This window comes from Oncorhynchus mykiss, chromosome Y, assembly GCF_013265735.2.
Source record: "Oncorhynchus mykiss isolate Arlee chromosome Y, USDA_OmykA_1.1, whole genome shotgun sequence".
In the NCBI taxonomy this organism is placed as follows: Eukaryota; Metazoa; Chordata; class Actinopteri; order Salmoniformes; family Salmonidae; genus Oncorhynchus; species Oncorhynchus mykiss.
The window spans coordinates 27,404,726-27,524,734 of record NC_048593.1 but is presented as its reverse complement, the minus strand read 5'-3'; the positions used below and the strand labels follow the sequence as shown (position 1 = coordinate 27,524,734).

The 120,009-nt window shown below is 43.1% G+C and overlaps 3 protein-coding genes and 1 long non-coding RNA gene across 8 annotated transcripts; 3 read left to right on the top strand and 1 right to left on the bottom strand.

Moving 5' to 3' along the window:
* The first annotated feature begins 22,395 nt into the window (after positions 1-22,395).
* Positions 22,396-26,288, top strand: LOC118945271. The gene is made up of 2 exons (XR_005040367.1): positions 22,396-22,708; positions 23,589-26,288. It is a non-coding gene; the product is annotated as an uncharacterized LOC118945271 (long non-coding RNA).
* LOC100136172 (prion-like protein) lies at positions 25,336-29,481 on the bottom strand. Of its 2 annotated transcripts, none has more exons than XM_021590207.2 (2): positions 29,343-29,481; positions 25,336-28,672 (listed from the first exon to the last, which is right to left on the bottom strand). In XM_021590207.2, the coding sequence occupies exons 1-2, from the start codon at positions 29,464-29,466 to the stop codon at positions 26,940-26,942; spliced, it is 1,857 nt and encodes a 618-aa protein (XP_021445882.2). In that variant the 5' UTR covers positions 29,467-29,481; the 3' UTR covers positions 25,336-26,939.
* Positions 29,482-34,244: 4,763 nt separating this feature from the next.
* LOC110509913 (protein phosphatase PTC7 homolog) lies at positions 34,245-57,689 on the top strand. 2 transcript variants are annotated; one of them, XM_036968146.1, is made up of 6 exons: positions 34,245-34,359; positions 50,598-50,777; positions 53,265-53,463; positions 54,368-54,491; positions 54,608-54,737; positions 54,890-57,689. In XM_036968146.1, the coding sequence occupies exons 1-6, from the start codon at positions 34,260-34,262 to the stop codon at positions 54,946-54,948; spliced, it is 792 nt and encodes a 263-aa protein (XP_036824041.1). In that variant the 5' UTR covers positions 34,245-34,259; the 3' UTR covers positions 54,949-57,689. The 2 variants fall into 2 exon arrangements, with proteins under 2 accessions (XP_036824041.1, XP_021446804.1); XM_021591129.2 differs by lacking the exon at positions 34,245-34,359 and adding an exon at positions 34,373-35,202.
* Positions 57,690-68,252: 10,563 nt separating this feature from the next.
* On the top strand, positions 68,253-95,707 carry LOC110509912 (TBC1 domain family member 10A). Of its 3 annotated transcripts, none has more exons than XM_036968145.1 (10): positions 68,253-69,003; positions 85,250-85,349; positions 85,796-85,903; positions 86,010-86,116; positions 86,228-86,342; positions 86,437-86,502; positions 87,050-87,239; positions 88,477-88,631; positions 88,889-88,967; positions 93,982-95,707. In XM_036968145.1, the coding sequence occupies exons 1-10, from the start codon at positions 68,804-68,806 to the stop codon at positions 94,032-94,034; spliced, it is 1,173 nt and encodes a 390-aa protein (XP_036824040.1). In that variant the 5' UTR covers positions 68,253-68,803; the 3' UTR covers positions 94,035-95,707. The 3 variants fall into 3 exon arrangements, with proteins under 3 accessions (XP_036824040.1, XP_021446802.2, XP_021446803.2); XM_021591128.2 differs by lacking the exon at positions 93,982-95,707 and adding an exon at positions 72,365-72,425 and having other exon boundaries at positions 68,871-69,003; positions 88,889-91,610; XM_021591127.2 differs by lacking the exon at positions 93,982-95,707 and having other exon boundaries at positions 68,255-69,003; positions 88,889-91,610.
* Positions 95,708-120,009: the final 24,302 nt, after the last annotated feature.

Below are 120,009 nucleotides of genomic sequence, written 5' to 3'. Positions count from 1 at the left end.
ATGGGGAGGCACACAGTACTACATAGAGCCATGACTACATTGGACTCTTCTGCATCAAGTAACTGACGCAAGCAGTAAAAAACAGATTCAAAAACACCTCATGGAACAGCAGGGACTGTGAAGCAACACAAACATTGACACAGACATATACCAACACACACATACATACACACACACGATAGCATGCGCACTATACGTACATACACATGGATTTAGTACTGTAGATATGTGGTAGTGGTGGAGTAGGGGCCTGAGGGCACACAGTGTGTTGTGAAATCTGTGAATGTATTGTAATGTTTTTAAAATTGTATAAACCGCCTTAATTTTGCTGTACCCCAGGAAGAGTAATGGAGATCCATAATAAACACAAATACAAATATGAATAGCAACATAAGAAGTGAAATGTTAGTACACTGTGCAGTAGCATGTCTACTGCTCATGCCTGAACCGATTATGATCCTTTGCATGTTTGCCTGAGAGTAGTGTAAGTTGATGTTAACACAGTTGAATGTAAGTATGAATTTTGTTATTGAGTAGCCTGAAACAAATATTATTGTATTTGTTTGTGTGTGTGTTGTGGGAGCTCATAGTAATGGGTGGAATGGAATAGATGGAAATGAATCGAGCACATCAAACACGTGTTTTGCTACCATTCCATTCCAGTCATCATTATGAGCCATCCTCCCGTCAGCAGTCTCCTGTGCACACAACAGCTTAGAAATGTACAAGTTTTTTACATTTCTGTACCCTCATGTATAGTGTACCTATAGCTCATCAGCATTATGATAGGAAGGTAGGATTTATTGATGTTGCCATATCATATAGCTACTCGCACCATTACATACAGTACATGCAATCATCTATCATACCGCCATACTCCAAACCACCCCTCTACAGCCTATGTCATAAACTAACTGAATACCTGGAGAGAGAATGTATTTCAAAATGTTGTTGAATATCACTCTAAATAAAAAAGGAACCTGCACATCGCATGATATTTGATATGTAATTGTATATCACTTTCCTAAAAAATAGTTTTCCTGTGGCCTAAAATGTTTATGAATTACCATGTAATTTGTACAGTTGAACATGACCTGTGCTTTGGCTCATATATAAAGTCAAGGCTGTTTTCTACTAACAAGTTGAGTCAGTGTTTTTGTTCTCAAATGCCGCAACAAAAAAAGTAATGCTCTGCTGCATTATATGGTGCATTGGTGCATATGTGGTGTATTGGTGCATTATATGTGCATTGGAATATTGTTTTGTTGCATTTTAGAACAGTAAAGCAGACCTAACTAGCAAGTAGCAAAGACACAGAAAAGCATACTTTTTTGAAATGTGAAAATTCAATTTTAATAAAAAATACTTTGGTGGTTTTCAATGTTGCTTCAAGTCTTTGTCACAAATAAACGTTTGGATTCTTGTTGCTCTTTACTAGTTCATTATTACTTTTTGAATTATAAGCATTTTGCATTTGCATAAATGCTCCATAGGCAATAATGGTACATTTTACGTTCACCACTGCTCTTGAACCACTTAAATGCCCAATACAGTCAAAAGCATGACTTGTATATATTTTCACACTATGAGTTTGGAATAATACTGTAAAATTGTGAAAATTATGGTAATGCCCTTTTAATGTAAGAGCTGTTTGAAAAGACTGCCTGAAATTGCTGCCTGTTTTGGAGTTTTGGCCTGCCTGGTGACCAGGCAGTAAATTAGTTTATAGACCAATAAAAAAGAAAGTTCCAACCCTCTCTGCCAATAACAGGTAGTTTTCAGGAACTTTTCAGCCGATAACAGTTTGTTTTCAGTTTTACCCTCCCCACTCAGACCACTCTTGAGTATAAATATTATTTTTGCTGTCTCTTGGTGTCTTTCCTATATATAACTCTTATTCAATTTTTTATTATAATTTAATGTAATATCTTTTGTTGTTCTTGTCTATTACTGTTCTGTACTTTGTCATGTATTTGTACGTTTTATGTGGACTCCAGAAAGAGTAGCTGCTGCATGTGCAGTAGCGAATGGGGATCCTAAAAACTAAACTCCCAGAGAGTCCGAGCTAAATTATTGTGCGAGAAATTGCTCTTTGCTAAGAACAAAGAACAAAAAATGTTTTACAAATTTAATCGAAAACAATCACACTAAGGTACTTAATTGTTACCCAGAAATGATTTGATATTCGGATAGAAAAGGCTCCAGTGGACCTTTAAGTTACAAACACCATGACCAACATTGACATATGCAGAATGACTTAGCCAGACTGGCCTGACAGCATTCCTGTCAGATACAAACAGAGGGACAACCCACTTAGCAATCTCACTAGGATAAAGACCTCCTCCATTCCTGTCATTATTGAAAGAGATTGTGATACCTCACATCTCAAAATAGGGCTACTTAATGTTAGATCCCTTACTTCAAAGGCAATTATAGTCAGTGAACTAATCACTGATCATAATCTTGATGTGATTGGCCTGACTGAAACAAGGCTTAAGACTGATGAATTTACTGTGTTAAATGAGGCATCACCTCCTGGTTACACTAGTGACCATATCCCCCGTGCATCCCGCAAAGGCGGAGGTGTTTTTTTTTTTTTTAAATGACGTTTTCGTCTTTTGAGATTCTAGTCATGAAATCTATGCAGCCTACTCAATCACTTTTTATAGCTACTGTTTTACAGGCCTTCTGGGCCATATACAGCGTTCCACATTGAGTTCCCTGAATCAGACCTTGTAGTCATAGCAGATAATATTCAAATTTTTGTTGACTTTAATATTCACATGGAAAAGTCCACAGACCCAATCCAAAAGGCATTCGGAGCCATCATCGGCTCAGTGGGTTTTGTCCAACATGTCTCTGGACCTACTCACTGTCACAGTCATACTCTGGACCTAGTTTTGTCCCATGGAATAAATGTTGTGGATCTTAATGTTTTTCCTCATAATCCTGGACTATCGGACCACCGTGCAGTTGCACCCCTAAAAACTAAAAACATTTTTCATAAGAAACTAGCTCCTTGGTATACAGAAAATACCCGAGCTCTGAAGCAAGCTTCCAGAAAATTGGAACGGAAATGGCACCACACCAAACTGGAAGTCTTCTGACTAGCTTGGAAAGACAGTACCCTGCAGTATCGAAGAGCCCTTACTGCTGCTCGATCATCCTATTTTTCCAACATAATTGAGGAAAATAAGAACAATCCGACATTTATTTTTGATAATGTTGCAAAGCTAACTAAAAAACAGCATTCCCCAAGGCTTTCACTTCAGCAGTAATAAATTCATGAACTTCTTAGTGGAAAAGATCATGATTATTAGAAAGCAAATTACGGACTCCTCTTTAAATCTGCGTCTGCACAACTCTGCCAGGACCTAGGATCAAGAGAGACACTCAAGTGTTATAGTACTATATCTCTTGACACAATTATTAAAATAATCATGGCCTCTAAACCTTCAAGCTGCATACTGGATCCTATTCCAACTAAACTACTGAAAGATCTGCTTCCTGTGCTTGGCCCTCCTATGTTGAACATAATAAACGGCTCTCTATCCACCGGATGTGTACCAAACTCACTAAAAGTGGCAGTAATAAAGCCTCTCTTCAAAAAGCCAAACCTTGACCCAGAAAATATTAAAAACTATCGGCCTATATCGAATCGTCCATTCCTCTCATAAATGTTAGAAAAGGCTGTTGCGCAGCAACTCACTGCCTTCCTGAAGACAAACAATGTATACGAAATGCTTCAGTCTGGTTTTAGACCCCATCATAGCACTGCGACTGCACTTGTGAAGGTGGTAAATGACCTTTTAATGGCATCAGACCGAGGCTCTGCATCTGTCCTCGTGCTCCTAGCCCTTAGTGCTGCTTTTGATACCATCGATCACCACATTCTTTTGGAGAGATTGGAAACCCAAATTGGTCTACACGGACAAGTTCTGGCCTGGTTTAGATCTTATCTGTCAAAAAGATATCAGTTTGTCTCTGTGAATGGGTTGTCCTCTGACAAATCAACAGTAAATTTCGGTGTTCCTCAAGGTTCCGTTTTAGGACCACTATTGTTTTCACTATATATTTTAACACTTGGGGATGTCATTCGAAAACATAATGTTAACTTTCACTGCTATGCGGATGACACACAGCTGTACATTTCAATGAAACATGGTGAAGCCCCAAAATTGCCCTCGCTAGAAGCCTGTGTTTCAACCATAAGGAAGTGGATGGCTGCAAACTTTCTACTTTTAAACTCGGACAAGAGAGAGATGTTGGTTCTAGGTCCCAAGAAACAAAGAGATCTTCTGTTGAATCTGACAATTACTCTTAATGGTTGTACAGTCGTCTCAAATAAAACTGTGAAGGACCTTGGCATTACTCAGGACCCTGATCTCTCTTTTGACGAACATATCAAGACTGTTTCAAGGACAGCTTTTTTCCATCTACGTAACATTGCAAAAATCAGAAACTTTCTGTCCAAAAATGATGCCGGAAAGTAGCATTGCAGTAGTCCAACCTAGAAGTAACTAAAGCATGGATGAATTTTTCTGCATCATTTTTGGACAGAAAGTTTCTGATTTTTGCAATGTTACGTAGATGGAAAAAAGCTGTCCTTGAAACAGTCTTGATATGTTCGTCATATCAAGACTGTTTAATAAATAAAATAAACTTCAGTTCGTGTTAAACACGGCTGCTAGAATCCTGACTAGAACCAAAAAATGTGATCATATTACTCCAGTGCTAGCCTCCCTACACTGGCATTACATGGGCTTGCTCCTACCTATCTCTCTGATTTGATCCTGCCGTACATACAGTGCCTTGCGAAAGTATTCGGCCCCCTTGAACTTTGCGACCTTTTGCCACATTTCAGGCTTCAAACATAAAGATATAAAACTGTAATTTTTTGTGAAGAATCAACAACAAGTGGGACACAATCATGAAGTGGAACGACATTTATTGGATATTTCAAACTTTTTTAACAAATCAAAAACTGAAAAATTGGGCGTGCAAAATTATTCAGCCCCTTTACTTTCAGTGCAGCAAACTCTCTCCAGAAGTACAGTATATACGTATGCATATGAGATGAATAATGTAGGGTATGTAAACATTATATTAGGTAGCATTGTTTAAAGTGGCTAGTGATATATTTTACATCATTTCCCATCAATTCCATTATTAAAGTGGCTGGAGTTGAGTCAGTGTCAGTGTGTTGGCAGCAGCCACTCAATGTTAGTGGTGGCTGTTTAACAGTCTGATGGCCTTGAGATAGAAGCTGTTTTTCAGTCTCTCGGTCCCAGCTTTGATGCACCTGTACTGACCTCGCCTTCTGGATGATAGCGGGGTGAACAGGCAGTGGCTCGGGTGGTTGATGTCCTTGATGATCTTTATGGCCTTCCTGTGACATCGGGTGGTGTAGGTGTCCTGGAGGGCAGGCAGTTTGCCCCCGGTGATGCGTTGTGCAGACCTCACTACCCTCTGGAGAGCCTTACGGTTGTGGGCGGAGCAGTTGCCGTACCAGGCGGTGATACAGCCCGCCAGGATGCTCTCGATTGTGCATCTGTAGAAGTTTGTGAGTGCTTTTGGTGACAAGCCGAATTTCTTCAGCCTCCTGAGGTTGAAGAGGCGCTGCTGCGCCTTCTTCACGATGCTGTCTGTGTGAGTGGACCAATTCAGTTTGTCTGTGATGTGTATGCCGAGGAACTTAAAACTTGCTACCCTCTCCACTACTGTTCCATCGATGTGGATAAGGGGGTGTTCCCTCTGCTGTTTCCTGAAGTCCACAATCATCTCCTTAGTTTTTTTGACGTTGAGTGTGAGGTTATTTTCCTGACACCACACTCCGAGGGCCCTCATCTCCTCCCTGTAGGCCGTCTCGTCGTTGTTGGTAATCAAGCCTACCACTGTTGTGTCGTCCGCAAACCTGATGATTGAGTTGGAGGCGTGCGTGGCCACGCAGTCGTGGGTGAACAGGGAGTACAGGAGAGGGCTCAGAACGCACCCTTGTGGGGCCCCAGTGTTGAGGATCAGCGGGGTGGAGATGTTGTTGCCTACCCTCACCACCTGGGGGCGGCCCGTCAGGAAGTCCAGTACCCAGTTGCACAGGGCGGGGTCGAGACCCAGGGTCTCGAGCTTGATGACGAGCTTGGAGAGTACTATGGTGTTGAATGCCGAGCTGTAGTCGATGAACAGCATTCTCACATAGGTATTCCTCTTGTCCAGATGGGTTAGGGCAGTGTGCAGTGTGGTTGAGATTGCATCGTCTGTGGACCTATTTGGGCGGTAAGCAAATTGGAGTGGGTCTAGGGTGTCGGGTAGGGTTGAGGTGATATGGTCCTTGACTAGTCTCTCAAAGCACTTCATGATGACGGAAGTGAGTGCTACGGGGCGGTAGTCGTTTAGCTCAGTTACCTTAGCTTTCTTGGGAACAGGAACAATGGTGGCCCTCTCGAAGCATGTGGGAACAGCAGACTGGTATAGGGATTGATTGAATATGTCCGTAAACACGCTGGTCTGCGCATGCTCTGAGGGCGCGGCTGGGGATGCCGTCTGGGCCTGCAGCCTTGCGAGGGTTAACACGTTTAAATGTCTTACTCACCTCGGCTGCAGTGAAGGAGAGTCCGCATGTTTTCGTTGCAGGCCGTGTCAGTGGCACTGTATTGTCCTCAAAGCGGGCAAAAAAGTTATTTAGTCTGCCTGGGAGCAGGACATCCTGGTCCGTGACTGGGCTGGATTTCTTCTTGTAGTCCGTGATTGACTGTAGACACTGCCACATGCCTCTTGTGTCTGAGCTGTTGAATTGAGATTCTACTTTGTCTCTGTACTGACGCTTAGCTTGTTTGATAGCCTTGCGGAGGGAATAGCTGCACTGTTTGTATTCGGTCATGTTACCAGTCACCTTGCCCTGATTAAAAGCAGTGGTTCGCGCTTTCAGTTTCACGCGAATGCTGCCATCAATCCACGGTTTCTGGTTAGGGAATGTTTTAATCGTTGCTATGGGAACAACATCTTCAACGCACGTTCTAATGAACTCGCACACCGAATCAGCGTATTCGTCAATATTGCTATCTGACGCAATACGAAACATGTCCCAGTCCACGTGATGGAAGCAGTCTTGGAGTGTGGAGTCAGCTTGGTCGGACCAGCGTTGGACAGACCTCAGCGTGGGAGCCTCTTGTTTTAGTTTCTGTCTATAGGCAGGGATCAACAAAATGGAGTCGTGGTCAGCTTTTCCGAAAGGAGGGCGGGGCAGGGCCTTATATGCGTCGCGGAAGTTAGAGTAACAATGATCCAAGGTTTTTCCACCCCTGGTTGCGCAATCGACATGCTGATAAAATGTAAAACTTGTTTTCAGATTAGCCTTGTTAAAATCCCCAGCTACAATGAATGCAGCCTCCGGATAAATGGATTCCAGTTTGCAAAGACTCAAATAAAGTTCGTTCAGAGCCATCGATGTGTCTGCTTGGGGGGGGATATATACGGCTGTGATTATAATCGAAGAGAATTCTCTTGGTAGATAATGCGGTCTACATTTGATTGTGAGGAATTCTAAATCAGGTGAACAGAAGGATTTGAGTTCCTGTATGTTTCTTTCATCACACCATGTCTCGTTAGCCATAAGGCATACGCCCCCGCCCCTCTTCTTACCAGAAAGATGTTTGTTTCTGTCGGCGCAATGCGTGGAGAAACCCGCTGGCTGCACCGCCTCCGATAGCGTTCCTCCAGTGAGCCATGTTTCCGTGAAGCAAAGAACGTTACAGTCTCTGATGTCCCTCTGGAATGCTACCCTTGCTCGGATTTCAACAACCTTGTTGTCAAGAGACTGGACATTGGCGAGAAGAATGCTAGGGAGTGGTGCACGATGTGCCCGTCTCCGGAGTCTGACCAGAAGACCGCCTCGTTTCCCTCTTTTTCGGAGTCGTTTTTTTGGGTCGCTGCATGGGATCCATTCCGTTGTCCTGGGTGAAAGGCAGAACACAGGATCCGCGTCGCGAAAAACATATTATTGGTCGTACTGATGGTGAGTTGACGCTGATCTTATATTCATTAGTTCTTCTCGACTGTATGTAATGAAACCTAAGATGACCTGGGGTACTAATGTAAGAAATAACACGTAAAAAAACAAAACACTGCATAGTTTCCTAGGAACGCGAAGCGAGGCGGCCATCTCTGTCGGCGCCGGAAGTAGTTTATGTGTCGGGGGGCTAGGGTCAGTTTGTTATATCTGGAGTACTTCTCCTGTCTTATCTGGTGTCCTGTGTGAATATAAGTATGCTCTCTCTAATTCTCTCTTTCTCTCTCTCGGAGGACCTGAGCCCTAGGACCATGCCTCAGGACTACCTGGCATGATGACTCCTTGCTGTCCCCAGTCCACCTGGCCGTGCTGCTGCTCCAGTTTCAACTGTTCTGCCTGCGGCTATGGAATCCTGACCTGTTCACCGGACGTGCTACCTGTCCCAGACCTATTATTTGTCCCTGCTGGTAATTTATGAACATTTGAACATCTTGGCCATGTTCTGTTATAATCTCCACCCGGCACAGCCAGAAGAGGACTGGCCACCCCTCATAGCCTGGTTCCTCTCTAAGTTTCTTCCTAGGTTTTGGCCTTTCTAGGGAGTTTTTCCTAGCCAACATGCTTCAACACCTGCATTGCTTGCTGTTTGGAGTTTTAGACTGGGTTTCTGTACAGGACTTTGAGATATCAGCTGATGTACGAAGGGCTGTATAAATACATTTGATTTGACGATCTAGTATCATGGGAAACACAGGAGAGTCAATGAGAAAGAGACTGATTCTCTCATCGCGGCCCCCCTGCGTCTCCATGGCCAGGGAGATGGTGGCCTCCCTGATTAGCCCGGACCCTAATGGTTGACTATCCAGAGCGTGAACCGGAAAAGGTCTATTCACAGGAATAATGGGGATCCCTAAACTAAGTGCTAATGCTCTGTCAATAAAATTCCCAACTGCGCCTGAATCGACGAGCGCCTGATCCTGGGAATGCGGGGAGAACTCAGGGAAACTAACAGGTACAAACAGGTGGACAACAGAGGACTCTGGATGAGAGTGGTGCATACTCACCTGGGGTGACGTCAGAGTGCCCTACCTGCTGCCTCGACTCCCAGAGGGACCAATCAGGCACACACTGGCAGTGTTCCCTCTGCGGCCACAGATGGTGCACGTGCCAGCCCCTCCCAACTCCATGGGCACCGGAGCGGGAGTGCTGGGAGATGGAACCGACAGAGCCCGCTCAGGGCGTCCACGGATGACCAGCAGGTTACCCAACCGGATGGACATATCCACCAGTTGGTCAAAGGTGGTGGTGGCATCCCTGCAGGCCAACTCCCGTTGGACGTCCTCACGTATGCTGCATCAATAGTGGTCGATGAGGGCCCTGTCGTTCCATCCTGCTCCGGCGGCCAAGGTCCGGAACTCCAGCGCAAAATCCTGCCCCATCCCCTGCCTCAAATGGATGAGTCGTTCACCCGCCGCTCTACCTTCGGACAGATGGTCAAAGGCGGCCCAGAAACGGCGGGTAAACTCCTCGAAGTGGTCCAACGCCGTGTCTTCCTCTCCCCACACGCCGTTTGCCCACTCCAGAGCTCTCCCCAAGAGGCATGAGACGAGGGCAGATAATCTCTCCCTTCCTGAGGGAGCTGGGTGAACAGTGGCCAGGTATAGGTCTAGTTGTAAAAGGAACCCCTGGCACTGTGCGGCCGTCCCATCATACTCCCTGGGAAGGGAGAGACGCATTCCACTGGAGCTGGATCCGGACAGGACGGGTAGAGATAACCCTGGTTGAGCTGTTTGAGGCGCTGGGGAGACTTCCTGTCTCTCCCAGCGGCCCATGGTCTGGACAACGAGTTCCATCATGGCACCGAGATGATGTAGCATAGCCGTGTGTTCCTGGACGCGTTCCTCAACTCCTCTGACCGGGGTACCTGCTTCTTCTGACTCCATGGTTGGTGTAGGATTCTGTTAGGAGTGTGTATTGGAGGCGCAGTCAGATGCAGGAGAGCAGAGTGTAGTGAACAGGAGCACTTTTTATTCCAGTCAAAATGACGGCACAAAATAACGTAAAATGTGCCCAAAACACTGAACATAGGCAAAAAGTAATGCGCATAACAATATCCACAATATCAAAATACACGTAACACAAACAATCTTACACAAAGACATGATGGGGAACAGAGGAATAAATACGAAATAAGAATTGATTTGGGAATGAAAACCAGGTGTGCAGGGAACAAGACAAAACAAATGGATACATGAAAAATGGAGCGGCGGTGGCTAGAAAGCCGGTGATGTCGACTGCCGAACGCCCCCCGAACACGGAGAGGATCCAATTTCGGTGGAAGTTGTGACAATTTCATAAGTGTCAAAGGCTTTTATTGACAATTACATGAAGCTGATGCAAAGAGTCAATATTTGCAGTGTTGACCCTTCTTTTTCAAGACCTCTGAAATCGACCCTGGCATGCTGTCAATGAACTTCTGGGCCACATCCTGACTGATGGCAGCCCATTCTTTTGCCAGAATTTGTGGGGTTTTGTTTGTCCACCTGCCTCTTAAGGATTGACCACAAGTTCTCAATGGGATTAAGGTCTGAGGAGTTTCCTGGCCATGGACCCAAAATATCAATGTTTTGTTCCCCGAGACACTTAGTTATCTTATGGCAAGGTGCTCCATCATGCTGGAAAAGGTGTTGTTCGTCACCAAACTGTTCCTGGATGGTTGGGAGAAGTTGTTCTCGGAGGACGTGTTGGTACCATTCTTTATTCATGGCAGTGTTCTTTGGCAAAATAGTGAGTGAGCCCACTCTCTTGGCTGAGAAGCAACCCCACAAATTAATGGTCTCAGGATGCTTTACTGTTGGCATGACACAGGACTGATGGTAGCGCTCACCTCGTCTTCTCCGGACAAGCTTTTTTTCCGGACGCCCCAAACAATCGGAAAAGGGATTCATCAGAGAAAATGACTTTACCCAAGTCCTCAGCAGTCCAATCCCTGTACCTTTTGTACAATATCAGTCTGTCCCTGTTGTTTTTCCTGGAGAGAAGTGGCTTCTTCGCTGCCTTTCTTGACACCAGGCCATCCTCCAAAAGTCTTTGCCTCACTGTGCGTGCAGATGCACTCACACATGCCTGCTGCCATTCCTGAGCAAGCTCTGTACTGGTGGTGCCCCGATCCCGCAGCTGAATCAACTTTAGGAGACGGTCTTGGCTCTTTCTGGACTTTCTTGGGCGCCCTGAAGCCTTCTTCACAACAATTGTACTGTTCTCCTTGAAGTTTTTGATAATCCAATAAATGGTTGATTTAGGTGCAATCTTACTGGCAGCAATATCCTTGCCTGTGAAGCCTTTTTGTGCAAAGCAATGATGACGGCACGTGTTTCCTTGCAGATAACCATGGTTGACAGAGGAAGAATAATGATTCCAAGCACCACCTTCCTTCTGAAGCTTCCAGTCTGTTATTCGAACTCAATCAGCATGACAGAGTGATCTCTAGCCTTGTCCTCATCAACACTCACACCTGTTTTAACGAGATAATCACTGACATGAAGTTACTGGTCCTTTTGTGGCAGGGCTGAAATGCAGTGAAATGTTTATTGGGGATTCAGTTCATTTGCATGGCAGAGAGGGATTTTGCAATTAATTGCAATTCATCTGATCACTCTTCATAACATTCTGGAGTATATGCAAATTGCCATCATACAAACTGAGGCAGCAGACTTTGTGAAAATTAATATTTGTGTCATTCTCAAAACTTTTGGCCACGACTGTACACAAGAAAATAACCAATAGAAGCTCTCTTCACAACCTAACAGTTAATCAACCTATCAAATGTATTAATAAAACCCTTTTTGAAAGGTGGGTTAACTTCTTGCCATGGTGCATAAAACAAGAGTAGCTTACGTATTTCTATAATTGTCCCCAGGCTATTAAGTTGTGTGCCTCACCTCGTCCCTAGGTCAACATGACAGTATACTGTGTTTCCATAATTGGATTAGATCTATGAAATAGTGGGTGCTCATATCCTTCAGATACCAAAAATCCATGCAAATATGTTGTACAGTATCAACTGAATGAAACTGGCAAACAAATTAAAATCAGTTATGTTTTAAATCAAGAGACCACAAGTAACAGAAAACCAGCAAATCTGTATAAACATTATGCAGTATACTACACATTTAGATCTGTTCATATACAGGAGTGGGACTTGCTACTGTGGGGCTGCCCTTCATCATACATAGCTTCAACAATACTGTCCTCATCTGGGCATACATTTAGCTCTTCCACAGCTTCAGAGCCACCCTGCCCACTCTTCTGGGAAGGCTTTCCACTAGATATAAGAAAGACATTTGCGGTTGATATATTATCGATTATATATTTTTAAAAACAACCTGAGGATTGATTATAAAAAATGTTTGACATGTTTCTGTGGACATAATGGAAACTATTTGGAATTTTCGTCTGCGTTGTCGTGACCGCTCTTTCCTGAACATAACGCGACAAACAAACAGGTATTTTGGATATAAAAATCATCTTTATGGAACAAACGGAACATTTGTTGTGTAACTGGGAGTCTCGTGAGTGAAAATATCCGAAGATCATCAAAGGTAAATGATTCTTTTGATTTATTTTCTGATTTTCGTAACCGAGTTACCTGATGCTAAGTGTACTTAATGTTTATCGTGCAATCGATAAACTTACACAAACACTTGGATTGCTTTCGCTGTAAAGCATAATTTCAAAATCTGACACGACAGGTGGATTAACAAAAGGCTAAACTGTGTTTTCCTATATTGCACTTGTGATTTCATGAATATAAATATTTATAGTAATATTTATTGTATGTAGCGCTATGCTATTCAGCGATTGTTGATGACACTTATCCCGATAGGGGGATTGCAGCCATAACAGGTTATTTTATATTTAACCTTTTTAACTAGGCAATTCAGTTAAAGAACAAATTCTTATTTACAATGACGGCCTACACTGGCCAAACCCGGACGACACTGGGCCAATTGTGAGCAACCCTTCGGGACTCCCAATCACAACCAGTTGAGATACAGCCTGGAATCGAACCAGGGTGTCTGTAGTAATGCCTCAAGCACTGAGATGCAGTGCCTTAGACAGCTACGCCACTTGGGACCACATTAGAGTTACCAGCCTCAGAAATCTGCAATTAACTGCATCTCAGATTGTAGTCCAAATAAATGTTTCACAGAGTGCAAGTAACAGACACATCTCAACATCAACTGTTCAGAGGAGACTGCTTGAGACAGGCCTTCGTGGTTGAATTGCTGCAAAGAAACCACTACTAACGGACACCAGTAAGACGAAGAGACTTGCTTGGGCCAAGAAGCAGGAGCAATGGACATTAGACCGATGGAAATCTGTCCTTTCGTCTGATGAGTCCAAATTGGAGATTTTTGGTTCCAACCGCCATGAGACGCAGAGTAGGTGAACGGATGATCTCCGCACATGTGGTTCCCACCGTGAAGCATGGAGTAGGAGATGTGATGGTGTGGGAGTTATTTGCTGGTGACACTGTGGGTCATTTATTTAGAATTCAAGGCACACTTAACCAGCATGGCAACCACAGAATTCTACAGCGACATGCCATCGCATCTGGTTTGCGCTTAGTGGGACTATCATTTGTTTTTCAACAGTACAATGACCCAAAACACACCTACAGGCTGTGTGAGGGCTATTTGACCAAGAAGGAGAGTGATGGAGTGCTGCATTAGATCACCCGACCTCAACCCAATTGAGATGGTTTGGATGAGTTGAACCTCAGAGTGAAGGAAAAGCAGCCAACATGTGCTCAGTATATGTGGGAACGCCTTCAAGACTGTTGAAAAAGCATTCCAGTTGACTACCTCATGAAGCTGGTTGAGAGAATGCCAATAGTGTGCAAATGTGTCAAAAGGGTGGTTACTTTGAGAAACCAGTCAGTATCTAGTGTGACTATTATTTGCCTCATACAACGCGACACATCTCCTTCACATAGAGTTGATCAGGCTGTTGATTTTGGGCTGTGGAATGTTGTCCCAATGCTCAATGGGTGACATGCTCAATGGGTGACATGTCTGGTGAGTATGCAGGCTATGGAAGAACTGGGACATTTTCAGCTTCCAGGAAATGTGCACAGAGCCTTGCAACGTGGGGCTGTGGTCAGCATTCAACACTATAGTGCCCTACAAGCTCATCATCAAGCTTGAGGCCCTGGGTCTCAACCCTGCCTTGTGCAATTGGGTCCTTGACTTTCTGACAGGCCACCCCCAGGTGGTGAAAGTAGGAAACAACATCTCCACTTTGCTGATCCTCTACACTGGGGCCCCACAAGTGTGCGTGCTCAGTCCCCTCCTGTATTCCCTGTTCACCCATGACTGCATGACCATGCACTCAATCATCAAGTTTGCAGACAACACAACAGTAATGGGCTTGATTACCAACAAAGACAAGACAGCCTACAGGGAGGAGGTGAGGGCACTCGGAGTGTGGTGTCAGAAAAACAACCTCTCACTCAACGTCAACAAAACAAAGGAGATGATTGTGGACTTCAGAAAACAGCAGAAGGAGCACCTCCATATCCACATTGACGGGACCGCAGTGGAAAAGGTGGCAAGTTTTAAGTTCCTCGGCATACACATGACCGACAAACTGAAATGGTCCAACCACACAGACAGTGTCTTTGAAGAAGGCTCAACAGGAGGCTGAAGAAGTTTGGTTTGTCACCTAAAATCCTCACAAACTTTTACAGATGCACAATTGAGAGCATCCTGTCGGACTGTATCACTGCCTGGTACGGAAACTGCAACCTCCCACAACCACAAGGCTCTCCAGAGGGTAGTGCGATTTGCATAATGAATCACCAGGGATAAACTACCTGCCCTCCAGCGCCCAATGTCACAGGTAGGCCAAAAAGATCATCAAGGACAACAACCACCCGAGCCACTGCCTGTTCACCCCACTGCCATCCAGAAGGCGAGATCAGTACAGGTGCATCAAAGCTGGGCCCGAGAGACTGAAAAACAGCTTCTATCAGCAGCCATCACTAACACAGAGAGGATTTTGCTTACATACAGACGCGAAATCATTGGCCACTTCAATGAATGGATCACTAGTCACTTTAATAATGTTTGCATATCTTACATTACTCATCTCATATGTATACTGTATTTTATACCATTTATTGCATCTTGCCTATGCTGATCGGTCATCGCTCATCCATGTATTTATATGTACACCACCGTTCAAAAGTTTGGGGCCACTCTAAATGTATTATTTTTTCTTTATTTAACTAGGCAAGTCAATTAAGAACAAATTCTTATTTTCAATGACGGCCTAGGAACAGTGGGTTAACTGCCTGTTCAGGGGCAGAACAACAGATTTGTACCTTGTCAGCTCGGGGGTATGAACTTGCAACCTGCAACTTGCAACTAGTCCAATGCTCTAACCACTAGGCTACCCTGCCGCCACAGGGTGACTTTTGTAGCTGGAAACAGCTGATTTTTTTATGGAATATCTACATAGGAGTACAGAGGCACATTATCAGCAACCATCACTACTGTGTTCCAATGGCACGTTGTGTTAGTTAGTCCAAGTTTATCATTTTCAAAGGCTAATTGATCATTAGAAATTCCATTTGCAATTATGTTGGCACAGCTGAAAAATGTTGTGCTGGTTAAAGAAGCAATAAAACTGGACTTCTTTAGACTTGCTGAGTATCTGGAGCATCAGCATTTGTGGGTTTGATTACAGGTTCAAAATGGCCTGAAACAAAGGACTTTCTTCTGAAACTCGTCAGTCTATTCTTGTTCTGAGAAATGAAGGCTATTCCATGTGGGAAATTGCCAAGAAACAGAAGATCTCGTACAACGCTGTGTACTACTCCCTTCACAGAACAGCGCAAACTGGCCCTAACCAGAATAGAAAGAGGCGTGGGACGCCCTGGTGCACAACTGAGCAAGAGGACAAGTACATTAGAGTGTCTAGTTTGAGAAACAGATGCCTCACAAGTCCTCAACTGGCAGCATCACTAAATAGCACCCGCAAAACACCCGTCTCAACGTCAACCGTGAAGAGGCAACTCAGGGATGCTGGCCTTCTAGGCAGAGTTGCCAAGAAAAAGCCGTATCTCAGACTGGCTAATAAAAAGAAAAGATTAAGATGGGCAAAATAACTCAGACACTGGACAGAGGAACTCTGCCTAGAAGGCCACTCTGCCTAGAAGGACAGTTGCCTCTTCACTCTTGACTGGTGTTTTGCGGGTTTAATGAAGCTGCCAGTTGAGGACTTGTGAGGCACCTGTGTTGATTTCTATTACTATGAAAGATAATATAATAGGAAAGATTTTTCCCAAAAAAATGTTGATATACGTTCAAATTCCAAATACAGAATGTGTGTACAAAAGGTCCCTTACAGTACATATGGATAAATTATTGGGGAGGACAATATCCCCCACAATAGTATACACATTGGTTGAAGTTGTTACATTTTTAATTCAAATCTCCCTACCATCATATCTAAGCCAACATGACACCAACATCGATGAAAATGTGCAAATCAACTTGATTGGGGGTACACAACACTGTCACATGTGCTCCCTCTCCGGCCTCTAAGTCACCAGGCTGCTCGTTAAGGCGCACACCTGTCACCATCGTTACGTGCATTAGCGCAATAGGACACTCACCCTTTATATGTCACTCCCCTTGGTGTAATTGTTTCTGTTTCAGTTTCATGTCTGTGCATTGTTCGTGTTTCTTGTTTTGGATTATGTTGCATTTTTATTTAATTTACATGAAATCACAAGTGCAATATACCAAAACACAGTTTAGCTTGTTGTTAATCCACCTGGTGTGTCAGATTTCAAAAAAGCTTTACGGTGAAAGCAAACCATGCGATTATGTGAGGACAGCTCTCAGCAGACAAAACATTACAAACAGCTAGCAGCAAAGTAGATTGGTCACGAAAGTCAGAAAAGCAATAAAATGAATCGCTTACCTTTGATGATCTTCTTATATTTGCACTCACGAGACTCCCAGTTACACAATAAATGTTTGTTTTGTTCCATAAAGATTCTCTTTATATCCAAAAACCTCCATTTGGTAGGCTCGTTTTGTTTAGTAATCCACAGGCTTGTGCAGGTCGCGATGGGCAGACGAAAATTCCAAATAGTATCCGTAAAGTTCGTAGAAACATGTCAAACATTTTTTAGAATTAATTCTCAGGTTGTTTTTACAATAAATAATCGATAATGTTTCAACCGGACAGTAAACTTTTCAATACAAGAGAGAAAGAAAAGGTCTCGCTCCAGTGGCGCGCATATGAACAAATCTAAGGACATCTGGCTATCCACTGACGCGATGTGATCATTCTTGCAAATTTTTTCAGAATAAAAGCCTGAAACTATGTCTAAAGACTGCTCACACCATGTGGAAGCCATGGGGAAAGGAATCTGGTTGATATCCCTTTAAATGGAAGATTGCAATAGAACAGAGTAGTTTCAGAAAAACAGCACTTCCTGGTTGGATTTTCCTCAGGTTTTCGCCTACAATATCAGTTCTGTTATACCCACAGACAATATTTTGACAGTTTTGGAAACTTTAGAGTGTTTTCTATCCTAATCTGCCAATTATATGCATATTCTAGCTTCTGGGCCTGAGAAATAGGCAGTTTACTTTGGGAACGCTTTATATCGAAACATCAAAATACTTCCCCCTTGCTTCAAGAGGTTTAACAAACTCACTCCCTGAACTTTCTTCCAGACTCTCATCGCACATTGTTACAGAATGACGCCTCACCAAAGGGAAGTATCAAGGATTTGTTTTGTTTTTGTGTTGGAGGTGATGTCGGGTCCGGGTGTCAGGACCAAGGCAACCAAGGAGGTCTCAGTCGGCTCATCAGGCTCTCACTCCTCAGCCGGTTCGTCAGATTTCTGCGCCTCAGCCGAGGCGACCGGTACGCTTCTGATCACCGGGAGCTACTGTCACGTATGCTCTCGCTCCGGCGCTCTAGGTTGCCATGCTCCTGCGCCTCAGCTGGATCGACAGGTTCCTGCGCCTTTTTTATTTTTTTTTATTTCACCTTTATTTTACCAGGTAGGCAAGTTGAGAACAAGTTCTCATTTACAATTGCGACCTGGCCAAGATAAAGCAAAGCAGTTCGACACATACAACGACACAGAGTTACACATGGAGTAAAACAAACATACAGTCAATAATACAGTATAAACAAGTCTATATACGATGTGAGCAAATGAGGTGAGATAAGGGAGGTAAAGGCAAAAAGGCCATGGTGGCAAAGTAGATACAATATAGCAAGTAAAACACTGGAATGGTAGATTTGCAATGGGAGAATGTGCAAAGTAGAAATAAAAATAATGGGGGTGCAAAGGAGCAAAATAAATAAATAAATGAAATACAGTAGGGAAAGAGGTAGTTGTTTGGGCTAAATTATAGGTGGGCTATGTACAGGTGCAGTAATCTGTGAGCTGCTCTGACAGTTGGTGCTTAAAGCTAGTGAGGGAGATAAGTGTTTCCAGTTTCAGAGATTTTTGTAGTTCGTTCCAGTCATTGGCAGCAGAGAACTGGAAGGAGAGGCGGCCAAAGAAAGAATTGGTTTTGGGGGTGACTAGAGAGATATACCTGCTGGAGCGTGTGCTACAGGTGGGAGATGCAATGGTGACCAGCGAGCTGAGATAAGGGGGGACTTTACCTAGCAGGGTCTTGTAGATGACATGGAGCCAGTGGGTTTGGCGACGAGTATGAAGCGAGGGCCAGCCAACGAGAGCGTACAGGTCGCAATGGTGGGTAGTATATGGGGCTTTGGTGACAAAACGGATTGCACTGTGATAGACTGCATCCAATTTGTTGAGTAGGGTATTGGAGGCTATTTTGTAAATGACATCGCCAAAGTCGAGGATTGGTAGGATGGTCAGTTTTACAAGGGTATGTTTGGCAGCATGAGTGAAGGATGCTTTGTTGCGAAATAGGAAGCCAATTCTAGATTTAACTTTGGATTGGAGATGTTTGATATGGGTCTGGAAGGAGAGTTTACAGTCTAACCAGACACCTAAGTATTTGTAGTTGTCCACGTATTCTAAGTCGGAGCCGTCCAGAGTAGTAATGTTGGACAGGCGGGTAGGTACAGGTAGCGATCGGTTGAAGAGCATGCATTTAGTTTTACTTGTATTTAAGAGCAATTGGAGGCCACGGAAGGAGAGTTGTATGGCATTGAAGCTTGCCTGGAGGGTTGTTAACACAGTGTCCAAAGAAGGGCCAGAAGTATACAGAATGGTGTCGTCTGCGTAGAGGTGGATCAGAGACTCACCAGCAGCAAGAGCGACCTCATTGATGTATACAGAGAAGAGAGTCGGTCCGAGAATTTAACCCTGTGGCACCCCCATAGAGACTGCCAGAGGTCCGGACAGCAGACCCTCCGATTTGACACACTGAACTCTATCAGAGAAGTAGTTGGTGAACCAGGCGAGGCAATCATTTGAGAAACCAAGGCTGTCGAGTCTGCCAATGAGGATGTGGTGATTGACAGAGTCGAAAGCCTTGGCCAGATCAATGAATACGGCTGCACAGTAATGTTTCTTATCGATGGCTGTTAAGATATCATTTAGGACCTTGAGCGTGGCTGAGGTGCACCCATGACCAGCTCTGAAACCAGATTGCATAGCAGAGAAGGTATGGTGAGATTCGAAATGGTCGATAATCTGTTTGTTGACTTGGCTTTCGAAGACCTTAGAAAGGCATGGTAGGATAGATATAGGTCTGTAGCAGTTTGGGTCAAGAGTGTCACCCCCTTTGAAGAGGGGGATGACCGCAGCTGCTTTCCAATCTTTGGGAATCTCAGACGACACGAAAGAGAGGTTGAACAGGCTAGTAATAGGGGTGGCAACAATTTTGGCAGATAATTTTAGAAAGAAAGGGTCCAGATTGTCTAGCCCGGCTGATTTGTAGGGGTCCAGATTTTGCAGCTCATTCAGAACATCAGCTGAGCAGATTTGGGAGAAGGAGAAATGGGGAAGGCTTGGGCGAGTTGTTGTGGGGGGTGCAGTGCTGTTGACCGGGGTAGGAGTAGCCAGGTGGAAAGCATGGCCAGCCGTAGAAAAATGCTTATTGAAATTCTCAATTATGGTGGATTTATCAGTGGTGACAGTGTTTCCTATCTTCAGTGCAGTGGGCAGCTGGGAGGAGGGGTTCTTATTCTCCATGGACTTTACAGTGTCCCAGAACTTTTTTGAGTTAGTGTTGCAGTGGTGTCCGCTCCTGATCCTCGGGATTGTCATCTTGGTCGTCAATCAACGACGATCCCGAGGATCAGGATGGAGCCGCACGTCAGGGAGGGTGTACTGTCACGTGTGCTCCCTCTCCGGCCTCTAGGTCACCAGGCTGCTCGTTAAGGTGCACACCTGTCACCATCGTTACAGGCATTAGCGCAATATGACACTCACCTGGACTCCATCACCTCCTCCACCTCCTTTACCTGCCCTGTATATGTCACTCCCCTTGGTTCCTTCACCAGGCATCATTGTTTCTGTTTTAGTTTCATGTCTGTGCATTGTTCATGTTTCTTGTTTTGGATTATGTTGCCTTTTTTCATTAACTACCTCACTCCCTGAACTTGCTTTCCGACTCTCAGCGCACATCGTTACAAACCTCCCCGTCTCTTGTCATGAGCCGTCAGGTTGTTACCGAGAACCACATACCGGATTTTTAACAGGGTCGTTAGCATTAGAAAAAAATACAATTTCTTGCCCAGACGTAGCTCAATATCTAGGCATCGGATAAGAACGAGACTACAGCATCCATAAAGTGACCATTAGACTTGCCACCTTTCGGACTGAATACTTCTGTAGGGGCAACAGTTTTGATTAAATAAAAAACGAATTGCTCTCACATGCTAATTTCTGTCCATTAAGAACCAACAATGTGCTACCTTTTTGTATAATTTCTGACAATGCTAACATCTTTTCAGCCGACTCTAAGAGTTCTAAACAGGACCAAAGCATTTGGGTTGTGCAGCAATAGCACTGGTAGCTAGCTAACACCAGTCGGATGAGAGGCAAGCTACAAGCTAACTATATTTTGCTATGGAAGGTTTTTCACATGGCTGAAGTCATCTGTGTAAACTGTTGGCCTTGACTCTTAAGTGTAATCAGAGCACAAGCAAGTAAGATAGTGAATGTCATTGGCTGCTATAGCCAGCTAGCTACAAACCAACAAGGCTGAAACATTAGCTGTACGGACAGATCGCGATGCACAACTCAATGTTGACAATATCTCCAACATTCTTCCACAAAGCACAGCTAACTAAGTTCACATTTTGGGAAATGTGTGCTGAATGATTAACACAGTGTCAAGTTACTGCTGTGTACCGGAGTCCTCCTAGCTAGCTATCTAGCACACAGTGTCCATCAACCCTGCCTGCTGAACACCTTCCCTTGCCATTGTCATAAGAACTGTGGGAAAGTTGGTTGGTGCAAAGGACAATGTCTACCAGTGGCTATCGTTAGCTAGCTACCTATACCGCTTGCTGTGCACCAGAGTCCTAGCCAGCAACCAGTGTCCTTTCCCCACACCTGCCCTCATTAACAGAACTGAGGGAAGCCTGACATGAGGGTCATAGGAAACCATTGACCGTTGTCCCTAGCTACCGGTGTTGTTGCCCCTGCCTCTTCTGTGGAGTTTATCAGTAGCAACTGCATACATTTTCATACTTTTTTGTACTGGTCCTTCGTGGGAATCAAACCCACAACCCTGGTGTTGCAAGCACCATGCTCTACCAACTGAGCCACACGGGATGTTGGCACCCAACAATATAGCGCATTACCGCCACCTACTGCACTGGAACACTCATGAATTTTCTGTTGCCATTTGTCATTATTGTGTATTTTTACTTTACTTGTATTACTGTGTTATACTGTATTATAATGTTGCAGAATAATTTTGCATAATCACCTTCCGGTGTAAAACTACATTTTAAGTGAGAAGTAGGCACTGGTCTGAAGCTGGAAAAGAGAGGAATTTGGACACCAATTATTTTATCTCAAAGACATGTATTGCTAAATAAAAAAGGTTTAAGTAAATACATACAGGCATCACATTACTACAAGACAAAACAGATCACTCAATCAAGCATGGTGGCTTGTTTTCATATAACAAAAAAAACCTGAAAGGGTAGTGGAATGGGATTAGTGTTGTCACAACTCCGACCGAAGGTGGCTCCCCTTCCCGTTCGGGTGGCGCTCGGCTGTCGTCGTCGCCGGCCTACTAGCTGCCACTGATTATTTCCTCCCCCTCCTTATGTGTTTATTGAGTGCACCTGTTTTGAGTTGGGTATAATTAGTGAGGCTTTATTAGTCAGCCGGCCCGGCCCGCCTGGTTCCTTGTGCGGGATTAATTATTGTGACCTTCTGTTTTGTGTAAACTTGTGTGCACGTCTGTGGGTTACGTGTTTCCCCATTTCGTGGGTTTTGCTGGACAGTTTAAGTCCCCCTGTTTGGGGCGTTTGTTTTGTTATACGCCCTGTGTTTTCGTGGGGTTGGCTTATGTTCGCCGTTTTTTGTGCATTAAAGTAGCACTCCCCTGAACTCTCTGCTTCCTGCGCCTGACTTCTCACCCACTACACTCAGAACGTTACAAGTGTCGTGTATGAAGAATCCAATACTTTAACTTGTCTGGGGTACAAATGTTTGAGAAGGTTTGAATCCTAAGCAACCTGCATACACATTGTTTGAATTAATAGACCAACATAGCTACTGTAGTAGGTCAAAGCTGTGTGCTGAAAACCCTTTGTAGAGCACAAAATTGTGTTTTTAATACACACATTGTGATGGAAACTCAAAACAGACTTAATATATTTTAAACGTTAGCATGGCTAGGATTAGTGTGTGCACTTACAAATTAAAAAAGGTCAGCACGCACATGAATATGATTTGCAATTGAAGCTTCTATTTAATATGATTGGCAATCGAAGCTTCAATTGCAAATCATGTTCAAATGAGTTCTGGCCTTTTGCCATTTTTTATATGATTGATACATTTGTTCCAAGCACCCACATTACTTGTTTATTCAAGAGGATTTAGAGTTGAGCATCTTCTCTGTCTTTACTTAGGGTGTACTTACCTCTACATTTTTCATTAGTCAAAATACTCTTTCTTAACCTGTTGATTGGAACTGGGCAAAGAGGTCACTTGTATAGTAGTGTTGGTGTTGGCAGAACATAGGGCATGTTCTAGACCTCACATTGGATGAGGTGCCATTTATTGTCTTGCTTGTTTGGGGTGTGTAATCCTCGGCTTTAATGCCTGTCTGAATAACATAGATTACAATGGACTTGATGGATGGTCTCTGTGGTGCTGAGTTTGTTTTGGTTCCCAACAGCTATAGTACATTGAATTGAGCTGTGCATTACTACTGTTCCTGTGCCTTCATCTCATTCAGAAGATACAATTGACAAAACTCCAAAGGAAATACAGTATATTCGAATGTTTACCTGGGATGATTTTCTAACACTTGAACAATACACTGTGCTCATATTTGCTTACATAACATTTTACCAGTGTATTTTGTCTTTGCAGGAATCTCAAGTCATGATTGGCCAGCAGCAGCTTCTCCTCCTGTGGGCATGGACGTTGCTGGTGGCAGCGCTGTACCCAGGTGCCCTATGCAAACGTGAGGTGGATTCAGGAGCTGGGGTAAGAATGTACAGGGATTTTTTTTAACCTTTATTTAACTCGGCAGGTCAGTTAAGAACAAATTCTTATTTTCAATGACGGCCTATCAAAAGGCAGAAGGCCATCTGCGGGGACGTGGACTGGGATTAAAAATACATTTCATTAAAATATAGGACAAAACACAGATCACGACAAGAGAGACAACACAACTCTACATAAAGAGAGACCTAAGACAACAACATCAGCAGCACAACATGGTAGCAAAACATGAGGCAAATCGCCCACCTCCAAGAGCGGTGGCTCCTCCAGACAGGGGCTGAAGATGGCAGGGGCAGCAGCCGCCGGGGCACTGGGTGGGGCTGCCATTGAATACGGGCTGGGGTCACTCGGTAGGCCAAGACATGGCTACGGGGGGCGTGGGTATGGCTACGACGCATTCTCGTCTGAGGAGGACCAGAGATTCTACAATCCTGGCGCCGCTACAGAAACGCTGCTGGCCCCGGACATGGCCCCATGAGTAACATCCTCCTCACACTGGGATCAATGGTACCATTCTTTTTTGGGGACTGGATAAGGGGAATCTGGTCATAGAATCTACTTCCTGGGAAATTATTTATCTGAATTACTGGTCCGAAAGACCAGTGAGTGGACTTCAAAACTATTTTAAATAAGTCCTGATCTTGTTGTCCTTTGGCATAGGCCCACCACCACCTTTACAAAGCTATACTCATTGGAACGTCATTACGGATGGGGGCTCCTATCTTATTGTGTTGTAAAATCATGTGTCACTTGTTACTGTCAAAATGGACTGTGCTAGATCCTTTTTCAGCTTCATCCACTGTAATAACTGGATGAACTAAGGTAGGAGGCTGCAAACAATACATGTTCCTATTAACATCTACTTTGCTGTGATTTTGCTAATGTTATTACTCATATTTGGCCATGGCAATAAATGTGTGATTATTCACTAGCTTTTATATCTGCTAATAGCAAACATTTGTTTTTGTAACCCATATTAAAGTAATATCAACCAATTTAATATTATTTTCTATGGATTTGGTAATATGGGATTCTTCATAATACTTGCATTACCTACTCTGGTCCACTAATAAAATATATATTTGTGTGTGTGTGTCACGCCCTGACCTTAGAGAGCCGTTTTATTTCTCTATTTGGTTAGGTCAGAGTGTGATTTAGGGTGGGCATTCTATGTTTGTTTCTATGTTTTGGCCGGGTATGGTTCTCAATCAGGGACAAATGTCTATCGTTGTCTCTGATTGGTAATCATACTTAGGCAGCCTTTTTTCCTTTTGGTGGTTGTGGGTAGTTGTCTTCGTTTGTGCATGTAAAGCCTTACGGAACTTCACGGTCGTTTTTTGTTGTATTATTGTTTTGTTGGCGACATTTGCAAAATAAAGAAAAATGTACACTCACCACGCTGCACCTTGGTCCATTCCATACGACGATCGTGACAGTGTGTGTTGCTTTATTACGTTCATTATGATGCATGTGACAGTTAAGTTCAGGACCATATAGAGACAACATCGATAAGTAAAGGGGAGCAGTAAATATGAAATAAAAAGTGTTTCCCCTCTACATTTGGATTCAAATAAATAATAAAAGAATGTAAGGAAAACTCACAACATAGTACTTTCAAATATAAGCCTTGTGTACAAGGCTTCTGCGAAGAGAAAACATTATTTTATTTTTAAAGTATCCCAGAAACACAAAAACTGGTTTTGATTTAATAATAGGGCCTTAGTTCACAAAAAAATACATGTTTTTGTGTATGAGATGAGTTGAGATCTTTGTGTTCTGATGTAAAGATAGCTTAAGGATCATTTAATAGACAGTAACGGGAATTGTAATGCTGCCAACTTGCAGGCAGAAACCCTGTCTGTTCGATTTTCTCACACTGTAGTGACTGTTCTGTAACAATTTCCCTTGAGGCAATTAGACTCCTAGCAACAGATGTGTCTCTAAAAGCTTCAATGTGCTCTGTGAGATTGTCACTGTAACTGCCCTCATGTTTTCTAAGAGAGAATGGCTGATCATGTGATATATTTAGTTTTTATTCATCCTGTACCTTGAAAATGGAAGAAGACTTTTGCGATATTTAAATGCCAAGTAATATTCACCATTTAGTTCTAGCATGGCAAAGGGGTTATTTTAAATTTCCAAAACACATTAAACCAATGTGTGTTTTATGTTCATCACTAAATACATGCTTGGGAAAAAAGGAAAAGAAGAGTCGTTTATATCCATTCGGCAAGATAAATAAGTGCACTTCTGATAACCAGGGGACAGGAGGAAATGGAGAGGGAGACTAGATGGGGAGGTAGAGAGGTATGGGACAAGAGAGAACTAAAGAAAAATAGGAACAGGCAACTTTTAAAACCAATTGCTGAAGACCACATAAGATGGACTCTTTACAGTACAAATATAAATATCACAGTAGAGTATAATGTACTGTTTAGTTCACCAAAAAATTATTCTGAGCAAATTGATTTCAAGCTAATATCTGGCATACAGGCGACAATGCTTTATGTACTTCATAAACCACACTGGCAAAGACACTGAATACCCAGAGTCAGATGATAGTTGCCTCATCACATAATAACACATAAGAGTTTACAATTGGCAAAAAAATTAAATTGGTTAGTGCCTACAACCTGATAAATATCCAGAGTCAATAGTCAATAGTAAGCTTTATACTATATGTACTTGTAGTGTTTGTGTGTTAGTGTTTTATACAGAGATATCGTAATAGATGCAGAGATACAATATTAAAGCATCATGCATTTGCCATGACCTGAACAAATTAGTGTTTTGCAGAACAAAATACAGTGATCAACACAGTATTCTACCAGAAACTGCTCTGAAAAAAAATGCAATGAAAAAAAATGTGCAATAGAAACGAAGTCTAGAAGTACTACAGCGAAGATCCAAATTGACAGATCAGTGCAAATGTTAGAGACACAAATGAGATGGGCCAATAGACAAACAGTAAAACTATGTTGAAGCTCAAATGGCACCATAAAATGTGGAGGAAATGGACCTTATCGTGCACCTGTGTCCCTGGAAGTTATTTTCCACTTGCTTCCTTACCATCATGACCACTGATAAGTGAAAGTACTGGTTATATCTCCACCTTACTTAATTAACCTATCCGTACAAGATATCAGTGGCATGATGAGAAAGGGGGACTATGAAATTAAGCTATTCCAGACGACTGTGACACACCTACTATATGTCTCAGTGTAGTAGAAGAGTGCTGCTCAGGACCATGAGGAGACTGGTTATCAGCTGTAGCAGCCCCTGACCGAGGGGGTTGCTGCGACTGTTCAGATTTTTGTTGTTGTTGTTGTTGTTGCCGCTGCTGCGTTCGGCTGTCTGCTTCTCTAGGAAGCGCTCTGAGTGGTTTATGTACAGCTCCACACACTTCCGGTTCTTCAGCTGCTCCACCAATGCAGGGTAACCAATCTCTTCAATGCTCACTGTGGGGCCATCAGCCTCTTCCTTACCCTCTCCAGCTATCTCGCCAGGGGCAGGGGTGAGAGGCTTCACTTTGTCTGTCCCCTCCTGGTTGCTAGCTGGACTGCTGTTCCCCACCTCAGGAGTGATGGGCATGCTCTGGCTGTTGGCTCCCTGAGGGTTGTTCTTCTGGTTGTTAGGTGTGGCCTGGGAGTCTCTGCCCTGGTCCTGCAGAAGGTCATTCCTCTTCATGCAGGTATCCATGAAGCTGTCGTAGGACTCTGCCCGTGGAGGTACTTTGTAGGTGTAGTCCCGGCCATAGTCGTTTTCGTCTGTGGAGCGTTCGCCGTATTTTTTGTACATGTAGTTGTTGTAGGACTGCTCTTCCTGAGGGTTGCGGAAGTTGACGTTTGGACGAGGGAAACGCCCAAGGCCATAGCCAATCGCCATCCCTGCCACGGCCCCAACCCCTGCAGCCATAAAAGCCTTCTTAGCAAACCCCTTGGACTGAGTAGAGGGGTACTGCCCCATTCCCTGAACTGAACGTGAGAAGGGAGAGCCACCTCCCATACCTCCGTGCCCACCTCCATAACCATAGCCTCCACCATAGCGGGGACTGAGGATCTTATTGTTTGGGTTCCAGTTGGGTTGGTAACCTCCTCCCATCCCTCCACCAGGGTGGCCCCCTGCCTGCCCCCAGCCAGTATTTCCCCCTCTTACTGGGTAACCTCCAGCAGGGTAACCTCCGGCTGGGTATCCCGGATTGACTCCTCCTCTCCCTGGGTTCTGATTGGGGTAGCCTCCTGCTGCAGGATAACCACCCGCGGCGGGGTAACCTCCAGCTGCTGGGTTCTGGTTAGGATATCCCCCAGGATTTGCCCGGCCTGGATACTGCTGGTTGGGATAGCCACCTGCTGCAGGATAGCCACCAGCGGCTGGGTAACCTCCAGCTGCAGGGTTCTGGTTTGGATATCCCCCAGGATTGGCTCTGCCTGGATACTGCTGGTTGGGATAACCACCTGCTGCAGGATAGCCACCAGCGGCTGGGTAACCTCCAGCTGCAGGATTCTGGTTTGGATATCCCCCAGGATTGGCTCTGCCTGGATACTGCTGGTTGGGGTAGCCACCTGCAGCAGGATAGCCACCAGCAGCAGGGTTTTGGTTAGGATATCCTCCTTGGTTGGTTCCCCGGCCTGGATACTGCTGGTTGGGGTTTCCACCTGCTGCAGGGTATCCACCGGCTGGGTTCTGATTCTGATTGGTACCTCTCCCTGGATAACTACCTCCTGCTGGGTACGGGTTGGGGTTCCTATTGGGGCTTTGGGGTTGTCTAGGGTAGCTTCCCGTCTGTGTGTTTGATGTTTTCGACGGCTTTTTTTCTGTGCCCCTGTTGCTGGATGATGTCTTTTTGCTGCTGCTGCTGCCACTTCTCTTGGCCCATGTAGAGTCAGTATGAAGCAGAACCAGGAGGACAAGAGACACCAGGGCCAGCTCACACAGCTTTCCCATGATGACTGCCCTGGGGGAAAAATATGGTGATGTCATTAACAGTAAGTACTTGGACTTGGTCCAATCGTTTTTCTGAAGCCTCATCTAATTATTCCTGTTTACTTAAATCTGAGCTAACCCTCTCATGTCACTGACACTCCTGTCACGGACTGTAGAATTTATTTGCTTAATTCGTTTTCTGGATATCAAGTATAAGCCAACGCCTACCATATTATGTTCTGGAAGATTATTCTTAAAAGTAGCCTAACAGAAAATAAATGTAACATAATATTATTAGGGATAAGATTGTCCCTGAATGTTCAATACGCTGTATAGAATTCCAGAAAATTCCAGCAGTTAGTCCTATATTGTGTAGCTTTTATTTAGGCCAATCAGTAAACTAAACATAATAAAGAAAATAGGCTACCACGGTGGAATAAAAGACAACACATATCCAGGGGCAGCTTGGATGTTTTATGAAAAATAAAATATGACATAGGCTACATATAACTAGACGTGATGGCAAATTAGGCTATATGCGCAGTTCTATTTTTCAGAACCGGACCCGTTATTCGCATAAATGTAATGGTCTTATTCAATAAAATGGCGCTCTAGCACTCTCACGCAGAACAGCCCGGGCTGTATGGCCACCTGATACCCCTTTACAACTAATGTGAATATCGTAAAATAACCTACCGTTGGAGATTCGAGACGATTTTGTTCCTGTAGAAAGGTTGTATTTTTCATCCGTTTCTCTGTTATGGTTCTGTGTCGTTCGCTCACTGCTTTCATTCGGAGGGGAGGGGTTCCTATTTATCATGGATCACCGAACATGAGTGACGTAGCCAGGCTAGCCTCTCATCATAGCAATCCTAGCTAAAACACCACATTTTCTTACCTTACAAAAATAAATTGAACTATATTTTAAGACAATTAAATACTCTACCAACAAAAAAGCTGTTAGAATTACAAATGTGTGTATGTCCCTTAAAGTCCTTGTGTAATGTGATATTGTACCCCCTAGCCCAATTGTCCTTTGTATATACTTGTGTTCCCCCATTTACTTTTGTATTGGTTTGTTAATCATATAATATATTTTCACGTTTTTTGTCACGTGTACTCGTAGCCTACAGTGAAATGCCTTTCTTGCTTGCTCTTTCCCAGCAATTCAGTACTAACGTTACTATAAAATATAAATAAACAAGTCAATTAGAACAAAAACACACGAGATAGAAATAAGAACACGAGAAAGTAAGTAAGCCATAGATAGGCTATACAGGATAACGCATTCTGTATATAACACATTCTGTCCCTGTAATAAGCTATTTCATTAATACTTTATTTTGTCCAAATTTAGGCTAGGCTAATCAATCGATTTGAAATTGAACGCTTGTAATGGGAATTTATGCGCAAATCCCATTCACTTCCAATGGATGATTCAGCTCAAATCCAATGGATTTAACCATTTTAATGTTAACTTCTAGGGATGTTTAAATCAATCATACTACGTGTAAAGCCTTAAAAACATTACATTTAAAGCAGGTTGTGCTACACTTTTTCCACCTACACCAACTACTGCTATTAACGTTACTCATTGTCCACACTCAGGGCCTTTCCGTAGGCCTGCTACTGTATCGTGTATGTGTGTCATACAACCTGAAGTAATGGAAAATCATAATTTTCAACTGCTTTGGGATATAATTGCTTGGATAACCTTATTTACTATTATGTATTGATTTACTTTTCACTTTTTATGTGCTGCGCACTGAACAGAACGGGATAATTATCACTGAATTATCACAGTGAATTATTGTAACGTTTGTTTATGTGTCAATTAAACACGTAAGGGGTGGGTTGCCAACTGGCGATTTGACACGGAAATAAAATGTAATTTATTCATTCACAGTAGAACCCAATACAACTGCGTATGGTTCTTTCTGTGGCCTCATTGTCTAGGTTGTGGACACCAGATGGCGACAAATGGATATATAATGTATAATTTTTGTGCTCGATGAATTATTCCCAGGTCATACATGGAGTTGGGGAAATAAAAATGTGTTGATGAACTGTACAAACATATTGACAGAAGTCGCTTGAAGTGTGTATTTTTTGCCTGATAAGACAATGACTACTACTGTGTGAAGTAGTTAGGCCTAAAATGAATCATGCAAAACAGTGAAATAGGCATAGAGCGAGATTTATGCAGTCAGTTGAAAGAGCATTTTTCCATCTGTAGGCTGTGGATGAAGTACTGATGTGTAGACTAGAGCAGGGGTTCCCAATGTGGGGTCCGTGGACCCCCAGTGGGGTACTGGAAGGGGCTCCATGGCCAGATTTCAATGTATTAATCAATGCCACAAACCTGGGACATTGAAGAGCACCATATGAACTATTAATTGCTATCGAAGAGCACACAGATTCTTCTGCTTTTCCATTTTAGGAATTAGACCAGCACAAATAACACATGTAAAACAGCATATTGTGATTTTTGGTGGGTGAGTTACAAATGGAGAAAGAACTGGATGTGTAAGAAAGAAAGAAAGAAAGATACTTAAATTCACACGACACTGGATAAGACAGGAGAAATACTCCAGATATAACAGACTGACCCTAGCCCCCGACACATTAACTATTGCAGCAAAAATACTGGAGGCTGAGACAGAAGGGGTCGGGAGACACTGTGGCCCCGTCCGACAATCCCCTGGACAGGGACAAAAAGGCAGGATATAACCCCACCCACTTTGCCAAAGCACAGCCCCCACACCACTAGAGGGATATCTCCAACCATCAAGTTACCATCCTGAGACAAGGCCAAGTATAGCCCACGAAGATCTCCCCCATGAGGGTGCGCCAACCCGGATAGGAAGATCACGCCAGTGACTCAACCCACTCAAGTGACGCACCCCTCCTAGGGATGGCATGGAAGAGCACAAGTAAGCCAGTGACTCAGCCCCTGTAATAGGGTTTGAGGCAGAGAATCCCAGTGGAGAGAGGGGAACCGGCCAGGCAGAGACAGCAAGGGCGGTTCGTTGCTCCAGTGCCTTTCCGTTCAACTTCACACTCCTGGGCCAGACTACACTCAGTCATAGGACCTACTGAAGAGATGAGTCTTCAAAAAAGACTTAAAGGTTGAGACCGAGTCTGCGTCTCTCACATGGATAGGCAGACCATTCCATAAAAATGTAGCTCTATAGGAGAAAGCCCTGCCTCCAGCTGTTTGCTTAGAAATTCTAGGGACAATAAGGAGGCCTGTGTCTTGTGACTGTAGCGTACATGTACAGTTGTGGCCAAAAGTTTTCACAATGACACAAATATTAATTTCCACAAAGTTTGCTGCTTTCAGATGTTACTATGGAATACTGAAGTATAATTACAAGCATTTCATAAGTGTCAAAGGCTTTTATTGACAATTACATGAAGTTGATGTAAAGAGTCGATATTTGCAGTGTTAAACCTTCTTTTTCAAGACCTTTACAATCCACCCTGGCATGCTGTCAATTAACTTCTGGGCCATATCCTGACTGATGCATAATCAATGCATATAGTTTGTCAGAATTTGTGGGGTTTTGTTTGTCCACCCGCCTCTTGGGGATTGACCACAAGTTCTCAATGGGTTTGAGGTCTGGGGAGTTTCCTGGCCATGGACCCAAAATATCAATGTTTTGTTCCCCAAGCCACTTAATTATCACTTTTGCCTTATGGCAAGGTGCTCCATCATGCTGGAAAAGGCATTGTTCATCACCAAACTGTTCCTGGATGGTTGGGAGAAGTTTCTCTCGGAGGATGTGTTGGCACCATTCTTTATTCATGGCTGTGTTCTTAGGCAAAATTGTGAGCGAGCCCACTCCCTTGGCTGAGAAGCAACCCCACACATGAATGGTCTCAGGATGCTTTACTGTTGGCAGGACACAGGACTGATGGTAGCGCTCACCTTGTCTTCTCCGGACAAGCTTTTTTCCAGATGCCCCAAACAATCGGAGAAAGGGGATTCATCAGAGAAAATGACTTTACCCCAGTCCTCAGCAGTCCAATCCCTGTACCTTTAGCAGAATATCAGTCTGTCCCTGATGTTTTTCCCGGAGAGAAGTGGCTTCTTTGCCGCCCTTCTTGACACCAGGCCATCCTCCAAAAGTCTTTGCCTCAATGTGCATGCAGATGCACTCACACCTACCTGCTGCCATTCCTGAGCAAGCTCTGTTCTGGTGGTGCCCCGATCCCGCAGCTGAATCAATGTTAGGAGACGGTCCTGGCGCTTGCTGGACTTTCTTGGTCGCCCTGAAGCCTTCTTCACAACAATTGAACAGCTCTCCTTGAAGTTCTTGATGATCCGATAAATGGTTGATTTAGGTGCAATCTTACTGGCAGCAATATCCTTGCCTGTGAAGCCCTTTTTGTGCAAAGCAATGGTGACAGCACGTGTTTCCTTGCAGGTAACCATGTTTGACAGAGGAAGAACAATAATTCCAAGCACCACCCTCCTTTTGATGCTTTCAGTCTGTTATTCGAACTCAATCAACATGACACAGTGATCTCTAGCCTTGTCCTCGTCAACACTCACACCTGTGTTAACGAGAGAATCACTGACATGATGTCACTGGTCCTTTTGTGGCAGGGCTGAAATGCAGTGGAATGTTTTTAGGGGATTCAGTTGATTTGCCTGGCAAAGAGGGACTTTGCAATTAATCTAACATTTTGGAGTATATGCAAATTGCCATCATACAAATTGAGGCAGCAGATTTTGTGAAACTTAATATTTGTGCCATTCTCAAAACTTTTGGCCACGACTGAGGTATGTACAGCAGGACCAAATTGTAAAGACAGGTAGGAGCAAGCTCATGTACTACTTTGTAGGTTAGCAGTAAAACCTTGAAATCAGCCCTTGCCTTAACAGGAAGACAGTGTAGAGAGACTAGCACTGGAGTAATATGATCAATTTGTTTGGTTCTAGTCAAGATTCTAGCAGCCATGTTAAGCACCAACTGAAGTTTATTTATTGCTTTATCCGAGTAGCCGGAAAGTAGAGCATTGCAGTAGTCAAAAGCAGTGACAAAGTGACAAAAGCATGGATTACATTTTCTGCATCATTTTTGGACAGAAAGTTTCTGATTTTTGCAATGTTACGTAGATGGAAAAAAGCTGTCCTTGAAACAGTCTTGATATTTTATTTATTTTTATTTCACCTTTATTTAACCAAGTAAGCTAGTTGAGAACAAGTTCTCATTTGCAATTGCGACCTGGACAAGATAAAGCAAAGCAGTTCGACACGTACAACAACACGGAGTTACATATGGAATAAACAAACATACACTCAATAACACAGTAGAATTTTTTTAAGTCTAAGTATGTTCGTCAAAAGAGAGATCAAGATTAATTGTGCTGGCAGCTGCAGAGGTATTTGGGTGTGCGAGACTTGACATCAGAAGAGTTACAGGGTGGTGATGTCCCATCCTTTCAGGTTGTTGGCCTGTGGTAGGACTAAATAGATTTAAATAGTGGAGTAGGGTGGTGTTCTTTTTTTTGTGTGTGAGTAGTGTTAGACAGAAGGGATTTGTTTCTTTATTTTTTTCAAGCAAAGTATAAGGAAGTTGTACTCCAGTATAGTAGGTGGCGGTAATGCAACATATTGGATGCCAACCTCCGTTAAACCTCATCGAAGAAGAAGTGACAGGGTCGACTCCGCCCAAAATCTGTCCGCGCAGGATAAGCAGACCAAGTAAGGTGTTGTTTTTTAATGGGGGCAATAGGAGAGTGTTACATTTGATCAATATAAAAGGGAATTGCCATTTGATAGATAAGACATATTTGATCGAAGCTGAATAGTGCTTACGTTGTTACAAATGTATTGGTATGTTTCTATAAAATATAATTAACTAGACCGTTCCCTCCTGATCTCGCCTTTGCAGACATGTAATTTCCATTGTTAGAGCGGTTAGTCGACCATCTTGTCAATTATAATAGGTCATCTTTGATGAAGCGTAGGAGAGCCTGCATTTTGCGTGCGCAGCTTTGACGTCGAGCCAACGAATCCCAAGACTGGAGGACCCGGGATGCGCTGTCGGCGTGCATTTGTGTGTGACTGGAAACATGTCGGCAAGGATTGTGCACACCGGAAGATCAATGAAATCTACCAAAACCTGAAGAAGCAGAGCAATTCCACAATTTAAAAGAATTTGACATAGTCCAGGACCCTTTTCCACGGTTGTGTTACCTCGCTGACTCGCGTTTTAGCCTATTCAGTGGTAGAAGTATCCAAAACGAATGGTGGAAGTCGAATAGAGTTTCGAAGTAGGCTAGGCCGAGAGGAGTGGAGAGTGAAGGGCTCGGCAGGTAGAGACGAGCGCTCGCTTTTGAGGAATGTTATCCGTACTCTCCTATGGAAGACTGGTTGCGAGGGCTGTCCTTGGCGGACTCTCTCAAACTGATGGTCGGGACTACAGCCTGGTCACAGCTAGTTGTGGGTTTGGGAAAGACTTTCGTAAGGGGATATTGAAGAAAGGGATGTGCTACGGGGATGACGCTTGTTTCATTGCCCGGCATAGGTCCGCCGATGTATTGGGTAAGTCTCACTTTAATATTCCAATTATCTGAACTAGTCGTTCATTATAAGAAAACAAAAGCCACCGTGAAATGTGCAAGGTATTTTGGGGTATAATAGGCCTATAGCATTTTCCACATTTAACCTTCAATGTGTAGCCTAGCACGTGTCGCCTACCCATGTCACAAAGACAAGAGGATATTCCCTACCGTTACCCCTTACCCGATTTAACCTCGTCTTATGTTGTCACGGTGTTTGCCTACTACGGTAGACTACAGCTGTGGTCTGTAGGCCTATAAGCCACCGAGAAACTGTACCTGGGTTTACAAAAAATGTGTACTTTGTTGAAGAGTAATTGTAAAGACCTTTCACCTAGACGTATGGACAAGCCCTCTTACCAGCGCTACTAGTGGCCGTAGTGTGAACAGGTATACACAGCTATTTCATAGCGTGACAAATGTGGAAGTGGCACGTTGATTGTGGCTATAAATTGTTAGCTTATGAATTGTTCCGCCATTCGATGCTAAGAACAATGGGGTTCGTTGGAAGAGTTCAACAAAATGTATAATTCTGTTATGACAGCCTATAGCTTCATATTCATTAGCCTTAGCCGACTTTGTTGTGGATTTTACACACATTTCACACACGCTTAGGGGAACTCATTGTCCGGTGTTTTCTAAAGGTCAGAATGGTTGAACATGGAGGCAGCCATGTTTCCAGGACCAATTCACGTTTTAGACTCATGAGGGGGCAGTGCATTGTTGTTTTACCAGTTCATAGAAAATATCCGCCCATATCATTATCAAGTTCTTATTTACCAGATGTCACACATTCAGAACGGTGCCTAAAGCAGGTTTGCACCACTGAGATATAATAAGACCTGGAGAATACGTCCAAGATGTCCGCCCGTTGTTTTCAAGGTAATATACTCACGTTCGCATACGCCGATTCATGGACCGTCTATATCCGGGTTGCATCCGGTTTACACGGACCGATATCTCACAGGGCGGATTCGATTATGCTAAGCCAGAGAGCACTCGACTATGGCCCGTTAAGACAATGGGTGAGAGGGAGGCGGGCCATTCTCAAATCTAGCAATAATTTATGTGGCTCGGTCATTTTGTCAACACGGCTGCATGGTACATCATCCAGAAACATGCATCTCTTTTCTGTAAAATAAGTGTTTGGATTTCAATTGCCAAACATGCCTACACGGGCTCCCCGGTGGGATTTATCAATCCCCCTCATAGATACACAAAGAAGGCAGGGCTTAATGTGACCACGCCCCCGAGTAGGGTACTGCCTTTACTCCTGTTGTTAAATTGCTTACTTTACTCATAATACAGCTGTTGTCAGGTTATTTTTTTACTCATTATAAAAATAAATACTTCCCAATTTTGTGATATCTAATAGCGATTCAATTACGGTCTTGTCTCATTGCTGAAACTCCCCAGTGGGTTTGGGAGAGGGGAAGGTAGAGTCATGTGTCCTCAGAAACATGGCCCGCCAAATCGCACTTCTTGACACCCACCCGCTTAACCCAGAAGCCAGCTGCACCAATGTGTCGGAGAAATCTCAGTTCAACTGATGAACCTAGAGCGCGATGAGCCAAGTAAAGCCCCCCCGGCCAAACACTCCCCTAACTAGGACGGCGTTAGGCCATTTGTGCGCCGCCCATGGGACTCCAGTTCACGGCCGGGTGTGAAACAGCTTGGGAACGAACCTGGGTCTGTAGTGCCGCCTCAAGTACTGCGATACAGTGCCTAAGACTGCTGCGCCACTTGGGGGGGGGCTTCTAATCATTCTATAAACCTTTTGGATATGCTTGGTTGCCATTTTTTTTCTTACTTCCATGTTGTCTTAATCAACAAACTAAATGTAAAATGTTAGCATGAACAGATACTGTTGCATGGAATGTACGTCACGATTATCAGCCAAAGCTAGCTTACCCTGCTTTTAACATCTCGAAAAGCTTGTTTGAACAGTAATTGGAGAAAAAGACCACCGAAATAAGTTTCATCAACTGCCCTGTTCAGAATGTGCAGAATTACACATCCTATCATGTGTAACAAAGAACTGGCAGTTTTATGGAATACTTTTCTATCTGTAACACTGTGTTGTACCTCATTGAATATAGTTAGCGTTAGGCTAGTTCATAATTTTAGCTTGGTTTAAGTTGCCTTGTTTTCTTGATAGGATGTAGGCCTAACTCTGCATCATGTGAATGAGATGCCTTTCAAAAACTTGCCCTATTTGACTGTGGTAGAAGCGCAGGATGAGTCATTGCAACAAGTCGTGCCGAACTAAAATGAAATGGTTGGATGTCGAGTGTAGCCCACTGACTTTCTCTACCAGCTGGAACCTTGGACCTGAAACATTACTGCAGCAGAGCCCTTCAGTATGCTCATTGTATGCTCATTGTGTCTAGTGATAACACGGTCGCTAGTTTTTACATGGATAGCTTTAGTCTGCTCATGCTTTAGGGAAATACAGTGGTGCTCACATTGTCTACTGATTTCTCATGATGGACCACATCGGGTCAGGGGCTGAGGCTGAGCTGCTTTCCTCTGTGGCTAATTAACTGGTTATGGAGACAGGATCAAACACCCACAGAGACTGCTGGCTCTGGGCTTATGTATACTGTGTCCCACCTGGGTGCTATCTAGCTTCTGTTTGGCTATCACAATCTGTTGGCGAGAAGGATTCTATCCTGGCCTCTGCTGAGCATTATAGACAGGCCTCCCTATACCCAGTGTAGTTTTAATGTCAATTAAGTTTTTCATCTCTTGGAAATGCCTTTTTTGCCATGGCGAGAGTAGCTTTGGGCCTGTACTATGGGGCGGAGGGTAGCCTAGTGGTTAGAGCATTGGGCCTGTAACCAAAGGGTTGCTGGATTGAATCCTCGAGCTGACAAGGTAAAAACCTGTCGTTCTGCCCCTGAACAAGGTAGCTTGGAACCCACTGTTCCCCGGTAGGCCGTCATTGTAAATAAGAATTTGTTCTTAACTGACTTGCCTAGTTAAATTAAGGTACTTATGTGCTGCTGTGGAAGGAGGTGTAGGACATGCATCTGTGAGTGTGGACAGTATATGGAAGTGTTTGTTTTAGGCACCAACAAAGAGCGTTGCTAAGCTATCAGAGGTTGTGTAGATGCAAGAAGAACAGTGCCGATGCGAAGTTTGGTAACAGAACGTCGTCATTACCAAACTTTGCATCGACACTGTTCAAGTAAATGTGTTTTGTAAGTCCTCCTTGCATGGTTTGTTTAAAAACCTCTTAAATGTACAGTCCCAATATTTGATATTTTTTTGATTCAATTCAGTCTGGTATGAGTATCTTGGCTATTGATCTGTGCCTTAAAATCTTAGGTGTGACTTACATTCGTATGCCCATATATGGTTGTATAAGGTCAGGCTGAGCCGATTACCTCTTTTCAAGATGGCTGCTAGCTACATTCCGGTTAGAGTTGTGAACCATAAATGCAATAAACACGGAATACATTGATTCACACCGAAAGCTTTCCATCTTTCCAGTGATCCTGCTGACCAAGGATGGGTCTGAGGAGCTATTTGGTGTCGCAGCTAGCCCAGCTGCTAGCTAGCTGGACACGGATTGTCCTGGGATTGTGGCTGTCTAGATCCCTGCTGTTTGTTGTTTTCACATTTTCTCCTGACCTGCGCTGTCTGGAACTGCGAGGAGTAACAGCCTAACATGCGTTGCTAGCTACCATGACAAAGACCAAAGCTGCCGGGGGTATCGTCTCATCGCGCACCAGCGACTCTGTGGCGGGCCAGGCGCAGTGCGCGCTAGCTAAGGTAGCCAGGTGCACGGTGTTTCCTCCGACACATTGGTGTGGCAGGCTTCCGGCCTCTCCCGAGCCCGTACGGGAGTTGTAGCGATGAGACAAGATAGTAATTACTAACAATTTAATACCACAAAATTGGGAAGAAAATGGGGTAAAAAAAGAGGCCTATAAGCAGTTGTTACAACAACAAGAAAATAATTAGGTGTTTTGTCCAAATGCTCGTGGATTCTACTAATAAAATAATGGACGACCTGACCAGAGAGGTCCAGGACCTGAAGAACAGTTCTCCCAGGGTCAGCTCGACAAGTTGAAACAGGATAATGGCAAGATGACAGCAATCTGTAAGTCATTGAGAGAGGACATCAGTTCTGTGTGTGAATCTATGGTAACAATGACACACACCAGACTATTTTGAGGGACAATCAAGGCGAAACAACATGGTTGTGGACGGAAGGACAAAGTGAGGGAAAATATCTCTGAGAAATTGAAGATGGACCACAGGAAGATTGAGGTGGAGCCCACCGGACTGGAAACCCCCCCCCCACCGGCCCAGGTGATAGGCCCAGCCTGATAGTGGTTAAGTTCCTGAGATTCAAGGACAAGGTAGCTGTTCTGGAAAGAGCCAAGAACTTGAGAGGAACGTATATCTTTCTCAACGAGGACAATCCTGAAGCTGTGTGCCAGAAGAGGAAAGAACTGATCCCAGCCATGAAAGCTGCCAGAACGCATGAGGACATTGTGTACATCCGCTACGACAGGCTCATTGTCCACCCTCCCTCCCAGAAGCCTGGAAGGGATGAGAGAGCCAAGCCTGTGGTCTCATAGCCTCAACCCCGCACACACACCAATTGATTAATCGACTGCTGAGTGTGGGTTTTTTTCTCTCTTGATTTGTCTGCTCTTTTCAATATTATGTCTACCTCTGATAAGCTACCCAGGAAAGTGCTGAAAATAGCCCATATTAATATATGTAGCCTTAGAAATTAGGTTAATGAATGAATTACATGATAACATTCATATATTAGCTATTTCTGCGACTCACTTAGATCATTCATTTGATGATACAGCAGTAGCAATACAAGGATATAACATTTTTGAAGAGACAAATGCTTATGGGAGTGCTGTATATATTCAGAGCCATATCCCTGTAATGCTTAGAGAAGATCTTATGTCTAGTATTATTGAAGTGTTGTGGTTGCAGGTTCACTTGGCCCATCTAAAGCCTTTTCTTTTGGGGTGTTGCTATAGGCCACCAAGTGCTAACTGTCCATATCTAAATAATAAACTCAGCAAAAAAAGAAACGTCCTCTCACTGTCAACTGCGTTCATTTTCAGCAAACTTAACATGTGTAAATATTTGTATGAACATAAGATTCAACAACTGAGACAAACTGAATGGAATGATATGTCCCTGAACAAAGAGGGGGGGGGGGGGGGTCAAAAGTAACAGTCAGTATTTGGTGTGGGCACTAGCTGCATTAAGTACTACAACGTATCCCCTCATGGACTGCACCAGATTTGCCAGTTCTTGCTGTGAGATGTTACCCGACTCTTCCACCAAGGCACCTGCAAGTTCCCGGACATTTCTGGGGGGGAATGGCACTAGCCCTCACCCCCCGATCCAACAGGTTCCAGGCGTGTTCAATGGGATTGAGATCTGGATTCTTTTGCTGACCATGGCAGAACACTGACATTCCTGTCTTGCAGGAAATCATGCACAGAACGAGCAGTATGGCTGGTGGTGTTGTCAAGCTAGAGGGGCATGTCAGGATGAGCCTGCAGGAAGGGTACCACATGAGGGAGGAGGATGTGTTCCCTGTAACGCACAGAGTTTAGATTGTGACGACAATGATGACAAGCTCAGTCCGATGATGCTGTGACACACCGCCCCAGACCATGGTGGACCCTTCACCTCCAAATCGATCCTGCTCCAGAGTACAGGCCTCGTTGTTACGCTCATTCCAGTGGCGATAAACGCGAATCCGACCATCACCCCTGATGAGACACAACCACGACTCGTCATTGAAGGGCACTTTATGCCAGTCCTATCTGGTCTAGCGACAGTGGGTTTGTGCCCATGGGCACCATTGTTGCTGGTGAGGACCTGCCTTACAACAGGCCTACAAGCCCTCAGTCCAGCCTCTCTCAGCCTTTTGCGGACAGTCTGAGCGCTGATGGAGGGATTGTGCGTTCCTGGTGTAACTCGGGCAGTTGATGTTGCCATCCTGCACCTGTCCCGCAGGTGTGATGTTCGGATGTACTGATCCTGTGCAGGCGGTGTTACACGTGGTCTGCCACTGCGAGGACGATCAGCTCTCCGTCCTGTCTCCATGTAGTGCTGTCTTAGTTCCAACAGCTGGGCCTCACAGTACGGACATTGTAATGTATTGCCCTGGCCACATCTGCACTCCTCATGCCTCCTTGCAGCATGCCTAAGGCACATTCACGTAGATGAGCAGGTACCCTGGGCATCTTTCTTTTGGTTTCTTTCAGAGTCAGTAGAAAGGCCTCTTTAGTGTCCTAAGTTTTCATAGCTGCGACCTTAATTTGTAACAGTGTTTGTAACAGTGAGGTCTAGTTTCTTGGGGACCTGAATATTGACTGGTTTTCATCAAGCTGTCCGCTCAAGAGGAAGCTTCTTACTGTAACCAGTGCCTGTAATCTGGTTCAGGTTATTAATCAACCTACCAGGGTGTTTTCAAACACTACAGGAACATCTTTACTAATGCTGTAGAACTTTGTTCAAAAGCTGTATCCGAACCCATTGGATGCAGTGATCACAATATAGTGGCTATATCCAGGAAAGCCAAAGTTCTAACAGCTGGGCCTAAAATAGTGTATAAGAGATGATACAAAACATTTTGCTGTGGCTCTTATGTGGATGATGTTAAAAATATTTGTTGGTCTGATGTGATTAATGAGGGTCATCCAGGCGCTGCACTTGATGAATTTATGAAATGGCTTCTTCCAATTATTTATAAACAAGCACATGTTAAGAAACTGACTGTTGGAACTGTTAAGGCTCCATGGATTGATGAGGAATTGAAAAACTGAATGGTTGGAAGAGATGGGGCAAAAGGAGTAGCTAATATGTCTGGCTGTACATCTGACTGGCTTAATTTCTCCATTTGCAGTAAGTATGACAAAACTCAACAAAAAGAATAATAACATTTATTATGAAGCCAAGATCAATTATACACTGCTCAAAAAAATAAAGGGAACACTAAAATAACACATCCTAGATCTGAATGAATGAAATATTCTTATTAAATACTTTTTTCTTTACCTAGTTGAATGTGCTAACAACAAAATCACACAAATTATCAATGGAAATCAAATTGATCAACCCATGGAGGTCTGGATTTGGAGTCACACTCAAAATTAAAGTGGAAAACCACACTGCAGGCTGATCCAACTTGATGTAATGTCCTTAAAACAAGTCAAAATGAGGCTCAGTAGTGTGTGTGGCCTCCACGAGCCTGTATGACCTCCCTACAACGCCTGGGCATGCTCCTGATGAGGTGGCGGATGGTCTCCTGAGGGATCTCCTCCCAGACCGGGACTAAAGCGTCCGCCAACTCCTGGACAGTCTGTGGTGCAACGTGGCGTTGGTGGATGGAGCGAGACATGATGTCCCAGATGTGCTCAATTGGATTCAGGTCTGGGGAATGGGCGGGCCAGTCCATAGCATCAATGCCTTCCTCTTGCAGGAACTGCTGACACACTCCAGCCACATAAGGTCTAGCATTGTCTTGTATTAGGAGGAACCCAGGGCCAACCGCACCAGCATATGGTCTCACAAGGGGTCGGAGGATCTCATCTCGGTACCTAATGGCAGTCAGGCTACCTCTGGCGAGCACGTGGAGGGCTGTGCGGCCCCCCAAAGAAATGCCACCCCACACCATGACTGACCCACCGCCAAACCGGTCATGCTGGAGCATGTTGCAGGCAGCAGAACGTTCTCCACGGAGTCTCCAGACTCTGTCACGTCTGTCACATGTGCTCAGTGTGAACTTGCTTTCATCTGTGAAGAGCACAGGGCGCCAGTGGCGAATTTGCCAATCTTGGTGTTCTCTGGCAAATGCAAACGTCCTGCACGGTGTAGGGCTGTAAGCACAACCCCCACCTGTGGACGTCGGGCCCTCATACCACCCTCGTGGAGTCTGTTTCTGACTGTTGGAGCAGACACATGCACATTTGTGGCCTGCTGGAGGTCAGTTTGCAGGGCTCTGGCAGTGCTCCTCCTTGCACAAAGGTGGAGGTAGCGGTCCTGCTCCTGGGTTGTTGCCCTCCTACGGCCTCCTCCACGTCTCCTGATGTACTGGCCTGTCTCCTGGTCGCGCCTCCATGCTCGACACTACGCTCACAGACACAGCAAACCTTCTTGCCACAGCTCGCATTGATGTCCTATCCTGGATGAGCAGCACTACCTGAGCCACTTGTGTGGGTTGTAGACTCCATCTCATGCTACCACTAGAGTGAAAGCACCGCCAGCATTCAAAAGTGACCAAAACATCAGCCAGGAAGCATAGGAACTGAGAACTGGTCTGTGGTCACCACCTGCAGAACCACTCCTTTATTGGGGGTGTCTTGCTAATTGCCTATAATTTAAAAACAGGTGGAAACCTGTTGTCTATTCCATTTGCACAACAGCATGTGAAATATATTGTCAATCAGTGTTGGTTCCTAAGTGGACAGTTTGTTACATTGTGTTTAAGTGTTCCCTTTAATTTTTTGAGCAGTGTATAAAGAATAATGGGAAAAACTTTGGAGTACTTTAAATGAAATTATGGGCAGAAAGAACATCGAATCAGATGGCTTAATCATCACAAAACCATTTGATGTTGCCAATTATTTTATTGATTATTTCATTGGCAAAGTGGGCAAACTTAGGCATTAAATGCCTACGACAAACAGTGAATTATATTCATGCATCAAAAAAACTAATAATGAAAGAAAAGCAGTGCAAGTTTGAATTTGTAAAGTTAGTGTGGGAGAGGTGGGGAAATTATTGTTAACGATCAATAATGACAAACTTCCTGGCATTGACAACTTGGATGGAAAGCTACTGAGGATGGTGGCTGACTATAGCCACTCCTATCTGTCATATTTTTAATCTAAGCCTAGAGGAAAGTCTTTGTCCTCAGGCCTGGAGGGAAGCCAAGGCAATTCCGCTACCAAGAGTGGTAAAGCGGCCTTTACTGATTTTAACAGCAGACCTATAAGCTTGCTGACAACTCTTAGCAAACTGTTGGGAAAAAAATGGTGTTTGACCAAATACAATGCCGTTTCTCTAAACAAATAAACAAGACTTTCAGCATGCTTATAGAGAAGGGCACTCCACATGTACTGCACTGACAGAAATTACTGATGATTGGTTGAAAGAAATTGATAATAAGAAGATTGTGGGAGCTGTACTGTTGCATTTCAGTGCAGCCTTTGATATTACTGACCACAGCGCTTAAGTTTTCAACAACAGGTTATCTATCTATGAGAATTCAAAGGGGTTACCTTAATGGAAGCGTCTGTCAAACGTGTAAAGTGATGTGTACCGCATGGCAGCTCTCTGGGCCCCCTACTCTTTTCACCAATGACCTGGCATTAAACAAAGTATGTGTGTCCATGTATGCTGATGATTCAACCATATATGCATCACCAACCACAGCTAAGGAAGTCACAGAAACCCTTAACAAAGAGTTGCAGTCTGTTTTGGAATGGTTGGCCAGTGATACAGTGCTCTTAGTTTCAGAGATGTTCAGGACCAGTTTATTTGGTACAAATCATTCCTTAAGTACTAGACCTCAGCTGAATCTGGTAATGAATGGTGTGGCGGTTGAACAAGTTGAGGAGACTAAATTACTTGCCGTAACCTTAGATTGTAAACTGTAACGGTCAAAACATATTAGAGGTCGACCGATTTAATCGGAATGGCCGATTTAATTCGGGCCGATTCACGTTTTCATAACCTTCGGAAATCGGTATTTTTGGGCGCCCAATTTAAAAAAGAATATATATATACAGTGCATTGCGAAAGTATTCGGCCCCCTTGAACTTTGCGACCTTTTGCCACATTTCAGGCTTCAAACATAAAGATATAAAACTGTATTTTTTTGTGAAGAATCAACAACAAGTGGGACACAATCATGAAGTGGAACGACATTTATTGGATATTTCAAACTTTTTTAACAAATCAAAAACTGAAAAATTGGGCGTGCAAAATTATTCAGCCCCTTTACTTTCAGTGCAGCAAACTCTCTCCAGAAGTTCAGTGAGGATCTCTGAATGATCCAATGTTGACCTAAATGACTAATGGTGATAAATACAATCACCTGTGTGTAATCAAGTCTCCATATAAATGCACCTGCACTGTGATAGTCTCAGAGGTCCGTTAAAAGCGCAGAGAGCATCATGAAGAACAAGGAACACACCAGGCAGGTCCGAGATACTGTTGTGAAGAAGTTTAAAGCCGGATTTGGATACAAAAAGATTTCCCAAGCTTTAAACATCCCAAGGAGCACTGTGCAAGCGATAATATTGAAATGGAAGGAGTATCAGACCACTGCAAATCTACCAAGACCTGGCCGTCCCTCTAAACTTTCAGCTCATACAAGGAGAAGACGGATCAGAGATGCAGCCAAGAGGCCCATGATCACTCTGGATGAACTGCAGAGATCTACAGCTGAGGTGGGAGACTGTCCATAGGACAACAATCAGTCGTATATTGCACAAATCTGGCCTTTATGGAAGAGTGGCAAGAAGAAAGACATTTCTTAAAGATATCCATAAAAAGTGTCGTTTAAAGTTTGCCACAAGCCACCTGGGAGACACACCAAACATGTGGAAGAAGGTGCTCTGGTCAGATGAAACCAAAATTGAACTTTTTGGCAACAATGCAAAACGTTATGTTTGGCGTAAAAGCAACACAGCTGAACACACCATCCCCACTGTCAAACATGGTGGTGGCAGCATCATGGTTTGGGCCTGCTTTTCTTCAGCAGGGACAGGGAAGATGGTTAAAATTGATGGGAAGATGGATGGAGCCAAATACAGGACCATTCTGGAAGAAAACCTGATGGAGTCTGCAAGACCTGAGACTGGGACGGAGATTTGTCTTCCAACAAGACAATGATCCAAAACATAAAGCAAAATCTACAATGGAATGGTTCAAAAATAAACATATCCAGGTGTTAGAATGGCCAAGTCAAAGTCCAGACCTGAATCCAATCGAGAATCTGTGGAAAGAACTGAAAACTGCTGTTCACAAATGCTCTCCATCCAACCTCACTGAGCTCGAGCTGTTTTGCAAGGAGGAATGGGAAAAAATTTCAGTCTCTCGATGTGCAAAACTGATAGAGACATACCCCAAGCGACTTGCAGCTGTAATCGCAGCAAAAGGTGGCGCTACAAAGTATTAACTTAAGGGGGCTGAATAATTTTGCACGCCCAATTCTTCAGTTTTTGATTTGTTAAAAAAGTTTGAAATATCCAATAAATGTCGTTCCACTTCATGGTTGTGTCCCACTTGTTGATTCTTCACAAAAAAATACAGTTTTATATCTTTATGTTTGAAGCCTGAAATGTGGCAAAGGGTCGCAAAGTTCAAGGGGGCCGAATACTTTCGCAAGGCACTGTATATATATATATATATAATCACCTTTTATTTAATCTTTATTTAACTAGGCAAGTCAGTTAAGAACACATTCTTATTTTAAATGACGGCCTAGGAATGGTGGGTTAACTGCCTCGTTCAGGGGCAGAAAAAGATTTTCACCGTGTCAGCTCGGGGGATCCAATCTTGCAACCTTACAGTTAACTAGTCCAACGCAATAACGACCTGCCTCTCTCTCGTTGCACTCCACAAGGAGACTGACTGCCTGTTACGCAAATGCAGTAAGCCAATGCTAGCTAGCATTAAACTAGCATTATCTTATAAAAAACAATCAATCATAATCACTAGTTAACTACACATGGTTGATGATATTACTAGATATTATCTAGCGTGTCCTGTGTTCCATATAATCTGACTGAGCATACACGTATCTAAATATCTGACTGAGCGGTGGTAAGCAGGTGCGTAAACATTCATTCAAACAGCACTTTCGTGCGTTTTGCCAGCAGCTCTTCGTTGTGCTTCAAGCATTGCGCTGTTTATGACTTCAAACCTATCAACTCCCGAGATGAGGCTGGTGTGACCGAAGTGAAATGGCTGGCTAGGTAGCGCGCGTTAATAGCATTTCAAACTTCACTCGCTCTGAGCCTTGGGGTGGTTGTTTCCCTTGCTCTGCATGGGTAAAGCTGCTTCAATGTGGTGGCTGTTGTCGTTGTTGCTGGTTCGAGCCCAGGGAGGAGCGAGGAGAGGGACGGAAGCTATACTGTTACACTGGCAATACTAAAGTGCCTATAAGAACATCCAATAGTCAAAGGTTAATGAAATACAAATGGTATAGAGGGAAATAGTCCTATAATAACTACAACCTAAAACTTCTTACCTGGGAATATTGAAGACTCATGTTTTAAAGGAACCACCAGCTTTCATATGTTCTCATGTTCTGAGCAAGGAACTGAAACATAGCACATATTGCACTTTTACGTTCTTCTCCAACACTTGTTTTTGCATTATTTAAACCAAATTGAACATGTTTCATTATCTACTTGAGGCAAAATTGATTTTATTGATGTATTATATTATTAAGTTAAAATAAGTGTTAATTCAGTATCGTTGTAATTGTCATTATTACAAATATATATTTTTTTTAAATCATCCGATTTAATCGGTATCTGCTTTTTTGTTTCTCCAATAATCGGTATCGGCGTTGAAAAATCATAATCAGTCGACCTCTAAAACGTATAGATTCAGTGGTTGCAAAGATGGGGAGAGGTCTAGCCGTAATAAAGAGATGCTCTGCTTTTTTGACATCACACTCCGAAAAGCAAGATCTGCAGGCTCTAGTTTTGTCTATTCTTGATTATTCTCCAGTCATGTGGTCCAGTGCAGCAAGGAAAAACCTAGTTAAGCTGCAGCTGGCCCAGAACAGAGCAGCACGTTTTGCTCTTAATTGTAATCAGAGGGCTAATATTAATACTATGCATGCTAGTCTCTCTTGGCTAAGAGTCGAGGAGAGACTAACTGCATCACTTCATGTGTTGAAAATCCCAAATTGTTTGCATAGTAAACTTACACACAGCTCTGACACACATACTTATCCCACCAGACATGCCACCAGGGGTCTTTTTATATTCCCCAAATCCAGAAGAAATTCAAGAAAACAAACAGTACTATATAAACTTTATAATTGCTCAAATAAACAGCAAACCTGTTTTAAAAAAAACAGATAAAGCAACACCTCGTGGCACAATGCCTCTCCTATTTGACCTAGATGGTTTGTGTGTATGCATTGATATATAGGCTATGTGTGCCTTTTTTTTTTATAAATGTATGTAGTTCTGTTCTTGTCTGATGTTTTGTGTGGACACCAGGAAGAGTAGCTGCTGCTTTTGCAATGGCTAATGGGTATGTCTATTTAGGCAGAAATCTACATTCTCTACGAGGGCCCAGCGCAATCAAAAACTTTATCTTCCTGTGTTTTATACATATTTCCACACTGAGGTTGGAAAAATACTGTGTAATTGTACATTGATTTCAGCCTATTTTGGCGGGATGGAATTTGACGTGTCTGGTGACATCACCAGGCGATTTAAAATAGTTAACCTGTTGCGACGAGCAAACCCGGATCCGGGATCCTATTTATAGCCTCAAGCTCATTAGCATAACGCAACGTTAACTATTCATGAAAATCGCAAATGAAATGAAATAAATATATTAGCTCTCAAGCTTAGCCTTTTGTTAACAACACTCATCTCAGATTTTCAAAATATGCTTTTGAACCATAGCTAAACAAGCATTTGTGTAAGAGTATTGATAGCTAGCATTCCATTTAGCCTAGCATTCAGCATGCAACATTTCAATAAAAACAAGAAAAGCATTCAAATAAAATCATTTACCTTTGAAGAACTTCGGATGTTTTCAATGAGGAGACTCTGTTAGATAGCAAATGTTCAGTTTTTCCAAAAAGATTATTTGTGTAGGACAAATCGCTCCGTTTTGTTCATCACGTTTGGGTAAGAAAAAAAACAAAAATTAAGTCATTACAACGCAAACTTTTTTCCAAATTAACTCCATAATATCGACAGAAACATGGCAAATGTTGTTTAGAATCAATCCTCAAGGTGTTTTTCACATATCTATCGATGATAAATCATTCGTGGCAGTTGACTTTCTCCTCTGAACCAAATGGTAAAATGCACGCACCTGGAGATTACGCAATAGTTTCGACGGAGGACACCGAGCGGACACCTGGTAAATGTAGTCTCTTATGGTCAATTTTCCAATGATATGCCTACAAATACGCCACAATGCTGCAAACACCTTGGGGAAACGACAAAGTGCAGGCTCATTCCTGGCGCATTCACAGCCATATAAGGAGACATTGGAACACAGGGCATTCAAAAATCTGGACCATTTCCTGTATGAAATTTCATCTTGGTTTCGCCTGTAGCATTAGTTCTGGGGCACTCACAGATAATATCTTTGCAGTTTTGGAAACGTCAGTGTTTTTTTTTTTTTTCAAATCTGTCAATTACATGCATAGTCGAGCATCTTTTCGTGACAAAATATCTTGTTTAAAACGGGAACGTTTTTTATCCAAAAATTAAGAGCGCACCCTATCTCGAAGTTAATAGACCAATAAGAAAGTTTGAAACCTCTGCCAATAACAGCTAGTTTTAAATTTTCCTTTCTCAGTTTTCCTCTCCCAAAATGTTGCATTAGAAAATGCTCTTTGCCAAGTTTTTTTTTTTTTTTTTTACCATTTGAATTGAAATCCTAGTACTTGTTACCCAGAAATGATTTCATATTGAGATAAAAAAAAAAAACAGATGCATTAGACCTTTTTTAACTACTGAATCATTGGTTTTTGTTTGGCATACATTTTTAAGTGCAAAATCTGAGTCTCTGCATCATTCTGTTACTGTGGAATTGCCTGCATATTATCACGGGGGTCACACAGCTGTAAATCAAGGCAAAGGCCCCTGATTTCACGTCCATCTCTCACTCTGAACTCATACGCTCCTCCTTTGTCAGTGAGTTAACAACTGCAGGTCCATCATTTTCTATTTGAATCGAGTGGTTTAATTTGATTTGTTCATTTTGTGTCGCTCGTGTACCTTTCTGGATAATCTGCAATGAGCAGCTCATGGCTTGTTTTGTACTATTACTCGGTGGTGTTTGATGCTTATTTATCTTTATTGCTGTAGTCCAAAGGGTTCACACACAGACAGTGATGTGAGTTGATGAGTAGTTTGGCTGGTCAGTGGTAACCAGAGATGTCTGGTCTCTTGTCGCCATGCGACGGAACAGCGAACAGCTGCAATTTACAATGACAAAACGCAATGCCCAGCCAGACAGCCAGGGTGTGTGAAAGAGAGCGTAAAGGTGGGGTTTGCCCTCCAACCCCTTTGCGTGGGGTTGGCAACGTTGATGGTAGAATATGACAACGATAACCATTCACTGTTCTGATCCTTATACACTTTTCTCTTGTTCTGTGTGTCTCAGGTGTGGCAGATGGTGTAGGTGGATGGAGGGACTACGGGGTGGACCCGTCCCAGTTCTCTGCCACCCTGATGAGGACGTGTGAGCGGCTGGTGAAGGAGGGCCGTTTCACCCCCAGCAGCCCTGTGGGGATCCTCACGTCAGGCTACTACGAGCTCCTACAGAACAAAGTACCCCTGCTAGGTGAGCAAACACGCGCTCTCACTCACTGACACACACACTCACACACACACACACAATAATGCATGGGGGGGTCATACAGTATCTGCTGCATGAATGTTTATCTGTTGCCTGTGGGTATCCCTGCCCACTCAGCTGCACTCTATCAATCCATCCAAAAAATATAATGATACAAAGCTGAAATGCCTTCCCTCCTAAGCATTAGGGCTGGGAATTTCCAGGGATCTTACAATACGATATTATCACAATACTTTAGTGATGATGCATTGCCATTCTTACCATTCTATATGTACTGCTTTTTTTTCCTGTTCTCCACTCATTACCTGTATTAACTTCACCTGTTTGAACTCGTTACCTGTATAAAAGACACCTGTCCACACACTCAATCAAACAGACTCCAACCTCTCCATAATGGCCAAGACCAGAGAGCTGTGTAAGGACATCAGGGATTAAATTGTAGACCTGCACAAGGCTGGGATGGGCTACAGGATAATAGGCAAACAGCTTGGTGAGAAGGCAACAACTGTTGGCTCAATTATTAGAAAATGAAAGAAGTTCAAGATGACGGTCAATCACCCTTGGTCTGGGGCTCTATGCAAGATCTCACCTCGTGGGGCATCAATGATCATGAGGAAGGTCAGGGATCAGCCCAGAACTACACGGCAGGACCTGGTCAATGACCTGAAGAGAGCTGGGACCACAGTCTCAAAGAAAACCATTAGTAACACACTACGCCGCCATGGATTAAAATCCTGCAGCGCACGCAAGGCCCCCCTGCTCAATCCAGCGCATGTCCAGGCCCGTCTGAAGTTGGTCATTGGCAATCTGGATGATCCAGAGGTGGAATGGGAGAAGGTCATGTGGTCTGATGAGACAAAAATAGAGCTTTTTGGTCTAAACTCCACTCGCCGTGTTTGGAGGAAGAAGAAGGATGAGTACAACCCCAAGAACACCATCCCAACTGTGAAGCATGGAGGTGGAAACATCATTCTTTGGGGATGCTTTTCTGCAAAGGGGACAGGACGACTGCACCGTATTGAAGGAAGGGTGGATGGGGCCATATCGCGAGATCTTGGCCAACAACCTCCTTCCTTCAGTAAGAGCATTGAAGATGGGTCGTGGCTGGGTCTTCCAGCATGACAACGACCTGAAACACACAGCCAGGGCAACTAAGGAGTGGCTCCGTAAGAAGCATCTCAAGGGCCTGGAGTGGCCTAGCCAGTCTCCAGACCTGAACCCAATAGAAAATCTTTGGAGGGAGCTGAAAGTCTGTATTGCCCAGCGACAGCCTCGAAACCTGAAGGATCTGGAGAAGGTCTGTGTGGAGGAGTGGGCCAAAATCCCTGCTGCAGTGTGTGCAAACCTGGTGAAGAACTAGAGGAAACGTATGATCTCTGTAATTGCAAACAAAGGTTTCTGTACCAAATATTAAGCAAATTAATTACTTAAAAATCATACAATGGGATTTTCTGGATTTTTGTTTTAGATTCCGTCTCTCACAGTTGAAGTGTACATATGATAAAAATTAGACATCTACATGCTTTGTAAGTAGAAAAACCTGCAAAATCAGCAGTGTATCAAATACTTGTTCTCCCACTGTATATATATGTATATATTTCTCACACATACAGTACCAGTCAAAGGTTAGACACACCTACTCATTCAATTACTAGGTGTTCTAAAACTTTTGACTGGGGGGTGAATGTTTTTATTTTTATTTATATATATATATATATTTTTTACAAATCAGTACTTGGAGTCAGTATCAATATAATATCATCCAAAATGATATTGCGATATGTGACTGTATTGATTCCTCCCCCCATCACTACCAATAATATTTTTTTTATTTTTTTTTAAAGAGTACAATAAAATATGGTGATATGCCGTATTATATCCAAATAACAGTGATGTAATAATCATATAATTGAAATGGTGCTGTCCTTCAGTCTGCAACCACCAAAGGTCCAGCTATACAGAAGTCATTGGGACAAACATTTGGCCAAGTCCCTACTCCCACATCCCCCTCCACGTGACCATTTCACCCCTTTACAGAGCACCTAAAAGGTCATTGGAAGGAGCAGTAACAGACACTGCTCATGGGTCCACATGTTTTTTTAAGGCACTGGCATGTGACAGACTGAGGACACATTTTAACTGAGACCCAACACCACAGGCAAGGCTACCTGCACAGAGCCACCACTATCCACCAAGTCACACAATGTTTGTCTATCAACAGTGACTCGCTTCTTATTTTGGGATAGGTGGAGAGCAGCTAAAGGTCTGTGTTTGACTGTCCCTTCAAGGTCAGGGGCAGTCTAGGAGCTGAAGCAGGGGGAACATGGCATTTGTTTTTGGTCTCTATGCCAGGCTGACTGGTCCAACATAATCTCACGTACTCCTTGCTCACAAGGAGAAAGGATATCAAGTGATGGCCAACCACCATATGTTTTTCTATTCCCTCTCTCTCTTCTCCCCTCTCTTCCCCAGGGAGCAGCACAGCCTGTATCGTGGTTTTGGACCGACGGAGCCATCAACTGCACACGTGTAATCTAGGTGACTCTGGTTTCCTGGTGGTGCGAGGGGGAGAAGTGGTGCACCGCTCGGACGAACAGCAGCACTACTTCAACACCCCTTTTCAGCTGTCCATCGCTCCCCCAGGGACAGAGGGAGTGGTGCTCAGTGACAGGTCAGTCCACCGCCCTCACTTCTCTGACCCTCCACCTGGTCTCAAATGACCATTTCTGTTGAGAAAACTGTCTTTAGACCAGGGGTGTCAAATACAGCCACATTTGACTTATGTTTTTTAAATTTTATATTTGAACGGTGACCAGGGTCATTTGGCTGACCAATAACAGTCATCCAAAATTCCATGAGTCACAGCCCTACTCGCCAGACCCCTTTCCACTGGGCTTGTTCTTTTTCTCTCTCCAAGAATCTCGGAAGAGGCACTTTTGAGCTCCTCCATGTTTCTCAATTTTAAAGGAGACCTTCCATGTTTTTATATTTCAGTCCGCACTTTGCATTAACATGCACACTTACACGTTGTCACTATTCATGCTCCCATGCATACAACTCGGCAAACTCACACACACCGACTCACATTCACTCTTTCTGGCATGGAGGGGGTTTAATAGGGTGAAACTGTTATTTCAGGAGGAGATACAGTATCTGACTGACGAAGCGTTGTTATAGTCTCATCTGGTCAAATAAAATGTTCAGGTCATTGAGTTAGAATTTTCCAGGCAGCCTGTTGAATCAAACTGTCCTCATTGACGCCAAGTCCCAGGACGGCCAGGTCAGCTGAGACGGTTATAGTAAAACGACAGTCTTGGTGGAATCAGAGGGTACCGCCAGCTCCCACGAAATATACCTGATAACCTTACTAGAAGCAAGTGAGCATGCTGTGTTCCAGGCGGAATCGAGTGTCTTATTACCCAGCCATCAGCTGTCCCTCTGGCGCACAGTCACTTTGATCCTATTTCTGTTTGTGAGGAGCACTATTACTGTCTGGTAGCATCTTTCTAGTAGCTTTCTAGTGCCCTCTAGCTGGTCCACACTGACAGTCCTGTCCTGTTTATTTTCTTCACCAGCCCTGAGGCCGCTGACAGCTCCTCCTTCGACGTCCAGCTGGGTGACATCATCCTGACTGCCTCGGATGGCCTCTTCGACAACATGCCCGACTACATGATCCTGCAAGCGCTCAAAAAGCTCAAGGTAACACATCATAGTACCTCATAACTGCTGGCACACACTCTTATATCTACACATTCACTTTAGTAAATACCTGCACACATTTCTCCGGTCCTAATGCTAATGCTTGTATTTCTCAGAGTACCAACTATGACAGTATCCAGCAGACCGCACAGAGCATTGCAAAGCAAGCCCATGAACTGGCCTATGACCCCAACTACATGTCCCCTTTCGCTCAGTTTGCCTGTGACAATGGTCTGAATGTAAGAGGTACGTATCAGGTTCTTGGGAAGTCCTTTACGTCCCTAATAACACCTCCAGCACCACTATTTTATGTCCACTGTCAGTTTGAAGATTGGGCTATTCAACGTTGGCTTTGAACTCTGGAAAGCCGATTTAATACGTTCTCTTGTGTCCTGCAGGGGGGAAGCCTGATGACATCACGGTGCTGCTGTCCATTGTGGCAGAATACACAGACTAAGTGTGTGTGATGTTTATTGGAACTGTTCACTTCCTTCCCTCTCAGTCTTCCACCTGGCTCCTTCTCAAATGCATTGCTTCCTGTCGGACAGACTGGGGAGCCCCCCCATCCCTTCACTGACCTTTCTATCTCACAGCCACAAAATAGAACACACACTCCTCACCACAGAATTGGGCTCCATCTCTATTTTTCCACTTTGTTTTGGGACTGTAGTGAGGAGGCAGGCTGTAAGGACTTTCTCATGTTGATCGTGATGCAGAACGGCATGTTGGTTCCCCACATTCAGACTACGACTGAATGGCAGTCCTGAGTGTAGGCAAGTTTGCTTTTACAGGGAGTTGTGGTCGGCAGCCCTGAAACAAGCAGTCGTGTTATAAATCAAATAAGCCATGCTTTGGAGTTGTTGGGGAGATGTGGTTGTGTTGCCTATACATTTTGATTGTCTGTCTGTGTTGTAGCTGTGTGACTATCTGTTACAAGTCGTCTGTGTGTGTGGATGAATTCTAAGACTGGAATTGAGAGGGGCTGGGTTGTTGCGGGGTTTAGAGAGGTTACAGTGACTTGTGATCAGAAAGGATGTAGATCAGCGCGTCAGGGTCTTGGATTAGGATAAAGGGGTAGCTGGCCAGTATAATGTACTAGCTCCACTAGCAGAGATCTCTCCAGAGTGCCACCTATAGGCTAGTCTGAACTGTTCTGCTGGTGCGCACATCCTCATGGGTTTGTAAATATTGTGTGTCATGTAACAAGAGTGTCTTCACTTTGTCACTGATGAGGATGGTTATTTTGCTGTTGTGCCAGGTGTACACAAGCATTCACAATCTATAAAGGGTTCAACCTTGAAGTAAATACTCTCAATCCCTCCCTTCCATGGGCCGAAAGAACCACGATGTTGACGTGTTCATACCATGATCATGTTTGACTCTGTAGTAGCGTGTCAGGGCCATGAAATTATTGTGCGTAAAAAGTGGGTATAGGTTCATGTTTGAATGTCTGTTGTTGATATGTGTTAACTTGCAATGCTAATGGTAGCATCTAGGAATGCTTTCAACCGAAACACTAGGTCAGGTATGAATTATTAAACAAAGTTTTATTTTTATAACTTAATGTTATTAGTTTGATAGCCATTGATGTGACAGTTGAAATATCATCCAACATATGGATTTACCCTGTGAGTCTTTTGTGAAGCTATATTTTTGCTCCATGGATTGCAAATGAGAATCATGCCATCTTACTATTATACAAGAATCAGTCTTTGTGTGGTGGGTGTCATCTCAAAATTGTTTTTGTTCTGTCTCCCAATAACAATTTACCTGCTGCTTTTATTTTGTCAATTAAATGTTGAATACTGTACTGTATTTATGTGTGTGTGCAATTTCATTATTTCATGAAACCTAGAAGTTGATCATCCTGTTCTGTTCTTAGCATGCTTTTGTTTCTTCTTCATAATAGCAGAATACACACCTGTCTGCATTGTTAGCCAATGTTTGCCAATGTTATGAAGCCAGCGCACCAAAGAGGAAAACGTATTTTCTTTCATGTTTTCATTTGGGTTTGGAGAAATATCTGCACCTATACTGTAACATAAAATGTATTTTAAAATTGAGAGCATATCAGTTTGACAGTTAAACCGTCATTCTGCTTGTGGAGAACGATGGCCACTCGTATTTTTGGTGCAAAACAGTCAGAAGACCACTTAGGTGTCTTTTTAGTTGTGCCTAAAATCCAATGTGACCAGAACGGGTTTGATCGTGTGTGTGTGGCTCTATTTATGTGACGGGTAGTATATGAGAAACAAACAACAATGCAGATTTTTGAATCTTTAAAGAAACCAAAGATGGAAAGCCATAGCTTCACAAGTATGACCAGGGTACAGCTTCTTATCTAAACCCTTCAGTCAGGCTAACAGTGTAATGGAGACCAATGTTGTCACTATTGATCTTGCTTATTTCAGCATACAAATAATTGAAAAGAACATAAATTGTTACATTTGTGGAGTAAATACTTTAATTTTGTTTAAACAATTTTTTCAGTAGCCTTTGAGACTTAATTTCATCTGTCCTATGCATTCTGTCTTTGCATGACAAGCTGTCTTTGTCCAAGCTATTTATACTATTGGAATTTGCTTACCTGCAAATGTGCCCCTGTCTCACACAGCTTGCCTCTCCTCCAAATGTCTCTGATTTGCTCACCTTCATTTAAAGGTTGTCTTTCAAACACTTAAACATGCAATTTTAGTAACACAACACAACTGATTTTTTTTTTACTCTTTCTGACAGTGAGGGATCATTATGTGTTAATGAATAATTAGCTTAATATCTGATTTTGAGATGAAGTTCTCTATGGCTTAAGGACACTTTTCTGTTACATGTGCTGAACCAGGAAGTGCGGGGCGGGTTGTAGTGCTGTTTATTGATAATGGTGAGGACCGATTCCGCCTTAACAAATCGATATTTTACCGTCCTATCAAGAGGCCTTGTCTGGTAGTGCAAGCCTGTCTCGTTTCGACTTGTATGTTGCTCAGTGTTCAATTATGTCCCGCTTTTTCTGTCCATGCTCAGTTTTTCGATGACGCTTCTGCAGTCAAGACAAGTTTATTTATTTATTTTGTTCTCTAGCAAGCTATGTTTCAGAATGAAAGCTACATGTGTGTTAAGTGTAATAATGCAGAACTAGTTTCTGTAAATGTGTTTTCAAAGTTGTAAAATATTCAAATAAAGAATCTAGTATTTGTACTAAAATACATGTTTGTGAGTATGCCTTATGAGTAGATGCTAAAACCAGTTTCCCACAAAACCTAGTTTTTATACAGGCGCACGTTCCCTGTGTTTACCAGTATGAGACAGTCATGAGATTGTGCACTGCTGTTGATTGCAGCATTCCATGTGATGGCATTGCCTGTAACAAATTTCACTGGCAGTGGGAAACAGTGCCCAGCCTGCAGATTAACCTCCACTCGTGAGGTCAGCTCTATGAGGCTGAGCTATTTTAGACCTGTCTTGATAAGGGCTTAATGAGTTTGCCTTACTGTCATGGTCAAATGCTGGTCCCCCTTTCAACCCATCGGGGCTAGCATGCTGGCAACCCCTTGCAATATCCTGGAATACCTCCTAAGCATTCATCAAGGATTTTGGCATAATGTAAGTGCTAACCTGACCCTCAATTGTGTGACGATCTCCCTTTACGTGGAAGACGGCCTACCAAAGCCACTGGTCCAGATTAGTCACAATTAAATTTTTTGTTTCTTATTTTGTCACATAATTGCCAGAAAGACCATCCACTATCCTCTCTGTCATTGTCTTGCGCAGACCTTTTTTGTAATCCTATTTTCTACCATGTCCTTCTCTTTCTCAGTTACTCTCTATCTTCCTCTCTCTTTCACTCACTCTCGCTCTCTTTTTCCACACGTGTCAGACAATATGGCATATGAGCCTGTGTGACCTTGGAACACACTAGTGTGTCACCACCAAAACACATATCTGCAGGCTATGTATTGAATATAGATGCCAAACCTATTTCCATATCCACCCACATAATGAACATTGCTGCCAGTGGAGGCTGAGCATGAAAGGAGTGCCCTTAAACCATGAGATGGACATGTGCTAGCCAACCTATTGTATTTGTGCCAGTGCCATCTCATGGGTTTTCTCTCCTGCACACTACTAAAGACAGACTTCTCAAAATAGAGCCAATCTCATAAGTGAGATGTGTATAATCTAAACTGGGACAGTGTCCAGGATGATTAGTGATGTTCTAGCCAGACAGCCATGAGCACTAGGAGTGATTTATTAATATTATTGATCTATTATTAGCTTTACTTAAGAATAAAACTAATTTTAATTTTATTCCATCAGGCATTATCAAATACATTTTTGCAATAATTAACCTTGAAGGAGTATCCCATATTTGCCCAAGAGGGCTTTAGTTGATATCAGGTCAGCTATTTGCACATGCACAGAAGAGGTTTAAAGATTCTTTAGAGTCTATTGACGCACCTGTCAAAGACTCCAGTCACCCAAGTCATAGACTGTTTTCTCTGCTACCGCACAGCAAGCAGTACAGGAGTGCGAAGTCTAGGACCAAAAGGCTCCTTAACAGCTTCTACCCCCAAGTCATAAGACTGCTGAACAATTAACCAAATGACCACAGCATTATTTGCATTTTTTTTTTGCGTAAGGGAGACGACATATACTTTGGCAAACCTGGGCTAAACAGTTTCCCCTACCACCTGCACCAGTCATTTTGGAAGGATTGAAGCCAGACCACAATTGAGAGTTATCCAATGAGTTTGTTATAATTACATTTCTGTGGAACCATTTACCCCATTGCACTCAATTAAGTATAGTATTTTACTTTTAGCCCATCTCTTGGAGCAGTACTTTGGGACATGTAGCTAGCTAAATGCATAGGTAGGTGGCAACAAATAAAAGTTAAGAGCATGGTAGTTAAAGAAAACAAAACAGCTGACGTAGCAGTTGAGATTTATGGGCACGTTTCGGGTGATCTTTGTTTTAGTCTAGCTGTGCAGAAGATCGCACAACCTCAGGACAAGTGTTTAGCTTGTCTGGAACCACATCCATATGATATGCACACATCACATGCAGAATAATTCCCTACCATATTGATGTGGTTTCCGAGAACTAAATGTATCCAATCTTTTTCATACTTTCCAAAATAAGAAATGAGCCCGAATGAGGTCTTCGCCTCCATGACAGTCAGCTGATGCTAGCAGCTCTGAAACATCCACCGAAGATATTTATCACTAACCCTAGATCAGTGTAATTTACAATGAGAGCAAATGAAATATAGTGGGCAGAACAAGCAAGGAGGTGACTAAAGCCAAGCTAGCGAGATCTTATTGGCCGTTGTAGCATGTATTTGCATATTTCCGTTAGGGAACGCCTCTTCTGTGAAGTGCGCGTGTGCATAAAGACAATTCAACCTTGCACTCCTTCTAAACAATGCAATTTTTAAAAACTTTTGCAACGCGTTAAGTCTGTTAACTTACTACACTGTGTTTGTAACAGATTTTAGTTTTGGGAACAGAAAAAGGTATTGAGATCAGATGTTTCATCGATGAGAATATGAGCAGAATGTCAGCCCAGTTTCACCTAGTTCAATCCTCTCCCACTACCTGCGACTGGACTTCTTCTGACTACCATATTTGGTGGTGAGAAGATGTTCTAAAAGGATGCTTCAGCTTTATAGCCCTGTGACGCTTTCTGGGACACAGGTGAATTGCTGGCGATGGTCGTTGACTTGGGTCAATCATTGATAAACAAACAAGCAAACTTTACTCGGTGTGGAGGTGGTTCGGCAAGGCTGTGGTATGAGATGGTAGGAGATAGTGATGGAGAAGAAAGTGAATCAAGTATGGAGCATAGCGGTACAAATAAAAGGTGGAGTAGGAAAGAGAAAAATAAAGCAGGAGAGAAAGGGGTTTATGGAGGCAGAGAGAAGACAGAAAATGAAGTTTGAGGAGAGAAACATAGTCTCCAAACGCTAGCGGCAGTTCGGGGGTAGAGAGTGCAGAGGAAGTGCGAGATAAGTTGCGAGGGGAGCACCAAGGTGAGGAGGTGCATAAAGTGATTCGGAAGTTCAGGGAGGAAGGGGGAGTTGGGGCGATGAGTCCTATAAGGTTGCTGGCTGTGATAAAAGAGTTGATTGGGGAAGTTGTCAATGCTGAAGTGTTAAGAGATGGGACCATGTGGGCATTAATGTGGGAATTTAGATTCTCTGTCGAGAAAACTCAGACAGTGTCCTTTCCCAGGAGGAAGGTGGGAGATGAGGTATGCTTGAGGTTATATGGGAGAAACTTGGAGAGGGTGGGGTCCTTCAGGATCCTTGGGGTATACTTTGACACCAGACTGACCTGGGCAGAACACATTGAGAGCGTGGTGGGAAAGTGTATGAAGGTGCTAAATGTGTTGCTCTGTCTGACGGGGAAGGAGTGGGGAGCTGGGCCTTCTTCATTGAGGACCATGTATGTTGCATTGATCCAATCTGTAATAGACTATGGCAGTATAGTGTATGGTTCGGCAGCCCGCATCTCATTGGAAAGGCTAGATGTCATACAGGGACAAGGACTCAGAATATGTAGTGGGTCATTTCAAACCTCCCCAGTGGCTGAACTACAGGTGCAGATGGGGGATATGCCATTGCATGTTAAGAGACAGTAGCTGGCATGAAATATTGGGTCAACCTACAGGGACATGGGGTGTCTCATCCTGCAAAAGGGATTTTACAAGCATGCCGGGAACATCAGTGAGGATAGAACACAAGCTATGGGTGGGTAATACTTAGGTGAAGAAGATGGGACTGTACGGAAGGGAGTTTAGTCCAACGGTAGCTGTTCCTATAAATCCACCATGGCTTCTACCGCCTCCAGTAGTTGATCTAGAAGTGTTGGAGAGACTACAGACAGATAGGAAGGGTGTTGATACATCTGATTTGTTTAAGAGATGTATGGATACTGTGTATCAGGATTTTGTGGCCATTTACACAGATGGTTCAAAAGATCCAAGGACAGGATGCACAGGGTCAGCATTTGTAGTGCAGGAATGTGGGGAGTCAGGACACGTATTACAGATCATTTGGCTGTATACAGTGCCTTCGGAAAGTAGTCAGACCCCTTGACTTATTCCACATTTTGTTAGGGTACAGGCTTATTCAAACATTTATTCAACTGTTTTTTACCCTCATCAATCTACACACAATACCCCATAATGACAGGGCAAAAACAGGTTTTTAGAAATGTTTGCTAATTTATAAAAAATACTAAACTGAATTATCACATTTCCATAAGTATTCAGACCCTTGGTGTCCACATCAGTACTTTGTTGAAGCACCTTTGGCAGCCCTCGAATCTTCTTGGGTATGACGCTACAAACTTGGCACACCTGTGTTTGGGTAGTTTCTCAAATTCTTCTCTGTAGATCCTCTCAAGCTCTGTCAGGTTGCATGGAGAGCGTTGCCGCACAGCTATTTCAGGTCTCTCCAGAGATGTTCGATCGTGTTTAAGTCCGGGGTCTGGCTGGGCCACTCAAGGACGTTCAGAGACTCATCCCGAAGCATCTCCTGCGTTGCCTTGACTGTGTGTTTAGGGTCATTGTCCTGTTGGAAGGTGAACCGTCACCCCAGTCTGAGGTCCTGAACGCTCTGGAGCAGGTTTTTATCAAGGATCTCTCTGGACTTTGCTCCGTTATCTCTTCCTCTATCCTGACTAGTCTCCCAGTCCCTGCCACTGAAAAACATCCCCACAGCATGATGCTGCCACTACCATGTTTCACCGTAGGGATGGTGCCAAGTTTCCTCCAGATGTGATGCTTGGAATTGAGGCCAAAGAGTTCAACATTGGATTCATCAGCCCAGAGAATCTTGTTTCTCATGATCTGAGAATCTTTAGGTGCCTTTTGGCAAACTCCATGTGCCTCTTACTGGGGAGTGCTGCAGAGATGGATGTCCTTCTTGAAGGTTCTCCCATCTCCAAAGAGGAACTCTAGAGCTCTGTCAGAGTGACCATCAGGTTCTTGGTTACATCCCTGACCAAGGCCCCTCTCCCTCGATTTCTCAGTTCGGCCGGGCGGCCAGCTCTAGGAAGAGTCTTGGTGGTTCCAAACTTCTTCCATTTAAGAATGATGGAGGCCACTGTGTTCTTGGGGACCTTCAATGCTGCAGAAATGTTTTGTACACTTCCCCACATCTGTGCCTCGACACAATCCTGTCTTGGAGCTCTATCAAATCAAATTGTATTTGTCACACACGCCGAACTACCTTACATTGCAATGCTTACTTTAAGCCCTTGACCAACAATGCTTAAGAAGTTACGATTTTTTTAAAGTGTTAAGTAAAAAATAGATAAGTAGAAAGTAGAAAATAAAAGTAACAAATCATTAAACAGCAGTAGTAAAATAACAAGCAAGGCTATGTACAAGAGGTACTGGTACAGAGTCAATGTGCAGGGGCACCGGTTAGTTAAGGTAATTGTGGTAATACAGTGCCTTGCGAAAGTATTCGGCCCCCTTGAACTTTGCGACCTTTTGCCACATTTCAGGCTTCAAACATAGAGATATAAAACTGTATTTTTTTGTGAAGAATCAACAACAAGTGGGACACAATCATGAAGTGGAACGACATTTATTGGATATTTCAAACTTTTTTAACAAATCAAAAACTGAAAAATTGGGCGTGCAAAATTATTCAGCCCCTTTACTTTCAGTGCAGCAAACTCTCTCCAGAAGTTCAGTGAGGATCTCTGAATGATCCAATGTTGACCTAAATGACTAATGATGATAAATACAATCCACCTGTGTGTAATCAAGTCTCCGTATAAATGCACCTGCACTGTGATAGTCTCAGAGGTCCGTTAAAAGCGCAGAGAGCATCATGAAGAACAAGGAACACACCAGGCAGGTCCGAGATACTGTTGTAAAGAAGTTTAAAGCCGGATTTGGATACAAAAAGATTTCCCAAGCTTTAAACATCCCAAGGAGCACTGTGCAAGCGATAATATTGAAATGGAAGGAGTATCAGACCACTGCAAATCTACCAAGACCTGGCCGTCCCTCTAAACTTTCAGCTCATACAAGGAGAAGACTGATCAGAGATGCAGCCAAGAGGCCCATGATCACTCTGGATGAACTGCAGAGATCTACAGCTGAGGTGGGAGACTCTGTCCATAGGACAACAATCAGTCGTATATTGCACAAATCTGGCCTTTATGGAAGAGTGACAAGAAGAAAGCCATTTCTTAAAGATATCCATAAAAAGTGTGATTTAAAGTTTGCCACAAGCCACCTGGGAGACACACCAAACATGTGGAAGAAGGTGCTCTGGTCAGATGAAACCAAAATTGAACTTTTTGGCAACAATGCAAAACGTTATGTTTGGCGTGAAAGCAACACAGCTGAACACACCATCCCCACTGTCAAACATGGTGGTGGCAGCATCATGGTTTGGGCCTGCTTTTCTTCAGCAGGGACAGGGAAGGTGGTTAAAATTGATGGGAAGATGGATGGAGCTAAATACAGGACCATTCTGGAAGAAAACCTGATGGAGTCTGCAAAAGACCTGAGACTGGGATGGAGATTTGTCTTCCAACAAGACAATGATCCAAAACATAAAGCAACATCTACAATGGAATGGTTCAAAAATAAACATATCCAGGTGTTAGAATGGCCAAGTCAAAGTCCAGACCTGAATCCAATCGAGAATCTGTGGAAAGAACTGAAAACTACTGTTCACAAATGCTCTCCATCCAACCTCACTGAGCTCGAGCTGTTTTGCAAGGAGGAATGGGAAAAAATTTCAGTCTCTCGATGTGCAAAACTGATAGAGACATACCCCAAGCGACTTACAGCTGTAATCGCAGCAAAAGGTGTCGCTACAAAGTATTAACTTAAGGGGGCTGAATAATTTTGCACGCCCAATTTTTCAGTTTTTGATTTGTTAAAAAAGTTTGAAATATCCAATAAATGTCGTTCCATTTTGGACCTCGACTTGGCCCCAGTGATGTACTGGGCCGTACGCACTACCCTCTGTAGTGCCTTGAGTGCGGAGGCCGAGCAGTTGCCATACCTTGCAGTGATGCAACCAGACAGGATGCTCTCGATGGTGCAGATGTAGAACCTTTTGAGGATCTGAGGACCCATGCCAAATCTTTTGAGTCTCCTGAGGAGGAATAGGCTTTGTCGTTCCCCCTTCACGACTGTCTTAGTGTGTTTGGATCATAATAGTTTGTTGGTGATGTGGACACCAAGGAACTTGAAGCTCTCAACCTGTTCCACAACCTGCCCCGTAGATGGGAATGGGGGCGTGCTCGGTACTCCATTTCCTGTAGTCCACAATCATCTCCTTTGTCTTGATATGTTGAGGGAGAGGGTGTTGTCCTGGCACAACGTGGCCAGGTCTTTGACCTCCTCCCCACAGGCTGTCTCATCGTTGTCCGTGATCAGGCTGTTGTGTCATCGGTGAACTTGATGATGGAGTTGGAGTCATGCCTGACCATGCAGTCATGAGTGAACAGGGAGTACAGGAGGGGACTGAGCATGCACCCCTGAGGGGCCCCTGTTGAGGATCAGCGTGGCAGATGGGTTGTTCCCTACCTTTACCACCTGGGAGCGGCTCGTCAGGAAGTCCAGGATCCAGTTGCAGAGGGAGGTGTTTAGTCCCAGGGTCCTTAGCTTAGCTGTAGTGAATGAATAACATTCTCACATAGGTGTTCCTTTTGTCCAGGTGGGAATGTGTAGCATTGAGTGCAATAGAGATTGAATCATCTTTGGCTCTGTTGGGACGGTATTCAAATTGGCATGGGTCTAAGGTTTCTGGGATAATGATGTTGATGTGAGCCATGACCAGCCTTTCAAAGCACTTCATGGCTACAGATGTGAGTGCTACGGGTCGTTGGTTATTTAGGCAGATTACCTTAGTGTTCTTGGTCATAGGGACTATGGGGGTCTGCTTGAATGTTGGTATTACAGACACAGTCAGGGACAGGTTGAAAATGTCAGTGAAGGCACTTGCTAGTTGGTCAGTGCATGCTTGGAGTACACGTCCTGGTAATCCGTCTGGCCCTGCGGCCTTGTGAATGTTGGCCTGTTTAAAGGTTTTACTCACATGGGCTACGGAGAGCGTGATCACACAGTCGTCCGGAACAGCTGGTGCTCTCATGCATGTTTCAGTGTTACTTGCCTCGAAGCGAGCGTAGAAGTAATTTAGCTCGTCTGGTAGGTTTGTGTCGCTGGGCAGCTCGTAGCTGTTTTTCCCTTTGTAGTCTATAATAGTTTGCAAGCCCTGCCACCTCCGACGAGCGTCGGAGCCAGTGTACTCCATTCGATCTTAGTCCTGTATTGATGCTTTGCCTGTTTGATGGATCGTCGGAGGGCATAGCGGGATTTCTTATAAGCTTCAGAGTTAGAGTCCCGCTCCTTGAAAGCTCAGTGAGGATGTTGCCTGTAATCAATGGCTTTTGGTTGTGGAATGTACGCACAGTCACTGTAGGGACGACGTCATCGATGCACTTATTGATGAAGCCAATGACTTATGTGGTGTGCTACTCAATGCCATCGGAAGAATCCCGGAACATATTCCAGTCTGTGCTAGCAAAACAGTCCTGTAGTTTAGCATCTGCTTCATCTGACCATTTTCTTATTGACCGAGTCACTGGTGCTTCCTGCTTTAGTTTTTGCTTGTAAGCAGGAATCAGGAGGATAGAATTATGGTCAGATTTTCCAAATGGAGGGTGAGGGAGAGCTTTGTATGCGTCTCTGTGTGTGGAGTATAGGTGGTCCAGAGTTTTTTTCCCTCTGGTTGCACATTTAACATGCCGATAGAAATGAGGTAAAAGTTATTTAAGGTTCCCGGCCACTAGGAGCATCGCCTCTGGATGAGCGTTTTCTTGTTTGCTTATGGCCGTATACAGCTCATTGAGTGTGGTCTTAGTGCCAGCATCGGTCTGCGGTGGTATATAGACAGCTACGAAAAATATAGATGTAAACTCTCTTGGTAAATAGTGTGTTCTACAGCTTAACATGAGATACCCTACCTCAGGCGAGCAAAATCTTGAGATTTCCTTAGATTTCGTGCACCAACGGTTGTTTACACATATACACAGGCCACCACCCCTTATCTTACCACAGGCCGCTGTTCTATCCTGCTGAAAAAGCTTAAAACCCGGCAGCTGTATATTAATCATGTTGTCGTTCAATCCCGACTCTGTGAAACATAAGATATTACAGTTTTTAATGTCCCGATGGCAGGATATACGTGCTTGTAGTTTGTCTATTTTATTAGCGATTGATTGTACTTTGGCTAATAGGATCGATGGTGAAGGTAGATTACCCTCTAGACGCCAGATCCTAACAATGCACCCGGACCGTCACCCACGATATCTCCATCTTTTCCTCCTGTGAATGACGGGGATGAGGGCATAGTCGGGTGTCTGGAGTAAATCCTTCCCATCCGACTCATTGAAGAAGAAGAATTCTTTCAGTATGGGGTGAGTAATCGCTTCCCTGATATCAAGAAGCTCTTTTCGATCATAAGACACAGTGTCAGAAATATTAAGTACAAAATAAGTTACAAATAACCTGAAAAAACATCAACAATAGCACAATGGGTTATGGGATCATAAAACGGCGGCCATCTCCTTCGCGCATCATTATTCACAATCACTCCACAGACAATTCCCTCGACCTCATGCCTTGATTTTCGCTCTGACATGCACTGTCAACTGTGGGACCTTATATAGACAGGTGTGTGCCTTTCCAAATAATGTCCAATCAATTGAATTTACCACAGGTGGACTCCAAGCAAGTTGTATAAACATCTCAAGGTCTCATAGCAAATTGTCTGAATTCTTATGTAAATAAGGTATTTCTGTTTTTTATAAAAACATTTATAAAAGCATGTTTTTGATTTCTCATTATGGGGAATTGTGTGTAGATTGCTGAGTATTTGTATTTATTTAATCCATTTTAGAATAAGGCTGCAATATAACAATGTGGAAAAAGTCTAGGAGTCTGAATACTTTCTGAAGGCACTGTATATTTGGTGAAGCTGATGGCTATACTGTTGGCCTTGCAGTGGATGGAGGAAGTCAAACCAGGGAGAGTAGTTATTTGCTCTGATTCATGTGCAGTGTTGATGAGTCTGCTGTCATTTAGCACATGTAGCAGACAAGACCTGCTTTATGAGGTACAACAAACCCATGGCAGGATTAGACAAATGGGTATACAGATAAGATTGATTGGGTCCCAGCCCATGTGGGGGTGGAGGGGAACGGGGCAGTTGATGTACTGGCTAAACAAGCATTTAGTAGTTTTAATGAGCAAGGCAGAGGCAAAAAGCCTGATATGGACAGTGATGGTGCAGAGATGGCAGGAGCAGTGGAGTAGAGATACTAAGGGCAGGCATTTATTTCAAGTACAGGATGGTACAGAAGAGAGGAGACTATTTTTACAAGATTAAGGGTGGGACACAGTCGGTTGAATAAGATTTTAAATGTGATAGGAAAGTATCCAACAGGAAAGTGTTATTATTGCCAGGAAACAGAGACCGTGGAGCATGTGTTGCTACAGTGTGGGCAGTATCAGCGGGAAAGAGAGAGGATGAGATCTCGTATGAGGAAGATGGAGATACAGGGAATTAGTTTAAAGCATTTATTGAGTAGAACTTCCTTAGATATAGTCTCAAATATGTTGTTGTCTTTTTTTAAAGCAACAGGGCTGTCAGGTAGGATTTATTATCTCCCTGTCTTCGGCCCACACTCCAGCAGTTGGTGGCGGTAATGCACGTTGGATGCCAACCGCTGATAAACCCCACCGAAGAAGAAGAAGACCTGTGCCATATCTGGGTTATCATTTCTGTCTGCGCATAAAGTCTTTAGACGTGCCAGTCCTGTGAGAGATTGATTGTCATTTGATTTCAATGGTTTTATCGGGCTGAACCGTCATTAGAAGTATACCGGTTTTTGTATTTTGACTTGCGGTGCTGTTGTTGTTAAACAGCTAACGTTAGTGGCATGCTTCTCACTGGCAGTGCTAGCGGTTGGCTAACATAGCCAGCTAGCTATCTAGTTGCCATTCATTGATTCTGACTTTCTGTTTTTATTTTCGTTAACTGGTTGGCGAGCTAACGTTTATTAGCGTACTAGTTAGTCGAGATAACTAGCTAGTTGCTTTGATTAAGGCTACCTAGCAAGGTTACTGATTTAACTTTGACGATGCCATGGTCAGTTTATGACAAGATGTTGGACAACCAAAAACTAGCTACCTAGCTAAAGTTACAATTAAATAATGGGAGGTTTAGTTGACTAATTGTATTTGAAGAAGTAAGCTAGCGGGAGCTAGTGGTTTAAATGGCAAAAATAGAACCAGGCAATGGACTTAAGTCAGCAGAGTCCCGCAAAAGTTTGCGGGGCACGACAGAAAGTCTGGCACTGACAGATGGAGAAGGCAACCTCTTCGGCTCGGACTCGGAACTAAATGTCTATACCAGTGAGAGACAGACGGATAAATATGGATTTATTGGGGGTGCACAACAATATTCAGAACAATCGTAAGTATGACCCATCTATTTAGAATTTTCCATTAAAAAATGACGTCGCTTGCTCGTTCGTCTGTGGATGACAGACATGACTGTTCTAAATGGTCAAGACGTTGTCATAAGAAGTTTCTTACAGATTAGTCACTTGATTGACCCCTTGTCATCTGACTTCACACGCCACTTTACTGTTTATTTTCTAATATGCAATCCACATTTTAATCAGTAGCCTGTTATTTGTTATCCCTGGAGGCCAACATAAACATTTCTTCCTCTTGCTCAGTGTTACTTGGTCTCATAGACTAGACGTAACGTAAGTTTTTATTATGTTATCTTTGGTATGGTTACATATTTAAGACTTGACGCGAACGTCTAGTAACCCAAAGGTTGCGTGTTCGAATCTCATCACGGACAACTTTAGCATTTTAGCTAATTAACAACAATTTACTACTTTGCAACAACTTAGCATGTTAGCGAACCCATCCCCTAACCTTGACATTTTTAGCTAAGATTTTCCCTAACCTAAACCCTTTAACCCAACTTCTAATCTTAACCTTAACCCCTAGCTCATAGAGCTAGTTAGCGTTAGCCGCCAAGCTAACGTTAGCCACAACACATTGGAATTTGTAACATATTGTACATAATCTGCTTCCATGGAGACTTAACAGCCTTTGTGTTGTATGGCATTTTCCCTTTCTCATTTTGTTTACCAATGTGTGTTATGTTCGGCTGGGTACTGCTGCCTTGTAAAGTAGAGGTCGACCGATTAATCAGAATCGCCGATTAATTAGGGCCAATTTCAAGTTTTCATAACAACCGTAATCGGCATTTTTTAGCCGCCGATTACATTGCATTCCACGAGAACTGTGGCAGGCTGACTACCTGTTATGCGAGTTCAGCAAGGAGCCAAGGTAAGTTGCTAGCTAGCATTAAACTTATCTTAAAAAACAATTAATCTTCACAAAATCACTAGTTAACTACACGTGGTTGATGATATTACTAGGTAACTAGCTTGTTGTGTGGTGCCTGTTAATTTATCATCGAATCACAGCCTACTTCCCAAACGGGTGATGATTTAACAAAAGCTCATTCGCGAAAAAAAGCACAATCGTTGCACGAATGTACCTAACCATAAACATCAATGCCTTTCTTTAAAATCAATACACAGAGATATATATTTTTAAGCCTGCATATTTTGTTAAAATAAATTCATGTTAGCAGGCAATATTAACTAGGGAAATTGTCACTTCTCTTGCGTTCATTGCACGTGTAGCCGGATGGGGAATGGCTAGCTAGTTAGCGGTGGTGCGCGCTGGTAGCGTTTCAATCGGTGACGTCACTCGCTCTGAGACCTTGAAGTAGTGGTTCCCCTTGCTCTGCAAGGGCTGTGGCTTTTGTGGAGCGATGGGTAATGATGCTTCAAGGGTGACTGTTGATGTGTGCAGAGTGTCCCTGGTTCGCGCCCAGGTCGGGGCGAGGGGACGGACATAAAGTCTATTATTCTGCCCTTGAGTTGCGTTCCCATGCAAAACTAGACAGATAGCTAACAACTAAGTCTTCAATAAAACTCCCAAGGCGTGACTTTTCTTGAATATTGAATATTGAAAACGTTTATGTTGTGAAACTGCAAAATACAGAAAATAATATACTTTAGTATTCAATTCACACCGACAGTAGCTGTACATTATACATTTGAAGTTGGATAAATACAAAGCACGCGCTAAGGTACCATGCATCTGGCATGATGCCAAACCATATAGCTAATTGTTACTCATATGGTAATTGGCTCCTTTCATTACTCTAATAATGTACAACCATTTATGTAGAATAACAAAGCATATTACACTAGGAACAGTAACAAAACTACAGTATTGTATATTTTCCAATTCGTTTGCATGACGCACGAGCAAAGTAATACTGCTAACGGCATACATGAAAAGCATTGCAATTTGTGAGTAAATGCAACCAACATTGATACGTAAGCAACTCTATCAATAACAAGATTATAATCATTAGCTAAATGCTTGAATTGAACTTACAAACAAATATTTTCCAAGGCTGAAGCGTGACAAGAAATAACTACAATGAAAGACCTGCACCGTAGCGTTGTTTGTAGCTGCTTCTATGCGTGCAGAACAAATTCTCTACTTCCTGTTTGCGTAGTCTTTCTAAGTACCAGAAACATCCACTAGGGGGCAAAAAACACCATTGCACACAATGAAATAAAATAATCTGTTACCTTCTAACAGGATGGCAGCACATCTATACTGTTACACACGCAGAGTCAGGGTATATACAACAGTTTGGACCGTCTGGCTCGTTGCGAATTAGTTTGCCAGAATTTTACGTAATTATGACATTGAAGGTTGTGTAACAGCAATATTTAGACTTAGGGTTGTCACCCGTTCGATAAAATATGAAAGGGTTCTGTATTTAATTGAAAGAATAAACGTTTTGTTTTCGAAATTATAATTTACGGATTTGACCATATTAATGACCAAAGGCTCCAATTTATGTGTTTTATTATAATTAAGTCTATGATTTGACAGAGCAGTCTGACTGATCGGTGGTAGGCAGCAGCAGGCTCGTAAGCATTCATTCAAACTTTACTGCGTTTGCCAGCAGCTCTTAGCAATGCTTGATTTACAGCGCTGTTTATGATTTCAAGCCTATCAACTCCTGAGATTATGCTGGCAATACTAAAGTGCCTATCAGAACATCCGTTAGTCAAAGGTATATGAAATACAAATGGTATAGAGAGAAATAGTCGACACACCATAATAACAACAACATAACTTCTTAACTGGGAATATTGAACCACCAGCTTTCATATGTTCTGAGCAAGGAACTTTAGCTTTTTTACATGGCACATATTGCTCTTTTACTTTCTTCTCCACTGTGTTTTTGCATTATTTAAACCAAATTGAGCATATTTTATTTGAGACTAATTAGATTTGATTTATATTAAGTTAAAATAAGTGTTCATTGTTCCTTCAGTATTGTTGTAATATATAAATCAATACCGATTAATTGGCCAATTAATCGGTATCGGCTTTTTTTGTTTCCGCCAATAATCGGTTTCGGCATTGAAAAACAATACTCGCTCGACCTCTATTTTAAAGTGCTTTTGATTTATTAAAATTCTAAGTGGTGATGACTGAAATCTTTCTTGCCTACTACTTACTAAAATGACATTGCCCACTGTGTACTATCTAGAATGTACTGTTTAGTAAAAACATAGCCTAATGTAGTAAGGAACAAATATGAACATAATGCTCATCCACACTGAGAAGGCATCTAATGCGCAATCAAGCTTGTTCATCTGGTTTTCAACTGTTGTCAAATACGTGTGTGAAAAGACAATTCTCTTCCTCAGTAGCGTGTTACCTACATCTTTCAAGCAAACCATCAAAGTCCCTGTGACCAAGAACGCCAAGGTATTCTGTCTAATTGACTAAAGCCCTGTAGCACTCACATCTGTAGCCATGAAATGCTTTGAAAGACTGGTCATAACTCGCATCAACACCATCCCAGAAACCCTAGACCCACTCTAATTTGCATACCGCCCCAACAGATCTACAGATGACACAATCTCTATTGCACTCCACACTGTCTTTTCCCATCTGGACAAAAGGAACACTTATGTGACAATGCTGTTCATTGACTACAGCTCAGTGTTCAACACCATAGGGTCCTCAAGCTCATCACTACGCTAAGGAGCCTGAGACTGAACACCTGGATCCTAGATCTGACACTCCAACACACACACTACATACGCTCACACACATGCATATTGATGCCACACACACAGAGACTTGCACATAAACACACTTTCACACTCCTCAGTTACACTGCTGATACTCTATTATATATCCTGATTGCCATGTCACTTTTACCCCTACCTACATGTACAATACTGTATTACCTCAACTACCTCGTACACCTGCACGTTGACTCGTACTTGTACTCCTTGTGTATAGCCTTTTATTGTATTACTATTATATTTTTTAACTTTGCAAATATTTTTCTTACATTAAAATGGTATTTGACTGCACTGGGCCTTTAAATAACTTTCATGCAAAGAAACAACATAGAAAACCACATGTTTTAGGCTTAGTTATAGTGAAACACAAATTCTGGGCATCATTTGGACAGTTCATTACAAAAGTGATAGGTTTACTACTAAAACTTCAAAATATATCTCTTTTTGCCCCTAGCGCTTCAACTCTTAACCATTTGAAATGGTAATGTAGGAACACTTATGTCATCTCAAGGGATGGGTTCAGTATGAAATGCACTCTCTTCTAGATGTGCTGGGTGGTACCACCTCAAGGGAGGGGTTCAGTATGAAATGCACTCTCTTCTAGATGTGCTGGGTGGTACCACTTCAAGGGATGGTTTCAGTATGAAATGCACTCTCTTCTAGATGTGCTGGGTGGTACCACCTCAAGTCTTTCTATAAAAGCAGGTGAGTGTGCTTTATTTGGCACACGGACTTGGTAAGTGGACTGTGCCAATATATTTTGCTTGACGCAAAATTCAAAAGGCCAAATTCACAGTTCTTGCTTACTGCTTCATGCACATCTGAAGGCTGAGGATTGTTTATATTCGTAGCTACCAGTGAGGCTGCTGAGGGAAGAACGGCGGGTCATAATAATGTCCGGAACGGCGCAAATGGAATGGCATCAAACACCTGGAAACCATGCTTTTTGATGTATTTGATTCCACCGATTCCACTCCAGTCATTACCCGTTCTCCCCAATTAAGGTGCCACCAACCTCCTGTGGTAGCTACATCCATCGTAAAAAGAAATAGATGACAGTGGTGGTCATGTTGACTCGTTTTATGTTTTTCCAGACTGGTGGCGCAGTCCACTAATTCAATGGTTGTGAGTTCTGATCCCATTATTTACAGTATTCATCCCGTGCCCAAACACTTTTAATTCTGAAAAGTGAAGGCATACCTGCGAGAGGGGTAACCCTGGTAGTATTTAAAAATATATATATCTTTTTAACAGTGCCCAAGATCAGTCTGAGTTCCTTTGACCATTGGAAAAAGAGCTAATGTGTACTGAAATGTGGGTTGGATTGATTTGAGACACTAATCTTAATTTTCACGGTGATGATTGCACTTATTTTCCAAACACAATTCCCTAATACATGCGAGTCCACATTTTCAAGGATTTGAACTTATACCACAAGTGGCAATAGATGTGCGGTTACTGTCCAAAGCTGAATTATGTGCATCGTGAGCAAACTTGATTTATCAGAGGGTGCCAGTGGACTTCTGGTATGATTTAGTGAGAAAGTGTTGGGATCAGGTACAACTGTTTACCCACCCCTAAACTTAACATTTATGAGCAGTCTCCCCCACCCACAACTTCTCACCTGAATGCATTTTTTATTTGACTTGAAGGGGTTGGGTAAAGGCTGAAATTGGGGTCAAGAGTTACCCTTTAAAGCATACTACATTCTTGAAATGTATATAAAATGTTCTATTTTTCGAATAGAAAAGGCCATTCAATAGGGTCGAAACCCTTTTCGACATCACCAGCCGTTATTGATAAATCTATACCTTGTTTTTTAGCATATTGTATTAAAGTGAAATGTTATTGTATTTGTTTGTCTATTTTTAATATGCCCTGTTTGAAATGTATCAAGTCTGGGTAATACTTTTGCCATTCTTATTGCTTATGAGCTTTTATTATTTTGTCACAATTTATTGAAGTTATGGATCTGTAATCAGTAGAGGACTCTCCAGATTTTCCTCGTTTTAATACATGTAACTAGGAAGCACTGAATTGAGTGACGTGTATTGTCATTTGTGTAAATTGGGGCGCTACTTTGTCCCAAAATGTTAAATGAATTCTATGGGAAAGCCGTCCTTTCCTGGTGTTTTTCCTCCGCGTTAATCTTTTAACAATGTCTCTGTTTTTATTGATAATTATTTGTCTGCTGATAATTGAGTTGTTGAGTCGAAGAAGACTTTAGGATCAGATTAAAATTCCTGCATGCCCAAGAAGTCTACTATTTAGAACACAAGTATGGGTATTTATAGGTATTCGGACACGGACATTTTATTTTCTAGACTACTATGGCTTTTAGCCACTGAGTTCAACATGTGCCGCTGGTTCCCTGCAAATCAGAATACCGCCTGATGTGTCACCACTTGCTCCAAACAAACGTCTTCTGACTCTACATACAACCTATTGTGATGTGCATTTCTCTTGTGTTTAGGCCCCCTGTGAGTGGTTGACAAGCACCAGGAGTAGGAGTGGGTGGTGGGCAGAACTAGGGGAATGTTCTCAGAGCTTCCTGTTTTCTGTGTCCTTCACAGGCTGTGGCAAGTGTTCCACTGTTTTGTCTGAGGATTCATTTCCTTTGAGGAGTAGGAAGAGATCAGACGCTGATCCTCCCCCACCAATGACAGGCCCCTCCCCCTAGAGTGTCAAGATGTGATAAAAAGGATGCCACATCCCAGCACTCTGAACTGTGTATGGTATTTTGTATTTGAGAGCGATTGCTCAAAATGCTAGTATTTGGACTACACCTGTCCCTGTTTACCTAGAGCTTCCTGAGGTCACCCTCGACCTGGGATGACTGTAATCTGATAGTCTGCACTAATTCAGCCAGGCTAATGCCAATCACTGTCTGTCTGTGCTGCACTCAGCCCTTTGTACTACCTGGTATTTGTCTACCTTGTAAAGCAGGTGCTTGTGAGGCACTGCTGTTTGCACGGCATGAGTGACCCCTTGTCTTTCACTCTGGGGTTTTTATCTCCTAGTATCTGTCATGTCATATGATCTGGAGTTTGAAAGAGAATGTAGACAGGCCTAAGTGTTCGGCCCATTTTGTTAGATGTAGACTAATGACTGCGAGGCAGTCCCTAGAATGAATGTAAAAAGTCTAAACAAAGCAGACTTGTCAGAGCCTCTTAAGCGAAGAGCTTGTTAGTTTTAGCCTGTCCAAACTGTCTTTTTATTATTATTGTTAAGTCTTTTTGTTGTGCATTCTGCACCAGGCTTTTCTGGCTGTTTTGGTTTGCTCCATTGGAAGGGGAAGGGCATGTTGTTCTTTGACTAATGATGCTACGGCTACCACAGTTGCTGCCACTGTGACAGAATAGTGGTATGTGTGTTCATAGATCTGTGTATGTTCTATTGCCTTGTATGCTTGATAAGTCTGAGGTCTGTGCCTCCCCTTAGGTTTTATTTTACTTATGTAGCCTACAACACAAAACCTATTTCAAATCAAAGTTTATTTGTCACGTGCACCGAATACAACGGGTGTACACCTTACAGTGAAATGCTTACTTACAGGCTCTAACCAATGGTGCAAAGAATTTTTTTGTGTGTGTGTGTGTGTAAAGAAATAAAACAGTAAAAAGACATTTGAAAAAAAGAGTAGCAAGGCTATATACAGACACCTGTTAGTCAGGCTTATTGAGGTAGTATGTACATGTAGGTATCGTTAAAGTGACTATGCATATATGATGAACAGAGAGTAGCAGAAGTGTAGAAAGAGGGGTTGGCGGGTGGTGGGCCACAATGCAGATAGCCCGGTTAGCCAATGTGCGGGAGCACTGGTTGGTCGGGCCAATTTAGGTGGTATGTACATGAATGTATACTTAGTGACTCCATATAAGATAAACAGAGAATAGCAGCAGTGTAAAAGAGGGGTTGGGGAGGGGGCACACAATGCAAATAGTCCATTTGGTTACCTGTTCAGGAGTCTTATGGCTTGGGGGTAAAAACTATTGAGAAGCCTTTTTGTCCTAGACTTGGCACTCTGGTTCCACTTCCCATGCGGTAGTAGAGAGAACAGTCTATGACTGGGGTGGCTGGGGTCTTTGACAATTTTTAGGGCCTTCCTCTGACACCGCCTGGTGTAGAGGTCCTGGATGGCAGGCAGCTTTGCCCCAGTGATGTACTGGGGCGTACGCACTACCCTCTGAAGTGCCTTGCGTCCGGAGGCCGAGCAATTGCCGTACAAGGCAGTGATGCAACCGGTCAGGATGCTCTCGATGTTGCAGCTGTAGAACCTTTTGAGGGGTCTCAGGACCCATGCCAAATCTTTTTAGTTTCCTGAGGGGGAATGGGCTTTGTCGTGCCCTCTTCACGACTGTCTTGGTGTGTTTGGACCATTGTAGTTTGTTGTTGATGTGGACACCAAGGAATTTGAAGCTCTCAACCTGTTCCACTACAGCCACGTCGATGAAAATGGGGACATGCTCGGTGCTCCTTTTCCTGTAGTCCACAATCATCTCCTTAGTCTTGGTTACGTTGAGGGATAGGTTGTTATTCTGGCACCACCCGGCCAGGTCTCTGACCTCCTCCCTAAAGGCTGTCTTGTCGGTGATCAGGCCTACCACTGTTGTTATCAGCAAACTTAATGATGATGTTGGAGTCGTGCCTGGCCATGCAGTCGTGGGTGAACAGGGAGTTATTTTCATTCATCGCTGAGAAAAAGGAGAGGCTACATAAAATGAGAACAATGACACAGTATAATTCCAAATCTAATTTTATTTGTCACATGCTTTGTAAACCACAGGTGTAACAGTGAAATTCTTACTTAAGAGTCCTTTTCCAAGAATGCAGAGATAAAGATAAAGTATATAAAAATAGAGACACAAGGAATAAATACACAGTGAATAACAATCAAAATAACATGGCTATATACAGGGAGTACCAGTACAGAGTAGATGTGCAGGGGTAGGAGGTAATTGAGGTAGATATGTACATATAGTTAGGGGTAAAGTGATTAGTGTTGTGACTTTGGCTATGCCGGATTAAGTGATATGACATGCTATTCTATAAAATAATTTCTCCATAAATAATATTACCTGATTGAGCTAATCATGTAAATGTAAGTAACTAGAGTCGGGCACCACAAAATAATATTTATAGAGCTGTTATCTTCCGAATAAACTCTTAAAGACCAAGTAATATTTTACATCAATAGCAGTCAATATTAATCGTCATCTTAATTCAGTCTCACTTGAAAGTTGTAAATTCTTGGTTATCTGCACAAACCCTGGCTAACAAGTTGAACCAGCAATACAAAATTGGGTTTAATTATTTATTCACTAAATACCTAACTAATCACACAGAATTACACATAATTAAATCATAACTTGATTACAAATTACATCATAAAGGAAAATGTCCCTGGAGGGCGGAAAATATATGACAGCTTGTTACACAAAAGAAAAGGGGCTGGGTTTGAGTGAAAGAGCGGGAAGACTGAGGAACAAAGGGCGAAGCTGTGCTATCGTAAATACAGTCTCTTATGCATTCTAAATTACTGCCCATTTGGAAAAGGAAAATGCTATAAATATTTACTCTGAGCTGCGCTTCGGTAGGTTGGTGGTAGATGGAAGGTCGTGTTGCCCAACCGTGTCCTTTGTTCTTTTGAAGAATGTCTCTGCTGGTAAATTGAATACGTTGTAGTAATGTCATTGCGTGGTAGACAGGATACTCTGTCTGTTCCTTCCTAACCCTCATTTGCAGCGGCTGTCGCTAACTCAACGGCTAGGAGGTATTACTTCTGTAGTGAGTAAGAGTTCAAAGTTCATACCATTCGCAACCAAAGCTCACGCGGATGTTGGCTTCGTTCTGTAGTTATTATCTGAACCATTCTCACATCGGACCGTCGTCCTCACGTCCTTGGAACAGGAGGTTATATTGTCGTCGAGGGCTTATATAGGAAGGGAGAGGAGGGCGTGTTTGAAAAGTTTTATAGCCCATGTCCCTTCACAGGGGCGGGCCACTGATAGGGCTCTGCTCAATCTTATGAAAACCCAAATCTCTCTACATTTCATCCCATCACGAATAATTTCATATTCAAACATTTAAATTGAACAACAATTCAATGTTAGTCCGATAACTCGGATGTGTAGACTTTCCACTGTAGAGTTTGTCATCTTATCATTGATGAGAATGTCTCCGATGACAACCGAACTGACATCATATTCATTAAGTACCACCGCATATGTTCAATTAGTCAGATTACCAGAATATAGTTCATTTCCCCCCCACCTATAAATGGTTACTTACCTTGAGTTCAAACTACAGAGCATGTATTCAAAAGAAATGCTTAGAATATGTAAATATTTTTATTTTGTTTTAAAAGAAGGGGGATGTAATATTCATGTGTGTAAACATACTGAATTGTAATTGGATGCATTTTACCGCCATATCATACTGTGCTATGATTGGTTAAGACCACCGAAATGGTTAGGTCATGGTCGTTTGATCCTGGTTGGCGATAGGTGAACATACCGATTTATAGCTAGCTAATAAAGAGCTACGTTAAGAAATATCCTGTAGTACTGCATTTTATTATTTTGTACAAAGTGTGCAAAACAAGACATGGTGTCAGAGTAAAAGGTCTTAAAAGATGGATTTTTCTGGAATTCCTTCACCTCGAATGGACTGGGAGTCTACAAACTTACCAGATGCATGGCGTAAGTACAAACAGCATGTGGAGCTAATGTTCACGGGTCCTCTGAAGGACAGAGGAGGAGAGGAAAAATGCAGCTACTTCCTCCTCTGGATCAGTGAAAAAGGGAGAGAATTTACTACACATGTACACTTACCGAGGCTGAATCAAAAGTACTGAAAACATACTAAGATCGTTTTGAAGCCTATGTTGCGCCGAAGACCAATACGATTTTCGCTAGGTACAAATTCCATGAGAAAGTACAGGGAGCTAGCGAGTCTTTTTAACAGTTTGTGAAAGAGCTGTGTCTGCTTGTGAACGACTGTGCTTATGCAAACAAGGATGAGATGGTCAGGGACCGTATTGTATTTGGAATACACTCACCGTGAGTGAGAAACTTTTGAATGTTGGGTCTGAGGTAACGCTGGACAAAGCTATCGACATAGCCAGATCTCACGAGCTAGCACAGGCTCAGATGAAAACCATTTCGCGCGGCAGCACGAGCGCATCACGTGAACAAGCAGTGCACGCAGTCAGGCAGACATCAAAGCACACTTCCGGTGAACAGAGAGCGCGTTTTAGAATGGAGAGAGACAACTCCAAAACAGAGCAACACGGACTCAAAACGCCCCAAAACATGTGGATACAAAGTGCATGGCGAACAAGGAAATTGCCCAGCTAAAGGCAAACAGTGTACTAAATGTGGTAAATGGAATCACTTTGCAAAAGTGTGCAGAGCTTACTGTGGAAAAACAGTACACACAGTGAGTGAAGATTTAATGTCAATCAAAGAGTCAATGAATGAACTGTTTATTGATTCAGTGACACAGAAAAGTCAAATATCAGAGACAGAGCAAGCCTTTGCTGACATTGAGATCGGAACACAAGGCACAGAGCTAAAGTTCAAACTAGACACTGGTGCACAAGTAAACATTATTCCTCTGAATAAGTACCACAGCTTGACATCGGAGTGTGAGCTACAGCCCACCACGCGCAGACTGACTAGGTTATGGTGGTGAACAGCTCCCAGTAAAAGGCACATGCACTTTCAAATGCAAATACAAGGAAAGTGGCATGATGTTAGAATTTTATGTTGACATTAGAGCACCTGCAGTGCTTGGTCTTGAAACATGTTTAGACATGGACCCCATCAAGCTAGTTTTATCAGTGACAGCACTAGTATAGACAGACAATTTACTGGAGGAGTTTGCTGATGTTTTTACAGGAATAGGATTATTCCCAGGAGAATGTACCATCCACCTTGACGCAGATGCAACCCCTGTGGTCTACCCACCGAGAGAGATTCCCCTTGTTCTCCGTGCCCGTCTGAAGAAAGAGTTGGAGAGCATGGAGCAGTCTGACATAGTCACCAAGGTTACAGAACCGACTGACTGGGTAAACGCGTTAGTCTTAGTGGCGAAACCACGCACAGGCAAGCTCCGGGTGTGTCTCGACCCAAGAGACTTGAACAAGGCTATCAAATGCCCCCTTTACCAACGCTAGATGGCATCACACACAAGCTAGCGGGAGCACACTACTTCAGTGTCATGGACGCTAGATCAGGCTACTGGGCTATCAAGCTCACAGCAGAGTAATCTAAGCTCACAACATTCAACACACCGTGTAGACGCTACAAGTTCCGTTGCCTGCCTTTTGGGATTATCTCAGCCCAAGACGAGTTTCAGTGAAAGATCGCCGAAGTGTTCGAAGGCCTCGACGGAGTTGTGGCAATTGTGGACGACATCCTTGTCTATGGTCGAACCAAAGAGGAGCACGACCGAAACCTCAGCGCGATGCTGCAAAAGTCCGGCTCAACCCCGAGAAGAGCACAGTCGGCGCTACAGAGGTCAGCTACTTCGGACATCTTCTCACAGCGCCTGGAATCAAGCCAGATCCACAGAAGATCTTAGCAGTAAAAGAAATGGAGCCACCAAAGAACCGTGCAGAGCTGGAAACAGTGCTTGGCATGGTCAACTGAGGTTGGTCCAATGAGTTTCTCTGGGACAAGCAACACGGCATTGCTTTCAAGAATGTGAAAGACTTGATCACGAGAGAACCAGGACCAATACTTGCCTACTACGACCCCGACAAAGAGCTCAGACTCCAAGTGGACGCGTCGAAGTATTGACTGGGTGCAGTGCTACTGCAAGAAGGAAAGCCCATCGGCTACGTTTCGAAATCTCTCACAGACTGTGAAATCAACTACGCTCAAATCGAAAAGGAGCTCTACGCCATTCTGTTTGGATGTAAACGTTTCCATCAGTACATATATGGACGACAAGTCATTGTGGAATCCGACCAGAAGCCTCTTGAGTCAATTATGAGGAAACCACTAGCCGCAGCCCCGCCAAGGCTACAGAGAATGATCCTTCAACTACAAAAATACAACTTCACAATAACTCGCCGTCCAGGCAAAGACATCCCTGTCACAGACACACTCTCCAGGAAGTTTCTTACCTAATAAGGACAGCAGCCTCAGTGAAGGCATGGACATGCAAGTGCACACTGTGTACAGCAACTTACCAGTTAGTGACACACAACTGAAGGAGATCCAAGCAGAAACAGAAAAGGACTCACAACTCTCACAGCTGAGGAAAGTTATACAGGATGGATGGCCTGAGGAGAGGAGAAAATGTCCTCACAGCGTCTCAGAATTCTGGAACCATCGTGATGAACCATCACAGATCAACGGAATAATTTTCAAAGGAGAGAAAATCATTATTCCTTCCAGAGATTTTGACAAAGATCCATGCTGGACACATGGGCATGGAAAAGTGCAAACGGAGAGCACGGGACATTTTGTTTTGGCCCGGAATGTGCAAACAAATAGAGGACATCGTTGGTAAATGCGCCATATGTCTTGAACGACGCCCCTCAAACACCAAAGAGACGATGTTACCTCACTGTATCCCAGACCGACCTTGGCAGGTCGTGGCAACCGATCTGTTCACCTGGAACAACGAGGACTACATCGTAACAGTGAACTACTACAGCAGATACTTCGAACTCGACAAGCTTCACAGCACCACATCTGCAGCTGTGATACACAAGCTGAAAGCAGCCTTTGCCAGGCATGGCATTGTAGAGACTTTAATATCTGACAATGGGCCCTGTTACAAATCAAATTAATTTGAATCCTTCACAAAAGCATGGGAGTTCACACATGTCACCACAAGCCCACATTACCCTCAAAGTAATGACCTTGCTGAAAAATCGGTGCAGATTGCTAAATGACTCATGGACAAAGCAAAAGCAGACAGGGACCCCTACCTCAGTCTCCTTGAATACCGCAACACTCCAGTTGACGACTTCAAATCCCCTGCCCAGCTGTCGATGAGCTGTTGATGAGCCGCAGACTTCGCTAAATCCTGCAACACCACAAGAACTGTTGACTGACACAGAAGCATGCTCAGCATCATATCGCACAAGGTCAGGAAGAGAGGTCAAGTCCAGAGCTGTCCTAGACCTGTGAAATGTCAAAGGGTGTAGGCGGATCGCTGCCCTAAAAGAGTTCCAGACTGTAAACTTGTTATTGAAAGTTCACTTGAAATGCTTTGGTATTGTATTTGTTTGAAATGTTAAGATGTTATTTCTACAGTGAAAGCTGAGTTGCTGAGAATCCCTTATTTGAAAAGTAACTGTTGGATTATTGATTCAGTTGGTGTAGTATGCAATATAAATGGTCACTTACCTTGAGTTCAAACTACAGAGCATGTATTCAAAAGAAAAGCTTAGAATATGTAAACATTTTTATTTTGTTTTAAAAGAAGGGGGATGTAACATTCATGTGTGTAAACATACGGAATTGTAATTGGATGCATTTTACTGCCATATCATACTGTGCTATGATTGGTTAAGACCACCCAAATGGTTAGGTCATGGTCGTTTGAGCCTGGCTGACGATAGGTGAACATGCCCGTTATAGCTAGCTAATAAAGAGCTACGTTAAGAAATATCCTGTAGTACTGCATTTTATTATTTTGTACAAAGTGTGCAAAACAAGACATGTACAACATTAAATGTAAACTATATTTTTTTTATGACCCTTTTAAACTACTAGTTTGAATGTTTGTAGCTACCAATTTTCCCATTAAGTCACCCATATTTCTCTAGTATAGGCTACTTATCATAGTGAACGATATCAGCAAAATGCCCACGATAAGTGTTCGGTATAGTCGTTGTCAATCTTTTTCAGTTTATCGTCTCAGCTTTTGTGTGTGTTGGTGTAAGTACAGTATATTTGTGGGTAGAGTCCAGTGTGTGTGTGCATAGTCATCAAGAGTTGGTGCAAAAAAGGGTAAATGGAGGTAGATATTTAGCGGTCTTGTATAGAAGTCTTATGGCTTGGAGGTAGTGATGTGCAGTTCACGGATGAGTCGTTCTTTTTGAACGACTCTTTGCTGACTCGAGTCAAGATTAGTTTTTTCTGAGTGACTCATTCATTTAAGTCATTCACTTCACCAGCTGGCCGTAATTAATTCTGCAGCAGGATAAATACATGGTCGTCCGGCTCAGCGCCTCTGGAGACTTGCTCTGACCAGCAACTGTCTATCATGTCCGCTAGGGAAACTTGATCATGCTGCAGGCAGCATAGAGAAGAAAAATACATGTTTAGAACTGATAATTGATCGCATGGTGCAAAAATGAATGCAATTAATTATTATGATGGACACAACTTTGTAGAACCAAAACATACACAACCTCTGCTCAACAAACTTTAACTCGGTAATGAATCGTTTGGGGGGCTGCAGTTCAAACTATATTGAGCGACTCACTCTCACGGCAGTCAAGCTATGCATTCCGTGTCATTCACAATCTAGTCTGGTTGCGGCCGCAACTAGATCTCGTCTCAAATGTATCAAGAAATTATCTTATTTGTATGCCTAACAGTCAACAAATGAACATTTGTTTAAAGCACACTTTTACAAGTCAGTTACAAATGACAGATCAAATTAGCCTCTATGGTGAAGGACAAGTGAATGAGAGGCCTGTAGAATCATGACTCTTTTTCAAGTGTTTTATTAATTGTTCACTGGTAGGCAGTCCTGCGTGCTCTGGGCATTCATTTCATTTATTTGAAAATCAGTAGTTGAATGATTTAATTATTTTGATCTAACAACCTAAAAAGATCAAGGTTGGTAAAAAGAGCTGAACTTCCCATCACTACTTGGGGTAGAAGCTGTTCAGGGTCCTGCTGGTTCCAGACTTGGTGCTCCTCTGGTCGAATGATTTTAAAAAGCAACAGGAAGCAGCTTGTATTTTTGTTTTTCTTCAAGACAACTTCCTGTGTGATGGATGGCGCTTCCTGTTTGGCCCCCGGCCCTCCCTCCCTCACCTCTTGTTTCACTGTCTGTGTTGACAATCAAGTCAAATTGTATTTGTCACATTCGCCGAATACAACAGGTACCAACAACCTTACCATGAAACGCTAACAAGCCCTTAACTCTTATTTTTTTAACTGCTTTGTTGGCTAATATTTACTCAAAGTAAAAAAATGTAATCAAAAAGTAACAAAATTACATAACAGTAACGAGGCAATATACAGAGAGTACCGGTATCGTGTCAGTGTGTGGGGGTACAGGTTAGTCGGGTTAATTTGTACATGTAGGTAGGGGTAAAGTGACTGCATAGATAATAAACAGCAAGTAGCAGCAGTGTAAAACAAAGGGGTGTGGGGTCGATGTAAAAAGTCTGGTTGCCCATTTGACTACCTTTTTTCTTTTCATGTCTAAAGTAATAAAATCCTGAGTGTTTGTTTAGAGAGACAGATGTATGTCTCTGTAGTGTGACCCTGGGTCGGTCTGTCTTCCTGACTCCCACAGAGCTGAAAACATCCCTCCTGAGGTGCTGAGGCAGAGGGAGGCCAAATGGCTGGACATGCTCAACAACTGGGACAAGTGGATGGCAAAGAGACACAAGAAGGTAAGTCAGTCAAACACTGGCTGATCTACACAAATCCCATTGCTGACGATAACAGCAAATTCCTGTGTTGGTCTTTTCTAGAAGCATGTTAAGGTAGCCTTGCAAGCTGTCATGTGTCACCCCTTTTACTCCTGTTGACTGACTGCTTTGGATACTACAGTATGTACCTGTCAGGTCACATTCCAGTCACCACAGCCCACCTGTTTTGCAATGTGTAACTCAGCTCATTTATTATTACACACACAGTGTACACAAACCAGCCTGGAGAAAAGTCCTTAGGTCATGAACTGTAGAAGGAAAGTCATTGAAAACATACTTGAACAACCTGTCCCCCTTGCTTGATATTTTAATATATTACACTGATGGAATTCCTGTGATTTTTAAACTGATCTGACCGTGCATGATAATGAGTGGCTGTAACCGTAGCACTAACTCCCTATCCCCAGATGAAGCTGCGCTGTCAGAAGGGCATACCCCCCTCTCTGAGAGGCCGGGCGTGGCTCTACCTGTCTGGAGGAAAGGTGAAGAGGGAGCAGCACAAGGGCAAATTTGAGGTTACTCACTACCGTCCACCGTTAATACCAGTTTGTCTCACACACACACACACACTTATAATTTTACACATAGTGTAGCATGTAAATAGCTGTGTTTGTTTTTAAGGAGCTGGACAGCCAGGCAGGAGACCCTAAGTGGGTGGATGTGATAGAGAGGGACCTCCACAGACAGTTCCCCTTCCATGAGATGTTTGTGGCAAGAGGAGGCCATGGGTAAGCAATGTGAATGGGACATTGTTTGTCATCGTTTCTGTTGGTGTTACTTGTGCCTTTGTCTCAGTATTTTTCAGTAACTGAATTGTGCTTACTACCGTATGTATTTAGTCAGCAGGACCTCTACCGTGTCCTGAAGGCCTATACTCTGCACCGGCCAGAGGAGGGTTACTGCCAGGCCCAGGCTCCCATTGCTGCTGTGCTGCTAATGCACATGCCTGCTGAGGTGAGCCTGCACAGACACACACATACTGTTACTCACACCACAATATTTTCTGATAATGTTGCATGTTTAATTTAAGTTTGTGCTTTATTGACAGGATGCATTCTGGGGTCTGGTCCAGATCTGTGAGAAGTACCTTCCCGGATACTACAGTGCAGGGCTGGTAAGATGCACGTTACTTCAAACTACATACACATTCTCTCTCCTTCACTCATACTTATACTCTAAAAGAACACATTGACACAAAAATACAATGACCCAAGATCATGTGCTTTAGAGAATTTGCTGACTGTTGGCTGTGACAGGGTGAGGTCTTTTACTAGGGTTTAAAGATCAGGCATATGGGATACAGTTAATTGGGTTAACTCAAAGAACTTACCTGTCACTAAAATCAAATGAAACATTCATTCAGCATGTTTATCATCGTCAGGAACACCCGTGTCTTGGAGAAGAAAAGCTGTACAATTTTAGGTGACAATCATGTTGAAATGCAGGCTTGCAGTACATATTATTGGGCCAGCTCTCTAGCTGGCATGGCTGCTGTCATTGCATACCTGTAGCTTGTTGTCTGTGACCGTGACATGCTAATGACATAAAACCCTGAGTGAGCGGGTGACCAGACAATGTGGTCCAGATAATGCAACTATTAGATTTAACAGAGGAAGGAGTCTGCTCTCCTTTCTGACTGTTGTTCCTGGGTGCTCCTGTAGGAGGCGATCCAGCTGGATGGAGAGATCCTGTTTACTCTGCTGAAGCGGGTGTCTCCTCTGGCTCACCGCCACCTGAAGAAGCACAAGCTGGACCCCATCCTGTACATGACGGAGTGGTTCATGTGTGCCTTCTCCAGAACCCTGCCCTGGGTCTCCGTGCTGCGCGTCTGGGACATGTTCCTCTGTGAGGGTGAGAGAGACATTCCACACATTAAATGATGTCTACATGAGCGCACTCTGAGAGGCATGCTCTTTTGACAGACACAAACATACACACGCTGCATGTCATCATTACATACCCTACCGTTCAAAAGTTTGGGGTCACTTAGAAATGTCCTTGTTTTTGAAAGAAAAACACTTTTTTTTTTTTTTTGTCCATCTTAAAATAACATCAAATTGATCAGAAATACAGTGTAGGCATTGTTAATGTTGTAAATGACTATTGTAGCTGGAAACGGCTGATTTTTTTATGGAATATCTATCAGCAAACATCACTCCTGTGTTCCAATGGCACATTGTGTTAGCTAATCCAAGTTTATCATTTTAAAAGGCTAATTCATCATTAAAAGACCCTTTTGCAATTATGTTAGCTCAGCTTAAAACTGTTCTGATTTACAGAAGTAATAAAACTGGCCTTCTTTAGACTAGTTGAGTATCTGGAGCATCAGCATTTGTATATTAGATTACAGGCTCAAAATGGCTAGAAACAAAGAACTTTCTTCTGAAACTTGTCAGTCTATTGTTGTTCTAAGAAATGAAGGCTATTCCATGTGAGAAATTGCCATCTGCCGTTTCCAGCTAGTCATTTACAACATTAACAATTTCTAAACTGTATTTCTGATCAATGTATTGTTTTAATGGACAAAACATGTGCTTTTCTTTTAAAAAAAAGGACATTTCTCAGTGACCCCAATCTTTTGAACGGTAGGGTACATCATAGACACATTGAAACATACAAAGGAACACACACACCTGTCTCAGGAGTGTTACTCAGTTTTTCACAATTCCTAACATTTAATCCTAGTAAAAATTCCCTGTTTTAGGTCAGTTAGGATCAAGCACTTTATTTTAAGAATGTGAAATGTCAGAATAATAGTAGAGAATTTTATTTATTTAAGCTTTTTTATTTCTTTCATCACATGCCCATAAACTAAGCATGTGTTTAGTGAGTCTGCGGTAGGAATGACCAGGGATGTTCTCTTGATAAGTATGTGAATTAGACCATTTTCTTGTCCTGCAAAGCATGTAACGAGTACTTTTTGAGTGTCAGGAATGTAGTGAAGTAAAAGTTGTCATAAATATAACTTGTAAAGTACAGATACCCTAAAACTACTTCAGTAGTTTTTTAAAAGTAAAAGTAAAGTATATAAAAGTATATTTTTACTTAAGCACATTACACCACTGCTGTCTGGTGTGTGTTCGTCCAGGAGTGAAGATCATCTTCCGGGTGGGCCTGGTGTTGTTGAAGTGCATGTTGGGCTCCCAGGACAAGCTGAAGACGTGTCAGGGCCAGTATGAGACTATGGAGCTGCTAAAGACCATAGATACACGCTACATGCAGGAGGGGTTTCTAGTGCGGGAGGTACAACCACCCACAGCCATATTTATAGAACAGAAACATCAATTACTGGAGAATGCTCTGTGTCATGTTTTTTTAGTCACTTTAAGAATAGCTGAGAATGACGAGACTGTCATGGCCACATTGCATGCTAAGGGTTGTGGTGTAAACTGAAAAAAATACCCTGCTGCCACCTAGTGATACTTTAATAAAACACTATTACAGTCACGATTTCCAGACCAGACCACTGGTTAACCACTACTCCTTATGCTCTGTCCCAGATTCTAGAGCTGCCGGTGTCAGAGCGGGACATTGAGAAGGAGCACCTGGCATCAGTGCGGCGCTGGAAGGAGACCCGGGGTGAGTTGCACTGCAAGTCCCTTCCCAGGATGCACGGCGCCAAGGCCATCATGGCTGCCGAGCCGCCCAGTCGCCAAGACTTGAGACAGAACCCCACCATCATAGTTGAGTCGCCCCTGGCAACCAAGAGCAATGGGGAGGACAAGGAAAGGAAAAATACCAAAGAGCAGAAGAATGGGAAGAAAAACAGCTCTCCGACCCCAGTGGCAGCCTACCTTGAACCCAGCGAGCCCTCCCCCCTCCTCAAAGACGCAGCCCTGCTTGGCTCCAATCAGAGCCTGAGCAGCGCAGAGTATGACACCTACCTGTAGCGGGTACGGATAGCCATGACACCTACCTGTAGCGGGTACGGATAGCCATGACACCCACCTGTAGCGGGTACGGATAGCCATGACACCTACCTGTAGCGGGTACGGATAGCCATGACACCTACCTGTAGCGGGTACGGATAGCCATGACACCTACCTGTAGCGGGTACGGATAGCCATGACACCTACCTGTAGCGGGTACGGATAGCCATGACACCTACCTGTAGCGGGTACGGATAGCCATGACACCTACCTGTAGCGGGTACGGATAGCCATGACACCTACCTGTAGCGGGTACGGATAGCCATGACACCTACCTGTAGCGGGTACGGATAGCCATGACACCTACCTGTAGCGGGTACGGATAGCCATGACACCTACCTGTAGCGGGTACGGATAGCCATGACACCTACCTGTAGCGGGTACGGATAGCCATGACACCTACCTGTAGCGGGTACGGATAGCCATGACACCTACCTGTAGCGGGTACGGATAGCCATGACACCTACCTGTAGCGGGTACGGATAGCCATGACACCTACCTGTAGCGGGTACGGATAGCCATGACACCTACCTGTAGCGGGTACGGATAGCCATGACACCTACCTGTAGCGGGTACGGATAGCCATGACACCTACCTGTAGCGGGTACGGATAGCCATGACACCTACCTGTAGCGGGTACGGATAGCCATGACACCTACCTGTAGCGGGTACGGATAGCCATGACACCTACCTGTAGCGGGTACGGATAGCCATGACACCTACCTGTAGCGGGTACGGATAGCCATGACACCTACCTGTAGCGGGTACGGATAGCCATGACACCTACCTGTAGCAGGTAGATGTCAACACTTGTTTACTGCTCACTGACTCCATATCCCTAGTATACCTTTACCCTCTGACCCATCCCCACCTCTGCCCTGACGATCAGGTCCCACACCTCTTGACTGACCCTTTCCATTATAGCCATTTGCATCCATAGCAAAACACTAAAACAATTGGAAGCTTCTGGCATAGACCAAGTAGTAGTTGTTTTTCCTCACACATATGCGAGATGACAATTCAATCAGTTGGGAGAGTGCAGCACTAACCTTCGTTTAGTTGGCCATACGGGTATACATGCACTTGGGCTGAGGGTAGATTGAGCTCAGTGGCAGGCTGTGTAATCATATCAGTTCATTATCTCAATATTTTCTCACTGAAGAAGTCTTAGACTGAGTCAATATCAGATGACATAACTATGAAGTCTGCTTAGCCAAGAGTTCTGGATCTGGAGGCTGGACCACTGCCTATTTACGTATTCCACCTAATATATACATATACACTACATTGCCAACACACACCGATCCAGCATTGTTAGATTTAGTTCTCAGTCACAGGGAATGTCAATTAAATTGTAATCCCAGCAGAATATTTTGACTCACATAGGTTGCCAACATACTGTATAAAGATGAATGCTATTGTCATTCACTCATTGGCGCATCCTTTCTCTCTGGTTGTAGTGGATGTTGATGAACACTAGAGGGCTCTGTGGGGCATTTTCCTGCCCTAACCAATGAAAGAACTTGATTGACTGGTTGAGGGAAAATCAATCATCTCTATATCATCGTCATAGTTTTAAATGAAGGAAATTAACATTTGCTGGACAATTCCTGTCACTAGACCAAAGCTTGACTTATAGTATGTGTTGTAAGAGCCATGTTGTCTGAATTATTCCTGAGTGTGTTTTTGATTCTTTGCTGAGCTCCAGAGAACAGAGTGTGTGTGTGTGATCATGCAGTGGGAGAAACATGGTAGAATGCCAGTCGATAGACCACTCCTATCATACTCAGCCATGTCGATTTCATCTAGCCATTTTGATGAGAAGTATATGCTATTTGTGTATAGCTGTTTATTAACTCTGCACAATTTCTTTGTAAACAATCATCTATGTTTCACATAAATGTGTGTCACGGTCAAATATTTTCCTGTAGATAAGATTACACCTGCTGAAATTGACGTTTCTGAAGGGAAGAACTGGGTAAAAAAAATATTGTACATTTTTGTATGGTAAAAGGATGATTTACATAAAAATTGCTGTAGATTTTCACACTTGCACATAGCGTAGTATAAAATGTAATATACTATAGATTTTATATTTGTCTAAGATGAAGCACTTTGTCCCTGGTCAATCCCTTTAAGAATAGAATGAACAATAACATTTTGTTTGTCTTCTCTAAAATTGTCCGTGTGTGTGTGTGTGTATATACACTGAACAAAAATGTAAACACAACATGTGAAGTGTTGGTTTCATGAGCTGAAATAAAAAATCTCTGAAATTTTCCATACGCACAAAATGCTTATGTCTCAAATTTTTTTGCACAAATTTGCTAACATCCCTTTTAGTGAGCATTTTTCCTTTGCCAAAATAATCCATCCACCTGACAGTGGCATATTAAGAAGTTGATTAAACCGCATGATCATTACACAGGTACACCTTGTGCTGGGGACAATAAAAGGCCACTTTTAAAATGTGCAGTTTTGTCACACAACACAATGCCACTATTGTCAAGTTTTGAGGGAGCGTACAATTGGCATGCTGACTGCAGGAATGTCCACCAGAGCTGTTGCCATAGAATTGAATGTTCATTTCTCTACCATAAGCTGCATCCAATGTCGTTTTGGAGAATATGGCAGTATGTCCAATTGGCCTCAACCACAGACCATGTGTAACCATGCCGCCCAAGACCTCCACGTCTGGCTTTATCTGCGGGATCCTCGGGGGGGGGGGGGGTATTTTATCTAATAAAGCCCCTGTGTAGGGAAAAGCTAATAATGGTTGGCTGGGACTGGCTGCCAAGTGGGTGGGCCTAATCCCACCCATGGCTGCACCCCTGCACAGTCATGTTAAATCAATAGATTAGGGCCTAATGAATACATTTATTTCCTTATGTACTGTCAGTAAAATCTTTCTAATTGTCACTAGTTACATTTAGATTTTTGTTTAGTGTACTGTGCATTTGGAAAGTATTATGAGCACTTCCCTTTTTCCACATTTTGTTACGTTACAGCCTTATTCTAAAATTCTAAGATTTTTTTTCTTCTCATCAGTTCACACAGAATACTCCATAACGACAAAGCGAAAACAGGTTTTTCAATTTTTTTGCAAATGTATTAAAAATAAAAAACATACCTTATTCACAATTATTCAGACCCTTTGCTATGAGATGTGAATTTGAGTTCAAGTGCATCCTGTTTCCATTAATCATCCATGAGATGTTTCTACAACTTGATTAGAGTTTACCTGTGGTAAATTAAATTGATTGGACATAATTTGGAAAGGCACACACCTGTCTATATACAGGTCCCACAGTTGACAGTTCATGTCAGAGAAAAGTCCAAGCCATTCGGTTGAAGCGTCACGTCTGGAGGAAACCTGGCACCATCCCTACGGTGAAGCATGGTGGTGGCAGTGTCATGCTGTGGAGATGTTTTTCAGCAGCAGGGACTTGGAGACTAGTCAGGATCGAGAGAAAGATGAACAGAGCAAAGTACAGAGAGATCTTTGATGAAAACCTGCTCAGGACCTCAGCCTCGGCGAAGGTTCACCTTCCAACAGGACAATGACCCTAAGCATACAGCCAAGAGTGGCTTTGGGACAAGTCTCAAAGTCCTTGAGTGGCCCAGCCAGAGCCCGGACTTGAACCTGATCGAACATTTCTGGAGAGACCTGAAAATAGCTGTGCAGCAACGCTCCCCATCCAACCTGACAGAGCTTGAGAGGATCTGTAAAGAAGAATGGGAGGAACTCCCCAAATACAGGTGTGCCACGCTTGTAGTGCCATACCCAAGAAGACTTGAGGCTGTAATCGCTGCCAAAGATGCTCCTACAAAGTACTGAGTAAAGGGCCTTACTTATGTAAATGTGATATTTAAGTTTTTTAAAGTTTTTTTATCGCTTTTTCTTTGTCATTATGGGGTATTTATTGTGTGTAGATTGATGAGGGGGAAACTATTTTAATCCATTTTAAAAGAAGGCTGAAACGTAACAAAATGTGGAAAAAGTCAAGGAGTCTGAACACTTTACGAATATATATATATATATATATATATATTAGTGGGAAATCTATATCCACCTGAGTTCTGACACATTTGACCAACAATCTGACACAATAGAAGGTGGAATGTGCAGAAGGGTATCTCAGCTCTTTAAATATTGGTGTGTACATTGAGCTTTGTTAAACAGGAAATCCTAGCATGGGTCTAATCCTACTCAAATGTGATACTGATCCTGGGTCTTGATCCTGGGTCATATTTCTACAACCACGTTAAGTGTGCATGTATTTTTGGGGAACGTATACGGTACGTACAGTACGTATGGGAAAGCAGTTATAGATTAAGCACATTTGGGAGATTCTCTGTTGCTGGAACTTCATCTGTAAGAAGAATTGTCAATGTTTGGAACCTAAATTCTAACAAATGAGGCATTATGTTGGTCTCATTTTAGGTTATACTTAGGAGGAACCAGAAGAATATAGCTATCAACGTTCCACATGGCCATGAGTGATGATGAAGAGATAGTAAAGGCACTCTCCATTTTAGTTTTGTTATTAGACTACATCTCCTTGTATCTACCAGCTGTGTATGAACCAAGCCACTCGCCTTTACATGAATAAAATGTGATATTCTTGGACTAATCAGTTATGTCTGTTTCTCGTTCAATATAGTAAAACATTTGGTGCAAAAGATACTGATGGCAGAACAGAAGATGACTGGATAGAGGGTAATGTGATCTCCGTATACTCCCCCAATCATCCAACCACCCTCGCATACGCACATAAACGCACTTCCTTGAACACCTGTTTCTCTGGGTCTTTCAGCTCTGAGCGGTATTTGCATCTCAAAGACGGTAGATTCCCACGACACGCCTCGCCCCAACTATTTCCCATCACCCGTTAATGGATGTGCAGGGCCTGTAAAATGTGCAACGGCCAAACAATAAGGATAGCCTTGTTCCTCACTGTGATGCTTTTATCTAGACAGTCATAATTACCAGAAAAGGCCGTTTCACACTCTGTCCGACATCCTACTAATTGCCCTGAGGCCAGGTTATTCTCTTCAACATAATTTGCATCTAAACATACTGTACCAAACATTTTTTGGGGACTTTCATGTTTCTGTCTCCCTGCCATAGATGCACTGAAACTTAACATAATACATTTTAGGGCCTCTGTGGATTGCTTCTTCCATTTATTATTTTTTATTATGAACAAATTCTTATTTACAATAACAGCCTACCCCGGCCGAATTGTGCACCGCCCTATGGGACACCCAATCACAGTCGGATGTGATACAGCCTGGATTCAAACCAGGTACTGCAGTGACACCTCTTGCACTGAGATGCAGTGTCTTAGAACACTGCGCCACTCGGGAGCCCAACAGTTCACCGTTGAGATGAAGGAGAATATGTATTTACTATGCCCCAAGGGAAAGGAGAGAGGGATCCTCACTTCAACAGACAGACAGAAGACAAGATGATATGAATTTCAGATCAGATGATGGAGTACGTTTCTTTCTCTTTCCTCTGTGTTTGGCATTGATAAGCCGCCCTCAAACCCACCATCATTGTGTCTAACAATCAGAGAATACCAGTCATTGGAAGCTATTGCATGGTTTCTCTTGTCTCCTTTTGGCCTTTCTCCTGATTACTGGGGTAAACAATGCATGTCCTTCTGCTCTCCACCTCTCTCCTCTGTTGCTCAGGGACATTCAGACAGGGGCCCAGATTACAGGGAGTGTAATTGGAGAACAGTGAATAGCATCAGAGCTGATCTGTGGAGGACAAGAAACGACCCAGACATTCCTCTAGAACCAACCCAACTTACAGGACATACTGTAACAGAGTAGGTCACTGTAACCACTAGCCGTTCGACTACCGAGCGCCTCCCTGTTTCATCTATTGCTTCTCATTGGACCCTATGATCACTCGGCTACACAGCTGATGCCTGTTGGACTGTTCATCAACACGGTACTTCATTTTGTTTATCTGTTGGCTCCAGCCTCGAACCCAGGCCCTGCTTGTAGCTAACTGACCCTCTCTGCCCATTCATCGCCATGTTGTCTCACCCGTTGTTGTCTTAGCTCTCCCAATCAACACCTGTGATTGCTTTATGCCTTTCTCTAATGTCAATATGCCTTGTATATTGTTGTTTAGGGCAGCTCTCATTGTTTAATTTTACTGCGGAGCCCCTAGTCCTGCTCAACATGGCTTAGATAGCCCCCTTGTCCCAGCCCCCCACACATGTGGAGACCGCACCTAGCTTAACTGGCGCCTCCAGAGATGCAACCTCTCTCATCGTCACTCAATGCCTAGGTTTACCCCCACTGTACTCGCACCCTACCATACCCTTGTCTATACACTATGCCCTGAATCTATTCTACCACGCCCAGAAATCTGCTCCTTTTATTCTCTGTTCCCAAATCACTAGACGACCAGTTCTTATAGCCTTTAGCCGTACCCTCATCCTACTCCTCCTCTGTTTCTCTAGTGATGTAGAGGTTAACCCAGGCCCTGTGTGTCCCCAGGCGCTCTCATTTGTTGACTTCTGCAACCGTAAAAGCCTTGGGTTCATGCATGTTAACATCAGAAGCCTCCTCCCTAAGTTTCCTTTATTCACTGCTTTAGCACACCCCGCCAACCCTGATGTCCTAGCCGTGTCTGAATCCTGGCTTAGGAAGGCCACCAAAAATGCAGAAATTTGCATCCCCAATTACAACATTTTCTGTCAAGACAGAACAGCAAAAGGGGACAGAATTGCAATCTACTGTAGAGATAGCCTGCAGAGTTCTCTCATACTATCCAGGTCTATGCCCAAACGGTTCGAGCTTCTACTTTCAAAGATCCATCTCTTCAGAAATAAGTCCCTCACTGTTGCTGCTTGTTATAGACCCCCTTAAGCAACGAACCACCCTTGCTGTCTCTGCCTGGCCGGTTCCCCTCTTTCCACTGGGATTCTCTGCCTCTAACCCTATTACAGGGGCTGAGTCACTGGCTTTACTGGGGCTCTCTCATGCCGTCCCTGGAGGGGGTGCGTCACCTGAGTGGGTTGAGTCACTGATGTGGTCATCCTGTCTGGGTTGGCGCCCCCCCCCCCCTTAAGTTGTGCCGTGGCGGAGGTCTTTGTGGGCTATACTCAGCCTTGTCTCAGGATGGTAAGTTGGTGGTTGAAGATATCCCTCTAGTGGTGTGGGGGCTGTGCTTTGGCAAAGTGGGTGGGGTTATATCCTTCCTGTTTGGCCCTGTCCGGGGGTGTCCTCGGAGTGGGCCACAGTGTCTCCTGACCCCTCCTGTCTCAGCCTCCAGTATTTATGCTGCAGTAGTTTATGTGTCGGGGGGCTAGGGTCAGTTTGTTATATCTGGAGTACTTCTCCTGTCCTATTCAGTGTCCTGTGTGAATCTAAGTGTGCGTTCTCTAATTCTCTCCTTCTCTCTTTCTCTCTCTCGGAGGACCTGAGCCCTAGGACCATGCCCCAGGACTACCTGACATGATGACTCCTTGCTGTCCCCAGTCCACCTGGCTGTGCTGCTGCTCCAGTTTCAACTGTTCTGCCTTATTATTATTCGACCATGCTGATCATTTATGAAAATTTGAACATCTTGGCCATGTTCTGTTATAATCTCCACCCGGCACAGCCAGAAGAGGACTGGCCATCCCACATATGCTCTCTCTAATTCTCTCTTTCTTTCTCTCTCTCGGAGGACCTGAGCCCTAGGACCATGCCCCAGGAATACCTGACATGATGACTCCTTGCAGTCCCCAGTCCACCTGACTGTGCTGCTGCTCCAGTTTCAACTATTCTGCCTTATTATTATTTATGAACATTTGAACATCTTGACCATGTTTTGTTATAATCTCCACCCGGCACAGCCAGAAGAGGACTGGCCACCCCACATAGCCTGGTTCCTCTCTAGGTTTCTTCCTAGGTTTTGGCCTTTCTAGGGAGTTTTTCCTAGCCACCGTGCTTCTTCACCTGCATTGCTTGCTGTTTGGGGTTTTAGGCTGGGTTTCTGTACAGCACTTTGAGATATCAGCTGATGTACGAAGGGCTATATAAAATAAATTTGATTGATTTTGATTGATTGATCGATAAAAGACTGTACACAGCCCATCTGTAAATAGCCCATCCAATCAACTACCTACCTCATCCCCATATTTGTTTTTTTTTTCTGCTCTTTTGCACACCAGTATTTCCACTTGCACATCCTCATCTGCACATTTATCACTCCAGTGTAAATTGCTAAATTGTAATTACTTCGCCACTATTGTCCTATTTATTACCTTACCTCCTTACTTCATTTGCACACACTGTATACAGATTTTTGTATTGTGTTATTGACTGTACTTTTATTTATCCCATGTGTAACTCTGTGTTGTTGTTTTTGTCGCACTGCTTTGCTTTATCTTGACCAGGTTGCAGTTGTAAATTAAAACTTGTTCTCAACTGGCCTACCTGGTTAAATAAAGGTGAAATAAATAAATAAATGAATAAAACCAGCCAGACACTCCACATTTCCTTGTCATAAAGTATATCCCAGTGAATCAAGGCATTGATACCAGTACACTCATGTTTTATTAGGATCTTGTGTTAAGATTAGGATCCTGTGTTATGAATCCCTTGCTCATCATCTTTCCATGATGTGTTTGTGCATTATAGCACTTTATAGGGCGTGTGTGTATGTATGTATAGCGGTGTGGAGGAATGATGTCATAGGGGCATATGTGGACAGCGTCCGTCTGGGGGATTATAGTCTGGTTTAATGAGCCCTAAAGCTCCTCTAAAGCTTTTTGGTTACTTAGGGTCTCACTATTCCATTATCCTCGTCAGTCACCCCCTTCTTAGCCCAATGTCTCACTGCCCATGACGGGCTGCAGAGAGAAGCTAGAGTTCAACGGCACAGGTCAACATTATGACAATCTTATTGTTTTTATTGGTTGATCTAGCATGCAGCATCTGACACTTTTTCCTGCCTTGGTAGTGAGGATCACCACTATTGTAATGCTTTCTGAAACGTTCAATTATATACAGTATACCAGCCATAAAACACAGCAGCATATGAATGCAGTTGTCACACGCAAATTAGTTCAGGGTTATCTGATTTTATCTTTACAATTATCAAATGGAATACTCCCTCTGAGGGGGTAAGTTTACTGTAACTGTCACTTTGTTAGTCAACGTCTGATTGACCTAAACCAAGCAGTTAAGACTCAATGCCGCCACTAGATGAAATGGAGTTCCCCAACCCATTCATGTGATGTTTCCACGTCCTTCATGTCTGTGGGAAACAGCTTTGATGAAACCAGATTCCAGTAGGCTCCTCCTGAGCGTGTGGGACAGGAAGCTGGTTCAGACTAGTAGGGGTCAGGGGTCAAACAGATGCTTTTACAGTAGACCGATGACAGGAAGTGTATTTGCCTTTTTAATTGTGCTTGATAACAATACGTTCCCCATCCCTCACTTACAGTGCAATCGGAAAATATTCATACCCCTTGACCACATTGTTACGTTACAGCCGTATTCTAAAATGGATTAAGTCGTTTTTTCCCCCTCATCATATATACGCAATAATCCATAATGACAAAGCAAAAATAGGTTTGTAGAAATGTTTGCAAATGTTTTTTTTGTTTTTTTAACTGATTCAGACCCTTTACTCAGAACTTTATTAAAGCACCTTTGGCAGTGATTACAGCCTTGAGTCTTCTTGTGTATGATGCTACCATGTTGGCTCAACTGTATTTGGGGAGTTTCTCCAATTCTTCTCTGCAGATCCTCTCAAGCTCTGTCAGGTTGGATGGGGAACGTCACTGCACAGCTATTTTCAGGTCTCTCCAAAGATGTTTGATTGGGTTCAAGTCCGGGCTATGGCTGCGCCACTCAAGGACATTCAGAGACTTGTCCCGAAGACACTCCTGCATTATCTTGGCTGTGTGCTTAGGGTCGTTGTCCTGTTGGAAGGTGAACCTTCGCCCCAGTCTGAGGTCCTGAGCGTTCTGGAGCAGTTTTCATCAAGGATCTCTCTGTACTTTTCTCCATTCATCTTTTCCTCAATCCTGACTAGTCTCCCAGTCCCTGCCTCTGACAAAGATCCCCACAGCATGATGCTGCCACCACCATGCTTCAACGTAGGGATGGTGCCAGGTTTCCTCCAGACGTGACACTTGGCATTCAGGCCAAAGAGTTCAATCTTGGTTTCATCAGACCAGAGAATCTTGTTTCTCATGATCTGAGAGTACTTTAGGTGCCTTTTGGCAAACTCCAAGCGGGCTGTCATGTGCCTTTTTACGGAGGAGTGGCTTCCGTCTGGCCACTCTACCACAAAGGTGGAGTGCTGCAGAGATGGTTGTCCTTCTGGAAGATTTACCTATCTCCACAGAGAAATTCTAGAGCTATGTCAGTATGACCATCGGGAACTTGGTCAACACCTGACCAAGGCCCTTCTCCTCTGATTGCTCAGTTTGGCCGGGTGGCCAGCTCTAGGAAGAGTCTTGGTGGTTCCAAACTTATTCCATTTAAGAATTATGTAGGTCACTGTGTTCTTGGGGACCTTCAATGCTGCAGAATGTTTTTGTTATCCTTCCCCAGATCTGTGCCTCGACACAATCCTGTCTTGGACCTCTAACGACAAATTCTTCGACCTCATGGCTTGTTTTTTTGCTCTGACCTGCACTGTCAACTGTGGGGTCTTATATAGACAGGTGTGTGCCTTTCCAAAGCATGTCCAATCAATTGAATTGACCACAGGTGGACTCCAAGTTGTAGAAACATCTCAAGAATGATCAATGGAAACAGGATGCACCTGATCTCAATTTCGATTCTCATAGCAAAGGGTCTGAATAATAAGGTAAATAAGGTATCTGTTTTTTATTTTTTATGTATTTGCCAAAATGTATTAAAAATCCAGAGATTTGGGTTCACATCATATTCAAAGTCAAATCCTTCAGGCGGTTGCTTTAGCCTGCCTGGAGTGGCAGAAGGGCTGGGTATGAAATTTACAGAGCAGACAGAGCTCCGGAATTGAATATAGAATAATACTGCAGTACTGAAAAATGGATGCTGCTCTGCTCCCTATATGTTCTTATTATCGAAGCGAGGAAAATCTCTCTCCATCTCTCAGTCTGTTCCAGTTTACCATGGTGATCACCAGAGTCACTCGGTCATAGTGAGTAACGACGACTCAAAGACAAGCCATGACTTGTTAAGTGGTTGATCTCCCACACACGCACACTACTAAAGGCTGTTTTGAAGGTTTTCATTACATTGGGTTTCCTGGACACTGAGGCCTTCTTTAACCCTGAACCTCCCAGCAGCTACGCCCTAGTCGTGACAGTGTACATGTGCACACGTACTTGTTCTCTCTGTAGAAAAAATAACATTTTCATTTCTCACATGCTTCATAAACAACAGGTGTAGACTAACAGTAAAATGCTTACTTACAGAACCATCCCAACAATGCAGAGAAAAGTATGATAAATAATATGATAAATAATAGAAAACGTATAACCGAAGGAATACATACACAATGAGTAACGATAACTTGGCTATATACACGGGGAACGAGTCGATGTGCAGAGGTACGAGGTAATTGAGGTAGATATGTACATATACTGTAGGTAGGAATAAAGTGACTAGACAACAGGATAGATAATAGACAGCAAGAGCAGCGTATGTGATGAGTCAAAAGAGTTAGTGCAAAAAGGGTCAATGCAAATAGTTATAATAACTATTTAGCAGGCTTATGGCTTGAGGCTAGATGCTGTTCAGGTTCCTGTTGTTTCAAGACTTAGTGCATCGTTACCACTTGCCGTGCGGTAGCAGAGAGGACAGTCTATGACCTTGGTGGACACCAAGCAGTTGCCATACCAAGCGGTTTTGCAGCAGGTCAAGGTGCTCTCAATGTTGCAGCTGTAGATTTTTTTGAGGATCTGAGGGCCCAAGCTGAATCTTTTCAGCATCCTAAGGGGGAAGAGGCATTGTCGTGCCCTCTTCACGACTATGTTAGTGTGTTTGGACCTTGATCATTCCTTAGTGATGCGGACACAAAGGAACTTGAAAATCTTGACCTGCTCTACTACAGCCCGTCTGTGGATGGGGGCATTCTCTACCCTCCATTTCCTGTAGTCCATGATCAGATCCTTTGTCTTGCTGATATTAATGGAGAGGTTGTTGTCCAGGCACCACACTGCCAGGTCTCTGACCTCCCTGCAGGCTGTCTCATCATCATCAGTGATCAGGCCTACCACTGTCGTGTCGTCGCGTGACAGACGTGTTGTTGCCTACCCTCACCACCAGGGGACGGCCTGTCAAGAAGTCCAGAACCCAGTTGCAGAGGGAGGTGTTCAGTCCCAGGGTCCATAGCTTAGTGATGAGCTTGGAAGGTACTGTGTATTTGAATGCTGACCTGTAGTAAATGAACAACATTCTCACATAGGTGTACCTCTTATCCAAGTGGGAGAGGCCAAAGTGGAGTGCAATAGAGATTGCATCTTCTGTGGATCTGTTGAGGCGGTATGTGAATTGGAGTGGGTGTCTGGGATGATGGTGTGTGAGCCATGACCAGCCTTTCAAAGCATTTCATGGCTACAGATGTGAGTGCTACTGGGCGATAGTCCTTTAGACAGGTTAACTTGGCATTCTTGGGCACAGGGACTATGGTAGTCTCCTTGAAACGTAGGTATAACAGACTGAGTCACAGATAGGTTGGAAATGTCTGTGAAGACACTTGCCAGCTGGTCAGCGCATGCTCTGAGTATGCAATATGTAATATGTCTGTCTGGCCCTGCAGCCTTGTGAATGTTAACCTACTTAAAAGTCTTACAGAGAGCGTCCGGAACAGCTGGTGCGTTCTGGATGGTTCAGTGTTGCTTGCCTCGAAGTGAGCATTGAAGGCATTTCGCTCATCTAGTAGGCTCGTATCACTGGGCAGCTCAGCTCACGGCTGGGTTTCCCTTTGTAATCTGTGATATGTTGCAAACGTTGCCACATCTGACATGCGTCAGAGCCGGTGTAGTAGGATTCGATGTTAGTCCTGTATTGATGCTTTGCCTGTTTGATGGTTCGTTGGAGGGCATAGCGGGAGTTCTTATAAGCGTCCGGATTAGTGTCCCGCTCCTTGAAAGTGGCAGCTTTAGCCTTTAGCTGGTGATTGATGTGGTAAACTCCTCAATGCCATCAGATGAATCCCAAACATGTTCCACTCTGTGCTAGCAAAACAGTCCTGTAGCTAAGCATCCGCTTCATCTGACCACTTCCTGTTAGAGTTTTTGCTTGTAAGCAGGAATCAGGGGGATAGTGTGGTCTTACTGACAGCATCGGTTTATAGTGGTAAATAGACAGCTACGAAAAATATACAGTGGCAAGAAAAAGTATGTGAACTCTTTGGAATTAACTGGATTTCTGCATAAATTGGTCATCATATTTGTTACAACTATAGACAAACATAGTATTCATACAATAATTTGTGTGTCATTAGTTTGTTTTTCTTGTCTATATTGAATTCATCATTTAAACATTCCAAGTGTAGGTTTGAAAAAGTATGTGAACCCCCTAGGCTAATGACCACTCCAAAAGCTGATTGGAGTCAGGAGTCAGCTAACCTGGAGTTCAATCAATGAGACGAGATTGGAAATGTTGGTTGGAGCTGCCTTGCCCTATAAAAAACACTCACAAAATTTGAGTTTGATATTCACAAGAAGCATTGTCTGATGTGAAGCATGCCTTGAACAAAAGAGATCTGAAAGACCGAAGATTAAGAATTGTTGACTTACATAAAGCTGGAAAGGGTTACAAAATTCTCTCTAAAAGCCTTGATGTTCATCAGTCCACGGTAAGACAAATTGTCTATAAATGGAGAATGTTCAGCACTGTTGCTCCTCTCCCTAGGAGTGGCCGTCCTGCAAAGATGACTGCAAGAGCACAGCGCAGAATGCTCCATAAGGTTAAGAAGAATCCTAGAGTGTCAGCTAAAAACGTACAGAAATCTCTGGTACATGCTAACATCTCTGTTGACAAGTCTATGCCATGTAAAACACGAAACAATAATGGTGTTCATGGGAGGACACCACGGAAGAAGCTACTGCTGTCCATAAAAAACATTGCTGCACATCTGAAGTTTGCAAAAGTGCACCTGGATGTTCCACAGCGCTACTGGCAAAATATTCTGTGGACAAATGAAACTACAGTTGAGTTGTTTGGAAGGAACACACAACACTATGTAGAGAAAAAAAGGCACAGCACACCAACATCAAAACCTCATCCCAACTGTAAAGTATGGTGGAGGGAGCATCATGGTTTGGAGCTGCTTTGCTGCCTCAGGGCCTGGACAGCTTGCTATCATCAACGGAAAAATGAATTCCCAAATTTAGCCTAACATTCTTCTGCAAAATGTATTTACAGTGCCTTGCGAAAGTATTCGGCCCCCTTGAACTTTGCGACCTTTTGCCACATTTCAGGCTTCAAACATAAAGATATAAAACTGTATTTTTTTGTGAAGAATCAACAACAAGTGGGACACAATCATGAAGTGGAACGACATTTATTGGATATTTCAAACTTTTTTAACAAATCAAAAACTGAAAAATTGGGCGTGCAAAATTATTCAGCCCCTTTACTTTCAGTGCAGCAAACTCTCTCCAGAAGTTCAGTGAGGATCTCTGAATGATCCAATGTTGACCTAAATGACTAATGATGACAAATACAATCCACCTGTGTGTAATCAAGTCTCCGTATAAATGCACCTGCACTGTGATAGTCTCAGAGGTCCGTTAAAAGTGCAGAGAGCATCATGAAGAACAAGGAACACACCAGGCAGGTCCGAGATACTGTTGTGAAGAAGTTTAAAGCCGGATTTGGATACAAAAAGATTTCCCAAGCTTTAAACATCCCAAGGAGCACTGTGCAAGCGATAATATTGAAATGGAAGGAGTATCAGACCACTGCAAATCTACCAAGACCTGGCCGTCCCTCTAAACTTTCAGCTCATACAAGGAGAAGACTGATCAGAGATGCAGCCAAGAGGCCCATGATCACTCTGGATGAACTGCAGAGATCTACAGCTGAGGTGGGAGACTCTGTCCATAGGACAACAATCAGTCGTATATTGCACAAATCTGGCCTTTATGGAAGAGTGGCAAGAAGAAAGCCATTTCTTAAAGATATCCATAAAAAGTGTTGTTTAAAGTTTGCCACAAGCCACCTGGGAGACACACCAAACATGTGGAAGAAGGTGCTCTGGTCAGATGAAACCAAAATTGAACTTTTTGGCAACAATGCAAAACGTTATGTTTGGCTTAAAAGCAACACAGCTGAACACACCATCCCCACTGTCAAACATGGTGGTGGCAGCATCATGGTTTGGGCCTGCTTTTCTTCAGCAGGGACAGGGAAGATGGTTAAAATTGATGGGAAGATGGATGGAGCCAAATACAGGACCATTCTGGAAGAAAACCTGATGGAGTCTGCAAAAGACCTGAGACTGGGACGGAGATTTGTCTTCCAACAAGGCAATGATCCAAAACATAAAGCAAAATCTACAATGGAATGGTTCAAAAATAAACATATCCAGGTGTTAGAATGGCCAAGTCAAAGTCCAGACCTGAATCCAATCGAGAATCTGTGGAAAGAACTGAAAACTGCTGTTCACAAATGCTCTCCATCCAACCTCACTGAGCTCGAGCTGTTTTGCAATTAGGAATGGGAAAAAATGTCAGTCTCTCGATGTGCAAAACTGATAGAGACATACCCCAAGCGACTTACAGCTGTAATCTCAGCAAAAGGTGGCGCTACAAAGTATTAACTTAAGGGGGCTGAATAATTTTGCACGCCCAATTTTTCAGTTTTTGATTTGTTAAAAAAGTTTGAAATATCCAATAAATGTCGTTCCATTTCATGATTGTGTCCCACTTGTTGTTGATTCTTCACAAAAAAATACAGTTTTATATCTTTATGTTTGAAGCCTGAAATGTGGCAAAAGGTCGCAAAGTTCAAGGGGGCCGAATACTTTCGCAAGGCACTGAAATCTGTCCACCAATTGAAGCTCAACAGAATGCAACAGGGCATTCTCTACCCTCCATTTCCTGTAGTCCATGATCAGATCCTTTGTCTTGCTGATATTAATGGAGAGGTTGTTGTCCAGGCACCACACTGCCAGGTTTTTGACCTCCCTGCAGGCTGTCTCATCATCATCAGTGATCAGGCCTACCACTGTCGTGTCGTCTGCAAATGTAATGATGGTGTGGAGTCGTACCAGTTGTGGGTGAACCGGTAGTACAGGAGGGGACTAAACACACACCCCTGAGGGACACCAGTGTTAAGGGTCAGCGTGACAGACGTGTTGTTGCCTACCCTCACCACCAGGGGACGGCCTGTCAAGAAGTCCAGAACCCAGTTGCAGAGGGAGGTGTTCAGTCCCAGGGTCCATAGCTTAGTGATGAGCTTGGAAGGTACTGTGTATTTGAATGCTGACCTGTAGTAAATGAACAACATTCTCACATAGGTGTACCTCTTATCCAAGTGGGAGAGGCCAAAGTGGAGTGCAATAGAGATTGCATCTTCTGTGGATCTGTTGAGGCGGTATGTGAATTGGAGTGGGTGTCTGGGATGATGGTGTGTGAGCCATGACCAGCCTTTCAAAGCATTTCATGGCTACAGATGTGAGTGCTACTGGGCGATAGTCCTTTAGACAGGTTAACTTGGCATTCTTGGGCACAGGGACTATGGTAGTCTCCTTGAAACGTAGGTATAACAGACTGAGTCACAGATAGGTTGGAAATGTCTGTGAAGACACTTGCCAGCTGGTCAGCGCATGCTCTGAGTATGCAATATGTAATATGTCTGTCTGGCCCTGCAGCCTTGTGAATGTTAACCTACTTAAAAGTCTTACAGAGAGCGTCCGGAACAGCTGGTGCGTTCTGGATGGTTCAGTGTTGCTTGCCTCGAAGTGAGCATTGAAGGCATTTCGCTCATCTAGTAGGCTCGTATCACTGGGCAGCTCAGCTCACGGCGGGGTTTCCCTTTGTAATCTGTGATATGTTGCAAACGTTGCCACATCTGACATGCGTCAGAGCCGGTGTAGTAGGATTCGATGTTAGTCCTGTATTGATGCTTTGCCTGTTTGATGGTTCGTTGGAGGGCATAGCGGGAGTTCTTATAAGCGTCCGGATTAGTGTCCCGCTCCTTGAAAGTGGCAGCTTTAGCCTTTAGCTGGTGATTGATGTGGTAAACTCCTCAATGCCATCAGATGAATCCCAAACATGTTCCACTCTGCGCTAGCAAAACAGTCCTGTAGCTAAGCATCCGCTTCATCTGACCACTTCCTGTTAGAGTTTTTGCTTGTAAGCAGGAATCAGGGGGATAGTGTGGTCTTACTGACAGCATCGGTTTATAGTGGTAAATAGACAGCTACGAAAAATATACAGTGGCAAGAAAAAGTATGTGAACTCTTTGGAATTAACTGGATTTCTGCATAAATTGGTCATCATATTTGTTACAACTATAGACAAACATAGTATTCATACAATAATTTGTGTGTCATTAGTTTGTTTTTCTTGTCTATATTGAATTCATCATTTAAACATTCCAAGTGTAGGTTTGAAAAAGTATGTGAACCCCCTAGACTAATGACCACTCCAAAAGCTGATTGGAGTCAGGAGTCAGCTAACCTGGAGTTCAATCAATGAGACGAGATTGGAAATGTTGGTTGGAGCTGCCTTGCCCTATAAAAAACACTCACAAAATTTGAGTTTGATATTCACAAGAAGCATTGTCTGATGTGAAGCATGCCTTGAACAAAAGAGATCTGAAAGACCGAAGATTAAGAATTGTTGACTTACATAAAGCTGGAAAGGGTTACAAAATTCTCTCTAAAAGCCTTGATGTTCATCAGTCCACGGTAAGACAAATTGTCTATAAATGGAGAATGTTCAGCACTGTTGCTCCTCTCCCTAGGAGTGGCCGTCCTGCAAAGATGACTGCAAGAGCACAGCGCAGAATGCTCCATAAGGTTAAGAAGAATCCTAGAGTGTCAGCTAAAAACGTACAGAAATCTCTGGTACATGCTAACATCTCTGTTGACAAGTCTATGCCATGTAAAACACGAAACAATAATGGTGTTCATGGGAGGACACCACGGAAGAAGCTACTGCTGTCCATAAAAAACATTGCTGCACATCTGAAGTTTGCAAAAGTGCACCTGGATGTTCCACAGCGCTACTGGCAAAATATTCTGTGGACAAATGAAACTACAGTTGAGTTGTTTGGAAGGAACACACAACACTATGTAGAGAAAAAAAGGCACAGCACACCAACATCAAAACCTCATCCCAACTGTAAAGTATGGTGGAGGGAGCATCATGGTTTGGAGCTGCTTTGCTGCCTCAGGGCCTGGACAGCTTGCTATCATCAACGGAAAAATGAATTCCCAAATTTAGCCTAACATTCTCCTGCAAAATGTATTTACAGTGCCTTGCGAAAGTATTCGGCCCCCTTGAACTTTGCGACCTTTTGCCACATTTCAGGCTTCAAACATAAAGATATAAAACTGTATTTTTTTGTGAAGAATCAACAACAAGTGGGACACAATCATGAAGTGGAACGACATTTATTGGATATTTCAAACTTTTTTAACAAATCAAAAACTGAAAAATTGGGCGTGCAAAATTATTCAGCCCCTTTACTTTCAGTGCAGCAAACTCTCTCCAGAAGTTCAGTGAGGATCTCTGAATGATCCAATGTTGACCTAAATGACTAATGATGACAAATACAATCCACCTGTGTGTAATCAAGTCTCCGTATAAATGCACCTGCACTGTGATAGTCTCAGAGGTCCGTTAAAAGTGCAGAGAGCATCATGAAGAACAAGGAACACACCAGGCAGGTCCGAGATACTGTTGTGAAGAAGTTTAAAGCCGGATTTGGATACAAAAAGATTTCCCAAGCTTTAAACATCCCAAGGAGCACTGTGCAAGCGATAATATTGAAATGGAAGGAGTATCAGACCACTGCAAATCTACCAAGACCTGGCCGTCCCTCTAAACTTTCAGCTCATACAAGGAGAAGACTGATCAGAGATGCAGCCAAGAGGCCCATGATCACTCTGGATGAACTGCAGAGATCTACAGCTGAGGTGGGAGACTCTGTCCATAGGACAACAATCAGTCGTATATTGCACAAATCTGGCCTTTATGGAAGAGTGGCAAGAAGAAAGCCATTTCTTAAAGATATCCATAAAAAGTGTTGTTTAAAGTTTGCCACAAGCCACCTGGGAGACACACCAAACATGTGGAAGAAGGTGCTCTGGTCAGATGAAACCAAAATTGAACTTTTTGGCAACAATGCAAAACGTTATGTTTGGCTTAAAAGCAACACAGCTGAACACACCATCCCCACTGTCAAACATGGTGGTGGCAGCATCATGGTTTGGGCCTGCTTTTCTTCAGCAGGGACAGGGAAGATGGTTAAAATTGATGGGAAGATGGATGGAGCCAAATACAGGACCATTCTGGAAGAAAACCTGATGGAGTCTGCAAAAGGCCTGAGACTGGGACGGAGATTTGTCTTCCAACAAGGCAATGATCCAAAACATAAAGCAAAATCTACAATGGAATGGTTCAAAAATAAACATATCCAGGTGTTAGAATGGCCAAGTCAAAGTCCAGACCTGAATCCAATCGAGAATCTGTGGAAAGAACTGAAAACTGCTGTTCACAAATGCTCTCCATCCAACCTCACTGAGCTCGAGCTGTTTTGCAATTAGGAATGGGAAAAAATGTCAGTCTCTCGATGTGCAAAACTGATAGAGACATACCCCAAGCGACTTACAGCTGTAATCTCAGCAAAAGGTGGCGCTACAAAGTATTAACTTAAGGGGGCTGAATAATTTTGCACGCCCAATTTTTCAGTTTTTGATTTGTTAAAAAAGTTTGAAATATCCAATAAATGTCGTTCCATTTCATGATTGTGTCCCACTTGTTGTTGATTCTTCACAAAAAAATACAGTTTTATATCTTTATGTTTGAAGCCTGAAATGTGGCAAAAGGTCGCAAAGTTCAAGGGGGCCGAATACTTTCGCAAGGCACTGTATCTGTCCACCAATTGAAGCTCAACAGAATGCAACAGGGCAACGATGATGCAACAGGGCAACGACCCAAAACACAGAAGTAAACCAACACAACTTCAACAGAAGAAAATATGCTTCTGGAGTGGCCCAGTCAGAGTCCTGACCTCAACCCGATTGAGATGCTGTGGCATAACCGCAAGAGAGTAGTTCACACCGGACATCCCAAGACTATTGCTGAACTGAAACAGTTTTGTAAAGAGGAATGGTCCCAAATTCCTTCTGACCGTTGTGCAGGTCTGATCCGCAACTACAGAACATGTTTGGTTGGGGTTATTGCTGCCAAAGGAGGGTCAATCCGTTATTAAATCCAAGGATTCACATACTTTTTCCACCCTGCACTGTGAATGTTTACACAGTGTGTTCAATATAATAAAACATATTGTTTGTGTGTTATTAGTTTAAGCAGACTGTGTTTGTCTATTGTTGTGACCTAGATGAAGATCAGATCAAATTTGATGACCAATTCATGCAGAAATCCAGGTATTTCCAAAGGGTTCACATGCTTTTTCTTGCCACTGTAGATTAAGCTCTAAACTCAGGCGAGCAGAACCTCGAGACATCTTTAATATTAGAGATTGCGCATCAGCTGTTTTGTCCTGGCGAAGCATAGAAAAACCAGCTAGATGTATATAATCCATGTCCTTGTTCGGCCACGACTCTGAGAAACATAGGATTTTATAGTTCTTCCGGTCCCGTTGATAGGATAGTCTCGAACGGGGCTCGTCCAGTTGGTTCTCCAGCGATTGTACATTCGCCAATAGTGGAGGGTAGAAGTTATTTATGTACGTAGTTCGTCAGGGTGCCCGCACATCGGCCTCTCTTACACTGCCTTTGTCTTCGAGTCTTTGGGATTAGGGCCTGGTCAATATGAGCAATATATCTTGCGCCCCTGACTCGTTGAAGTAGAAATCAAGGTTAGTGATCGCTGTTCTGATGTCCAGAACCCATTTCCGGTCATAGGAAACGATGGCGGAGGCATTATGTACAAGAAAAGTGAAGATCAGCGGAAAATAACTGACAAAATAGCAGAATTGGTCAGGAGCCCATAAAACGGCTGCTATCCATTGCAGCGCCATCCTTCTCAGATAAATAAGTTGAACTGCTAGATTTAACACAGTTAAATGTAACAAATGATACATTTATGACATCAATATATGTATATATTTTATTATTCAATACAGTAATAAGAGATCTGTATGTAAAACATTGGGTAATTTAGTCATTTAGCAGATGCTCTTAACCAGAGCTACTTACAGTAAGTGCATTCATGTTAAGCTAGTTGAAACAACTACATATCACAGTCAAATAAATATACAGAATATGAACATTCCATTCCAGCTAAACAATAGATACAGCGCCTTCAGAAACTACTCATATCCCTTAACTTATTCCACAATTTGTTGTGTTACAGCCTAAATTCAAAATTAAATATATTTTTTCTTACCCATCTACACACAATACCTCATAATGACCAAGTGAAAATATGTTTTTAGAAATGTTTGCACATTTATTGAAAATGAAACACAAAAATATCAAATGTGCATACATTTTCACTTTGTAGAAGTCAATAATACAGACAATTTTTACCCGCTATGCGGTTCAGCACTTGGGTGGTCCCATTCTGTGAGCGTGTGTGGCCTACTATTCGCGGCTGAGCTATTGTTGCTCCTAGATGTTTCCTATGAACAATAACAGCTCTTACAATTGACCAGGGAAGCTCTGGTAGGGCAGAAATTACATACTTTGTATATATACTGTAGATACTTTAGCCTACTCAAACACATGGCTCAAACAGAGAGGGATGCTATGTTAGCTGGCTGGATATGGCTTTCCAACACTTGTACTCTTCCAAGTCAAGATAAGCTTTTGGTTGTATTAATTTATTGCCACCGGGGCCTGACGGCAATGCTAAACTGCTTGCTGACTGTACACTGTACTGCATAATTGTAACAGTTTTACTAACACATTAGTTCTAGTAGCTATGTTGACTATGACGTTAGCTAATATGGTGACAATGTAGGCTGTGTGTAGCGGTTAGCGGTTATGATGCTTTGGCTTAGACAGGTTTTCTTTCCTTGTCACAGGCAGCTTATTTGTTGTGCACTGACGTCCAAAAGCGAAGGGGAAATGTGAGAGGAGGAGAGCATGTAGATGCAAGAAGGAATTATACAACGAGCAAAATTATCATACTTGTCAGCTCGGGGATCGAATCCCTGAGCTGACAAGGTAAAAATCTGTTGTTCTGCCCCTGAACAAGGCAGTTAACCCACTGTTCCCCAGTAGGGTTAACTGACTTGCCTAGTTAAATTAAGGTTAAATAAATGTTTGAATTTTTAAAATACTGTTTGGATGTACCTGCTATGAAAGTGAACTGTGTTTGCATGTGATCATGGTTGTATTCATTATGTTGATTCTGTTGAAAAAAGTTTCTTAAATGGAATGAAAGAAGGATAAACATACCTGAATTTGTCCAATAGAAACTCTAATTTGCAACTGTTGGTTGATTACACCCTAGGTCAGCTCGATGCAGGCAAGAGTGTGAAAGGAGGTATTGAATGTGTCACTGCCTATCACCTTAATTACTCAAATTTTTATCTGGAATTGTGCACCTAGGTTGTAAACTTTCATTCATAGGCTAGGCTGTAGCATGATGAGTATAGGGAAAACTTGAGTATCATGTAGTAGGCTAAACCTATCGATGTTACATTGAACTGGGTGAATGGAATATGAATGACAGTCATCCAATATGCTTTAATAGAAATAAGGCCATGCTCGTAAAAAAAAGAATGGTTCTCCTCATCTTAAATGAGACCGTGTGTGTGTTATATGGCCTATATTAGAAGGCAGGGTGGAGTGGAGCTACTACCATAAGATTCTGTTTTTGAACCCTTTTTTCATAACCACTGGTTGTTGCTGTTGGATAGAGCATCATATTCGTACAGCCCTCAAAAGTTGCATAACTCTTCAGACCACAAAGTTTAAAACCACAGACCACAAAGACCACCTGTTTTTCGATCAACATAAACATGTTTTTATCTGTGGTACTTTACCACATCTGCTTGCTCTCCTCTGACACTTCGGTTCCCCAGCTACTTAGGGGAAACCAAATCATATGATTGCCAGGGTAGGGGCTAGGTGTTATCTAGTGGTATTTACAGTGGGAAGAAAAAGTAAACTCAGCAAATAAAGAAACGTCCTCTCACTGTCAACTGCGTTTATTTTCAGCAAACTTAACATGTGTAAATATCCGTATGAACATAACAAGATTCAACAACTGAGACATAAACTGAACAAGTTCCACAGACATGTGACTAACAGAAATGGAACAATGTGTCCCTGAACAAAGGGGGGTCAAAATCAAAAGTAACAGTCAGTATCTGGTGTGGCCACCAGCTGCATTAAGTACTGCAGTGCATCTCCTCCTCATGGACTGCACCAGATTTCCCTGTTCTTGCTGTGAGATGTTACCCCACTCTTCCACCAAGACACCTGCAAGTTCCCGGGACATTTCTGGGGGGAATGGACCTAGCCCTCACCGTCCGATCCAACAGGTCCCAGACGTGTTCAATGGGATTGAGATCCGGGCTCTTCGCTGGCCATGGCAGAACACTGGCGTTCCTGTCTTGCAGGAAATCACTCACAGAATGAGCAGTTTGGCTGGTGGCATTGTCAGTGGCGCTGTGGAACATCCAGGTGCTATTTTGCAAACTTCAGACACCATGAAAGAGCAGTAGCCTCTTCCATGGTGTCCTCCCATGAACACCATTCTTGTTTAGTGTTTTAGGTATTGTAGACTCGTCAGAGATGTTAGCACCTTCCAGAGATATCTGTAAGTCTTTAGCTGACACTCTAGGATTCTTCTTAACCTAATTGAACATTCTGCGCTGTGCTCTTGCAGTCATATTTGCAGGATGGCTAGGAGAGTAGCAACAGTGCTGAAATGTATTCATTTATACTAATTTGTCTTAACGTGGACTGACTTTTAGATATACTTTTCCAGCTTTATGTAAGGCAACAATTCTTAATCTTAGGCCTTCTGAGATCTCCTTTGTTCCAGGCATGGTTCATATCAGGCAATGCTTCTTGTGAATAGCAAACTCAAATTTTGTGAATGTTTTTTATGGGGCAGGGCAGCTCTAACCAAAATCTCCTATCTCATCTCATTGATTCGACTCCAGGTTAGTTGACTCCTGACTCCAATTAACTTTTGGAGAAGTCATTAGCCAAGGGGTTCACATACTTTTTCCAACCCACACTGTGAATATTTAAATGATGTATTCAATATAGACAAGAAAAATACAATAATGTGTGTGTTATTAGTTTAAGCAGACTGTGTTTGTCTATTGTGACAATGTATGTCAAATTTATGCAGAATCCAGGTAATTCCAAAAGGTTCACATACTTTTTCTTGCCTCTTTAAAGATGCAATCTGCATTTAAAACATCAATAAATGTATGTTAAATACCCATTATACCCTACACAACCATGTTTTAAAGTTTTACAACTTATATTTGGGTTTCTGATAGGATATGAGAATTTAGTTAAATTTGTGATGCATGTGTAGGTTATATTCTTCAAAACAGAGTTTGGGTGGTCAATGGTCATGTTTTGGGTTGCAAAATTCCAGGAACTTTCAATAAATTCCCTGGTTTTCCAGAAATCTTGGTACAGGATTTCCTGCTTATTCCATCCTGATTTCTGTAATCCTCCAACCAGGATTTTGGTGAAACCAGCCATGTTGAAGGGAGGGGGTAGAAATATGGAGGAAGAGATAAGTAACGAGATTTGTCTGTCTGTCTGTCTGTCTTTGTTTCCATGGTGAATTGGGTTTTTAGACAACATAAAATTGGTCCTGATTAGTTCTCTATTTTCTTTCTTTTTGCATTGCTGTGAAGGGCCCATAAGTAAGCGTTTTCACTGTTAGTCCACACCTGTTGTTTACGAAGCATGTGACAAATAGTGTTATTTGATGCTAGTCTCTGTGTGTTGTTATTGTATTTCTCTCCTGTTCTCATCTAGACAATTTGACATTATTCCAGCAGGAAGACTATTTTGAGTACCAAATGGCAACATATTCCATCGAGTGCATTACTTTTAACAAGAGCCCTATGGGCCAGGATCCAGAGTAATGCACTAAATCGGGAATAGGGTGCCGTTTTGGAGGAAGACCGTGTTTAATTAACCGCTGTCTTTCCATTCCACTGATTTACATTTTAAACACAGGGAGCAAAAGACTACTTTAAATGCAACGAATAGAGCCCATTGAGGGATATCGTCAGATTTAGGGAATAACGTAACCACTGATGCATAAATCATCACAACACAGTGGTGTGTGTGTGCGTGCGTGTGTGTCTGTTCCAAATGGCACCCTATTCACTACATAGTGCACTATGGGCCCTGGTCAAAAGTAGTGCACTATATAGGGAATAGAGTGCCATTTTGAAGGCAGGCATATCTGTTTTCTAAGGAGAAGTATACATATGATGAATGGAGATGATTATGGTGGGAAAAGCGATTGAAAGAAGGGTAGAATACAATGATGTCATCTACCCATTGGTCTCTTGTGGCCTTGTGAAGCATCTATCGATTGAGGGTGCATCCCTAATGGCACTCTATGCCCTACATAGTGAACTACACCGAACAAAAATATAAATGCAACCTGTAAAGTGTTGGTCCCATGTTTCATGAGCTGAAATAAAAGATTCCAGAAATTTTCCAGATGCACAAAAAGCTTATTTTACTCAAATGTTGTGCAGAAATTTGTTTACATCCCCGTTAGTGAGCATTTCTCCTTTGCCAAGATAATCCATCCACCTGACAGGTGTGGCATATCAAGAAGCTGATTAAACAGCATGATGATTACACAGGTGAACCTTGTGCTGGGGACAATAAAAGGCCACTCTAAAATGTGCAGTTTTGTTTTGAGGGCACTTGAAATTGGCATGCTGACTGCAGGAATGTCCACCACGGCGGTTGTCAGATAGCTGAATGTTAATTTCTCTACCATAAGCCTCTTACAACGTCATTTTAGAGAATTTGGCAGTACGTCCAACCTGCCTCAGAACCACAGACGATGTGTAACCACAACAATCCATGACCTCCACATCGGACTTCTTCACCTGCGGGACCATCTGAGAGCAACCACCCAGAGAATTGAGGAAGCTGTGGGTTCGCACAACCAAAGACTTTCTGCACAAACTGTCAGCAACTGTCTCAGAGAAGCTCATTTGCATGCTCGTTGTCCTCAGCAGGGTCTTGACCTGACTGCAGTTCGGCGTCGTAACCGACTTCAATGAGCAAATGTTCACCTCAGATGGCCACTGGCACGCTAGAGAAGTGTGCTCTTCACAGATGAATCCCGGTTTCAACTGTACTGGGTAGATGGCAGGGTATGGCGTGGTGTGGGCGAGTGGTTTTCTGATGTCAACGTTCTGAACAGAGTGCCCCATGGTGGCGGTGGAGTTATATGGTATGAGCAGACATAAGCTACGGACAACGAACATAATTGCATTTTATCCATGGCAATTTTAATGCACAGAAATACCGCGACGAGATCCTGAATCCCATTGTCGTGCCATTCATCCGGCGTCATCACCTCATGTTTCAGGATGATAATGCACAGCCCCATGTCGCAAGGATTTCTACCCAAGCTGAAAATGTCCCAGTTCTTCCATGGCCTGCATACTCACCAGATTGAGCATGTTTGGGATGCTCTGGATCGACATATACAACAGCGTGTTCCAGTTCCCGCCAATATCCATCAACTCGCACAGCCATTGAAAAGGAGTGGGGCAACATTCCACAGGCCACAATCAACAGACTGATCAACTCTATGCTAAGGAGATGTATCGTGCTGCATGAGGCAAATGATGGTCACACCTGATATGGACTGGTTTTCTGATCCACGCCCCTACCTTTTTTTAAGGTATCTGTGACCAACAGTTTCATATCTGTTTTCCCAGGGATGTGAAATCTATAGATTAGGGGCTACTGAATTTGTATCAATTGACTGATTTCCTTATATGAACTGTAACTCAGTAAAATCTTTGAAATTGTTGCATTTCGCATGTATATTTTTATTCAGTGTACTTTTGACAGAAGTCCTAACTGCCCTGGTCAAAAGTAGTTCACTACATAGGATGCCATTTTTACCCTTATTTAACTAGGCAAGTCAGTTAAGAACAAATTCTTATTTTCAATGACGGCCTAGGAACAGTGGGTTAACTACCTGTTCAGGGGCAGAACGACAGATTTGTACCTTGTCAGGTCGGGGGTTTGAACTTGCAACCTAGTCCAACGCTCTAACCACTAGGCTACCCTGCCGCCCCCAAAGCATTTGAGACACATACTGACTCTCTCTACCCACCAAGGTTTCATATAGAGAGAGAGAGACAGGAGGAGGAGAAATTTCTGATATACAAACACATAATTAAAGGGATAGTTCGGGATTTTAGCCTCAGTCAGGTCGCTTAAGATTCACATCGAAATTGGATTTTAGTCCATGTCCCGAGACTGTCTGGAGATGCCTTTAAAACCCGCCATTAGGGGAATCGGTGAGCAATATTACCATCAAGTAGGCTTGGGTTTTGGTAGGGCGTCGGGAACGAGGATGGCGGATGGGTGTAAACTGTGAGCTCCAGCTCCAATGGTCGATTCAATCCCAGTGGTAGTCACTCATTTTTTAAACTTGTTTTTAACCCGATGCCAAACATTAACCCTTAAGAGGAGAAACTAAGGGTGTCCAAAACACCTCAGAATTTGACGTTTTGAGCAACTTTGAAATTGTACATTTGGAGAAATATGGATAAACGGCAGAATCTGAAGTCAAATTGGTCAAACCGTGAGATCTGGTTGTTTGGCCGAGCTTAGCATACTAGCTGTACCCGAAGACTTCCAGTTTTTGTGCTAAGCTAGTTAGCATTGTATCTTAAAACTACCTCTAACTCCCTTCATACTGGACGCAGATAAATAAAGGGTATCCAAAGTTTCATCTGACTCGCGGGAAGTAGATAAAGATCCAATATCCCAAACTATATATTGTGCATAAATAGTGCACTACTTTTTACCAAATTCCGAGGTCTGACCTGGACCAGAGTGGACCATTAAGAAACCAGTTCAGTTAAGTTAACCAGTTCCAGTTCAGTTCAGTTAACCAGTTCCAGTTAAGAAACCAGTCTAAACCAGTTCATTACATATGCAAAAAAGTGTTTTGATTCATTTCTTGACACAGTTTTGTTGGCTAAATGAAGTTTGAACTGTCTTTTTAATTTTGTGCTATATTTAGTTATAGTGCTTTCTGAAAGTACTCGCACCCCTTGACTTTTTCCACATTTTGTTGTGTTGCAGCCTACATTTAAAATTGATTCAATTGAGATGTTGTGTCACAGGCCTACACACAATACCCCACAATGTCAAAGTGGAATTATGTTTTTAGAAATGCTGAAATGTCAGTGAATAAGTACTCAACCCCTTTGTTATGGAAAGCCTAAATTGCTTAAACCTTAAAAAAAAAATCAAAGGCTAGACCTATATTGCTAAAATTACCAACAAAGGTGAGTGCCTACTCTAGGCCTACTCAACAAATAACAGCAGTAGGCACATTTATTTAGGCCTATTTTTAACCTACAGTGCCTTCAGAATGTATTCCTAACCCTTGACTTTTTCCACATTTTGTTGTGTTACAGCCTTGAATTCAAAATGGATTAAATTACTTTTTTCTCTCACCCATCTACACACAATAACCGATAATGACAAAGTGAAAACTTGTTTTTGACATTTTTGCAAATGTATTGAAAATGAAATATCTAATTTACATAAGCACTCACACCCCTGAATCAATACTTTGTAGAAGTACCTTTGGCAATTATTACAGCTGTGAGTCTTTCGGGGTAAGCTTCTAGGAGCTTTCCACACCTGGATTGTGCCACATTTGTCCATTTTTATTTTAAAAAGTAAAATTTTGTTGATCATTGCTAGACAGCCATTTTCAGGTCTTGCCATACATTTTCAAAGAGATTTGAGTCAGAACTGTAATTCAGCCACTCAGGAACATTCACGGTCTTCTTGGTAAGCAACTCCATTGTAGATTTGGCCTTGTATTTAGGTTTATTGTCCTGCTGAAACATGAATTAATCTCCCAGTGTCTGGTGGAAAGCAGACTCAACCAGGTTTTCCTCTATGATTTTCCTGTGCTTTGTTCCATTCTGTTTATATTTTATCCTGAAAAACTCCCCAGTCCTTAACGATTGCAAGCATACACATAACATGATGCAGTCACCACTATGCTTCTAAATATTGAGTGTGGTACTCAATTATGTGTTGCAATGTGTTTGCCCCTAACATAACACTTTGTATTCAGGACAACAAAAATGTATTGCTTTGCCACAGTTTTTGCAGTATTACTTTAGTGCCTTGTTGCAAACAGGATGCGTGTTTTGGAATATGTGTATTATGTACAGTCTTTATTTTTTTGACTCTGTCAAAAAGGTTAGTATTGTGGAGTATCTACAATGTTGTTGATCCATCCTCAGTTGTTTCTTATCACAGCCATTAACTCTGTAACTGTTTTAAATTCACCATTGGTCTCATGGTGAAATCCCTGAGCGGTTTCCCTCCTCTCCGGCAACTGAGTTAGGAAGGACGCCTGCATCTTAGTAGTGACTGGGTGTATTGATAAACCATCCAAAGTGTAATTAATAACTTCAATGTCTGATTGTTTTATATTTACCCATCTACCAATAGGTACAGTTCTTTGTGAGGCATTGGAAAACCTCCCTGGTCTTTGTGGTTGAATCTGTGTTTGAAATTCACTGGCCTTACAGATATGTAATGGGGGGTACAGCAATAAGGTAGTCAATCAAAAATCATGTTAAACACTATTATTGCACACTTATTATGTGACTTGTTAAACAAGTTCTTTACATAGGCTATGCAACATTTTCAACATGTCTCTGATTGAGTCTGTAATACCAACATGTTTCAAGCAGACCACCATAGTCCCTGTGCCCAAAAACACAAAGGAAACCTGCCTATTGACTACAGACCCGTAGCACTCACGTCCGTAGCCATGAAGTGCTTTGAAATGCTGGTAATGGCTCACATCAACACCATTATCCCAGAAACCCTAGACCCACTCCAATTTGCATACCGTCCAAACAGATCCACAGATGATGCAATCTCTACTGCACTCCACACTGCCCTTTCCCACCTGGACAAAAGGAGCACTTATGTGAGAATGCTAATCAATGACTACAGCTCAGTGTTCAACACCATAGTACCCTCAAAGCTCATCACTAAACTAAGGATCCTGGGACTAAACACCACCTCCCTCTGCAACTGGATCCTGGACTTCCTAATGGGCCGCCCCCAGGTAATGAGGGTAGGTAGCAACACATCTGCCATGCTGATCCTCAACACTGGAGCTCCCCAGGGGTACATGCTCAGTCCCCTCCTGTACTCCCTGTTCACCCACAACTGCATAGCCAGGCACGACGCCAACACCATCATTAAGTTTGCAGACAACACAACAGTGGTAGGCCTGATCACCGACAACGACGAGACAGCCTATAGGGAGGAGGTCAGAGAC

What these genes read in the sequence shown, in the direction of transcription:
- LOC100136172 (XM_021590207.2), bottom strand. Translation starts at nt 29,466, where the DNA reads ATGATAAATAGGAACCCCTCCCCTCCGAATGAAAGCAGTGAGCGAACG. An exon ending in ATCGTCTCGAATCTCCAACG is followed by an intron (nt 28,673 to 29,342) that starts GTAGGTTATTTT and finishes CCCCCAGGGCAG; the next exon opens with TCATCATGGGAAAGCTGTGT.
- LOC110509912 (XM_021591127.2), top strand. Translation starts at nt 68,804, where the DNA reads ATGGCAAAAATAGAACCAGGCAATGGACTTAAGTCAGCAGAGTCCCGC. An exon ending in AGCACAAGGGCAAATTTGAG is followed by an intron (nt 85,904 to 86,009) that starts GTTACTCACTAC and finishes TTTGTTTTTAAG; the next exon opens with GAGCTGGACAGCCAGGCAGG. An exon ending in GGACATGTTCCTCTGTGAGG is followed by an intron (nt 87,240 to 88,476) that starts GTGAGAGAGACA and finishes GTGTTCGTCCAG; the next exon opens with GAGTGAAGATCATCTTCCGG.
- LOC110509913 (XM_021591129.2), top strand. Translation starts at nt 35,001, where the DNA reads ATGTTATCCGTACTCTCCTATGGAAGACTGGTTGCGAGGGCTGTCCTT. An exon ending in TAGGTCCGCCGATGTATTGG is followed by an intron (nt 35,203 to 50,597) that starts GTAAGTCTCACT and finishes TGTGTGTCTCAG; the next exon opens with GTGTGGCAGATGGTGTAGGT. An exon ending in GAACAAAGTACCCCTGCTAG is followed by an intron (nt 50,778 to 53,264) that starts GTGAGCAAACAC and finishes TCTCTTCCCCAG; the next exon opens with GGAGCAGCACAGCCTGTATC.